The sequence below is a fragment of the Talpa europaea genome (genome assembly GCF_964194135.1).
Source record: "Talpa europaea genome assembly, chromosome: 4".
In the NCBI taxonomy this organism is placed as follows: domain Eukaryota; kingdom Metazoa; phylum Chordata; class Mammalia; order Eulipotyphla; family Talpidae; genus Talpa; species Talpa europaea.
Window position 1 is genome coordinate 129,220,356 of NC_140070.1, and position 144,179 is coordinate 129,364,534.

Consider the following 144,179-nt stretch of genomic DNA (forward strand, 5'->3'; position numbering starts at 1 on the left):
GTGAGCCAAAGGGGAAGCAAACAGAAGTGAGTAATAAAAATTATAAACATAAAGCAACCTAAGGAAGAGAAACTTATTTTCAGATAAAAACAATATAAACCCTATTTTATAAATTATTTTACATATTTATTAAAAAGAAGAAAATGAAAATGAGAAAAATATATCATTATTCTTAGCCCAGCAAGTGTCCGAATACTGTTGTAAACAATGTCATATTTGCCGAATAGAAAACAATGAACTGACAAGTGACTGTTTCTATTTCTACAAGATGTTATATCACTTTCAGATCACTCAGTCCTCTCTCTTTAACCTACTAAGAAATATGGGAACTCTCAGAAAGGAGTTAGGAAAGAAGTAACATCAAGCACATTAAACCAAAGTCATAAGTAGGCTTCCAAAGTTTTTATAGATTAAACCTTCAATTAATTCAGATCAAATCAGTTTACAATTGTTACAAAGGAACATTTTTACAACTGGATTTCTTCTAAAATGTCAAAACATACCTCATGTTTGTATGCTTTGTAAATATAGAATAATGTGAAAATATGCAGTAGGTTTCACGAAGGCAAAACTTAATGTAACAAAAAAGGCCAATACAAAAATAAAAGGTGTTTTCACTAGTGAACATGACCAGTTCATGTTCACTTTCATCTTTAATGCAAAGTTAGTGGCAACTATTGATATCTGAGGGCCAGCATACTATTGTTCTCTCATCCATCTGATGAATAAAAATTATTAAGTATCTATCACTGTAGATTATGGGGACTAACTAATCATAGTTCCATGTTTTCAGAGATATTAAAGTCTTATGAAGTTAAATGAACTTGAGAAATAACAGAATAAGGTAACAGCTAAAATTATTATTTACTTATTAATTTAGTACAGTTTTTGCTGTACATGCAGAGTGAAGAGGCCCAAGTCATTGTCATATAATGTGATTTGTGTTAAGATTGCTAAAGGCAGGGAGTTTGATTTAATTCAAAAAAGTAGAATAAAATGCCTCACTTTGAACTTCACAACATAACTTATTTTTTCATTTCATTTAAATTTAACTTTTTTCCTGTATTGGTAATCAGAAACAGTATGAAGTATAGACTGTTAGTTATTCAGGTTTACTTTGGGCATGACTGTCCTGCAGAGAATTAGGTGGCTGCTGATTACATGCATATTCTAACATTTATATAAAGATTTATGGTATGTATAGATAAGTTTTAATTTAAAATTTCATAAAAAAACTGATTGAACAAGAGTTACAATCAGCCTGAATTCCTTGGTATCTGAACATGTATGAAGGGTGAATGATCATGTACTTAATATATTATCATTTTCCTCTTCAAACAACATTGCTGTTGTTGGGCAATTTTCTCTTTTGGAAGTTGGAAAATTTTACTGAGCCCACTGAAAGATGGATAACGGGCCAGAGACATACTATCTTGGGTTACTGCCCATTACTCCATGTTTCTCTTCCCTGTTAGCATCAGTGATCTTCCCAGAAAGCACTGAGGATCATTAAACAAAACTCAGGTCTCTGGAAAGGCAAGTAAATCACCTACAGGCAGAATTAAGGTGAAGTATTGCGTTATAAACAGAGGCTCCCCTGAAACTTAGGAGAGTATCTGGATTCCTAAATGCATGGGTAACATATGTTGGTGTGTATGTGCACACACACACACATTTTACGTATAGTTCACTCCAGGATACAGCTGCAAGAACAATAAAGTTGGTAAGTCGGAAAATTCAAAGTAAATACAATAAAATCATGTTTCTGGCACTGCTTTCAGTGATTTACATATATTAACTAACTTTATCTTCACAACACCATAATTATAGTATCACCTCCATTTTGCAGATCAGGCCACTGAAACTTAGGGTGTTAAGTAATATACCACAGGATGCATATTTGGTAATGGAAGACCCAGACTTTGAACATGAATAATATGTCTCCAAAGTCGGTGTGCTTTTAATCATAGTCCAGGCAGTCTCACTGACAGTTCAACCTCACAGTAAAATTTGAGTCATCATAATAAGTGGTTGGATAACCTAAAATAAATACTCTGTTTAAATGATTAACTTACCATGTGGACAAAAGTGAAAAATAATTTTAATATCCATAATATCTTGTGCAAATATGACAAGATTCAAGATCTTGTCAGAGGGTAAACAGATTAAAAATAAGTATATTTAAGAAAGAAGATTCTAATAAAATTAGAGTATAAAAGTAGGAAATAATTGGGGAAATTGAACAGAAAAGGGAAAGTTCAAGATACCAGGAGTTCATTAAATAAACAGTTCTCTATCTCAAGAACAAATTATCCCTGTGCACAGGAAAGACAAAAAGAGTAACAAGAAACTAAACTGTCTACAACCAGAGACCTGAAATCAAATGGGAAAGCCACAAAGAGTGGAATCCCAGCCAGAACGCAAATGAAAAAAATAGCATGAGAAAGACTGTGAAAAAAATAAATGTGAAAGGAGATAAAACGAAGCCCTCATCACAGTACACACCAAACAACAATTGAAAAAAAAAAACAAAAACAAAAACTTAAGACAGTAGTAACAGCTTATCTCACTGTTAAAATTAATTAGCTGTACAGGCTCAATTTTTTATCCCCCCATTTATTTATGTTTGCAATAAGTTTGCATTGTAACTTACTTATACTTAGCTAATCTCCGGCCCACATCATTAAAAAAAAAAAAAGGTAAACATTTAACAAGAAAATTGTTCTAAATATTTTAGGAAATCTATTAAATAACAAGCTGTTGGTATGCAAATAGCAAATTAGACTAAAGTACTTCATTAATAAATTTTCATTTGTAAAAATGAATACAAGAGATAAATTTAATGAAAACCAGTATCTGGCTATCCTGTTCAGGGACTATTCTGTATTTGAGCATTTTCATGAATCACTCAAAGCCTAATCAGTGAACACTAGTGACATATTGCTTTATAGATCTGATTATATGCTTCCTGGATTTGCTAAACTGCTGAACACTTTCTTTTGATTTTATACCTTAACAATTGAATAGCAAGACTGCCTGTCCATAATTCAAATTTTATTGTCTTCAAATCCTAATCTCTAAATAGTCTCTGTTAAATAGAATGCCATTGATTCAGTGATCTATATTTAAATCTGTGATGCAATCAATATCAGAATTCAAGTGTTTCAACAGGAGTTCGCCAATAGTTCATGTCAGCTATAATTCTTGAAAAATGCTTCCTTTCTACTTTTAAATTATCTCAAATCTTGCAGTCGAATTCTTTGAGAATCTGTAGCTCTCAGGCATGGGAATTTGCCTGGGGGCAGGCGGAAGTTGAGCATGAGCCTGGGTAAGTAAATAACATGATGTCCGGATTGTTTCTCCTCCGCTAACATTTGTCTCTTTGGCATGATGAAGGGCAGATCGACATTGATTGTAAAAACAAACACGATTAGCATGAACATAGCATATGTTAACACTGCTGTGGCCTGATGATGAATGAGTTATAAGCGATGCCAACACCTGTTCTTGACGATGATGTGTGACACCCAATCCCAGTGGAGAAATGAGTGCTCACCCGGGAACTGCTGCACATCTTACAATTACAGTGGTTTATGGAAAAGTTCTTGTCACATTCTCTTCTCTCTATTTCTGTCTCTGCTCTCTTGACATCTGTATTTGCTCACTCATTCAAAACTACACTGTTGGCTTTAATCTATGGATATTTACATGTGTTTGTGCATGTGGCCATGTATTAGCTACATAGGACAACACTAGATTACCCCAAGTCTAGGTAACTAACAAGTTGCTTCTATACCAAAAGAAGGCCTTTTAAAACACCACTATTAAATTATCTTACTTGGGTATGATGTTGACTGAAATTATCAGGGATTTCAACTAGATAATGTCTATTTAAGGATAGCTGAAGGCATTATTAAGTTGTGATGCTTTATAAAAACAATCTTAAAGTGAGAATAACAGAACGTATCATATGATAGGGCATTCTATAAATAATATACAAAATACTTAACATAAATATGAATATTTCTATGTAGCATCCACATTGTAAACCTGTAGTTCTGATATTATTTCCCAGTACTGTTTCAGCAAAAAATCAATTGTGTTGTACTGACCTGGAACTTCAATCCCACTTGCTATGTTATTGTTATGTGCCCATTTGATGTTCTATTACTATTGCCATATAATGTGAACTCCTTATTCTACCTTGAATTTTTACTCATTTTTATATGGGTCACTTCCCTCCCCCCACTTTGTTTTAAATCTTATGCAACAAAAATTTTTTCTGCTATAAAAATAATTCCTTCTCTTGACATTAGATCATCTGTACCTGCAGGGACTTCTGCATACTTTATTCTCATACTTGGAACTCTTTATTCTTACTTTCCAACTGACACAATTTTTCTCTATTTTCAAATTTATTTGGAATACTGCCCTGTTTAAAACCCGTTCTATAGCAGAAATTATCTTCTCAATATATTTGCATATTTGTGCCATCTCTCCCACTACAGTGCAAGTTTCGTGTCTGTCTGAATCATTTTGACCCATTGTCTAATAATTATAATTATGATTAATTGCAAAATGCACTAGAAAATGTGGTTAAAGGCAAGAGCTATATCACAAAGAACCTTGGATGTCATGTGGGAGAAATGTGGATGAGATGGAAGTACATCCCAAGAACCACTGGAAGTCATCAAGAGATGTTTAGTAGGAGATTGACATATGCATTGAAGGAAACATTGCAGAGGAAGATGTATTTGGTTGTGTTAGCAAGTGCAGAACAGTAGACATTTGGAAGAAGGGAGAAGGGAATTCTAATGTGAGATCCTGGATTGATAGGATGCTCAGTGATGCCATTAGGGATGATGTATGTTTAAGGTACAGTGGGTTAGTAGAAGAGTTTATCTATTGCAGAAGTTCCTATAAGCTAGTAATGGTAGAAACTTTGGAATCATGTAGAGGAATCATAATGTTCTATTCTTGCTTGGTAATACTGTTTGGGATTTTCTTTTAATTGGTGATGATCAGAAACTAGTTGTGTCAAAAATCTGGGGACATGCAAAGCTTCTTTGATGGTAATTTGCTTTCTGACCCTTAACTTGGCATGGAATCTTCTTGGAACTCTGGCTGTATTCTATTGTCCTCAGTTTGATGCTCTGCCTTACTTATAAGTGATAAACATCTTCCACAAACCCCAACCTCTGATTTCAACTTGTGTTCTTACTAAACCCTAACTTATTTGTTGGTTATATCAATTCTTTACTCCAGGCAACCAAACCATTCATATCCTGAACCTTCTCTGTGACAGCATGACATTTGATAAAATTGAGGTCAGAGAACTTGTGTTTTTTAATCTCTAAAATAGACATGAGGCTGGAAGCTCATATTGTATATATATGTCACATTCATCTTCTTGAAAGTTATAGCAGCAATAAAACACACTATACCAGACATTGCTAAATCATACTCACCTTGGGTTATGTGTCACCTCTACTTAATATCGTGATCTAAATTATTCATTCTTTTCCTTTTCCAAGTGCTGATAACTCCTTTAGAGTTAAGCTCATTATTCACTGAACATTCCAAATGGTTTTATTAGAATAAAATTCTCCCCCCAAATAACAGTATATATGCATTGTATCACATTGTGTGCTTTTATCAATGCCTCCTAAATTCCATTAGTGGTTAGCATCATCCTCTTAACACATTTCCTAGAGGAGGCAAAGGAATCTAAGACTTAGATAACTTGTCCTATATTCTCTCGATAGCAAATATTAGCTGTGTAAAGTAACCTGGTCCCATCAATACTTTCTAGCCAAATGTTACATAATCAGCACCAAGATCCATATTCACATTTAAAAATTTTATTTTATTGGAATATAAAGTAACGAACAACTCAGAATTTAGTGGAGTAGAGACTAGACAGTTCTTCAGCTCCAAAATGCATTTCATTGTCCCTGTCTCCTTATTCTCCTTAAACAACCTTTTCCCTGATAACTGACCAGCTCCCTCTCACTTCCAAAGAAGCAGCTCTGTCAGCCAAAGGAAAAAGATCTTTCAGTATAATTTTCTACCCTGACCACCTGTTTATTTCCATACTTAGACATAATTTGTGCTGCTAAATAAGGTTGCCCCCTGGTCATTCAGACTAAACTCTGAATTTTAAACAGATACTTTGTTTATAACTGCCTTAAGTCATTAGCTTTGAGAATGAATAGACTGGTTATTTTAAGTACAAAAAAATGTGGTAAACAGAGGAGAGAGAACTTTTCCTTCTTTATTTAACACCCATGGGCAAAACCTCAGGATGTTGCCATTTGAATGGCACTGCCATCCTGTCATAGCCTTCACCAGCTGAGCTTTCTGAGCTTGCTCACAGATGGGGATTGGCACTCCAATGCTGTAACCCTGGGGCCCGCAGATGGCAGCCCGCCAGCCCCACATCTGAGGCGCCCTGGGTTTGCAGGACTCGACTGCTTTCCCATTCCTACCCTTTAGTGGGTTTCCTCCCTCACCACCTCTGAGAAAGCCACAGTGTCCAAAAGAAAGAAGCAGTGTCCAAAAGAAGCAGTGTCAACTGTCAAGGACCTCTTGAGCCTTTTGCCACTTTCCATCCACCCTAGCCTCAATCTGAGTCAAGAATAAAAAATTTAAAAAAAAAAAAAAAACAACAATCTTCCACTAGACCAAGCCCTGACTATGATTTTGACTTTTTTTTTTTTGAAGAAAATAATTCTCGTTATTTTCACCCTACCAAAGACTTAAAATGTCCTTCCAAGCTGGTGACCCAACATTATGCTTTAATCCAAGACATCTCACACTAGCACGGGCTAACTATAAGAGAATCGTTTGTAAACATGGAAGACCTGCTCATACTTTGGCATCTTTGTGACTTTTTTATACAATTTTTCATGCTCTATGTGTTAAACCAAGCAACATGGATGTGAAAACATAGGTATGTATAGATACATGCTCTATTACACAATTATAGAGGTATGTGTTCATTTGTGATTCAGTTAAGTTAGCAGCTATTTTTAGCCTCCTCTACCAAAGGCTAACTTTTGGTAACATTTCTGATCCAATCACAGAATTATAGCAATCTGCCTGTTTAGTTCAGCATCACTTCAGTTTTTGAAAGGATGGCCCTTTTCTGACGTTCGAAGGTTTAGCAATAACTCTACTACACTGTTTTATTTTGTTACCTCAGAACTAGAAACTGGAAAGTTTAAAAGATTAATAAGAGACAAGAGAGAGTATGATTATCCTATGTTAATTCCAAGCATGGAGAGAACCTGTTATATAAAATGAGAAAGAGGACTAGAAATAATGGAATAAAATTTATAGGTAAATTATGGGTTCTTCCACTGATTAGGAAACAGAAAATAAAGTTCCCGTGAACATGTTTATTCAAATGTAGCCTAAAATAGTTGTAATACACATAAGAACAAAGACTGTAATGTTAAGAACTACTGAGAGTCTGGATAAATAATCTTTGCTGAACAATCAAAGGGAAAGACTTGTATGAATCCTATATTATAGACACTGTTGTCATACCCAGGAAATACCAAGATGACTCAAGTAATTGTTCTAACCTCAGATAAATCACATTCCACTTTGGAGAAAGAAATAATTATAATCCAGACATATGACCCAAATTCTTGAAAATATTGAACAAGAGCCATTAACTCTCTTGGGCAAGTTGCAGGATTCTTTACAGAAAGGAGTTATATTTAAGCTTCCTGGAAGCATGTGTGAAGGTCCAGGCCAGGAAGATCTCCCTTTCACTAGGCTTCAGCAGACCTGTCTTTTTACCTTATGAATGCAACCCAGAGCAGACATTTCTGTGCTACCTCCTGATACTATGAATTTTCAATACTTTTCATGAAATATCATTGTTCTCTTCATTATTACTTTCCTATTGCTTTCTCTTGGTTTTATCTCATTTCTGTTTTGTCTCCCTCCTCCAAACACAAGATGATCGTTCATCTAATAGTTAGTTTTGCAAAACACTTGTCAAGGATTTCAAGAGCTCTCTATGGGTTTTCTTTCTTCATAGCTACAGACACTTTGCATTTCCAGGAGAGTACATTTTAAACTTACTTATGTGTATTTCAGAGAATATATACCTTAATTCCCCCAACCTGATTAGCAAAAACTTCTTCTGGTGATATTGTTTGATGAAGGCCATAAAGACATATATTTGTTGAAGGATTGTTGAATTAGCAGTTCTAGTAAAATTAGTGGCATATCTGTCTAGGAATGACATTTGTTCCCTCAGCATCTGTGAATGAATTTTGTTTATTTTGTCTGAACATTTTGAACCCCGGTGTAGAAAACATCATTGAGGTGGGTTTTGTGTGCAAAAAAACAGAAAAAAAAATTGAAAAGATGCTATGGACGGTTATCTGAATTTTTCTGAAAAAATGGGATCCTATATTTCTGAATCACAGACAGTGTTGTAAACCCATGTTACCTTATTTAAAACAAATTTAAAAATAAAGTTTTCCAAATAGTTTATTGAAATATACATGAAATTTCTCTAACTGCCATCAATTTAAAACTACATAATTAACCATAATTAACCATTAACTACTAATTTAAAACTTCCGTATGGTTCTGATGTTTACTAATTCATCCATTTAGGTTAGTGATGAAACATTTAGCCAGGAGAAGCTCACCTGCTTGCACACACACATTAGGTACTGTTTCCTGTATCTCTAAGAAACCTTTTCATTTTCTATTTCAGTGTTCCTACCTGGTCTCTATGTCCATTGCCAGTTCTCATCCTATAGTAATTTCCAGGGAACTGACTCCTTGTCTAAAAGTGAATGTATTTGTATATTTACTGCAGAAAATTTCCTCTGAGTGCAATCATTGGAAACATTTCTATTTTGTTGTATGTTCGGTGTCTTTGATTCCTATTAGCTACTGGGGAAAAAAAATCTGCCTCCTTTTCAGAGCTTTCTAATTCTTTACAGTGGCTGTTGGAGCATGGGGCAGAAGTACAATGGACATGAGAGGGTGTTCTTCACAATCTACCTTAAAAATGGGAGGGAAAGCCCCTTTTATGTTCTCACGCCCAAAGGAAAAATGTGTGTATTTAATCCATATTTGTATTACTTTTCAAAGAAAACATGAATTCATTAAAAAAGTTTTTAAAGAATACAAAAAGTTACATATCTCTCTCCCATCTTCCGCTTATCCCAGCTCACACCTGTGTCTGACCTCTCCTTTGGAAGTCACTGTTATAATGAGTTTCTTATGTCTTCCTTTCTGTGGCCATTCAAAAATGGCCACAACATCTCCCTCCCCACCTGCTTTTAGCAATGTGACTTTATCACTACTCCCCACCCCCATTAAAAGATAAATGAGTCTATCTCTACCCTTGTTGATCTGGAACTAATTGAAAAATCTTCCCACATCACTTAGAAAATAACCAGAGAGTACATGACTTCGATATCTGGATAATTCATGTCCATGTAAATGTGTTTTCAGATAGTTTAACTTTTTGAAACTCTACCATAAGTACAAATTTAACTTTTTCAATTTTATCAAAATGCCTTCAGTTATTATGTCATAAAATAACAAAAATGTTTTAATACAAATCAAGCACTGTTGTAAATATTTTACATCTAAGAACATAATCCAGACCTAGATGATACCCAGTGAATTATACCAAGTTTATTGTGCTAAGTAAGTCAACATGAAATTTGTGAAGTAAAACATTGTTCTAAACAAACTTTTTATCTTTAAACTTATTTCTCTGTTAGTGTTAAATAGTCCTGCTTGCTCTTGAGAGGTAACTTTTGTTGATGAATAAATATTTCAGTTAAGTTCTAATTTCTAAACCAGAGGTCATAGTTATTCTTTGTGGTTAGACTTTTCTATTCCAAATTGTGTTTATTTATGTATAAGTAGGGATAATTCTCCTTAAAAAGAAAAATTAGAATAAGACAGGGTGTTTAAAGTAGACTGCACTCTGATGCTTAGGTCTGATTATTGCCATGTCCCAGAAAAGAGAGAAAAGAGATATTGAAAGAAATGAATGACCGATAATATCACGTGGACATTTTGACTTACGTCTTGAACTTTGGGTTCCCAGCATTATAAAAATGATGTTTGCTTTGATTTCAACATGAGAAAATCTGCCATTTTTATTGTTTGCAAATCCTAGCCTGGTCCCTAAATGCCCATTTATATTATGCCAATGAGAAGAATTCATTCAAATTGAAATGATCACTGTTTTATATATTGCAAGGAAAAATTTAATGAGTTTTAAGGATGATAACTCTAAAAAGTATAGCAGTGGAGAAAAGTTTAAAGTTTCTTTTTATTCCCTCCCCCATCATGATTTTGGCTACATACAATTGAAAACTTTGAATTAGGTGAAAGTTAACACTAGTAGTGTATGATCATTTTTTTCTCTAAGATGCCTTTTAGATCAATTAATGATTTATATTTTCTGAGTATTTTTGATTTAGGAATAATGTTTAACAAACTGTTTTAGTTCCTGATATTGGAAATAATATTAATCCAAGGTATACATGGTATTTTTATTAATCTGTGATAAAATATACTAACTAATTTAATTAACTAATTTCCCCCCCAATAAATAAATAGCTAACTTGTGAGAGCTTGAAGTAAACTAAATATCAAATTATAAATCATTTTTGAAGGTTAGTAAATATAAATACAATTTTTTAAGTAAAAGATTCCTTTCTGTCTTTAAAGATATCCAGTGATGGATGATTAAAAAATTTTAAAATTTTAAAATTTTCTTTAAAATTTTCTGCTATTTAAAAAATTAGATCATTTTTTATTGAAGGAACATTGGTTTAAAAAATGTACATTAGGACATTCCTCCAAACTGCTTCAGATGTATGTTACTACACCACACCCACCACTAAAGCATCTATAATCCTCTGTCATATTCCTTTTGGCCTCATTCCCTCCTTCGCTCTTTTCCTTCTCCCAACCCCTTTGACTGGCTCAATTCTACAGTCAGATTTCTAGAGTATAGTCTGGTTTAGTTTTGTCTGCTTTTTTGTTTTGTGTGCATATATTCTACATATGATTGGAATTAACCCATATTTGTCTTTCTCCTGAATTATTTCATTTAGCATGATACCCTCTAGTTCCATCCATGTTGTCGCAAATGGAGGCATTTTGTCTTTTCAAATCGCTGAACAGCCCTCCATTATGGATATGTGTTACATCTTTGTCTGCTCCCCTGTCATTGTACATTGAGGCTGCTTCCAGTACTTGGCTTTTGTAAATAGTGCTGCCATGAACATAGGAGGGCATGTATCCATTTGAATTAGTGTTTTTGCATTCTTAGAAGCTGCTTTCCTCCACCCAAAATAGATGGATCAACTTATACCAAAGAAAATTATTTCCTCTGTGTTCCAACAAATATTTGCAATGTAGCTAAAAGTTGTTTTTATTGACTTTGTTTTAAATTGTGATGTAACAAATGTTACCTTTCTGACTAGAATAAAAACAGGGACTTGTGGTATCAAAACAAGTTTTCTGTAAATCGTGTACTAGCTAGAATTATCTAGGAGTAATTTATTATTATCTCCAGGTTACGAACATATAATCTAAATTTACATTTCCCCTTTTAAATTCTCCTTCCTCTCTTAAAACACCTAGTATTTTAGGGTACTTCATGACAACAGTCTGAGACCATATCCATAATTGCCCAAATACCTTACTGTCTTACCATGAAGTATTTATACATCAAATCTAAACTTATCTCTGCCATGCTGAGCTACAAATTAAATAATATATGTAAGTGTTACATGGGGGTATATATTTTAATCTGCTTTGCTTTTCTTATTTTCTTTCTTCTCTCCCGTCTTTTTCATTTTGATTGCTGACTGTTCAAATATTATCCCAAGGCATTCTACTTCTGAAAGATTATTCTGTATTTTTTTATTTGCTTGACTTTTCAATGTCTTTTTTAGAAACACTGGCATTTTTGTTGTTTGACTTAAATTTCTCACTCTGACAGTTGACTCAAATATAATCTATTAAAATTAAAATTAAACCTGCAATAAGTGAAATTATGTGTGGATATTAGTTTTTAAAATTCCATAAACTTAATATACGTCCTTTCATTCTACTAATGGCCTTTAAAAAATACGTTCCTTCATTAAAAAGAGAATGTTTTAAACATACCAATGAAAATAAAAATGCCTAACATCTTAAAATCTTATAATGTCTAAATACTTGGCACTTACTGTTTGAATAACATTCAAGATGGTTTACATATTTTAAATTGTTATAACTTTCTCAAATTAGTCATGCTAAAAGTAGCTTTTATATTAGTTCCTCCTTTATACTTTAGTATGAAATTTTCACTATTGATAAATGTTCTTAACGCTGTAGTTTGCTTGTCAGAATATTGCAACCCTGAACAATGTTCACATTGTTCTCAAGACTGTTTTTCTAAGGAGATGATTCTTGAGAGTAATTTTTATTTCTCTGGATTTTGAATTTAATTGGTCAGTCCTGTTCTGGGAATGAAAAGGGGGAAAGAGAGCCATTTTGAAGCAGTACAAAAGGAGTTTTCAAACAGTGCTAAGGGCCCGTGCCCAGGTGGGAGACAGGTCACTGTCAGTTCTCACCTGCTTGCACAATTGCAAGACCACTCAGGCTCAGGGGCCAACAACAACTGGGTTTATTTTACAAGCAGGAAATTGTGGTAAAGGAAAGAGTTTCTAAGGTCACAAATGGCTGGCTGTTCCACCCCAGATAGTGTCCACAGTGTCCAGAAGTACCAAACAGGCTGCTCATGGAGGATGAGGTGACACTGAACAGCCCATAGCAGCAGCCTGAAGACTGGGTTGGATGCTGGACCAGACAGCAACAGAATCATCAGCACCGAAAGGTGGTACAGGAGAACCTGAGGCTGTGATCAGCTCTTTAAGACCTGGGCTGAGATTGAAAACAGCCCAATCAGACTTTTAGGGTGGGTATAGCAGCAGGAGGGGACGGAGCAGGATCTTTCGATGATTTGAGCAGACGAGGTAAAGGAGAAGTCCTGGAGCCCTTGGTGGCTTTTTCATGGTTTTATTGAGTTTACCAGGTTCACGGCAGACAGGGGTCTCCGGGGAGGGGCTGGGAGGCTGGCAGGCCTCCCAGCCCCCAGTGAGTCCTCACTCTTTCTGGGCTCTCTGGCCTTCTTTCATGGCCTCTGCTTCTCTCGTGGTGCTGTTCTCTCGCTTGATCTCCTTCTGGTGGTTCTGCTTCACTGGCGCCCCCAAGACACTGCCCTATGAGCCCAGTCTCAGCCCAGGTGTACCCACCTATGCATGCCTACACCCCACTCCAGGTGTCCGCCATCAGGCATGCATTTAATCTAATGGCAGGAGGGCGGAAAATCCTGATACCATTTACTTACCTTACAGTGGGGGACCCTTGCAGGCAATGTTAGAGGTAGGGCTGGAAGGCATATGCAGCAGCTGGGTCTCTGAAGATTTAAAGAGGAGGTCTAGAAGTCATCTAGAAGTTTGCGGAGGTCTGGTGAATTCCATGGAGGTCTTCTGTTCAATGCTTCTCTTTCTTTGACGGTCTGGAGCAGAATCCTTCTTCACTGGTGGTCCAATGAATCCTTCTCTCTTTGGAGACAACTGTGACTGGTATTTTCTACTCAGAGGCTGGCTGCTGACTGACTTCTTTTTGGAGGATGAGACAAGAATCCTTCCCCTCTCTTTGAAGGCCAACTGCTTGTTCACTGACTTCTTCGGAGGCTGACTGCAGACTTCCTTCCTTTCTTTAGAGGGTGGGAGCAGAATCCTTTTTTGAAGGTGGTGTGATGAATACTTCCTCAAAAGTCAGCTGCGAACTGACTCAAGCTTGCTTTTGTTCTGCCTTGTGTTATCTTCAGGGCCCCCCACCCTACAAACCTGATTGGGCTGTTTTCAATCTTAAGGGTTTGATAGCACCAGTTAACACCAATCAGCTCATTTTCAATTTTCAATATGAATGCATTAGCTCAGGATTGAGTGACAGCTGGAGAACTGATTGTTCTATTTAGCTTGAACCTGATTGGTTCATTTAGTTTGAATCTGATCGGTCAATTTACCTTGAACTTGATTGGTCCATTTAAGATTCTGGAGTCAGTTATAAAAGGGGGGGAAGCCTGGCCACTGCCAAGCCAGGCCTGCACTCAGGACAGGGCAGATGTGTGTCTTTGGACTCTAGGGAGGCAGAACACCCACAGGTGGTGGGCTGAGGCCACCTCCTCAGCCCCAACAAAGCTACCTTGTCCAGCAGCCTCTGGGCATAGTGGGTGTAAAGGCAGGAACGGACACGGGGCAGGTTTTCTGATCCCATGCAGACCGGGTAAAGGAGGAGTCAGAGTCCTCAGTAGTTTTGCAGGTTTTTTATTGGGGTTCAGCGGGTACGTGGCAGGCAGGGGTGCTGGCTGGGGGGCTGGGAGGCTGGCAGCAAGTCTTTACTCTATCTGGGCTCTCTGGAGTTCGCTCTGCTGCTTCTCGGCTTCTCTTTCGGCTTCGGCTTCTACTGCTACTGCTACTGCTGCTGCTGCTGCTACTGGTGCTGCTGGCGTCCCCCCCGTGACGCCGCCCTTAAAAGCACAGTCTTAGGTCAGCTGAATCCCATCTACCTATGCCCACACCCTATTCCAGGTGCCCGCCATCAGGCATGCATTCAGGACAAGGATCCATCATCTATCCTGATGGCGGAAGGGCAAAAAAGCCTGATATTTTCTTTACCCTACAGTGGGTATCCAGTTTCAATTTTTTGATGATTGCCTTACCATTCCAAATACAGATACATAAATATTACTATTTTCAAAGAACTATACATTCTTGCTATTTGAAGATTTAACTATAAATTCCTATAAGAAAAAGTAGTATCACTCATAATGGTTACTTTTCATCTGTTGGAAAAATGTATCATGTTTCCTGTATTTTAATCATTGCAGAGACTTTTACTCCCAGTAGAAAATGAAAATTCTGCTAAGGATTATAACGTAATCATATGTCTAAATTGTACCATATAACTCCCATGTGCTGCCTGATGGACCTTCTGAAAGTCCCAGTATAAGAATGTAAGACATTAAATAGGAAAAGAATGACCATATGTCAAACTTAGTATTACTAAGACTATCCCTGAATAAGTTGCATTTTAACCTATATGATTTTAGTTCAAATTTTGAGCAAATCTCAGCATATGGGTTGAGAGAATCAGGATGTTTTGATTACAGTGTTTCATTTATTCTAGTGTCCATGTTGTAAACATGTCAAGGGATTTAATAGTGTTATAAGATGAGTAACATTCATGTTTCACATTTACAATATAGTTTTCTCCCAGAGAAATTGGCAGAAGTGGAAATACCTGTTCATGACTTCTTTTTGCCATTAATTTCCACATGAAAGGAAGAGATGTTTTCCCAAGAAGAAAAAATTTTCTGATAGATAGCATTGGTTGATAAAGCTGAAATTGCAATAATCACTGGCATACACTTTCCTCACAGGAATTTGTTTAAGCCATTCCATTGAGTGTGTGATAGACTTAAAATTAGTTGAGCAAAGATGTGTCTGGTGTAGTTTTCAAACATATGTTCTCTGGAACACTTGTATCAGTAGGTTTCCATTGGATTTTTCTAACAAAGCATCTTCTCTTCCTCCTTTAATGCCATAATTCTTGTTAGCATTTTCAAGGCTCTGATAACTCCTGCAATCAAGAAATATGATCAACCTTTCTTAACCTAATGTTTAACAAACTTACTTGTTTAGGTATTATTTTTTTTTTACATCAGACCAATTAACATATTCTGATACTAATGGTTCATGTAGCAAATGCTGCTAAAATACTTTAGCAATTGCTGCTAAAATGAAATCCATAACCAATTAACAAAAAAGGTTTTCTGTTTTGTAAAGTCTCAGTGGACAGCTTGATGCTGGTCTAGGGTCCTATTGAGCAGTCTGAATTATTGACCATTTGGAAGTGAGCAGTAAATAGTAATTGGCTACATACAGAACAATGCACTTAGAGTATTATTTTAAGGTATAGTATCTTGGGAATTTGCCAGTACCACTTTGGAAAAGGCAATAAAATGTCTAGTTTGTACTCTGGGTTCTATGGAAATATGCTGAATTTGAGAAAGAAATGTATTGAGCAGTGTTTAGTAGAACTGATCTTAAGTATGAGAGGATTTAGTATTTACATGCAATGCATACATGTCTTACTCACATTCTATCACTCAATGAAATTCTAACCCTGGGTCTCTTCCACAATTTACCTGGTTTCAATTATGGAAACAACCCTGTAATTTTCTATTCCATGATGTTGCTTAGGCTTTTTCCTCTTCAAAAATTGTCTTTATGCCTTAACGATTATTATCAGAAACTTCTGCTTTCAAATGTTCCTACTTTTATAACACCTTTCCTTGTTTTCTCCATCGTAGAAAACTATTGGTCCATGTTTCTTCTAGCTAATGGGATGGTTCTTCCTTTCTCTATGTTTCAAGAGGACTTTGCTTGCCTCTTTGTTATAGTATATTCTGGAAGTACAGTTACTTGAAAACTTACATAGTCCATCTTCATTGACGAGATACTTTTTATGATCAGAGCCCTTTAATCACTTGTGGGTAAATAGTGCCTTGCACTGAATAAATACTCAAAACTGAATGACATGGCAACTTCAAAATTGACCTGGATCATCTTTTTCACATGAGGAAAACTTCATGAAAACACAGATTGAAAATCAGTTTCTGAGTTTCTCATTATCATACTTACTGAAGTACACACAGGTTATCTCTCATGTAAACAAGAATTTCTTTAGGTCCTGGGCATTTTTGTTTATTTTTCTGTAGTCATTTGCTTCTGACCACTTTTGAGCTGGTTGAAATTAAAAAAAGGAAAAGCAGAATGCTACATACAACTACATAGACAACTTTTACTCTCATTCCCTCCAGATTTGGATTTTCCCCCATTTATTTCCCTAGTTATGTCTTTTTCAAAAATTTTTATATAATTTCAGACTTATAAAAGAGCTTGAAATATATCATAGTCATTCTTTATAGGTGTTAGCATTTTCCTGAATGTTAACATGTTATATAATCAGGGCATAATATTATTAAAACTAGAAATTAACACTGAAGCAGTTATATTCACTTACTTACGGAACTAGTCAAGTTTGCTTAACCATATCACTAAGGTCTTTTTTCTGGATCCAGGATCCAATCAAGTCACTGTAGTTTCATCCAATCTGACATCTCCTCAGTCTTTCTTTGCCCATCAGTCTTTTATGACTTTGACACTTATAAAAACTTAAACCATTTATTTTGTGAAATATCTTTCAGACTGTCTGATGTGTAAACAGTGATTACATCCTTTGAAATATGCATTGACAGTCTTGGGAGTATTTATGAGGATTATTTTGGTGGAAAGTATTTGTTTCTCCAAACACTTTCTTGAATCATATCTTTACTTTTATGGAACAAGAATATATATTTTGGAGAGATTTTAAAAAGTCAGATAATGTCTACTCTTCTTTTCAGATTTATTGGCCTGCATTATTACTTTAAAAAGTGTATAATGAGATTGTTTTATAGTATTGTCTCTGTTGACATGTATATGGATCTTTTATCATTTTTAAATGTGAAAATATTTTTTAAATCACTCATACTAATATGTTTTCTTTCTTAGTAATCAGAAGTTAGGCAGCACTAGATAACTTGAGATGCTAAAATTTAATTGTTTGTTGCCCTGATGTGTTAAGCTCAGGTGATGCCCCTCTGATTATCACAGAGACTCATGTTAATAATATACTACATTTAAAATTGCTAATGGTAAAAGTTCTTTGATGTATTTGCCTTCCTTTTCTCTATTTTCAAATGTGCCTTTCTCTCTGGAAAAATTCTCCTTCCCTGCTTTTTCACTACATCCCACTCATTTTGACTGTTTCCTGCAGTGACAGATTTACTCCAGTCAATTTGGCTCCACCCCCATCACCTCCCTAAAACTCTTCCCCCAAAGAGTACAAATAACTTTCTAATAGTCAAATCTGTTGCTTATGTGCATCATTCAACAATGTTGGACACTTTTTTCTTTCATGGAATACTTAATCTTGAATGTGATATTTGAGATAATTTCTTAGTTCCTCCACTGCTTCACAGAATGTTTCTTCTCATTCTAAATCCTTATTTTTTTTTTAAAGGCATCCATAGATTTATTCTCTCCCCATTCCATGAATACCTTGGTCTCTCTTAAAGGTTCCAAAAGCTTCTGTTAACTGTCTTTATGCCCATGACTCAGCCATTACCTTTAATTTAGTTACATATCCAATATTTGTATCTGAATTTCTGCTAGGTACTTTGAATTCAATGAGCCATCAAACTAAAATCATTAATTCCTTCTCATAAACATAAACATTTTATTTCTCCTACCTTTACTCCCAGACTTGGGCTGAGATTAAATTCACTCATTGTATTCTCCCATCACACTTTGCCCTCTGCTTCCTAACCTATGCTCTTCTCTTAATCTGGATTACCCTCCCCATCTTGCTCTCTCTTTCCATGTTTCTACATGCTGATTGTTCATTTAAGTACAGTTCATCTTCTACCTCAATGATGCCTACCCTGATTAATTAAAAAATAAAGAACTTTCATGTTTATAAATAATATTGTTTTGTGTTTTATCCCTAGTCATAGACATATCTCCTTTGCTTTCTTTGTTTGTAAATCTTTCAGTTGATCTTTGTGGCCCTTATAAGTGAGAGTACTACTTAATTACATACTGATTTGTTGAACAGATTTGAAAGGAATCCCCTCTAACTTGCCACTATTACTGTTATGGTGATTTGCTTTGCTTTCTGTTGTTTAGTCAGTTCTGCAAACAACATGCTCCTCCTTGGGATGATAACATAGAGGTTAAAGCCATTTCTATTTCATTCATTCATTCATTCATTCATTTATAACATGGGCAAGAAAATTTAAGATAGAAACAGCTGGGAGTCTCCAACAATAATGAATCCCCTCCAATCACTCAGAGCAGAAGCTTGGACAATGACTAAAGTAAAATGATTTTATCAAACCTATTATGCTGAGGCAGGAAACAAAAATCACAACATGTACAATTTTCTGTCACTTCCTTAATTATCTGTAGATCAAAAAGGTATCTGTTCTGACTCTTCATTTCTCAAACTTAATGCTGATAGTTTAATTTACCTAATTAGGACCTCTTAGCATCCCAAATAGGTGCTTTAAAAATAACAATTCCCTACTGTTAGCTTAAGGACAAAAGAATAAATGCAAATTTAATACTTTTCAAAGGTGAATCTGCAAATTTTGATGCCTTGAGAGCATTCAGTAAAAAACAAGTGAGCTTGACAATCTACTTATTTTCTGGTTATTGCTTGACCTAAATCTTTTAATAAATATTAAAAATTATTTAAAAATTAACCCTATGGGGGAAATATTTGTATGAATAGGCATGAGTGCAATCTCTTATAATATCAAAATGTTTTTCAGGAGCATATTGCTACTTTGAAGGTAAAGAAAACTCTGTCATGATGTCAGCAGAAACGAGGATGGAATATATTATATGGTAAGTGACTTTCAAATAGACCACTGGACCGAGTTTCTAATGCTCCATTAAGTAGTTATCAGTTGTAAGTTGAATACATATAAAATAGTGACTTGTGGTGGCCACTATGGCATGTGTGGAATAGGAACATAGTTTAATTGGACTGTTTCTACTTCTACAAGTTTATTTTGATGATCTTATTGTAAAATATATTTGTGCATGGTAATGTATTTGACCCATGCAAAAGATTTTTAATTATAATTTTTAATTAGAGAGAATTCAAGATTATATGATGAGTTCAAACATATGTGTGCTCCTAATACCACAGAGTTTCTTAGGATGGCATTTGGGATCATAATGCTGGTTTACAAAATAACAAGTAAAGACTTTGCAATTTCTTAAAAATTGCTTATCACTTTAGGTTACCAACTATTCAACATTGACATTCAATACTGAAATATATCTAAAACTTAAAAGACTTTGTTATTTGGCAAAAACAAGTTTGTCTTATTTTGTTTATAAGATAATGCCTTGGGTCATTTTCTTATTTATTTATCTATGTATTTATTTATTTTGCTATGTCTTCTGTAATAGGTCTTTGACACATATGTGTTGCTTGAGACTTCATTTCACTTCTCATGCTGTTCAGAAGAATCTCTCTGTAGGGTTTCTCAGACAATGAATGGTAGAGTGCTGAAAGAGTAAGAGAAAAATAAGGGAAGAAAATTCTAAGGTCATTTCTGGAACATCTCTGGAGGAGAGACATGAGGTTGGTCTATACTCTGTCCATCCTGATTGCCATCCACCCTCATCCAGTGCCCAGGACAGCAATGCATAGGAATGGTGACATGGTAGCAAGGACTAGATTTTTTCTCCATTAGTCAATTGCATAAAACATTAGTCAATACCACTTTAGTTAGTTAGGGCCATTCTTTACACGGGTATTCCTTAACCTGGGATCAAAGAGTAAACTTTACAAAAAATAATCAGTAATTTCTCAGAAGCAATAGGCAGTATATTTTGTGTATATTCCTTTTATCTGTGGAGATCACCCATGGGGTTTATCAATTTTTCAAGGATTTTGATGACAGAAAAAGTTTTTATATAACATAATTCTGCAAATTTAGAACAGATGTGATCAAAATGAAAATTTTGAAGAAAGTGTACAGTTTTCATGTATTTATTTTTATAAAATATTCTAAGTGTCATTGGCTTTAAAGTTTACACACTTCGGATTCTTTCTTAGTCATAAATGTTTTCAGAGGAACACAATTACTCATAAGAGTCTTGTTGGTCTTGTCTCTTTCCTCATTCTCTAAAACCTGAACCAGATTTGAATAGTTATTCTTGCAAACAAAAAACATATGAAACCCATTGATGTTTAAGTTAATGTTCTTTTTACAAACCTTTATATAGACTTCTAGTTATCCTATTACTAGGTGTGTATTTTTAAAAGATATCTATTATTTTTAAACCACTCTGCCATGGACTCCTGCTATATGAATATTCATTTCTGTTGTTCTGTTGTCTCCAGAGTTTGGTATTACATTTATTTGTTTTATTTGTTCATTTGACTTTTCCCATGGAAATAGAATAATCAGTTGTGATCTAGTCATAATTTTTCTTTATCTTATATCGAAATTTTAAATGTATTTGTTCTACCTCCTGAATAAAACCCCTATCCCTGCTAATGTAGAAACATTGACTCCCACCTCCATTTACACTCATAAGGATATTTATTTTTGGTATTCCCATAGCTATGTTAAAAAGATTCCCAGCCTGTGTTTATAGCAATTGATAATTCATTTTATCTTTTTCATTAAATATACCAGTTATAAAGAAATAGTCCAGATATTTTGGTAATTTTTTTTTTTTTTGGTAATTTTTCAGTAAGGGGAAAAGGAGGTTATTCTAGCTTCTGATGAACCCAAAGAGGCTTCCCAGGCCAGCCCACATCCCCATTGATGGGAATATGTTCCTCAACTAGACAATATCTGAAGACTATTGACTTTCATGATTGTGCCAGAAGTATTTTTGGTATATTTGTTTCTTGTCTTAGTGGATCTATTTTCCAGAAGAAAAGGTTGAAATTTAATAAGATCGATGTAGCTGGCCAGAAGTTGCTCTGAGTTATGGTGTTATTTCTCAGCATGTGTCTTCTGCCAGCTGCAAAATTTCTCTGTACACGTGGTCTCTTTAGTGCCAAAGGGAATGAGCAAAAAGGGCTGAAAATACACTGCTGTTGCGTGGATGACCTTACTCACAGTAACCCTCCTGTGAATTTTCTTTAGAATCCTCAAAGTTTCAGACTAACCACCTATACCAACATTTAGGATCTGCTTGTAAGATGGTTAGTTAATATTTCTTGAACATAAATGTTTGGCTATAGTAACAGAAAATTTGGGTTTAAAACTTTTATACTTAAAAAAAAAAACTTTTATACTTAACTGCAGGATATTTTAAATAGCCATTTGGTTTCAGAGTTATTTTCTTAACCCCCCCGAATATATTGTGTGACATGTATGAGATGTAATTGTATAAAGCATCTTTTCCAAGTTTTCAGAATCTTATTTCTTCAAGATAATAAAGAAAAAATATAGTATTTCCATCATTAAGCACTGAGACTATAAGCTTAACTTTCTGGGAAAATTAAATAATAGCTATTATGAGTTGGAACATAGGTCCCTAAATAGATAAGGTAATGTATATAAATGTGAGTAAACCTAGCTTGAGAAGAAGACAAAGCACTAGGAAATAATTAAATGACTTACAATACAATGTAAATAGATTATTAAATAACTTTTTAAAAAGACTATGAGAGGCCTTTCTGGTGGTGCAAGGGGCTACGCACCAGCACTGTAAAGTATATCCTCGGCTACTGCAGCACGAGTGCAATACCTGGCCATGGAGGTGACCCACGTGGCGCAGCAGACCTCTCCTGACTTGCCTGCTGCTCCCCTAAGCAGTGTATTTCAGTAGATCTGACTTTTCTGTACCCCCCTCTGTCTCTGGTGAATCCTTTCACTCCCCGCATCTCTGACTTATACCCCAGCTCTTGTATGAATAAATAAATAAATCTTATTATAATAAATAAATAAATAGATCCCTTAAAAAAGTAAAAATAAAAAGGATATATGATATGTATCTTCTGATATGGAAAATTTTCCATGATATATTTGGGGGGAGGTGGATGCAATATATCAAGTTATAGCATAATATGTAAGGTAAGGTCTCTTTTAATAGAAAGAACTATGCCAGTCTTACTCTATAGCCACAATGACATACATCCAAAACTGTAATTTTAGTCTATTTGTTTTACAAAAGTAAGACAATGGAGTATAATATTATTTTGTGCAGTGAAAATATCTCGAAATGCCAGGTGAATAGTTATCTGAGGGGAACAGAATGATAAAGGAAAGGAAGGATATTTATCTCATGCCTTATATACTTCTGGATTACTAGATTATTTTTTTTTTACCTCAAGTAGGTATTACTTTTTTAAAAAAGATTTATTTATTTATGTATACAAGAGCTGGGGTGCAGGCCAGAGATGCGGGAGGTGAGAGGATTCACCAGAGACAGAGTGGGGAACAGAACCGACAGACTGACTGAAAAACACTGCTGAAGGGAGCAGCGGGGGAGACATGAGAGGTCTGCTGTGCCATATGGGTTGCTCCCTGGCTGGCCCGGGGATTGAACTCGTGCTGCAGAGGCTTCAGATTGCTTCACAGTGCAATGCTTAACCCCTTGAGCCACCAGGGATGCCCCCTCAAGTAGGCATTACTTTTATGAATTAAAGCAGCCAGCTAGCATATTTATTGAACAATTGTTCAAATGTTTCCCATCGTGACCTGGTGTTTAGAACTATTCTGCCAGGTAATACTTATTAGAAAGTCCCAAACAATTTATTCAATAGAAATAAATGATGTAATACTTGGTTGGGTTTTATTCTTAGATTACATAAGGTTTTATTTTGATAAAAATCAATGTTACACTTTTCCTATTTCATAGTAATTAGGGTGACTCATTTTCTCTTTCAGGATTTCTAGAGACTTTGCTTCCCTCTGCCTATAGTCAGCTCATCATCTTGCTGCCAGAGGTATCATACGCCTGAGAAAGTCTGACCTCCATGCTCTGCAACTACTCTGGACCACCCCTTAGAGGAGGTGATCAGTAAGTAACACCACTTCTTATTGCTCCTCAGGCTATAGTAGTCATCCACCACATTCTTCCATGTTAACCTAGATATCTTTAGAAATTGATTTGTTTTCTATGCAAGGAAATCTTTCACTTGGTTTAACTTCCATTTATTGATCCCTCAACATTTGTTGGGGGCTGAGTTTGAGCTTGAAATACCATTTTTCGGGGGTCTCCCAGGTGGCACAAGTGTTAAATCTCAGAGCTAGCACCAGCTACTGTGGCATGAGTTCAATCCCCTGCCAGGGAGCTAACCCACAAAGCACAGCAGACCTCTCCTGTTTCGCTCACTGCTCCCCTCAGCAGTGTGTCTCAGTAGATACACCTGTTTGCTCCCCACTCTGACTCTGGTGAATCCTCTTACCCCCACACTTCTGACCTGGACCCCAGATCTTGTATGCATAAATAATCTTTGAAAAATGAAATATCAGTTTTCATGTACAACTTACTTTAAAAATTATTTATTTAATATGTAAGAACTGGGGTATAGGCTAGAAATGTAGGGGTGGTGGTGAGAGACAGAGTGGGAGTAGAATAGGCAGATCTACTGAAATACACTGCTGAGGGGAGCAGTGGGTAAGACAGGAGAGGTCTGCTGTGCCACGTGGATTACTTCCGAGCCGAAGGTGGAACTCAGACTATACCAGTGATAGCACTGAGACTTAACCCCTAGGCCACCAGGGAGACCCACAACTTACTTTTTTATGATAGAAAATGCACATTTATATTCCTTGAGGAATAGTTGGTACATATTCTTTTATATATCCGTGCAGTGATTTTTAGATACAATTTATCTACAGTGTGATCCTAGGCAAGTTTATTAAATACGTCAAGTCTTAATTTTTCCATAACTGTTGAAAGCAAGGATATAAAAATATGTAATACTTACTGTTGTTTGAAGAGTTAAATGAATTATTTGCAAAGTATAGCATCTGACACAATTGTGTTATAAATATAAATTATTTTCATCATTTACAGAAAAATATTAACCACAGTATTTCTTATTAAATATTTCAAATGAATAAACAGTGATAATTAATATGATATATATATTGATGTGCTTTCCATTAGTGACCTGAGGCAAATGTCAGTACTTGTATAAGATGATTAACATTTCTGGGAAAGACTTTCAACTCAGTAACTATGACAGGTGAAGTATTTGAATAATTATTATTAACAATAATAATTTGAAAACAAGCAGCTAGTTGTGATGCTTTCAAATGCACTATTCACATTTTATACAAATGGAAGATCATGAGAGAAGCAGAAAATATAATCCTAAATTTAGTTTGATAATTTTTTCTCATCACAGACTTAAAAATAGTAACCAACAAAGGAGAATATTAAGAGTATAGATACTACAACATTAGTAAATGAAGAAGTTACATTTGCCTTAGGTGAGTTTCTATCAAGAAGTCAATTTACAGGTAAATAACCATCTGTCTGTGCCATATTATTGACCTGGTAAAGAGAGAAAGAAAATGAAAGGGGAGGAGAGAACCGGAAAGGGGGTAGTAGAGAAAGAATGAAATAAAGAAAATTAGGAAAGAAGAAAGTGGGCCTCCCTGCTGGCACAAGGGGTTAAGACGCAACCTATGAAGCTATCTGCAGCCACTGCAGCACAAGTTCAATCCCTGGCCAGGGAGCTACCCACATGGCACAGCAGACCTCTCCTGTCTTGCCCGCTGCTCCCCTCAGCAGTGTTCTTCAGTCAGTCTGCCTGTTCTGCTCCCCACTCTGTCTCTGGTGAATCCTCTCACCCCCCGTATCTCTGGCCTGTACCCCAGTTCTTGTATGCATTAATAAATATTTAAAAAAAAGAAAGAAGAAAGAGAAGGAAGGAAGGAGAGAGGGAAGAAGAGAGGCAGGAAATAGCAGAAATGTGAGTGTAAATAAAAGACACTCAGGTTTCAGGTTCAAAACATTTCCTTTGTATATTCCACAAATTAGATTGTCAAGTACTCAGCTTCTCTCAGAAATTCAGGCTGTTAGCCATTAACAACCTACTTTGAATTAATTTAATCAGATTATCAGATTAGAATTTTGCTCAGGCCTGCCAAAATCAACCACCCCAAGGAAATTAGACTTTTGATTGAAAAGTGGAACTGATGGGAAGTTTGATTTTGGAGCACAGGGCCGCTGCTTCAGAAGGGGAGGGTGGTATTCAGTAGGCCTGGAGAGCCGGGGACAACCAGAGGGCGGCATGAGGGCACTGGGTGCCTGAGGGCTGATTACGAGAGTTTAGGAAAAGGTGAGAAGTTTCCCAAGACAAACAGCAAACTTTGTACTTTGGCTAAGATCCCTAGTGGCAGTGCACATTCTTGGTATCTGCTCTTGTTACATTTAATCATAGTGATATTATTTGTGAGATTAGAGGTACCACATTCTCCAAGAGGACAACTGAAGGTTATGTGTTTATACCTGCATATCTGTTCTGTTTCATGTCCCACTGGTTTTGCTTATAAACTAAGAAGTATTGTATTCTAGACCCCTGCTCCAAAAGGCTAATGTAACATTAATCATGTTTTTAGGAGACTTGAGATTTCAGCCCTAAAACCTAATCAGCATTCTGCAGATAGTGTTGCACATGGACCATGTGGAGTACAGACTAGATGTAGCAGAACAGAAACTGGCTTTTCACTCCTATTAATGAGTATTTCAGACTTCTGAAGTGTATAAATTATAATGTGTTTCACAGTGGGTGGAAGGCCTGGGTGCCCCTGGTCAGTTGGAAGTACAAGTCTCTCATCAACGCCTTTTTCTTGAGAGACCTACATAAAATTCAGTAAATTTGATCATTACCTTCAAGTGTTAACAAAAAGTTATTTGAACATTTATAGTGTGTGGGAATGTCAAATTCAGTTATTATGGTGGTTTAGGTTCCAAAACATGTTGTAATAACTGTAAACATTTAAGGGGCTAAATTTTCATGAACCCAAGTAGGCACTTTAGAAAGAAAATGAGGAGACACAATACTCATTATGATTACATTCAAGATAAAGAAACTTGTATTGATATCCCAGGGCTACCAGACAAAGTACCATATTCTGGGTGGCATAAGACAACAAAAATAGATTCTCTCACAAATATGGAGGTGAGAAGTCTGAAATCCAGGTGTCCATAGACCATGCTTCCTCCAAAGGCCTCTTCCAAGGCCTTCTGTTAGGTCTGGTAGTTTCCAGAACTTCTTGGTGGCCCTTAGTTTGTGGAGACACATTCCAATCTCTCTCCATTGTCACATGGCACATTCCCTGTGAACTTGTGTTCACTTTGTTGTATTTCTCTGTGTGCCTGTCTCTAAGCTTTTATCATCCTCTTATAAAGACACTGGTCAAAACAGAACTCACTTTGCTTCATTATGAACTGATTTTAACTAGGTATTTCTACAATGACCCTATTTCCATTCTCAGTTATGATTAAGCATCCATTTAGGCTTCAAAGTTTAACCCACAAATTCTTAAACTCAGAAATAAGCCAGATGACAAACATATTTAGACCATGATAAACGAATACACATTCCCAGAAAGAAACCCACTCAAATGGATTGCTTAATTAATCATTTTATCATATTATTCCCAAGTTGCTAATAAAGGTATAAAATAACTCAAAAATGTTGTCTAAAATAGACAAGCATCTAGTTTCTTTCCATACTTGAATGTGTATTAATTTATGGGTCTCTCTCTAACGGTCTATATTAAATTAATCTGAAAATATCTACATATCTTTATGTAATTCACAGTGTCTGCTTTATTTCATATTAAATATTCCCCTAATTAATTTTCTCAATAAATAATTTCCAACATGAGTGCCTGGGACTGTGTGGGTAACTGAGAATGATTAGTGGTCCCCTGTTCTTAATGTCTTGGGAATAGATGGATATAACAAATTGCAGGGACATTTTACATTGTTTAGACATATGTGTGATGCCATGGCAGATGTAGAAAGAATGCTAGATGAAACTCTGGACAGGAAATGGTCAGTCTTCCTAGTAGAACTGATACACATTCTATGTCCAAACAGAAATAGCCAGTTAAAGTGCTACAAGGAAGGGCATTAGCACAAGTGTGCAGTTTGGGGAGAGAAAACATGCAATTAACCTATTTCATGTGCTGAGGGTATAATGTGGATAATTTGCAAGAGATCTTACTAAAGACCGAAACAATGATCTTACCACAAGGAACATTTATAGAGTAGATGCCCATTTTAGAATAAACCCTTAGTAAATACTATCTTAAAGATACTAGAGCTAGTGATTGAGAGCATAGTCTCTGGAGTCAGATTATTTGGATTTAATGCTGTTTTTCCATTTATGTAAACTACATTTAATTCTTTAAACCTTAGTTTCACCCCTGTATAATGGAAATAACAATAATGTGTTAAATCTTTAGGTCTGCCATAAAAAATAAGCATAAATTTGGATGAGTTGAAATGATAGAGATGTCTTCTCTCAGAGTTCTGGAGGCTAGAAGTTCAAGCTCAAGGGCTTGGCAGTGTTGGCTTTTTACATGTTTTCTGGGGGATATCTGTTCCCGGGCTCCCTCAGTTTCTGGTGACTGTCAGCCATCCTCTGTGTCCTTTGTTTCGTAGACATTTCTCTCCATTCTCCATTCTCTATGTGTGTTTCTGCGTCCCAGTTTCGCTCTCCCTATAAGGACACAAATCACATTAGAGTTAGGGCCCATCTTAACGCCCTATAACCTCACCTTGACTTAATCACATCTTCAAAAACCCTGTATTTCTAGAGAAAATCACATTCACAGGTTGCAAGTGTACATGAAATTTGGGGAGACTATTCAACCCAATTCAATGGTAGGTGTTTCACTGGGCTGGAATGAGGATTAAAGGAAACTATTCATATAATTTATTAGTGTAGTGCCTGATGTGTTTTAGATATTCCTATGACCTTTTAATTAAGATTATTCTCCATGGATTGACTTTAAAACATAATTATAAGAAACTACATTAATGATTGAATAAATTGGGATATTATCTTAAAGTAACCAGATCTGTAAACTTTTCAAAATTTTTTCCTTATGATATTCTACACTTTTTTTCCTATGGAAAAAGAAACACTAAGTAAAGGATTTTTTGTTTAGCAATTTTGGTACAATATCACAAACGTGAATAATTTAGCTGTTGTTAGCAAGCATTGAAGCAGAACATACTCATGTTGTTTTAATGGTCCTTAAACACAATGTGATAAAGAATATATAATGAAAACTCTATTTTATAGAGATTTATGAACTCCCTAAGGGAAAAAAATAAGTGCAATACTCTAGGGAAAATTGCCTAGAGACATCTGGATTTCTGGATTTAGGGTCCAGCTGGAGTAATAAAGTCCTCTATACTGAGTTTTGTTTTGTTTTGTTTTTTTTAGTTTTATTTATTTATTCCAGCTTTATTGAAAGATGATTGGAAAATGAAAAAATACATATATTTAAGATGAGGAACATGGTGTTCCACAAGGTAGTACAGTGATCCCTGAAGTCAACCAAAGTAGTTTGACACATTCATCCCCTTACATATTTACCTTTTTCTTTTTGTGTGATGAGAACATTTAAGTCTTAGAAAGTATTGCTTTTGCATGTGAAATGAATTTTGGCTAGTTTATAAGTTATGATACTATCAGTTGTAGCATAATAACTCACCTCTGACCTTTATAGTTGAAATTTAAATTATTCAAAATAATTTATCCCGATGTTGATTTCTGGGTGGTTTCACAGTAGGTTCTTTGTGAAAACCATTTTTTCTGCATAACTAATTGACTGTAAATTAATTTTGCTTTAAAAGATAAAATAATTGATTTACAGTTTGTTTAAATAGTTTGTTTTGAAATTTTGTTGCACATTTCCTCCATTTATTGCACTAACAGATGACAATAATTTGCCCCAAGAGTCTATAGAAATAGACTTTTGAAATGAAGAGTTGAATGTTTCCCCTAGAACTTTGGACTGTCAATTAGTGGTCATGTGACAATGTAGCAAGAACATGTTGACAGCATAGAAGGCATTTACAATATGATACAAAGCTCACTTACAAATATGCATTCTTGCATTTGGAGATTTCTACCTGCTGGGAATCACATAACAGTTTTTTTGGGGGGGAGATAGATAGAGCCTGATTCTTCTTCAGCTTCCAACTTTTAATAATGTCTGATACATTTGGTTAAAGTGGCATTAGAAAACAAGCTATTGTTTCTAAATTAATTAAGGAAATGATCATTAATGCTTTAGAAGACTGTCGTTAATTACTAGCAGCCTCTTTCATATTTGCCATAGTTTGTTAAACCTGGTTTTGACATGTAGGAGGAAGGCTGTGCTCATAAAGGATTTGCAAACATTTATCATTTTCTATTATGTTGTGCAATCTGATTTTACACTCCTATTGCACACTTGCAGTTTTATTGACATTTTTTAATCAAGTACACTTAAGAACTTGTTACCATCTATTAAGGCCACCACCTTCACCGTATACACTATTGTGAAGCTAAAGTTTATATACTGTAAAAATCAAAGTACTGTGTAAATTGAAAACAAACTATTAATCATTACTTTATCTTTTATGGCAAAATTTCCTTACAACCAGTTTTCCAGCCAAAATGTTTGCAGCCAAGAACTTATAGAAAACCCATCAGACACCTCCAATGTTATATAGATATTGTTAGATTTTCAAAAAGAAATAATGTGGGTAATCTGTTTTTTTTTCTTTGTGTATAACACATATGTGTGCACATGCACATTCTTTCTCTCAGTGACAATGAGATTTGTCCTTTAAAAGTGTAATTAACATTTTTTCTTTGTTACAGCAGTCTAGGTCTAGATTTTCCTGCATCAGTTTTGCCAGACACATGGTGAATTATTTGTTTTGGCATTAGTCTTGAGAAAGTGCTATCCTATCTTTGATATCTTTGATTTTTGTATTTGTTCTGATCCTTCAGAAGTATTAATTATCCATTGACTGTCCTTTTATTTTTAATTGTTTCTCCTCATGATTTCTTTTTCTTTCTACTTTTCTGAATTATATTCCATGTTTTCCCTTTTGTGCCAGTGTTTTACTTGGAAATATTGAGATATCTGCTGATGTCATTTATCTGGCAAAGAAGAACAGTTGACTGTTAAACAGAGTAGGAGCAATTGGACAGGAAAGAACAAACTTTATTTTGGGAATGGAGGTAGGGTACACATGGACATTAAAAAAAATAAGATCTGCAACACTATAGAGATATACATGCTGAAGATTTGGAGGTTGTCAGCTGATTAGTAAGAGTGAATTTGATTTGTGAGTACAGTAAGAAAAGAAAAAAAGTTACTAAGGAGGTAAACTTAAGTAATATCTGCATTAAAAGTATTGAAAATAAAATCAGATATATAGAAGGGAAAAAATAACTAAAGAGCAAACAGGTTCAGGAAGCAAAGAAATAGTTTTATTTCTTTAACATATATTTTCCAAGAATGCTTTCTGAATATTATTTCCTACAATTAAGAAAATATTTGAGTAACATACCCATAGAAAACTTAGACTGATCATCTTTTCTATTTAAGTATTCTTCTAGTACATTTTTATAAAATTTTAATTTTAGAACCATTGTATATGTGCAGAAATATTATAAAGATAGTACTCCACACCAATATTCTCATGACTTTCATATGATGTATTTGTTATTCAAGCCTAGTGGATGCATCATTATAAACTAAGGTCAATTCTTTTTGCAGATTTCCTTAGGTTTTCCCTATAGCCCTTTTCTATTGTTCCACAGTCTCATCCATAACACCACATGACATTAAGTCAATCCTTTTTCAGTTATTCTAAATTGTGATGGTTTCAAATATTTTTCTTGCTCCATTTCCTTAAAAATAAAATCTATAGAGGGCCTCCCTGGTGGCACAAGGGGTTAAGTCTCCACACTATGAAGCTATCACCAGCCACTGTAGTCAAGAGTTCAATTCCCAGCCAGAGAGCTAACCTACATGGTGCAGCAGACCTCTCCTCACCAGCTACTCTCCTCAGCAGTGTATTTTAGTAGATTTGCCTGTTCTGCTCCACTCTATCTCTGGTGAATCCTTTCACCCTCCGCACCTCTGGCCTACACTCCAGCTCATGTACGCATAAATAAATAAATCTTTAAAAAATTAAAATAGAGTGATAGATAGATATGAGATATACACACAAATATTTATAGACTATATCCATGTATATGTAATTCTTCTGTGTGGCCTGTCTATGCTCCAAGTTATTTATACATGAAACCATTACTTTATGTCAATTATATCAATAGGGGCTCATGGATATTTGTTTTATACTTTGGGATATAATTCAACACTACTTTATTGTTCAAACTGTTTTAACTTTGGCCATTATAACCTCTTTCAGTTGGCTTCCATATCCCTTTGATATATTCCCATCATTGTTTATTTTTTATATTTTGGCACTTTACGGTATTACAAGATGCTTCAGGCCCGTTTTGCACATTTCCTGCCAAGTCCAAGAACCAGGCATTTCTCCAAGGAGCTCTAGTACCTTTTGTTGGAGGATGGTGTTAGTAGCTAAGATATGGGTTTAGGTGTGCTCATTTAATAATCAAGAAAAATTGCTTTTATGCCTTCTCAGTCGACCGAGCAAGAACATACCTGTGTTTCGATCTTCTTTAGTAATTTTGACATATACAATACCGTACTATTAACTATAATCATAATATTGCTCATTAGACCCTAGAATTTACTCATCTTCTTACTGGCACTTGGCTTTTATGTATTAACCTTGTATCTTGAAACCTTGCTATAATTGCTCTTTTTATTGAATTAACATTGCATTTTAACATTATGTAAGTTTCAGGTGTACATCACTAAAAATCAACCTCTCTATATATGTATACTACATTTTGTTTACAACTAAAATTTCAATTCTGTAGTTTATTAAAAAAAATCTTTGGGGTTTTTCGATATAAATAATCACGTATGATAAAAGACAGCTTTTTTCTTTTCCGATATTTGTATTTTTAATTCCACTTCTTGTTTGACTTTATTAACTAGAACTTCCTGTGTGATGTTGAGTAAGAATGACAGGGAATATACTTGCCTTGTTCCCGATTTTAGGTAAAAAGTATCTAATTACTCAGGGAGAAGTATGTTAGCTGTAGGATTTGCAGACAATCATCATAAATTTTGAAGATGTTCTCTTCTGTTTTTTTAAAGATTTATTTATTTATACATACAAGAACTGGGGTATGGGCCAGAGGTGTGTGTGTGTGGGGGAGGGTGTGAGAGGATACACCAGAGACAGAGTGGGGAACAGAACAGGCAGATCTACTGAAATACACTGCTCAGGGGAGCAGCGGGTGAGTCAGGAAAGGTCTGCTGTGCCATGTAGGTCAAGTGCCTGGCCAGGGATTGAACTCATGCTGCCGTAGCTGCGGATTGCTTCATAGTGCTGCAACTTAACCCCTGCGCCACTGGGGAGGCCCCTGTTTCTATTTCTAACTTGTGTATTTCTATCATGACTTAATGTTGGACTGTTACACATTGTGAATTTGACTTGTTCGTATTTTATTGACATTTTTGTGTCCATGATTATGACACACCACATGTTAATAGTTGTTCTTTTTTGTAATAACTTTATCTAATTTGGACATTATATTGTCTATGCATATTAATTATGTACATACTATTTTTTAATGTAGCAGATAATGAAGTAAGCTCAGTAATCCTGTTCATTCCTTAGTATCATTGAATGAATTAAATAGTATTTTTCCCCTTTTATTTTTTTGAAGCTATTAGGAGAAATTTACATTACTTTTTTCTTAAAAGTTTGGTATCGTTCACTTGTAAAACCAAGCTAATTTGGCAATTTATTGGGAGGTTATTCACTACTAATTAATGCTATTTACAGATACAGAGCTTTTCATGATTTATATTTTTCTTTGTATTCAGAATATTCTTAATACTTTTGAAACTATAAATTATACTTGATAAAATATAAAAATACTTATGGAGAGGCCTTAAAAAAGTGATTCATAAATCTAGCAAATGGTGTGAAGCAGGGAACGGTTTAAGGAAAAAAAATACCAAACTTACAGTGGGAAGGTGATGCCATTTAAAAATTTTTAATAAGATTAATTAGAATAGTTTATCATTTTTCCATTACTTAAATGCACACTATGTTTGTATATGTGTGATATGTGTCCTGTGCATCTCCATTGCTGCCCCAGGTAGTAAAAAATATTCTATTTTGATAATTGTGTGTTGTTTCTTGACAATTATATTTTTATTTTAAATCGTTACATATGACCTTCATGGAAAATATTAGTCGTTTAAGATCATTTTCCTTGTAATAATTTGAGTTGTTCCATGATCACATTCCATTTGCATTTAACATTTATTTGAAATTGCTTCTCAGTGTTTTATGAGTTTTCTCATGAGGAAACAGGTGTTCAAAGTACTGTGTTATTATTAGTATATCTTGCTTAAAGTGAAAGCCACAGTAGTTCAGTTTGCAATTTACTTTGGAGTAGTAAGGGACTTTGGTGCACAACGATTATGTATTGGATTTTTATCTTTAAATACTAGCATTTCAAGAGATATATGGTTTTTGTCATCCTGGTTGGCCTGGGAAATAGTAAAGGAAACATCAAAAATAGATTAAAAAGCTATTGATCATAATTTCACACAAGTAATCACACATTTAGGCACTTTAAGTTATGTGACATCAGGAAGCTGGACAGTAACCCAAAATATGGCCTTTTTCATCATAGTGTCTTTCATTGTAACTTGTTTATTGTACGTATTTGAACATGTGTTCATTCTTTCAGCATTGTCATAACGCTCTATCGCCTATACAAATCCACTAGACTTTAGACATAACAGGGTGCTCAGAACACAGTGACACTCTTGAGAATTGGCTGTGTGGCTTTCAGTTTATTTACTAGATTATCAACAACCTGATATTAGGGGCTGTATTTTTACCCCTGTACCACACTTAAACCAGTGTTCCACACAAAGTCAGCGTTAATTAGAATTCTTGAGAAGACAGTTGAACGAATGAATGGATGAATGTTGACATTCTCATGTCAGTTGGTGGGAATTGTTGCTAGTGGGAGTTGTAGCAATATGTCATAGTAGTGCAATTTCAGTCACTTTTACCTTACCTCTTCTTGTTATATATGATACACACACAGGCACACATATATAATAATATCATATATATATAAGTATATATAATATATATACTTAATATATATAATATATATAATATATATATACTATATATAATATATACTTGTATATATATATATAATAGCATTTGTTTGCTATTGTCTTCTTGCTCCCTCTACTAACTTTGCGTGAACATCTTAGTGATTCCTCCTTAAAGGTCCGTCACCTATCTGACACTGCAACTATCTCCTTATATTCACATCTTCTGCCCAACTTGTACAGAATGTATGTTACAAGTGTACACTAGGAAGTAGGTATCTTGGAGGTCATTTTAGAATTATATCTGCAATAGACCACAAGGGTATTCCTACTCCAATCCAGTCCCATCAACACCTTTCTGCTTACTGCTTCATACGTGCAATTTTTCCTCTTTTCTGGAAAATGTGAATAACAGATAGTTTCTTCATAATTTACATGTTCAAACACCTAAGTATAGAAATACTGCATTTCAACAATAAGGTCATTCACTCCTTTTTACTTAGACATTGTATTAGTTTATTCAGGCTGCCATAACAATACCACAGATATGATAGTGTCGACAACAGATATTTATTTTCTCACAATTCTAGTCACTACAAGTCCAAGATCAAGGTGCCATTCTGAACCTTTCTCCTTGACTTGACAGTGGTCATCTTCTCCCAGTGTCTTCACATGATCTTCATCCTGTGTCTATGCCCTTATTTCTTTATATTGTATGTATTAGAACCTACCTTAACAACCTCCTTTAACTGAATTATTTCTTTAAAGACCTTCTCACCAAAAATGGTCATTTTATGAGGTATGGGGATTTAAGATTTGAACATATGAATTTGAATCTAGACAAAACCTTCTCCCCCCCCCCAGGATGTTGGCAACTTCGCTGAGACCAACTACTTCTTAATAGGGGCCTTTGTGGATCATGGTTTCTACAGCTTTGAGACAGTCCTCCTGCTGCTGGCACTCAAGTTTCTAGATATCTCATAAAAGTCTTATTGACAGTTTGCCCTAAATGAGGAGACATTCTTCCACCTAAAATCCCTAAATATAAATGAAAACTAAAATCCCTAAGTAAAAAGTGCTTGTTTCTCTCAACATTGTCCATTAAGTAAGAATTTGGTCAAGAAGAAATATGACTTGGTTTTCATCTATGTTAGCACTATCCTCTCGACTTCCCCACTCTTCCACAAATTGAATAGCCACATTTGCAATGTTTGGCTCCTATCTGGTGTGTCATAGATCTTAGTGACCAAATCCCATTTCCTTGTGACATCAGAGAATTTTGACTATTACGTGAATTGTACAACCATGACTAACTTCTCATCATTTCCTTTTCCATGCCTATCAGTAGGCATGTTTTAATGGTTTACAGTTCAGAATGTGAGTTTATATTTAACCTAATAACTAAGCTAAGAAATTGGGGGAAGGCAAATAAGGCCACGTGGTACCTCTTCGTCTTTTTTTCATTTTTTAAAGATTTTTTAAAATTTTATTTATACAAGAGCTGGGGTACAGGCCAGAGGTGTGGGAGGGTGAGAGGATTCACTAGAGACAGAGCAGGAAGCAGAACAGGCAAATGACTAAAATACACTGCTGAGGGGAACAGTGGGCAAGACAAAAGAGGTCTGCCGCACCATGTGGGTATCTCCCTGGCTGGCTGGGAATCAAACCCACACTGGAGAGCCTGTGAACAGCTTCACAGTGTTTCATTCAACCCCCTGCACCACCAGGGAGGCCCAGTACCTCTTCATGTTAAAAATAAAAGTAAATTATATCCTTAGATATTGTTTCTAGAGGCACTTTCCAGAGCTCTGAGCAGCCAGTACTCTTTGAATGATGGGAGTCTCTGGTCTGTGATGACCACTTTCATCTTGCCAGAGTCAAGAAGTGTGGGTTGCAGTGAAGCGGTCCTTTCTTTACTCTTAGAGGTGTACTGTAGGAACCTTGTGATTGCTATATGCAATGGTTACATTAGTGTTAATTTGGCCACATCAGAAGAGATTAGGTAAGAATTTCAAAGAAATATGTGGTGCTAGTTACCTTCGTATCGCAAAGCTCCTCCATAATATAAAATACCACTTTTTTAAAAAAAAAGAAAGATCACACAATTACCCAAATCACCAGATCCAAAGGCTGAAAAACAAATAGTCCACATTTACCCCCGAGGAATTAGGGTTAAAACTTGTTCTCCAATGACAAATCCCAACCCGGAACAGATTTCAGCCAGGCAGCTAGCAGAGCTCGCTGGGTGAACTGCACAGCCCATGGTGGGTGCAGAGCTCAGAGCCGGAAAGCAAACAGCTGCTGTAGCCTGATTTGAGTTAAAATAGTGTGAGTGTTTAGTCTGGCGCACGGCTTCAGGGGAGATTGGCAGCTGGGTCAAACAAAGTCCTTCCATTGGCTCTCTTCCCAGGCAGCTTCTGCTAGTATTTAGGTACTAGTGCAGTGGAGGGCCTTTTTTTTCAGGCAAAACCTAACATCTGACCGCACCCTCTTTGCTTTTGCAAAAAAAAAAAAGGAAAAAGCTTCTTTTTCCTTCTTTCGTTAAGATAAATTCTCCAGTAGGCAACCTCTCCCACTAATTGTGTATTAGCAATGTATTTTATCTTGAGAGCTGACGCACTGGGCTCCCAACGTGGTGCAAGCTGCCTGTTACTGTGCTGGATTCATAAAAGGGCCTTTATGGTTCGTGAAAGAATATCTGTGCTTAGGCAGGAAACTTTTTGATCTGCAGAAAAGCCAGAAGACATCTAGGTAAGACTATGTATCAAATCTACTTTTTGGGGGAAAAGTTGGGCGATGAAGATGATTTGTCACAGTAAGACAGACGATAGGAGCTTGGAGTATGCATCTTCACTTTTGTAGAAGTTTAAAAGGTACTGACTATTTTGTTTGCTTATTTTTTGTTTGTTTGTTTAAATCTTAAGGGAATACTGTGGTCTGCATTTTTGTGATCTTGTTTTCTGCTATTGAACTGATTATAGTGGATATAGAGTTTTATTATATCGCAAAATCTTTGTAAACGGCCACAGAAAAAGAGTGTATTTAGAAGGGAAATTGACAAGTTTTAAAGAGTAATTGTACAATCATTTGAGGACAGAGGAACATTGCATTAGACTAACAAGGGTTTAATTACCAAAAAAAGTTTAATGTTGCTTTGGAAGGAATATTAAGTAAGTTGTCTTTGTCTCTTACTTTTTAATTTTAGTCGCTGATTTAGCCTGTTGGGTCACATTTTTTGTTAGTGCTGAAGGCTGCTATGAATCCCTAATGAGGCCCCTTTGCACATGATTTTGGCATTTGGCCAAAATCAACTTCCCAGCGGCAAGCTTTCTCTAAAGAACCTGGAGCAATTTTTTTTTTTTTTTTTTTTTATTAGAAATCATGTCTGAAAGCTGCCACAACCAGTTGTGTGGGCATGTCAAAATGACTTTATACAGTAAATATGAAACAAGCATTTGAAAAAATTTTCCTCATATTGTTGCTTTTATCTTTATGAGTTCCTCGCTTGTGGCCACCTAAAATACGTTAGTTAGAACAAGGACAATCCTAAAGAAGATTTACCGATTTTTTTGTTTTTCTCAGCAAACCAGAGTAGGGGTGGTCATCTCATTGAGAAGTATACAGTATGAAAGGGTTATTCAAAACACTTCAGGATAAATAACAGATGAATTCTTAAAACTGTTAATCTCTGTAAGTAATACTCAGTGAACAGTAAGTAATGAAGTTTTCTAGAAGTTTCGTTGTGCGCACTTAAATTAAGCTTAACATCTTTTAATGGATTTTTTAAAATATTTTCAACATTGTGTTTGGGAATCTAAAATAAGCTAGCATTTGTTATATAACTTAAAATTTTATTGATATCTGGGTCTGATTTCTAACTAATGTTTTAATAGAAATAGTTGGTATATGAACATTTAAATGATTTAAAAGATTTCATTTAATTGCAGCTTTGCAACAAAAAAATGATTTTTTGTGTGAAAAATTCTCACGCTTGAAGGCATTTATATCTAATTTTTGAAACAGTTAATTTTGATTTTATTATAACTCAATTTGTCATGTAAGCCGATAGGTGGTTTTATACTCCAGTGTTTTAAGAGTTAAATTCATACGTTGTAATGAAATACTACAGTAATAAGATATTGACAGTCTCAGTTTTTATAATGCCATTTTCAGAAATATCTTTAGACATTAAAAATAGACGTATTGCAGTTTATATAACAGCAGAAAAGTAAGATGTCTGTTGCTCTACTTTATTTTTAAGATATTTACCAGTTAGCATGATCCTATGCACTACTTTATTACTCTATAGTAATTTTGGGTGAAAGTTTACTTTAAAAATACTATATTTCCCTTTAAAAATTGAGCCTGATTTAGTCTCCTTTAAAGAAATGTGATTTGGACCTGTCTTAATAGGCATGTTTTTCATATATGTATTGTTTATCTTCCTTTATTTTTGTATAGTATAAAATGTTGCGAATTTGAGTGACTAAAAAATGAAACTGAAAATTACCTTCAAGTAAATTGAAGCATTAGAAAATTCATCTTGATTTGCTTTGGATAAACCCATGTGTATATAACTTATGCATATATAAAATATTTTTACAGTATTGCTATACCAAATTATTATGTTATATATACCTTGCTAGTAGTTGAATTAAGTCATGGATTGTTTGAAATTATCATATTCAAATCCATTAAAATCTGTAGATGTTGTAAATTGGGAAAGACTACATATATATGGAAATTTACCTTGACAAGTTCTCTACTTCTGTGTGAGTTCAAAGTTTATTTCTCATTCAATGTAATCTTAGATATTTCTTAGAAAGTAGTTACTACATAATGTAGGTATTTCTAAATTTGGATAAAAGTGGGACTATTTTATCACTTACTATTATCAAACAGGTACAGGAAAAAATAAGATAATTTTTATAGCACCTTGTTTTTGAACTCTATTTTAATATAATCTTAGCTCTTATACATATGCCATTGTCTTTGGTTTTCAGTTTTTGATTTTTTAATCAATTAGTTTATTGAACACTTGAAATTGGCGGAATGTTTCTCTAAAATATATGGAGAAATGTTTCAAATGAAAATGTTGCTATTTTTTTTAATTGTTGTTGTTCATTAGAGGCCTCCCAAAGTTAAAGTCATAAAATATAGGACTTTTAGAGTTCCCAGATATGTTTTTGAGTTTGAAAGAAACTTCATCGTCGCTATATAAATGACTGGTCTCAAATATTTTTTTGAGTTGAGGTAGAAACAAGTTTTGAGCAAAATTTGCTATACACATTACTAAAATAGCTAAGAAATTTACTTACCTTTGCTATAATTCTGCATTTTAATCGAGTATTTCTAGAGTACAGGCTTTTTGACAGGATCACTAGCTAATTTTTTAAATGCAAAATGTTGATTACATTTTCCTCATTGACATTTTTAAAACAGTATTCAGAATGTAATTACTTTCAAAAAATTTAAAAAATTATATTTTTGTTAAATTTACTGTTCGTGAAGAACATTTGAATGCTTCATTCATCCTTTCTCCCATCCTTTTAGAAATAAAACCTTTTCCAGTTTAGAATGTGGAAACTACTTCACTCTGCAGAAGAGGTGAAATTCATTTGTAGTTATCAGTTTAGGTTATGGACATTTACCAATTTAATTGTGATAGGGTTTTGTTTTTGTTTCTATTATGCAACAGGCTCATAAAATGCTTTCTTTCCCCCCATTTAAAAGAGACACTAAATTATCCATGTTAATTCTCTATTGAAAACAAAGCTTTAAAAGTGTATCTTGTCCACAGTTTTAAAATATGAGAAATGTTTATGACAAGGCAATTTAGATGAACATGTCATCATTTAAATAAAATGCTTTGTTCTAAATGGTGTAAATTCCAGCAATGAGATAAATGCATTGCCATATTAGATAGAACATAATTACTGAATTTTGGCACAACTTCACTGACCTCTGCCGTAAAAGATTAGTATATGCGGGATGATCTTGGATTTGCAGTAATAAAAGTAGATAAATGTACTTTTAAAAGTAGATCAACCTTTGTTGTTCTGGAGCAAGTACGTGCTAAAATAAAAAAAAATACTTTTCAGATAAACTGCTAATGATAATAGCTTGTCATTTTTATAAATATGGTAAATCTTGAACATTAAAAAATTAATTATAATTTGTAATGATTTTAAGACTTTCCCCCATAGAATTAATAGCCGTATTTTATTCTTTTCTAAGGTGAGCAATCGCCCTATTTTCAAGCAGCCAACATGATAAAGAAGTAAATTTTAAGATGGTTTTTTGATTTAAATACAATTAATATTGAATCATAAAAATCGTCTTCTCTAACTTTTTTATATAACAGGTGATTGCACTTGTTGCATTTTACACTTAATATGGTTTAATTTTTAATTACCATAAAGTAAATGTTGCTATTTGGTATAGCTTTTAACCATGATTAGATTTATTTTACATGTAACTTGACTTATTATATATTTAGACAATGATGAATTATGTCTAGCTGTATATTCTTCTTTCAATGTCAAGACCAGCAAAGTACACTCTTGTAGGTGCTTAATTTTTTTTCTTAAAAGCCTCTTGGATTTTCTTTTGTTCATGTGTGTTTATTGTCCTAAATATCCACCTAACTCCTAAGTCTGTGAGCATTAGGCTAGAAATTGTAGCCGCAGATTCAAAGTTTATTCTTATTCTATGCATACTCTGAATAAGGAAAAGTTAGGTTTCTTCTCAAATGCTGGCATATAAATGACCATATCAAATATAAAAATTTGTTTAATTTAAATCCCTGAATAGTCAGCAAAAAAATTAGTTTTTTTACAGGCTTGTGGGCTTATTCTAAATATTTGATTATTGGTTTCAAAGATTTACTTTTTATTGAAACACTGGAATGCCATCATTTGCTTATAACTGTTAATATTCACTGATTTTATAATTGCCTTTCCTTTGCTATTATTGCAACATTGCATAACAATGCTCTTTAAAAATACTATGAGACTAAATGTTGCCTTACTTTCAATTTCTCCCACTAACAGAAGAGGTCAACGTGTGTGTATTGGGGGCAAGGGTGCCTGAAAATATTTCAAAAAATATTTCTTTCTGTGACTCTCAACTAGTTTATTACTTGTGGAGAATTTTGAAAGGCATCACTATATTTTTTGAATCTTTCTATAAATGTTAGGAATATATGGGCTTTCTGTGGACTTCAGTTGAAAAGCTAAAATAGAAAATAGCATTGAGATTAATGATATGGTGTGCTTTTAGAGCAACTAATTGCAATTAGTTATTCATATATAAATAACAAACTGGAAGGATAGACAGTGGGCTCTGGGAGCAGTCTTCATTTACTCTTTATTTGAAAATTGTTGAGAAAATGCTGGCAAAGGGTGGTTTCGGTCCAGTCTGTGTAGTTTTTGCTGTTTTAGATCCATGTGGTCATTTCCCACATTTAGGTCTTGAGTCTGGCTTCAGAGTCTCATATCTCTAATCTCAGACATTTTCACAGTGAAAGGGGTGGCAACAGAACAAGTTCATTCTTGTTGTTCAGTGGAGGGCTATGATTGGGGTTTCTTAGCAGAGGCAGCATTCTCTCTAGAGTGATTTTTTTAAAAATCACAGTTTGGGCAGGTCAGTTCAATCACTTGGCCAAATCAGCATAATAACCAAGCTAACTTCAGCCTTTGCAAGCTTAATGAGTTTTTCGTTCATCCCTTAACCTGGATACTTTCCTAAAGAATGTAGACAAAAGCTTGAGTTGCTAAAAATTGTACAATATGCATATTCTACTTGCGAGTGAATAAACGGTGCTTGAAAAAGCATATCTATTATATATAGTGTGTATATGTGTGTGTGTGTGTATATTATTATACTTTGTGTCCAAAATATTCAAATAAGAATAAAACAGTTGTCCTGAAGTAAACCTTCTGGGGTTGACTTTATTATAATTCTATGTGAAAGCTCATCTGCAAATTCATTTTTAAAAGCATTACCTTAAAATTTTTCCATGAGGTATAATGATTTAGATATGAATTTTCTGCTAGTAGAACAATTTTTGAAAATTATATGCGTATTGCATTTGTGTATTTCATATACATACATATGCATTTACATTGCTTCTTCTGTTGAATTCTAACTTGATCACATGTTCTTTTCTATCCATTCCTGAAGCCCATTCATAAATATTCTCTAGAGAGAGACTTTTTTTTGCCAACAGCCAATTTTAGATAGATTCAGGTTGCTTGACATTCAAAAAGGTTGATGCACAGAAAATTCCTAGTCAAGAATGATTTAGCTATTTGTAAAACATCTTTGGTTGTCAGGAAATGAGTCAACAAGGATATAGAAACAAAGAATGATTTGTAGTTTTAGCAAATGAAACAGCAATAATCAGTTCTGAATATTTATATTCTGATAACATTTTTCTATTGACATATTTTGTGCCAACAAATTTAATTTGGAAACTGCTAGTTGTTACTAGAAGGCAGTAATTGACTTTGGTAATCAGAAGTTCAAAATGCTTGGATAAGACAAAGTGCTAATTTATTGAATGAATAGGTAGATAAAATGCAAGCTATTGCTCTACCTCTTATCTGGAACTAGTTTAAATTTGCAATGCCCAAATCATTAAATATGAATACAATAGTATTTGCATATTTTCCAATTTTGAATTAACCATGTTTGCCTATGAAATTTGTTTTCTCTTTGTAGATAAGTAGATGACTTAAGAGTAATCAAATGTCTTACAGTTTCCAGTCCCATCTGAAAGCCTACTTAAGAACTAACTTGCAGTAGCTAAATCACAAAAAAGCCTGGATTAATAGTGACATAAGATTATGTAGACCAAAATGAAATTATATATAAAGCACAGGTGTTTACTAGCATTTGTGTGGTCAGATATACATATTGCATTGCAGGTAAAGCCTCTCTTTTTCCACTTGAGAGATGTGTAATTAACATAATTTACAGATGTGCAAATGCACAGCTGTTTTCTTCTAAAATAAATTTTGCAAAAATGAGCTAAATTATAATGGGTATAAAAGTCACTGCACTTTAATGATTTTTAAATTGGATTGGAAGCATCATTACTAGCTTTACTAGATGAAGGGAATTCATACTTATGAGTACCTGGGATAAATCCTGTTTAGGTGGTAGAAAACCCATTAAGGTATTAGAAATTATAACCAGGACAAAACTTATAGCAGATTTGTGGAAATTTATTACTAAGTATGTAAACTGTTCTATGCATGCTATACCTTTAAGCCACTTAGTCTATGTGCTCCCTGACAGCATGGAAAATTATTCTGAGGTAGCTGGGAAAAGAGTGTGTGTATGTGTTCACAAGATGGTGTGTGTGTCTGTGTCTGTGTGTAAGAGAGCTTTATTTTCTTTGCCTAATGACTAGGAAAGTGTAAAAAATAATATGTAAATACATTGATAAAATAGGGACCTTCAATAAGCCATTTTGTATATTGGATTATAAGCAACAACCATGGACCACATTTCTGGAAAATCAGCTTGTTGTTGTTGTTGTTGATGTGTTTTCCTTGGAGCAACTTACTTTCTCAATAGTCATAAGCTACTCTCATTAATATTATCCCACTAGGTAAAACTTGTTCTTGGCCAACCTTCCTTGGACTTGAGATAGGCTTTTATTTTTTTCAGTTAGGAGTAGTCACAACTTTCTGAAACTCCTCTGGAAAGGCAAGTTGATGATAAAAGGGAGAATGGGAAGTTGAGGATGAGGAATTGCAATGGGCCAGAGAATTTAAGAGTTTTTACTCTGTGTAAGCTCAGAGATTTATTATAATCAATCCATTAGTATTTCAACAATAATTTGCTTTTCTAAGAGTTTTACTAAAAGAGTTTCAAATATTTTATCTTGGAGGTGATTAGAAAATTTGTTTAGTGGTTATGTGTATCTCATAGAACCCTTTATCTAGCCTGTCTGCAATGTTTGTTCCAGAAATTGACTCTCTTGGTGAAGTCTTACACATGACCGTCTTGATGATGTGGTTCACATAGTTTGTGGAGTGCTTATGGCTCTCATCTCTCTCAATCCTTTTAAAACATCAAGAGTTGTGATGATTATCACCATTGTACATATAGAAAGTTCATATCCCTATTATATGGACAGAAAGTTCAGTGTACTTAAGAATTTTTCTCAGAATTTCAGGGGTAGTTAAGGATTGATGCGAGGACTTGAACTTGTGCTAATGAAACCAAGTTTAAGTGGTTAAATTGCCACATTAGTGGTGGTTCTAGTTCATGCTGTTATCTGCTGTCCTACATATTTAATGATCTTGGCCCTGAGAGTATAAAGAACATTATACTGATTTAAGTTCTCTTTTTTTTAACAATTGAAAAAACAAAATTTTAAACATGTCAAAATCAGCCATAGATGTAGAGTAGTGGAGAATATAGTTCCTTTAGATTGTAGGTACTTTTAATATTTCAAGTACTTTTAATATTCTACTAAGTTGAGCAATATCCAGTGACCAAGAAATACATTTTTAATGTGAAGTAATTTTACACATCAGTGGCTTAAAATATTAAGAGCTATGGAATAGCTCAAGAGGAAAAAACATCGCTCAGTCAGGAAATTGCACTAGCATGTTTTGTTAATGTATATAGTGTTATAACCAAGAGGTGAAAGAACTGGGGAGGCACACCAATACCATCCAGTGCCTCTGAGCACTGCTCTGTCATGGCATCCCATACACACAAACACTCAGGATCTTTCCCAAAGCACTTAGCTCTTGCAAAGCAGCTGTTTCCCACTGAACAACTGCATGTCTTTAAAATTCAGAATTTTTCCATCTCCTATGCTTATGTGGAAGGAAACATGAAATATACAATGGACCAATTGTTGATAATTTAAATAATGAATATGTGACCTCTGTTGATAGAACAAAATCTTAAAAGAAAATATAATATGGGTACACATTTTATAAAACTATATGTCTTGTTTCAATTAAATTTCATGTCATGCTGACATTATGATTCAAAATATCTTAATGAACACTAAAAGTTTTGGTTCAAGGTAACTTTTCCAACATGCAAATATTTGATTCTTTGGCTTGGGGAGGAGACCATTGAATGTTACTTCTTTGACTGCCATATTTTATGCAAGAAAAAATGGTAACATGGGGGAAAAAATTACTTCCTACTCTTGGTCAGAGTAATAGTGCCTGAAAAGTTGTCTGTGAGCACAAATATTCCTTCTAGTTTTGCTTTTCTTCCTCTATATAAGGCCCTCCTATTCTGTGAAATAGTTTATATCCAGGTAGAAAATATTTTTTCTTTTTTTTTTAACTTTAGTGAAGTAGAATTTCTCTTCATTATTATATAAGAGATACCAGTAAAAGGACCTTTAATCAAATATAAACTTGCTTATATGCATTTTGTTGACTTCTTTTATTCAACACTTTATCCATGAGATTTTCCCTATAGATGTTATTCCTTTTTATTGCTATGTGGTATTTCTTTTTTTTAAGATTTATATATTATTATGCATGCAAGAACTGGGTTACAAGCCAGAGTTGTGGGGGGTGAAAAGATTCATCAGATACAAAGTGGGGAACAGAACAGAAAGATCGAACAAAATATGCTGAGGGAAGAGGTGGGCAAGACAGGAGAGGTCAGCCGCGTCATGTGGGTAGCTCCCTGGCCAGGGATCAAACTTGTGCTTCAGTAGCTATGGTGAGTCTCGTAGGTTGCATCTTAACCCCCTGTGCCAGCAGGGAGGCCCACTATGTAGTATTGCTTGATATGAAAATAGTAGTTAATTTATCCATCCTATACATCCTATACTTTTGATTAAGTTGTTTCTAATTATCTTTTAATGTAAGTTTTAAAATGTAAATCTGATGCCAAAATGGTAGTAGTCAATTTTTCTTTCTAACTAAAGTATGAAAATAGGATCATTTAAATTAAATCACTACAGTGCTTGTTTTGTATGATAACTGTTTGAACTATGTCAAACAAGGACTCTATTACTGTGTTATTAATGGAAATTTTCTGAAAATGAGAAATGGCATGTTTTATTCTGTGTACATGCTGAAAAAAAGCCCTAAACTATTTATAAACTCTAAACCATTATTCCTTTGCTCTTGTTATTTATTACAAATATGTATCTTAATTGTCAATTCCTCTTGTCAAATCCTTTTGGGTCACTGAAATTTTCTGGTGTGAAATAAATTAAGCTATCATATTTGACATAGATTAATTTGGAATGATTCTTAAAATATTTAACCTAATAATGTCATATATGAGCAAATGTTCTTATAATATTTTGGCAATAAGGATAAAGATTTGTTTGACTATAACAGGATTAAATGGGAATGTAAATAAATGGAAATGAAAATAGAAAGATTTTTTAAGCTGATTTTCTCTATTAGGAAAACAGACATAAAAATTGAAAGAAAAAATAAGAAGAAATTACTTAGGTGCTATTAATCAACTCACCAATTGAATTATTTACAAACTTCTATTTAGTGTATATCCCAAGTGTTAATGAATATATTTATTATATTGGCTATATTGATAAACAGTCTGGGGTTGTCATATAGGGATTATTTACACTTGCTAATAAGCAACTACTTTAAACAAAGTAAATAGCGTTAAAGTAGTATATGAAATGTAATTTACAAAACCACTTCACATAGTATACATACTCATTCTGAGAGGGAGATTGTATCACACTCCTCTAACCCAAAGAGAAAAACAACACTTACAGCTAGTAAAGAGTTACCCATAACCAGTACTAGCTATTCTTTCCATTCTAAAATAAATAAATAAATAAATAAAATAAATAAATTCACTATAGCAACTTACAATTCTATAAAAAATGGAACCCCATTAAAGAGGCCCTTTATAACAAGTGGCTTACTACAATTTCCCAAAATATTTTTAAAAGAAGACTGATTTTATTTATATTTATGTTATAAAATTCCCATGTAATCTGGAAATGTATCAACAATAAATAATAAGCATTTATTTTTATAGGTTTCTTGGGGATTATCTTTTAAAGACATTATGACCCATAAACGTAGTGATACTACTTTCTAGTATTTTGTTTCTAAATAACCAGTACACATTTGGCCAAGGTTAGTAATGTTTGTTATTATTTTTGACAACTATACAATGCCTAATAATGATTCTATTTCTGACACCAGCTGACAGTATGCTTTCTCCTAGATGAATTCATAGATGGCCTGTTCTCAATCCAAACATGTAATGGACACTACAAAATTCCACTGCTGTGCTTCTGCTTAATTAGATGTATTTGCATCTAATAGGAAGAGAAGAATAACTTTCTGCAATGTTTATTTGCTCCATAATTTTATCTTAGGTGTTAAATGCATTTATGTGTGCAGTGGTGGAAGGCCTCCGAATAAACAACTACTATGGTATTTAAACCACTATTTAAAAAATACTGGTTTGTCACACTGTTATGCTGTGAGTCTTTTGTTTTGCAGAAATATGGTTGACTTCAAAGTATTCTCTTTTTTTTTTTTAAGATTTATTTATTTATTTATACAAGCACTGGGTACAGTCAGAAGTGCAGGAGGGTGAAAAATTCACCAGAGTCGGAGCGGGGAGCAGAGCAGGCAGACTGACAAAGTACACTGCTGAGGGGAGTAGCGGGCGGCAGAAGAGGTCTGCGCGCCATGTGGGACCCTCACCCGGTGGCCGGGGATCGAACCGGTGCTGCAGAGGCTGCGGGCAGCTTCGCAACCCAGCGCTCAACCACTGCGCCACCGGGGAGGCCCAAGTATTATCCTCTTTAACTCAGGATGTCACATAGTGGCAATTTGTCTCTACTGAACTGTGAAAATAGATGGAGTTATTCCAATCTCACTATGAAGGTCAGGTTCACAGCTTAGATTTGAAAACAGCAGAAGAATCACCTTAGAGGAAGATTCTGGTATCTTATAAATAAATGTTTATTTACAATGAGTTTATCAGAAATCAGTAGGAAACTGCAAAATTCAGGATGTTTGTAAAACACCTCCTCTTAGGTAAACTTGACAGTTAACTTTGATCCATTTCCTTATGAAGAAGGCATTGATCATTTCACTAGAAACATTTTCTTTTTTTTTTTATTCCTCAGTAACACATGTCTAGTCTTGCTGTTTTATCTTAAAGATATATCTGATGTTTCTTTGATTTTTCCTTGTCATGTTTGTATGAAATGCTAGCTTATAGAAAACTAAATAGTAATTCTAACCACTATGAACTATAACAATTCCCACACCCTGCTAAGAAAACTGTCATATGTGGAAGATTGCTTTCCTGTCCTGTCAGAGCTCTTTATTCCTTATTTATTGCAGGCGCTCATGTCCATTGATAAGAAAAAAAAAAATTCTGATGCAAGGCTAGTTTGTCATAAGATTTGTATTTAAAATTAAGTAAAATCATAGCCATAAAGGATTGAAGAGATGGATTATCCCATTCTTTTGCATTGCTTTGATTACAAAATAAAACCAAATGGTCTTAACTTTTTTAAATTTCTGCAATATTTACTTTTACAAACCATTTACCCCTTCTTCCATTCTCTGATGGGCATTAAGTTTTAGGTAAGTGATACAAGAAAAATGATAAAGACTATGGTATATCCATTGACCATAATGCCTATCTGTCCTCTCTATGGAGTAAAAATCAGTCTACAATCAGAGAGATTAATTAGATTACTGCCTCCCATGTCATGAACACACACTTCTATACTATTATTAAAAACATATTTTTGAGTATCCCCAGAAAGATTATAACTTGATTGGAAATATTAAACAGAACCGAGCAAGCATGAAAAACAACAAAAAGAGCAGACATTTATCTAAATTAGCTCTGAGCTCTTGTATGGCTTTCTTTTTTTTTTTTTAAATCACATGCTTTATTTAAAAAAAAAAAGATCCAATGAATCAAATGAAAGCCAGCATAAATGTCTTTGAACAGTTTTCATGAAAAAATACATCCTTAAATACCAGTTGAACCTGTTGAACAGATTTTACAATAAAAGGTAAATGAATTCAATGAAGTCATTAATCGATATTCTATGTGAAACTTACTCAGATAATACATCTAGTACCCAGTTCCTACTTCTGTTGAAGAACAGGAACCAATGTATAATAGGTGTTTAGCAAATATTTGTTGAATGAATAAATGAAATGAATGATCCTAGTAAAATGAATATTTTTTATCTCTGATTGTATTTCCCCTTCTCAACATGGCTAATTTCTTTAAAGACTAGAAGATTTTTAAGTTTCCAAAATGTCTTTTTCTTTTTAATTTTTATTAAAGTAATTTTGATTATAATATCTTATGTTTCAGGTGCACATTATTATAAATCAATGACTGTATGTGCTACATTAATTAAGTTCACCACACTGAAATTTCAGTTCTACCCTTCACCATACAATTCTGTAGTTATTATCATTTAATGAATCATTTACTGTGCAATGAAAGAACATCTACTTAAAACTTTATTCAGCAAAATCATTCTGCTTCTCAATTCATAATATTATCAGTCAATGAAACTGACAGTTTCTGAGAATCTAAATGTGAAGGAACTTGTAATCCTTATGGTTATACATAGCCCACAAAAAATGAAGACTGTCACCAAGGATTTAATAATTTAATTTAGAATTCATTACAAAATAATTGATAACTGAGGTGTAGAAAGTGGGCCTATTATGGCTTTTTTATGACTGCTTTTATTAGTCATAGTTAAAACAAATATTACCTTTTGTTTTTCAAAAGGTGATTACATGTATATATGTGTTAGTTCTATGGCTATTATTTGTACAGGATAGCTATAAACCATGTCATCATAAACATAAGAACTTTTATCTTGTCATTTTTTAAAACAAATGAACACCTAGTGCATATTTTTGCATTCAATAATTAAGAAATGTTAATGTTTAATAAGGATGCACACAGAAATGTTATCAGCAATAATTAATTGGTATAGCACTTATGTTGGAACACCTTTTAATTAGTGTAATAAATGGTACAGATTTCTATTCCTAGAAGTATTTTTCTTCTTGATTTAATGATAACTTCTAAACCCTCCTGTCCATAAGTACCATGATTTCCTATTCACTATTGCTGCCTTTGGCGCTCTATATGCCAATCTATCACCAGGAAATTCTTAACTAATTATCAGGAAGATTTAATCAAAATCAATTAGTTCAGTTATGAATAAATATACAGAGTATGGAAGAAGCCAAGTGTATAACGATTGAATTGTGACACTATATGTTACGAAGAGATATATAACCCACACCCCTTTCTTCCTGCTAAAAGAAGTAAATTAAAGATAGTTGGGAGCAAATAATTTTTAACAAAAAACTTTTAACAATGCTAACAACTACTACATTTTGGAGAACATACTAGGCTTTTCCTAGAATGGTAGCGTATTTCTAAAAAAATAGATGCTGGAGTTAGATTGTCTGAATTCAAATTCTACCTCTGCCACCTATGAGTTGCCAAATCTTGGGAAAATGACCTTCCTTTACTTATTTTACTTGTCTTTGAATTGGTAACACTAACAGAACTTATTTAATGGTGTTTGTTAACTAATAAAGAAATTAATAAAATATATTTTCCAATTAAATGAAGTTGCATAGAACATAACGTAGATGTGGAAGTGAATATAAAAGAAGTAAGAAAGGAAGCATGTTCCTTTGAGTTGTTACACTTTGTTAATGTAAAGTCATTGAATATCTTGCCATCATAGGTCAAAACAGATTTTCCTAGCATGTTTCTAAGAATAATGGAAAGTAGTGAATGTTGCCAGCTGTATTTTTTTTTAAATCAACATTAGCTGGAAGGTATGCTAGAGTTATCTTTCATTTATATTCTCTCTTGAAGCATTTGTTTTCAAGGAACCACAAGTACATTAATTAAATTAGGGTAAAACTTCAAAGGATCCATTTCACTTTTCATACTGTAAGTTCGCATAAGAAGAAGCAATTAGGGCCTCCCCTGGTTGTGCAGCAGTTGAGCACTGGGCTACAAAGCTGTCCGCAGCCTCTCAGCGCCAGTTCCATCCCCGGCCACTGGCAAGGGTCCCACATGGCACGACAGACCTCTCCTGCCGCGCCTGCTGCTCCCATCAGCAGTGTATTTCATCAGTCTGCCTGTTCTGTTCCCCGCTCTGGCTCTGGTGAATTCTCTCACCCTCCCGCGCTTCTGACTGTACCCGGTGCTTGTATAAATAAATAAATAAATAAATAAATCTTAAAAAAAAAAAAAGAAAGAAAGAAAAAGCAATTAATTTAAAATCCAAGTTTCATATGTTTTCAGCTTTCCAGTTGGAAGATGATGAAATATACATTCTCAATCCTCCTATTTCATTCTGAAATCAATTGTCACTTTCCTTGGCTTTGTTTTTTTGAAGCAACTTGTTATTTTGATTATCATCAAAAGACTAAGTGGTGTTCACAATTATCTTCTTTTCTACTTCTAATGCTAATTCTACAGTTTAGTAAATTAAGAGAAAGGAATATCAGATGAAACCTTGTATGATTTTTCAAGTTTAGAAAGGAATTCAGTATTTAGCTTAATCATTGTCTTTTGTGAACAGGTCTGAATATTTACATTTCGAACAACTGGAGTTTAATTCAACTATTTAGACATGAACTAGAGTTTCAACTTAAATTAACTAATTTTTCATTAAGATGTCTTAATGTATCTTGCTTTTCTTAGAAACATCTTTTTTATATTCAGTTTCAATTTTTTTTAATTTAAAAAGTTTCCAGTATTGACAATATTATCATCAGTGTCACTAACAAAATCTCTTTATTCAAAGTCCAGTAAGTATACATTAAGAACAGAATAAACCTTTTTTAAATAGTTGCTATTAGTATTACTAGCTGTGAATAGTTATGAACAGGGAGCACAGTAACTGATTCTATACTAACATGAATTTAAGCAATTTTTCCAATCTGGGATCCTTTCAATGCATCAATGTTTCCATTCTCTCAACTTTTCACCAAAATTCCAAGCACTAATGGTGTGACAGATCTATTTTTCTTTTTTCCTTCAAGATTTAACTAGATATATAAATCAGAAAAAAATAGTCTGAAAGGATTTTTTAAAAAGAAGAAGAATGGATTCCTTGGGAAAAGATAATTTGGTGAGGGAGTAGAAGAACAGATTAATGCCAATAGGTTTCAGAAATTAGATGGCTGAAGAACAACAAAGTGTGCTCAGAATTCCTGCACACAGTAAAAAAAAAATAACAAAAACCAAAAAAACAAAACAGCAAACATAAAGAAGTGGACCTCACATAAAGTGTGAGTGCTGCTTAATTTTCTGGAAAATGATAAAGAACATCCTTCAGCTGACCTAGCAATCCTAGTCCATTTGTAGGTGAGTCATCCAAAGTAATAAGGAACCAGTCACTTGTCACTACTTACTGCCACTTCATTCTTATACTCTCTATGTCACATCAGAAAATCAAATTTGTTTACACAGGACTGAGGTTATTACCAAGACACTCTTCTACTGTGCTATTTGATCCCACATATTGCATTTAGAATATTGCATTAATTTTCCAATTGCTCTCCAAGTTTTTATTCCTTCAATTATGTGAAGATTTCTTTCTCTTTTTTCCTGAAGTTTCTTCCAAAAATTAAGATCATGTACTTTCCTAAGAGTCTTTTCATACCCCATTGCTCCCTCACAAAATACAATTGCACAGTAGCTGATTATTAATACTTACTTCATCTTGGAGAAATTTCTGTGAGGAGACATTTCTGGGTGTTGTTTTGTAAGTTATAATCCATAAGGTGGCTGTCTAGAATTTTTGCAGGAAGATTCTATAAGGCTTTAGGAAGTATACCGAACTAGGTAATAGATAAAAATTGAGACATAAAACCATAATATGGCATTCTTCGGGGCAGGATGTAGGAACATGTGGAATATTCTTAGAATATGCTAAGTAATAAATAGTTTATGTGGAATATGCCTCCCTGAATAAACTGAACTTTCTCAACAGATCCATTCTTTAACTTTAACTGAACTTTAACTTAACTTTAACTGAACTTTCTCAACAGATCCATTCGTGATCATCATGATAAATAGTAAAGAAAAAAGCATTGATTCTCTGAGAACTACATATATATATATATACCATGTGTTGGGCCTCCAAGCTTATTTCTTGACTATGTAGATTTTTAAACTTCAAATACTCTCTTCAGAATCAACTGCTGTAAGCTTTGAAATGATTGAAAAGACTAAGATACTGATTTTGTTTGGTTACCAAAACATAGAAATTATATGTTGTAGTTTTAATTGTATGTTTATTTCCTTTTGAAGAAGTCTTAACCAAGGCTACAAAATTCTTGTCATTTCAATAGCTATTTTCTAGCACTGTGAAGAATTAGTATTACTAAATTGCTTTATTATCAATAATTATCACATATTTATTTTTCAACTCACTATACAAATAACATGCAGAATATTTTAAAAGAAATTTCAAAAATTGATTGAGTTTGCTTTTAAAGCATTTTTTTCTGGTAGTCCTGGTGTAATATTGACAATAATAGATTTACATAACTGGTTTTCTTGAAAATAGATGTCAGAGTTTCAAAAAAATGCTAGAGGATAAAATTTTTGAAATTGTTAAATGTCAGTAAAAAATATAATGAATTGAACAGAAAAACAAAGATTACAGTATGAAATTTTTACAAAACTTTATATCTGAACTTTCTTGTCACTTTATCATTCTGTAATGTCACATTTGTTTGTTAAAATGCTGTGTAATTTTTATGCTTTTATTGGGGAAATGGTGTTCTTCAGAAATCATTTTTGCTTTTAGCAAAAAAGAGATAAATTCACTAAGAACTTAGTGAACTTAGGTAGAATAATAACACACTTATAGATCATGGTTACCTGCTACATGATTACTGCATTTGGTCTATCTGAACTTTTGGCCACTGAAGTCTTTCCCTCTCTAAATCAATTGTGGCAATATGTAAATACAGAATAGGTAAAGGGCTATCTCTATTTAATGACATGACCAAAACATCAACTGAAAATGGATATTTTAGAATTAAAAGTATTGCACTTGTACCTTGATATAACATTTTCTCAATTGCATGTATGTCGTTTACATGCTTAACTTAAAGCCAAGAACTCACTGACAAAAAAATGGGCAGAGGAGCTAAATAGGCACTTCTCCAAAGAAGACATACTGATAGTCAACAGACACACAAAAATGCTTATCATCACTTATCATAAGGGAAATCCAAATCAAAACTATCATGAAATGCTACCTCACGCCAGTGAGACTTGCCCATATCAAAAAGACTAGAATCCATTGCTGGCAAGGATAGGGTTCTTTGTTGGTGGCAATGTAGAGTGGCCAGCCCATAAGAGAAAGAGTGTGAAGTTTTCTTAAAATATCAAAAGTGGATCTGCCATATAATCCAGAAATTACACTCTGAAATATTTATTCAAAAATACAAAACTCTGATTTGAAAGGAAATATGTACTCCTATGTCGACGGTTACACTTGTTTATACTAGCCAATATATAGAAATACCCTAAGTGCCCCCAAATAAATGAGTGGATCTAGAAGATGTGGTATATACACACAATGGAATACTACTCACTAATCAAAAATGATGAACTCAGGCCATTTGTAACAAAATGGATGTAACTGGAAGAGATTATGCTAAGTGAAATGAGCCAGAAGGTGAAAGGTAATTGCAGGATGGTGTCACATACAAATGGAATATAACAAGACCACACAAATTGTCAAAGAAAGACAAACTAAAAAAACAAAACAAAGCATTGAAAACTGACCTTAGGTCTCTGGCTTTCAAAGAAGAATAGGGAGGGTAGAAGGTGAAAAACAGAGATGGTGTTGGGGGGGAGAGTACAATGAACTATGGCGGTAGATTATGTGTGCCTCAGTGGGTGGGGATGCTATAGTAATTACACCCAAGGGGGGAAATACCTATACTGTCAGAACACTATTTAAAAAAAAATATTTTTAAAAAATAATAAAACCAGGAACTCTTCAGGATGCCTATTTTTAATTAAAAAACCACATCCTAAATATATTTTACCATATCTTTCTTTGAATTTCAAATCTTGAGCTGAATTTAGTACTTGCCACAGTTTAATTATTATATATAGTTCATTGCTGAGAACATAACATGCATCAATGTATAGCTTTATATAAAAAAAAGAAGAGTTTTGGCATGAAGTATGAATAGTTGAGCAAATAATTGATAAAAGTACTTAGAAGGAATGGAAATTGGGTAAGCATAGTCTAATTGTTTCACAGTTGGCAATGGAAAAATAGTCTGTTTACCCAATATCTAGCCTGCTTTCCTGCTTTGCAATGAGCTCTGATGACTTTCTACATTTTAATGTGATACATCAATTTAGGATGTTGCCCTAACATTCCCACCCAGCTGCCCATCGTCTTGTCCCAAACTATAAATGAACTCATAGATCTCTGTTAATGTGCTGTAGAAAGACATAGATTGGTTGGGGATATGTAGGGAGAATATGTAGGGAGAAATATGTAGATATTATTATTTCTTACAATATTTTTAATAAACTTTTTTTGACTGTGCTTTTACCTTACTTAACTACCTCCAAGATAAAGACAATTTCTTGTTTACATCTACCCGGAGTCTTGCACATAGAGGATCCTTTCCTCATGAATGTTGACAATATAAAATTAGATATTAGAAGCAAGAATGAGTCTTTTGCTTACTTCTGCAGGGTTTAGGCAATGCTTATGGGGTAAGTTTCTTATTACCTCTCCGCCCCCAAAACCCCCATATTGTGGTACAATGAAATAAAGTAAGTAAGGAAGACAGCAGTGCTGAGGAAAACTAGATTTTGAGAAATCTGTTACATTTGTCAGTCCTTTTGCAGCTGAACATTGGAGACCTTCCCCACTATTCTTTAACACATGACTCACTTGACCTGAAACTCTCCCCAGGTCAGGAATGTATAAATTTGCACATACTATTCTACATCTTGAAATATCCTTCCCCCCCCCTTTTTTTTTCTACCTGAATCTTTCCCTTTCAGTATTCTGACATCTCCTTTGAAAAATCTTCCCTTTCTCCCCAGGCAGAGTTGATTGTTCTTTTCTGGGATGGTACATATTTCTATCACAATGCTTTTTACATTGACTTACAAATATTCATTTACATACAGGTCTGCTCTCAGGCTAAATTGTCAACCCCTTACAGCCAGGACTATTTCTTATTCATTTCTCTATTCCACCACTGCCTATTATGCCTTTCAGAGTTGGCATTCTATGAAAGGCTGATTGATCTTTCTAAGCATTAAACCAGTCTTTTAGAACAATAATATATTTACAATGAAATGATATATGATCCCAGTTTATGTGCTTTGTTGCCATGTACTTCCCTATAAAAATAAATAATAAAGATAAAAAAACACTAAGTTAGGAAAGAAACAAGATTTATTTGAATGTTAATTTAAATAATGAGTAAAATTATCATATTATGAGAAAGTGATATTATAAAGAAATTCTTCCCAAATTGTTTCTTAGTATTTCCCAGAAAAAACAATATTAAAGTAGAAAAAGTCTTCAGAGACTAATTTACTCAATATATACTATTGAATTAGTAAACATGTGAAGCCCAGAGATATTAAATGACACACTCAAGTCACACCTGTTAGTTTTAGTACTAGGAAAAGAACCCAGATCACAATGTCAAGTTCAAAGTAAAATCCTGACTTCTAAAATGTCATGATTTCCATTTTTAACTTCTATTTTCAAATAGAAAATATGCAAAAATAATGCATAGTATATATAAACCTCCACACAGTTTCCCCTTATAATAACAATTCACATACCTATAAAACAATGACCAAAACTTAGGAAATTCATATCATGTTCAGGATCGCTCAAAACCTATAGTTGTTATTGGGCCTCCCCTGGTGGCACAGCGGTTGAGCGCTGGGCTGCGAGGCTGCCTGCAGCCTCTGCAACGCAGGTTTGTTCCCTGGCTGCCGGTGAGGGTCCCCCCCCAAAAAAAAACTATAGTTGTTGGGTATCTGTCTCCTCAATATTTTGTGGTTTCCAAGTTTTATCTTTTGTGACCTTGACACTTGAAGAACTAATTAGTTATTTTGTAGAATGCCCTTCAATTTGGGGATATCTGATTTCTCATGAGGTCACACATTTTGGGCAAGAATACATGGCATCATAATAGGGGATAAATGGTACTGATGTAACTTATTACTAACTGTGTTAACCTTTATCGCTTGAGAGAGATGGTATCGGCTAGCATTTTCTTGCTAAAGAAGGAAATAAGGTACTATTTTCCTTCATATATATATACGTATATATACATATATATGTTAAAAGAGCTACTTTCTTATATTTGATGCCATTTTAATGTTCCCATTTGTGCAAGTTTTTATTTATTTATTTTTATTTTAACATTTATCATTTTTTAAATTTTTTTAAACGATATTTGCTTCCCCCCACCCCCTCAGATTGAGTCCCCATAGAATTTCCTTCCCCAAGGCACCCGTGCACCATCACCTCAGTCCCCTGTGCTCCTCCCTCCCTCCCTCTGATCCCTCTCCCTCCTCCTCCCCTGCAGGATATCTCTGGTTTATAATTGTCTGTTTTTGCTTTGTTGTGTTTTGTACTGTTATTATTTTTTTATATACTGATGTCTTATTTGATTCCCTTCTATTCCTGTTATAAATGGAACCATCCAATATTTTTCTTTGTCCTTCTGGCTTATTTCACTGAGCATGATTCCTTCTAGCTCCATCCACATTGCTGTGAATGACATGATTTTATCTTTTTTGATTGCTGAATAATATTCCATTGTGTATATATATGCCACATCTTCTTGATCCAGGCATCTATTTTTGGGCATTTGGGTTGTTTCCAGGTTTTACCTATTGTAAATAGTGCTGCAATAAACATAGTTGTGCAGGTGCTCTTTTGAATCACTGTTTTTGTGACCTTTGGGTAGGTGATCCCTAAGATTGGAATTGCCAGGTTATATGGTAGCTCCATTTTTAGTAGACTGAGGAACCTCCAGGCAGCTTTCCACAGTGGTTGGACCAGTTTGCGCTCCCATCAGTAATATAGGAAAGTTCCTTTTTCACCACATCCTCGCCAACATTTGCTGTTGCTTGTTTTTTTGATATGTGCCCTTCTTACTGGTGTAAGGTGGTATCTCAGTGTGGTTTGGATTTGCATTTCCCTGATTGTAAGGGATGTTGAACATTTTTCATATGCTTGTTGGCCATTTGCATTTCCTCTTTGGAGAAATGTCTTTTGAGTTCTTCTGCCCATTTCTTGACTGGATTGTTTATTTTGTTTTTGTTGAGCAGTGTGAGTTCTTTGTATATCTTTGTGATCAGTCCTTTAAAGGAGCTACTTTTAAACTAAGCAAATATCCTGACTTTCTTCAGTCTTTTGCCCATTTGCTTTTACTGCTAGATCTTATCTGTAACAATTATTACTTTATATGATTTCCAGGTCCCTCATTCCTTCCACATTTATTAACTGAAATTCTTCTAACATGATGTACTCTTTGCTCTTCATTTGTTTCCTTACCCAGTATTGCATTTGTCTTAATATGGATTTATGGGCTTGTGTTTATTTGAGGGTTTATAATTCAATACTATTCGTATTTTTTTAATACTTTCAACATTAGTGATTGGATATTATTTTCAGGCCGACTGCACCCTTTTTTGAGCACTTTGTAATTCTTTGATGACGAAAGATATTCCAGATTCATCTGTGTTTTCCTGATCAATGCTGAAATAGCCCACCTGTCCAAAAATTTCTAGATTCTTTTATTGGGGATCAGAATTTAGAAACCAAGAAATGTATGCTAGGTATGCCTCTTACCTTTGGGGTATAATATTTTTAAATCCTCTTAATGAATAGAACTAGGGAATATATGTATGTGAACTAATCCATAGTTCACATATATGTATGTGAACTAATCTATATTGGTGTATAAATATGTTCAGAATTTTGAGTTAACATTCAATCTCTGATTCCAGTTTCACAAAGTTCATCCTAGCTTCCTACCTTTTCTATGTTTGTTATATTTCTCTAACAATATAAACTTGCCTTTCACTAGCTACAACATATTTACTTATTTATTCAGTCCTGGTATACATATCAAGTAATTACAAAGTTAATAACCCCTACCCTTGCAAGAAGCTAATAGTTAATTAGGCAGAGTAATTGTATATAGTTCCTTTTACCTCACTGTATCTCAAAATAATTTTGTCCACAGTTATTTTGATTCAGTATGTTTTCCAGCCCATTCAACATTTTGCTATTATTTTATTACATAAATATCTTTTATTCCTATATCCACCTCATATCCTAGGTTATTTTGATTTTTAATTTTTTTAATTTAATTTTTCATGAAAATTGCTATAATTTTAAGAGGCAAACTATATAAAAGTGCTACACTTGATGACTTGTTTCTCTCCCCACACTCTTACTACCAGATTCTAATTTTCCCCCTTTTCCCCTTCTTTTCTCTTCTTCCTCTGTATGTAGCCACATTTTTTTACCTTATGGTTTATTCTTTATATCTTTTGCACAAATAAACAGATGTATGTTTATTTTCCGTATTCCCTTCTTTCTTAATGAAAAGCAATTACAATCGAGAGTCCTTTCAATTTACATTCTTTATTTAACAGGTTTTCCAGGAAACAACTCCAACTCAGTACATAGAGATCTCACTCATTCGTTTTATTGCTCTGTGTAATACTCTGTTGTGGTGCTCTAGGATAAATTAAAAGACTTTGCTATGTATGTGCTGGAAGATGTTTTCAATTAAAAACAATGCTTTAGTGAGTAACCTAGCACACATGTATTTTTTTTTAATTGGGATAATGCTGGCTTACGTCATTGTTATATTTTGGAATTATAGGCTCCTCACCCTCAGGTATAGCCACACCATAGGGCACCCCCACTAAATCTCCCATATTCCACCACTGTAGACCATTGTGTCTCCTTCCTTCTTTGTCCTCACTCCTTACCCCCATTCTAGATGCTTTAGTTCTACTGTCAGCTTTCAAGGGAATTACTGAAAGTCTCATCAGGGTAGAGTCCTTAAAGTTGCATATGTGATTTATTAGATTTCATTAGGTATTGTGCAAATTACCTCCAGGGTAACTGGAAGATTTTTATTTCCTACCAGTAATACCTGGAAATGCCAATTTCCTCACACCTTCATGAACAGAATGTGATATTGTTAATCTGTCAGTCTGAGAGTTAAGAAATGTTATCTCAGTCATTTCATTTGTATTTCACTGATTATGACAAAATATTTTCTTATATTTGAGCAATCTTTTTCTACTTTTAGTGAAAATTGGCAGTTCAAATGTTTTTTTCCAAATTTTTATGTTTTTGGTGTTTATTCCTCAATTTTAAATTCTTGATATCAATCCTTTGTGGTATATGTTGTGATAACTATCACCCAGATTTTCTGTTGTCTTTTTACTGCAAATTTTCTCATGCCAATTTTTAGATATTTCTTATTTATTCATGTTTATCCATATTTTATTGTTCTGGATTTTGATTCATATTTTGAAGACTTTTTCCTAATCCACACTTAAAGATGAATTAAGTCATGTGTTTCACTGGCACTTATATGTTTTCATATTTATGTTTAAGTCTTTAATTCACTTGGAATTTATTTTACTGCATATTATGAAATATGGACCTAATTTAAACCTTTCCCCAAATAGTTTCCCAGTTATTCCAACACAGTTTATTAAAAGTTTACATTGACTAATAATTTGAGATGCCACCTTTCATATGTGCCCAACTTTAGACTGTTTCTGGATGTTTTATTCCATTTATCTGGATTATTTGTCTACTTAAGTGCCAGAACTATACAATTTATTTATAGAGATCTTATATCTTAATGTCTAGGAGGGGTCATTTTGTGTACATGTGTGTGTATGTTTGAGTTTCTAGCTATTCTCTTATTTTTTTGCCTTTAAAATGAACATTGGTGTCAATTTATCTAGCTCTATAAAATAGTTTGCTGGACTTTTTATTGGGATTTCATTCAGTTTGTAAATTTACTTAAGGAGAACGCATGTCTATAATGTTATCATAGTCAGAACAGGATATGCCTTTGTATTTGTTCAAGTATGTTTCTGTCTTTAAAGAGTGTTTTAAATGTTCCATGTGTTTTGTTAAATTGATCCCTAAGTATTTAATCTTCTTTATTGCTATCCTCTAACTTTAATTATTAGTTATATTTTGTATGTTAATGTCATACTATGCCACTTGCTAGATTCTTTGAGTTAGCTATATCATTAATTCTCTGAGGTTTTCTGTCATACTATCATATCATTTGCAAATAGAGTTAATTTTTCTTCTTTTACTGTTCTTGTGCCTCTGATTTCTGTCATCTAATTATATTAGCTAATACCTTAATTATATTGTTTTATAGTAGCATAAGTAATGCTTTTATTTATCTTGTTCCCAGTTTTATTATTGTATTTTATATCTTGTTCCCAGTCTCTATCATTTTTCTCATTAAATAAAATATTGGCTTTTAGATATATAAATGAGATATGTGTTTGTATTCTTCAGTGCCTGTTTTTGAGATATGTAAAATCACGAATGAGTGTTTGATTTTTACCAAAGGTTTTTCCAGCACCTATATTGACAGTCATGATTTTGCTCATTTTATCTATAATTTATGTGTGATTGTAACATATTTCTAAATATTGAAGTGATTTTTTTATATTCCTGGGAAAAAACCCATTTTGTCATGGTGCATTATTTTCTTAATATCGTATTGAATTTTGTTAATATTTCATTTAGCATTCTTGAATTAATTATGAGTGATATTGGCCTTTTGTTTTTATTGTTTGTAATGTCTTTATTTTGTTTAGTATTATATTTAATTTGTTTCATAAAAGCAATTATGAATTATTAGTTACTGCACAGGAATAATGTCTAAACTATATGGTCATTGAAAATATGTAAAAATCTCATGTGAAACCATTATACCTGGTACTTTTGTGCAGTAAGTCCTACATTAATTTCTGGTCTTTTCCTGTGGAAATTGGTCTAGGATTTATTATCAAAGAGAATCAGTTTTGTAATATCTATTGCTGTAGGGAAACTATCTAGTGTCTCAGATTATTCAAATAGATACGTGTGTATCTATATCTTTATATTTTAATTTCTTTGGTTTCAGCGCTATTCCCCTTTGTCATTTCTTATTTTGTGTTACCTTCTTACTGTAGTATCTCTTACTTTTTTGTGATTGGGGTAACTAGTGATTTTACTCTTAATTTTCTTTTAAGATTTTCATTTATTAGTTAAGTCTCATGTCCTATTCTCTCACTCGGTTCTCATTTTCTTCTTTTATTTTTAGTATTTTCTTCCTTATTATATTTTATTTTTGTTTTCTCTGATTCATTTTCTAAATTTTTTTTTTTGGAGAAGGGAATTTAGTACATTTACTTTCACTCTTTTTTATTAGCAGAAGTGTTTAACACATAACTTTCTAACAGATATGCAGTGTTTTGTCATTATTAAATTCTGTTATTTTGATTTATATTCCTCTTTTTACCTGATTTATTTAGTACAAGTTTTTTTTAATGTCCATGTGAAAAGACCTTTACACACATAATTTCTTTACTGCCTTATGATTATGGAGTATTACTGACAATGTATTTACTCTGAAAGTAACTGGTATTTCCCTGCAATTCAATGTTTTTAATTTTTTAACCATTCTATGGATACCTGAGAATAAAGTATATTCTCTTGTATTAGGAGACACATTTCATGGTATCCTGTTGATTTTGTTGGCTACATCATCTATCTTTTCTCTTATTCTTTTGTGTACTTGTTCTAATATTGAGAGTGGCACATCAAAGTCTCATGTTATTAGCATGTTTTCATTTATGTCTTCTCTCATCTTTAGTAGATTTTGCTTCATAAGTGCAATGTGGTGATTTCTTTTGGACTCTTTCCAGTCCCTCGTCTCTATGGATTATTCATAAACCTTTCTTACTTGAAGAAAGGGTAGGATGCATTGGAATTACATTATTGCACTGCAGTAAAATAATGCCCTACTGGTCTTCGATATATAAATCTCCTCAATAGAATTCGAAACAAATGCTGCCTGAAAATGAATTGTGTACCAATTTTATACCAAATACTTTAGAGAATTGTCAGTATATATTATTATGAAATACTATGTGTCAAAACATTATTTTATTGTAGCATTTACCATTAAATGCTTTAGATAACTGCACTATGGAATTTTATAATTTTTAACCCAGTGGTTGCCATATCTTGCTGTTCATCATGCTAAGAGTTTGAAATGCAGGTGTTTGCCCCTATATCACTAGATCTTTGATTCAGTATATCTGGAAATGTTCTAACCCAGAAACACAAAATCTGGAACTATCTGGGGAAAAACAATTGTGTAGTACTCTGGATTTGCAAATGTTCCTCTTAAGCAATGCTTAATACTTCATCCAATTACTTGATATTCAAATGCTTTCAAATCTATTGTGGGACTTTGCTTGTAAATGTCCTCCTTCTGGAGATTTGCTGATTATTACACATACAGTAAGTCTTCATTTAATATGGTTAATACATTCTTGGAAACTGTGACTTTAAGAGAAATGATGTATAGTGAAAACAGGTCCTTGAATGACATGGTTTCATTCAAAGTCAGCTAAAAATTTTTCCTCATCATTATAATGAAATGACATAGAAAGGGATGACATTATTGGAGGATCTGCTGTACTTAAGTTGACAATAAGCAATATTAAGAGTCTGCTGGATAAAAGATAATGATTTCCTAAAATCATCACTCTTATTTTTCTAGAGGAAAAAAATCAGAGCAACTGTTAACATTTGAACTCATACCTATACATAAAACTGAAGGCTGTGATTATTTAACAAATTCATTAATAATAATAATCACACTTTGTAAACCATAAATATGTATCTAGGCACTCAGTTAAGACTGAGTGACAAGGAAAATACTAAGAAAGAACATGGAAAATTGTGCAATAAAACTATAGTAATTGCATTCATTCAAACAACAGAATCATTAGTTAGAAGTCAAATTCTAAACATTTCCACTTTTTCTGCACATTGAAATGACCAATATCACTTCATGACATATCAGATAGGGCAATATTCTAAACAGTCTTTGTTCTGAGTTTTTAGTTGTTTCACTAAAAAGCCTCAGACTCTATTTCAGCTGAGCCTGACTTACAAAATTGTTAGCTTAAGTATCAGCTCAACTGAGAAGTGAAAACCTTACAATTCCTGCAATTCTCTACAAAACACGAAGGAAAATAATAGCTAATATTATTGTGTATATTGCATTTGACTGGTAGTTCTCTGTTAAGCTAGTAGGTGAATTATTTATCATCTCCTTTGATTGCAAGATAGATTCAGTGTAGTGACTCACTGTCATAATTCAAAGGTTATTCATATATCCTTCAAGATTAATATTATGTGTTTGCATATTGCATATTGACATTCAGTTTTATAAGATTATTTTGGTATAACTGGGCAGAAGCCTGAAAGCGTTGCTCTTATTTTCTTAGTGATAAAATAGAGACAGAATATTAGGGAATGCTCTGCATCCCACTATCAATATGAATCTCTAAGGTGACCAGAGGCTTGGAAAGAAGTTCAAATCTGTCTTCATTTTCCAGGCCAAGATTCTGCTCCAAAACTAATTTTTAATAAGGATATAAATATAACCTTTGATTTCTCTTCATAATGTGCATAAACACATAAAGCCTCCTTTGTCCTTATTTCAGAGTACTTCACCTTCTGCTATTGGAGGCAAAACAAAAGCGGGAGAATTAGACTAATTTGAAAAATGACCAAATTATTATTGCCCTGGAGCAGGGCACAGTTGGAGTTTATCAGTGAGTCATTTCATAGCCTCTAATAATGTCTCTATCTCCTGAATCTTTGCTGATATTGCTGTATATTCCAAAGCAACTCTATGGAAGAATTATCAACTAAATTGATTTTATGCAGTGAAAGTACCTTCAGTCATTGAAGGTAAAGCAAATTTTGTCAGTTTTTACTCCACAAGGTTAAAAAGTAACAAAAGAAAGTTATATACATAGCAGATGTAAAGATTAAACAAAGGGAAAACTATGAGGCCTTATCCATTTTTGAAATAAAAAATTAACCACAATTTTATTATAATTATTATTCACCATAATTAAGAATAAAGGAGAATCCTCTCCCATCTGTTCAGGCTCTTCATTACCTCTTTCAGCTCCATCCCTGAAGGAGGCTATCACCCCACCCTCCCTTTATCACCGTTTACTCTCCATTTTCTACATACCCCCACTTATTTACCCCCCACTTTCACCTCTTTTCCTGTTGTATATCTCTCCTTTGTGGGCAATATATTATTTTTTTTATTAAAAAGGAATAGAGAGAATCAACAAAATTATTTCACTCAACAGGTAATCTTGCATCTCCATAAATACCTAAATAACAATTGAAGTGCAGATGTCTTACTATTCAACAAAGGCCTTTTGGTGATCTAAGCAATGCTTAAGTGATATGTGCAATAGGAAAGTATATCAGATCCTTGAATGGGTCAGAAATCACTGGTGTATTTCTCCATGGGTGGAAGCCTGAAAGCGGTGTTCTTATTTTCTTAGTGATAAAATAGAGACAGAATATTAGGGAATACTCTGCATCCCACTATCAATATGAGTCTCTAAGGTGACCAGTAACTAGTAAACAATTATTGCTACAAATGTTGATTTGAGGTAAGGTCATTTTCATTTGATCCTGGTTCCAAAAGCACACGTATAGTAATAAGATTATACACTTTTTTTAATATCATTCAAGGGACCAAATATTTCGAATGGTGTAGTTTGTATAAAGGCCCTATCGTAGTGACCTATATTACCATTGATTCTTTACAAACAAACATTGTAATAAGCAAGATATTGTATTTTATTTTAAGCAATATCAGATATAAATTTGGTCATACAAAAATTATTCTTGAAACATTAATTTGGCTAATTTTCCTGTTGGTAATAAATAAATAATGTATGCTGCAGAGATAGTTTCAAGATTTTTCAATTTTACTGCGAGAGGAAAATTTTAGTCAGCTTATATATTTTTTAAAGAGTTATTTATTTATGAATACAAGAACTGGGGTACAGGCCAGAGGTGTGGGCGTGAGAGGATCCACCAGAGACAGAGTGGGGAACAGAACAGGCAGATCTACTGAAATGCACCGCTGAAGGGAGCAGTAGGCAAGTCAGGAGAGGTCTGCAGCGCCATGTGGGTCACCTCCCTGGCCAGGGATCGAACTCCTGCTCAGCAACTGTAGATAGCTTCATAGGCTGCATCATAACTCCTTGTGCCACCAGGGAAGATCTAGTCAACTTATATTTTTCTCTGATCATACTTCATTATCTGTATGATTGCAATTATAATAGAAATAGAAATAGCACTATTATGCTAGTAATGTAGCAGTTACCATTAATTCAATATTTACTTTGTACCAGGCATGTTGCTACACACTTTACATTGTTCATGACATTTAAATATCACAACTATGATTATCTTGGATATTTTGCATATGCAGAAGTCAGTCTTAGAAAACTTAAGTAACTTATTCAGGATTAAACTTCTCTATCATTTATGCTCTTTTCTATGAATGTTTTCTCTTAACAGTTAAACTAAATCTTTGAAAAACTGCCTTAATCATGCAATATAATCATGGTATTATGCAACAATATCCTGGTATTATGTGACAAGAGTAGTGGCAACTCTTTGAGCTTTCTGCTAATAGTGAGGAAGGTGCTCTCTACTTGGGGACGTCATTTGATCCTGGGTGTAACTGAGTCCAGTCCAGTATAATTGTGAGCTACTTTGTAATGGAATTTGATTGTATCTGTTTTTCACTTTGCTGCAGTGAACAGAATTGGGTATTGGGTGAGTGACAGCTATAAACATGGTATTGCCGATGATGTCATATGCAACACATGGGACAATGAATAATCACAATAAACAATCGTTAAAAGGGCAGGATGAGCTGGGACCCCCAAACCTACACACTCTAAATGGGTCTGCCATCCATCGCATCAAGACAAAACATACTCTAGTGCATAAAACATAAAACTGTCAATAGAATGTAACTTTAATGTAATTAATGTGTGATGGAGAGAATCAAGAGAATATAGTTTAAAATATTTCCAATTACGGACTCCTGGTGGCAGCTCAGTGGGTTGAGCACTGCACTGTGAAGCTGTCTGCAGCCTCTGCAATATGGTTCAATTCCCAGCCAGCCAGGGAGATTCCCACATGGCGCAGCAGACCTCTCCTGTCTTGCCTGCTGCTCCCCTCAGCAGTATATTTCAGTCTGCCTGTTCTGCTCCCCATTCTGTCTCTGGTGAATTTTCTCATCCTCCCGTGCCTCTAACCTATACCCCAGTTCTTATATAAATAAATAAATATTTTAAAAAAGTCAATGAAGCTTTAAAAAAATAAAGAATAAAATATTTCCAATTAAACACTCAAAGTTACCCATCCCCTCGTGGGTAAGAGCTCAGACAAATAGGGTTGGCCCAAAGCAGGACTGCTAAGGTCCAAAATTCCTCCACAGGCCTAAGGCATCTTCTGGAAGGGAACCACAGAAGGGGCCAGGTCAATCTAGAAGGAAAAGAGCAAAATCAACATCAAAATAAAGGCTGCCATTGTCAGCCTCCCTGTGGGTCTTTCACCCATGTCTCTGCCTCTTTCATGTGTTGCCTTGAATGTTTCCCCAGTCCCTGGAACAAGTCCAAGCCCTAGAAGCAGGCACAGCTTCTTCACATGTCTCTCTGCTCCATGTGCCTCCTCCAGGTCTTCTTGATCTCTTGCCTTCTTCTTTCTAGTCTTCTCTATTGTCACCCTGCTCAGCTCTACCCTCCCCTAGGGTAGGGCAGGGACCTGGAAGCCCCTCTTTCCCTGGGGATTACCCTGTTACAATATTGCCTTTTATTTAAAATGTTTCCTGAGGGTGGGAAAAAAAAAAAAAAAACTTTTGTATTCCATGAGGTGAAGATGGTAATTACCATGAAGTAATTATATAGTTATGTTTTCCTAATGGAAAAGTCATGAAACATTCACTTTATGTTAAAAACAAAAGACATGGCAATATAAAATTCAGTAAGATGGCACCTCCTCCACATTTCCATGTACAAGAGTATTTTCTCTAATGTTCTGTTTCTATTTAACTGAACTACAGTAAATTCTGAACATTCATTGAATTGTCTTCATGTGGTTCCTGGTTTCTAATTTTCTTTTAACCTCAGTTATTCAGAACACATAATTTTAAATACTCTTGCTCAAGTTTTAAAGCTTTTAACTACTTAAGAAAAAAATTTATATTCCCCAAATTTATTGAGTATCAACTCTGAGCTAAATGTCTTGCTTCAGATTTTAGAACAGAAATAATTGCTTTAGTCTCTTGGTTGAAATACACAAATTAATGAATGATTATCTAAAGCTTCTCTACATGACGTTAATGAAGTTAATTCATTTAAGTCTAAGAATAGGTTTCAGGTGATTTTTGAAGTCCTAAAATTATATGCAAGCTTTGTGGGTCTATGATATTTACATTTGACATGGGAGGTGTTTGTGGATTTTATTGGAATCTCCAAAAGTTTATAATTTAAACAAAATTAGGAATTAGGAATCTTCTTCCTTGACAGTAAAAGTAAACTAGTTTCAGTGGCACAATTTTTAAAAATTAAATAAGTTTTGCCTCAAAAGTATTATGATTTACCTAATGTCAAGTAGTTGTTTAATGGTTGATCTAGAAAAGAATAATAAGCTATCTTTTGACATAGATCAGGATTATTTCCCATCTTATGTTTATCTCATTGAGATTATCTCAGTTTCTCTCCATGCTTTAATGTTGCCTAATCATATAGCCTGAATCATTTTTGTCCTATATTTTGTTTATCAGTTATATAAGAATTTGTTCTTTCATAGGTTTCCTTGAATCCTGTGAAAAAAATTCCAGCCCAGCACTAGACATCCAAGGTCTAATTTAGTTTTTATTTCTGTTCAGTTTTTTCTAAGAAGCTGTGACAATCTGAAATTTTTTTAAGTTTAATTTCCTGGGAGAGACCTAATCTCAAGACATTGTTTATCCAAACTACAACTTTGATGTCTAATCATCTTTGATCATTATAAAGATAAATCACAAAAGAAAGATTCCATTGTATTTTCTCTGTTCTCTGCCAACTGGGACAAGGGCATAAATGAACAGAGTTTAAGAAATTTCAACAGGACTGGGCAAGATGTTCTGATTAGGTCTATAAGCCAGAGAGTGTAGTGAATCTGAAAGGTCCATTTTCTGCGCATCCTAGTTGTCACCACTGGTTTGGTTTACTTTTTTGTTTGTTTGCTTAACACTGGAGTTTGGATTCTCTAATAGGAAAACGGTATTGATCATTTATCAGTTAAAATGATAGTAACTCGGTGATTTTGTATGCGACCTTACAATAAAATGTCACCTTTATCAATGCAAATATATGATTTATATATACACATAATAAATTAAATATAATAAAAATTGATTTGTTTATTTATAGTCCTTACATAAAAGCTGCATTAAAGATTTCGCTTATTTTTAATGGGAAAGTTGGAAGACAATCCTTTTAAAACAAGTTATGTGCTTTCCTATTTCATCATTATGAAAAGTAAAGTTCATGGTACATTTCATGTATTTTCCTAACATTTCACCACTCTAGAGCTGAAAAATGAAAGGAAATTAGGTCAGGTTTAGCCTTTACAAAAGGCATTTTTACTCTGACACACCACTGGGTGGAGTGCATTGCTAGCCCAGAGGCTAATATTACTGTATTGTAGGGTGTTCAGTGCCAGAAAAGAGAAACTCTTAATCAATTTTGAGGTTTTGTGTATTGTTTTAAAAATCTGGACATGTTTAATAGAGGCTAAATGACTGGAATATAATGCCAACATTGAATATGCTCTGGCATTATAACTTTTAAGATTCAATACATCTCCAGACCTGTGGGAGATAAGGTTTGACACCCTGCCTAGAAAACTCAGAGAGAATTATTTGGAAGAAGGCCATTTTATGTTCTGGTCAAAAGAGCAGCTGCAATTTGGGCTGAATTAGTGCTTTAACTCTATGTGGAAAAGCATAAAGCTTATTTTTGATAATGGAATCAAACTGTACCCAGATATTGAATTTGACTTTTCATTTGATGTTGCTTCGATACAGGCTTATGTTGGCGCTAAGCCCTAATCTTATAATAAAATGAACTTCTGTCAGATGCGCTGTGGGACTATTATTGTCAATAGCATTTACCTGAACTTGGCCTTCAGAACTTTATGAATGAGAATAATTTCATAATAGGTGTTAGTTCTATAAGATTTTCAGTTTTCCCCCTTCCTCTCTTGTCACTTACTTTCTTTCTGTTTAGAGGCTTAGAAAATAAAATTTACTGATCAAGTGTATAAATCTCCAAATCATACAAATTTATTGTGCTTCAAAACTTTGCAGTCTAATAAAATTGCTGCATTTTCATGAAACTATTTAGATTCTGTAATTCTAAATATGTATTTCTATATCTCAAGTAAAAAAAAATTAGCTCTTGGAAAGAAAGGATTCTTGCTTTGACAATTCCTTTCTCTAAGGTCCTTTTATTCCTTTTATTTCATTTTACTGCTCACTGTACCCCATTTTTAAGCTTTTATCTCTCATGCCTCCTCTACATCCTTCATGCTTCCATTTTCCTTTCTAAAATGAATTCTCTGTCATCTTTGTTTTTTTTTTTAACAATCTCATATTTTCACTTACTTTTCTTTCCAGTGCTGTTTAAGATTCTTCATTTCTCTTTCTCTCCTCATCCTCCCTCCCCCAGGTATAGCATCTCATCTATTTCTCTATCTGAGCTGTGGTTTACCCAGGGGAGGAACTTTCTCAAACATGCAGCTCAGTGCTATGATGATTTCAATGGTGCCAGCATATTTTAACCACATCATTATCATGTACTCCCAAAGCCTTGCTCACTAAAAACACCATCTTTAAAAGGATTTAGTTTCCATTAATCAATTTTAGAATTTGAGATTCAAGCAGGCAAAGCATTTATTAACATGTTCTCTACTTGTTCCCACATTCATTTCATTCTCTTGACTATCTAAGAAAAAGGAATTGTGCAGGGGTCTGTTCTCCCTCCATGCTTACCTCTCCTTTCTCTATCCCACCGAGCCACCCCCGCCCCCGAGTCTATTCTTCCATACAGTAGTTAAATCAGAGCATGCGGCAGGACGGTATTGTGTGAACTGGTGGCCACACAAGTACTTTGTATTCACTGGAGGTTTAGAAGTACAGCAGCTGCATATAAATATGCATAGTTGAGAGATTCATGATGGTGCCACCTCATTCTAGTGCTGGTTGGCTGCAGCACAGGCACTACAAATCAATGAACATTTTCCCCATCCATCAGCTGCTCGCTTGCAAGCAGACAAAACACTTACAATGCCAGAAACCCACAGAGAGCTCCTTAGTGAATGAAACCTCACTGTCACAAGATTCAAAATAGCCCTCCCCCCACCGATGTCCACAGCTCTCGACCTCAGATGTCTTTTTTTATCCAACGTGGATTGCAAGCACTTAAAAAAATAACACCAGGAAAGAAAGAGGGGAAAAAAGGAGCAATGATAAATCAGGGTTTTGAGGGTCCTCACATTACACTTGTCCCAAAACAAAGGATTCTTTGAGCATTAACCCTTTTAGAGAATAACACTCATCATAAAGATGAATCTGCTTATGTTGACTGTTCTGCTTTATAGTTGTAGGGTCTGAGAGTTAAAGCATTTAAGTCTATGAACCATTGTGCCATGCTGGGGCATACATTAGTAATTTATCCATAGTTATTTGATGGTTTTGGGTAGTGAAGCAGTTATGACATGCTAATATGAGAAAAATAAATCATAGATATATTTACCAGTAGAAATCATGTTTTCTCTCACTGATTGAATGATTTTCACAGAGGACTCAGGTATTTATATTGTAGCATGTAGCAGTTTTAATAAGACCTTAATTTCACATCTTGAAATTTGATGTGCAACATATTGATGAATCAAATATGTATTTCTTGCTGAAAGATATAAATTCATTGCAGTTGGAGAACAAGTCATATGAGGACTTTTATATGAATTGACATTAGCAATATAAATAGTTCATTCTTTTATACAATGAGTACTCAGCTACTAAATAGTCTACAACACTTTATCTGTCAACTTGCCAATCAAGTTTTCAATAATAATAAATTCAGTTATTCATTTGTTTATTAATTTATTTCTTCAGCCATTTGTCAAGTATCTACTGTAGCACCATAGAATGTAAAATAATATATGATGATATCTGTAGTCCCTTTTTTAAAAATGTGAACATTCTGGTTGGGGAATAGGAAATATAATTATATATGACCATGCGACATTCAACTTTTAAAAATGTCTGGTTCAGGATTTTACATGTTGGAAATACATGGTAAATATTTAATATGTATGACATGTTGATTTAAAACTTATCTAACCTGTTAATATCTCTGATCATCATATTACAGGAAGGATAAAAATAAATATAGCTAAGGTACTTAAAATTATCCATAATTATGGCTCAGTGAAACTGACTGACATGCCCATGTTTTATTTGCTTTTTATGAGTACCAAAACCACAATTTGAACCACTGTTTGCTTAACTCGAGTTCCATCTATTTCCATTCACTTCCAGTAAGCCTTGTTGAATTAAAAGACTAAATGTGATAATTGCTCTAGTGAAACAGAGGAGGTAAAGACCACTTCCAACTGGAATGCCCAAAGAAGTCATCAGTGAAAAAGAGTAATATTTGGGCAAGGCTTTGAAGAATGGGCACAAGAACAACACAAAAACTATAGACAGGGGTTACTATAGGTGAATCCTTATGATTCTGGAAAATAAATGACCAAGAAAACTAAGAACCTTGCTTTCAGTGAAACAGATGCTGTTAAGGACACCCCCATTTAAAGGTTTGCCAACTAGGCATTCATTGGTTAGAAATGGAATCCATAAATAGATTTATATTTTAGGTTTCAAATGAAAGTCAGTTTGATTGTCTAGATCCCAGTGTCTTCATTTCTGAAGTTAGGACTGGCACTAAATAACCAGTGAAGACTCTTCCAGGGAGTTCTGTTTTGTAATGCTTTTCTTTTCCCCCAGAATATATTAAAAAAAATACTAGAAATAGCTGATCCAATGTATAGCAGTTACAGAACCTGTAGATATGGAATTATCCTCGGAACACAAAGCATATCTAGATATTTACATACCTGTAACTATATTACATGTCTTTATAGATAAGCCAAGTATTTGCATTTGACTGGCTACTTGAAATTCTAAATTTAATTTCAAGAGAGGTTTTTTTTTTTTGGTATTTTCTCTGATTTGCTCCCAATATTGTTTGAATGCAACTGAATTCTTAAAACAATTTTAAAAAGACCACATAATGAGAAAGTAAAGCATATTAAGCATATTAAGTGTAGAGGACAAACTCTGTGTATATTTTCATAGTATCTGTTCCTGTATTTCAATTATTGGAGGAGCTATAGTGGAATATTAGAATATTAGATATTAATGCATCAATAAAAATCATTTTGTGGTATTCAGATGGTTTTCAGTAGAGTGACATGATTATTTAATTTTTCTAGCCTACCACTCAATATTAAAACCAATATTTTGACAGAGTTTATCAAAAATGTGTCAAGTTCCTATGTACATATATATATTGAATGAGCATATAGCATGTTTATTTACATGCCACATGTAAACAAGTTGAAGGAACATAAGACCTAAATGATCACAATACTTAATTTTTCCTGACTTCATATCTTTGTTTTTAATCAACCTTTTCCTTGAATGTTCCTTCCCAAACAAGAAAAGAGAACAAAGAGAGAGAAGTGTTTTGTTTAAAATTGAGGGTGAGAAGAAAATCAAACATAATTTTTCTCATAATTTTCGCAGAGGTTACTGCAGGGATTTTAGTGGGGAGCTCTTCCTTGAATAGAATTGCCCTGGATGGAATTCCATCCTGCCATTGTTGCTGCCAAACACATTAGGGGAGAGGGGCTGCAGAGGATGTCAAGAGAGTCCCAGACTTTCATTTTACTTCTTACCCTTTCTCTTATATCCTTAAATCGTGTATTTTGGCAAGCACTGATTGAATTCCAACCTATTTGGAATTGAGCTGCACTTATTATATTTGTGTTAATGATTTGAATGAAAGGGAACCTCATGTATAGCAAACAATGCAATGCTTTGATCATTTAAATTCTGATTCTTATCTTCAGTGAGCATATATTAAACTCATATTGCTTAAATCAGTTTATGATCTAGTCTTAGCCAGTACTTACTGAACACCAACTATATTCATTAGTGGTAAGTTGTGTTATAGTACAAAGAGATATAACAAGATTTCTAAACTTTTTGGTTCATATTTTATGTTAAGAAGATTGAATTCCTGAAAAGTTTCTAAGCAACAACATATAAACTAATAATTTTTGCCAAACTTAAGTTCTAGGATTGTTTTGAGAATTTTATAAGAAGTAAATGAGTGTGGAGCTTGGGATTGAAAATATGAAGATGGAGGGCCTCCCTGGGGGCCTAAGGGTTAAGTCTCAGCACTATCACCACTATAGCTTGAGTTTGATCCCTGGCCAGGGATCTAACTCACATATAGCATATATGGTATAGCAGACCTCTCCTGTCTCTCCCACTGCTCCCTTCAGCAGTGTATTTCAGCAAATCCACCAGTTTTGTTCCCCATTCTATCTCTGGTGAGTCCTCTTGCCCCACCCCATTCCCCCGCCCCATACCTCTGGCCTATACCCCTGTTCTATGCAAAAAAAAAAAGAAAGAAAAAAGAAAAAAAAGAAAAAATATGAAGATGGATCTGATATTTTCTCTACCCTTAAATCATAGTCTGCATAAGAGAGAGTAGACAGCCCAAAAGAGTAAGTGATTATATCAACTACCTATTATCAGCTATGCTGAAGGATAATCAGAAAGAGCTATGAAGTACATCAAACTATCTAACTTGAATTCAAGAGAAGAGAGCTATTTACCCACTGGTTTAATCATTCAGTCTCTTAACAGATATTTATGTATATTACATAATATTTATTGTCCTAGAATATGGGAATATTATGGTGGGAAAAATGTATATTGTGTGCTCAGTGGAAATAAATATCATCTCCTGGAAGAAGGGGGTATTTTTAAAAAAATATTTTATATATTTTTACATCATTTTTCATTTTTGTACAATGTGTACATTTTCATCTTGGTTATAGTCCCCATACAATTCCCACCCCCCTTATTTTGATCCTACTCCCTCCTCTTCCCCCTCCCCCCGTAGTAGCGTGTCTCTGGTTTATAGTTGCTTGTTGATTTTGATTTTCACTTTATTATAATTAGTCTTTTTCCTGGTCCCTTATTTAGGTTTTCTAGGTTCCTGCTATGAGTGAGACCATCCGGTATTTTTCTTTTTCTTTCTGGTTTATTTCACTGAGCATGATCCAGAAGGGGGTATTTTAATAATTACTACAATAAATATGAAATTACAGCTGTAACAGTTGCTACTTAGTAACCCAGTGTTTCTCTCTGGGAGCGATTTTACTCATCTTAGAAGACAACTGAAAATGTCTGGACATGTTTTGAGTTGTTGCAACTAAGAGTGCTAATGGTAATGGGGAGAGGCCAGAGATACTGCCCAGCATCCCCCATGACAAATGATTATTAATCACCCATGACAAAGTAACTAGGCTAAAATGTTGATAGTGCAGAGTTTCAGAAGTCCTAAACTAATTCCACCACTCTTTATATAAGTCCGTGATAGCAGGATGCCACCTTCTTTTTCCCGTATCTTTTGACCTTCTGGATGTCCTCTTTGGTGAATAGTCACTTCGTATCTGATGTCCATCTGTTAATTGGGTTATTTAATTTTTTGTTGTTGCATTGTATGAGGTGTTTTATTTATCTTGATTCTTAATCCCTTATCAGTTATATATTATATAATTTTCCCCATTCAGGGTGTATTTGTCTGATATTTTATTTTGCATTAACTTCAGGTATTCCCAGTTGTTTATTTTTGTTTTTATTTCCTTTGCCATAGGAGTTGAGTCACCAGAAATATATTTACTGCTGATATCATTGAACGTATGGCCAAAGTCTTCTTCATGTATTTTATTATTTCATTCATATCTAAATCTTATCTCTAAATTTCAGCCTTATATCTAAGTTTAATCCATTTAGAATTTATTTTTGGGTATTATGTTAGTGATTAATACGTCTTCAACCCCTTTCTTTTTAAATCTGAGAAGTCTAAAAAATATTCAACCTATCATTTCTGCGTGCTTATTTCTGTTTTCCATGTTCTCAGAATCATGTTCTAACTCAGAGCACCAAGGAAAAATCAATTCATGATTTAGACAAATGTATGTGTAAGAACAGATCACTTGGGAAAGTTTGAATTCCATAGAACAATAATTCTTGAGGGAATGTTTGTAGAGTGGGTGGGGTGCTAGAGCAGAAATAGAATGACTATTTCAAAGAAGCTACACAACAGCCAATTTCTGCCATTTGCATCCAGCTAAAACCTGAAATGTTACTTTCTCCAGCATCATCCTACATTTCCTAGACTAGACTGCATCCACCCTTTACCAGTTCTCCTGACTCCCTGTCCATCACTTTTCATTTACATCACTTTACTACATTACAAACATTTTCCATTTACCAATGGGGGAAGGGTTAAATAGCATGTGAATTAATATGGTACAATTGATAGAGGATGATTACAAAAACCTTGAAAATATTATGGATCAGCAAAACACAAATGTTTTACCATTTTTTCTGTATCTTTACAAGAACATTTGACTCTCAAACAACTTACTTTTGAACTGCATGGGTCCACATATAACCAGATTTTCTTATGAATGGCCAACATAAACTTATAGTATTGATGAATACAATACAGTACTGTAAATGTATTTTTTCTTCCTCATAATTGTCATCTTAAAACTTTATATTCTCCAGCTTATTTTATTATAAGAATACTATATTATATATAATACAAAATATATGTTAATTGACCATTCATTTTATTGGTGAGGCTTCTGGGAAGCAACAGACTATTAGTAGTTAGAATTTGGGGGAGTGAACGTTATTCTTGCATTTTTTATCATAGGGGTCAATGTCCTAAACCCCTGCATTGTTCAAAGGTCAACTGTAATTATACCCTAACCTGTTCACCCCATATGTTGTTGCTGGAAATGCAGCCGTCCTTCATCAAGAAGGAAAATAGGCTTCAGTGCACACACACACACGCATGCACACACACATATTTTGCCAATTGTTAACTCAAAACATTTAAAGGCACAGGAATGCCTGACATTACAGAGAGAAATGTAAATGAGGAAGAAAAGGGAGAGTAAAGGGGCCAGGTAGTTTGGTGTTCTTCACCACCTACCTGCGTTCTAGTCTAGTATTTGAAAAAGGAAGATTTTGGCAAATTATTATTATTAATAAACCACTTAAATATTTTGGCTCTCTTCAGTCAAATCATTCATGTGATATCCAATATTCTTATGTTGGAAATTGTATTACTATAAATTTGTATAGTCTGTACAATTATTTTCTGTATCTAAATTGCTGAGTGTTTTAGCTAAATTTAATTATTCATGTCTAATTAGTAAAATTGTGTAATTTGTTTAGTTTTATCTGAGTGTACCGGCTCATGGACCCATGTTTAACTGGAAAACCTGCGGGAGGGAGAGTGTCACAAAATGATATCTTACAGAAGCAGACTAAATCAAGAATGGAAACCATGATCTGTAGGTTGACTAATCCTTGCTCTGAGGTTGGATGGTGATTCGTATCTACATATGAACATCAGAATCACTTCTAGACCTTTTCAGAATGCACATGCCTGGGGTCCATCTCTGGATATTCAGTACATGATCATCTATAATCTTCCCTTGGTCAGATTCTACAGTTTCATCTCCAGCCACTCCATCCCTTGTGTCCTATGTCACACTTGAATGGTAGTAGTTTCCTTCCTATACCATGCTGTTTCTTCTTTTGCTCTTTGCCTTGCTGATCTATGGTAGTAGTTTCCTTCCTATACCATGCTGTTTCTTCTTTTGCTCTTTGCCTTGCTGATCTATTTTTCTGGAGACATTCTCTTCACACCTCACACTCTTTCCCAAAGCCAGTTCCAGTCAGTTCTTGCCTTTCCTTGTTGAACCAACCTAGTTCTCACCTCAACCTGACTGCAGTCAGCACTGATGACTCTCACCCATGTTCATGTAGGGCTAAGCAGATTTCTATCAATGTCTGTCATTACTTTTCTGAAATGTGTTTTTCTAACTCACTGGATAATAGGCATCTTGAAACAGAAACACATTATTCTTTGCAATTTGGGATAATTTAAACAAACCAGCACATAACCAAGCACTGTATAAGATGAATTATTAATTTTGAAAGTATTTCTATATATGGGGAAAATAGCTACATGTAGGAAATATTTTTATGTTTCTTTCATGCAAAAGTTGCAAACTCCTGGCACCTATTCTTGTCATAAACAGTCCACCTAAGTCCATGTAATTGATTTCCACTGGCAAATTGTTGTAGGAGTTGGAGTTTTAGTCTGTGTATAAAATGTAGAAACATTAAATATATTTTATGAAAAAAATTTATTTTGCTTTGAAAATAGTGACTGAATGAATGACTGCTGAGACTTGGTGGCAGGTGGGGGGAGGCAGATTGCTCCTAAATATTTAAGTATTTTCTTTTACTATAAATTATTATTATCATACATCGAGGTTTTATATATATATATATATATACTTTTCTGTTTGCTCATGTTTAAAAGACTGAACATTAACTTGATTATGTGTGCCATCTAGTACTCTTTATTCACCCTAGAGCCTAGAGACATGTTTTGCTTTTATATAGTTGTGGAATACCTGTAAAAGTGTATTTCAATATATTTTTATAGCATAAGTCTCACTACTTTTCTGGTCTTCTTAGTCATAAATTGAACACATAACTTTGCACATGTGAGGATAAGAGTCCTATATGACCTGGAGAAATTTGCTATTAAGACCCATTATTATGTAGGACTTACATTTGTAGAATCCTCTGTTAAAATTAAAATAAGCTTATTCTAAGTTGCTGTGAACTTTCTTTTGTTGAGTTTTTTTTTTAAATAAAACAGAAATGAATTTATGTTAATCTAAGTATTCTATACAGCCTGAATCTGAATTCTTGATTAAGGTTGTGTGTGTGTGTGTGTGTGTGTGTGTGTTATACACATTGTTTGAAAAGTGTGAGAAGAAAGAGGCCAGAGGAAAGAGTCAGTTTCAAAATACAAATGCTATGTAATTTGATCCAATAATACATATGCTTTTGAGCAGCAACTTAGGTGAACTGGATATCATATTTACATAGACTGTTTTTGAGGAACATGAGATGACAATTTGAAATATGTCATCAAAACATCACTAAATAGTACAAACTGGTTTCCTCTTTGGTGCCTGAATATAATTTGGTAATTCCTAAATTTGGAACATACTGAAATAAAATTGTCTTAAAATCTGCAACAATATGTGCCCTGACCAATTCATGGAGATAATGGAAGTATAATGAAAAAGCTGGGAGGGGGAACAAAATCTGTGTGACAAGTAGTTGTTTCATGTCAGCCAGGCAAAACCTGGAGATGGAAAATGTGACCAAGGATGACTTACTCCTGGCCTAATAAATCTCCATCTTCAATTATGGGGGTACATATAGGAATTATTTCCACTGCAGTATGTAGCTGTTCAACTCATTCATTCCCTAGTGTTTTCCTGAGCACTTGGAACATGTCTGGAACCATAAAAGGTAACTCACAGCATTGACACCTTCGTCAACTTGCAGTTTTCTGGTGGAATAGGCAGATTTATTCGTACTAGGAGGGTACCTAAAGGGCCACTCTCTTTCATTTCTCTGTACTTCTTTTTTGAGATACCTACCTAAAAAAAATTTCCAATCAGTTACATGTTGCAAAATTTGCAAAAAGTGTATTTGTTATCCCATTTTGCAGAAAAATCCTGTGATGGCATGACAGTGAATCTCAAGCTCCATGTCTATAAAAGCAGAACCAAGGTGAACTGATAGCTTCCGGGAAGCAATGTGACCTCTTCTTTTTGATCCTTCTTTTTTTCCTTCCTGGTCTTTCTAATCATCCCACCTTAGCTCACATCATAGAACCACTTCCACATTTCCCTCCTTTATTTCTCTTCATAGCCCTTACTGCCATTTGGCATTTATTTATAAATCAGTTTATTACCTTGGGTAGTAGGTAAACTCTGTAAGAACAAAAATGTCTTACTTATTTTGTAACCTCTTAATGAAAGTTAACTTTGTGTTTTCCAGAATAAAAGTTGATATATTTCTCAGGATAAAATACTGTGCATTTTATTTATTGCAATTGAGAGAAAGTACATTTAAAGAGTGTATGCATCTGTGGGTTTTAATAAATGACATTAATGTTGCTTTGTAATGCATGTATAAACATACCTAAAAATGACACTTCCTGGATCCGTGTGGTTTTAAAATACTGTACATCTTACTTGCATGGAGATTTTTATTCCGGAAAGGTATCGAACATGACAATCTGACAATCTTTCACTGCGATGCTGTCACTGCTTTTCTTAAATAAACTGACAAGACCTCAGCTGGGCCTCTACAAGTTGCTTAAGAACACTTCTAGGACCTTCCTAATGGGCATGTTCCAACTGTCACTTGGAAAAAAATGATCACTGGAGATCAATCTCTGTAGCTGGTCTTTTGGCAGAAACCCAGTCAAATCTTTCTCTCCAATAGAGTCTTTGTGGGGAAAAGGCCTTATCAAATTCCTTGGACATGAAGTTACTGTTTGAACTGCTCTCAAATGATTCTATCATCATGCAAGGAAGCTGCAGTTTCTAAAAGGTCAGGAGTAGCCTTGTAATGGTTTAGACCATCTTATAAGAATTAGACATGAAGATGTAAAAGCCTTGGGTCTTATTTCCTTTTGTAAGAAGAATCTGTATGTCATTAACTAAACCACAACTTCCTGATATAATTTTTGAAGAGTCCAAGAGTAAGAGACTAATAATAACCCTTACCCTACCCTGGGATTCAAAGTGTAGAATTGGTTTATTCTCGTGTAGAATAGAGAAGGGAAAAATAGAATGTGGAAAAAATGAGAAGCAGTTTATTTCCTATGAACAAAAATCCATATTCTGTTAATAATTAATATAAGAAAATTTATTATTCTAAAATTTTTAGTTTTTTACATTTGATCTTAACCAAAAGGCCCGAGAAGCGATACAAAAGCTTTATTTTATATTGTATTTATCCTTCTGTGTTGATCAAATAGAAGAATATAGGTTTTCAAATAAAAATAACTAGTAAACATTATTTGATTTGAATCCTGAAGAGGAGCTGGAAGTAAACCTCAAAATTAAAAGTGTATTAATGTTTTATTTATTATCTTTTTATTTATTAAAAATAGAAAAGTTCTAATGTTCATTAATCCTAAAATGACAATATTGAGCTTAGTGGAAAAATAAAAAGCAAGCATATGCTGTGATAATAAAATTAGGCTGTATTCATAATTATTACAGTGTGCATCTTAGTTCATTTATATATTGGTAAAATAAGAGGACTTACTAGACAATCAAAGAGCTTTTTTAGTCAGCTGTTTTAGAGGCAATAATATACTTTAAATGTTATTTTGATAAATATATTAAGTTTAATTTCCTATATGTTCACTATAAAGAGCATGTTTATTTTGTTTTAAATGTAAACATTATGAAGTTGGTTCTTGCAATGTACTTTTGTAGAAAGACTGAGGTCTAATTTTACTATTATTCTTCTAATGCTTTGAGCAGCTTACTCTTATTGTAGAATATGCATTTGTGACCATTTATTCTGATGAAAGAAACAAGGCTTTTAGGGATAAAAGCTTAAATACACTTATTTGTTGTTTTTAATTCTCTTGATTGTTCAAGCAACATTTTTATGAAACAGGAGATCTAAGTAATTTTGGGTAGCAGTTAATAAGCAAGTCTCCTTAGTCTTAATAAGTAAGTCTCCTGCTTTTCCTTTGAGGAAGAAAGCAAACAAGAAGCAAATTTGTAATTGTTATTAGAAATTTTATTTTAAAAGTAGTAATTTAACTTTACTGCGTCTTCTTCCTTCTCAAACTGTCTGCAGAATCTTGCCTTCCACATGATATAATCTTGCCATAAAATGGAAGCCATTTTCATCGTGTATGGCACTTTAAATCTTGTAGATATGTTTATTTACTATAACCCTAATATTGGAGTTATTATAAAATCCAAAACTCTAGTCTATAGTAGAGGATATTTGAAAACACAAACTGCATAATGGATTAGAAGTACATATTTCACTGTTTAAGCATATTTGTTTGCATACAGCATAATTGTGTACTCCAAAATAGTGTGTGTATATTTATGCTTCTGTAAAATAGGAGTACTGAACTGTGATTATATGATTTCTTACATAAAAATGTTGAACAGTGCCTAGTTTACTGATTACTGAAATTTCAAAGAACATATTTCTTTGTAATCCTTTCTATGACTTATTTCTCTTAAATATGGTTGGATTAATATGCATAAACTTTGGCTCAAAAACATTCATGTCAGTATTCTTCTTGATTTCGGCTGAAATAAAAAATTGTAGTAATAAAATCCAATAAATCCATTTTATGATTAAATAATACTTTCCCAAAGACACTAACAATTTTAATAAGGTATGCCCCAAATTCTAAATAATTTGAATCTCACATTTTATGTGATTTTTATTTGGACTTTTTATTACAGTACAAAGGTTTTATTAAAGTACATTAATATAGGTTTCAGGTGTACATCATTATATTTCAACCTGTGTATATATTACTTTATGTTTACCACTAAAAGTCTAATTTTAGACTAATATATTTATATGTATATACACACGCACACACACACACACATAATTCACTATTATATACATAATGTGTAATTGACACCTTTTACCCAGTATAACGCCTTTCTACCTTCTCTTCTGTTTAACCATAGGTCACGTTTTAGAAACAGTTTTTATTATTAATATTTTTGGGTCTCTGATATAACTCTGAAACTTATGACATTCATTCTTTGACATTCTGCAAAGGAAATATGAATTAATCATCGAACTTGTCCAGGAAGGGGAGAGGCATCTTACTTGTTCTATGAGCTTCCATCACAGCACATGAGCTATTTCTGAGATTACAGCTCAAAGAAAGGTCCCACAGTATCATTTTGCTGCCTGCTCAGTTCCCAGTCTCTTAAAACTCTTGACCTGGATAGCACAGCAGTGCATCCTGGGCTTACTTAAAATTGATTCTCTTATCATACCTTCTGAAAACAGAGGTTATTATTAACAGCAAAATAAACTAGGCCAGAGTTATTGTATGTTTTTTTGAAAACGTGCAAGAAATGGTTTAATAAGCTATTTTTCTTTCAAAAATTGCATTTCTTTAATTAGGAATCACAAATGATTGTATATTTTTTTGAAACATGAAGTCTAACCAAAGAGTAAATGAGAAGGAGCTCATTATTGATTATAATCCTTCAGATCAATTTAGAAAGTGGAAACATTTGTTAAAGAGCAGTGGGTAGACTTTCTTGGCTTGAAGTCTACCCAGAAAGATTTTATGTAAAGAACTACAGGTGATCTCTCTCATATCCAACTAGTAAGTTAACTCTTTTGTCAGTTTTGTAGTCCCTGTGTTTTTCTCCTTAATTTTGATTCTACTTACTTTCATTGATTTGTAAGCAGTTGAAGAGTAGGCATCCAGTCATTTAAGTCTTTGGTATCTTTCTCCAAAAGTTTAGAATGAAGTCGATGCAATAAATGTTGATGACAGAGGTCTTATTTTCAGGTAGGAATATAAGACTTCATTAAAATGAAACTTGTCAAGAGCAAAACACATGATTCCACACCTACTTCTTTCCAATTTGGGAAGTTATGAAGAATTAAGTAACTTTTTGCTGTGGGATGAATATGAGGCTGTGAGATGAAAATTCTACCTCATTTCTGTGATGAATTAGTTATGCCATATTGCCTTGCTTATCTGTAAAGTGATGAAGTTGGACCAACTGATTTTTAGATGACCTTCTAGTTCTAAATCTAATTCTGTTCTGATGAAGGGTAATAGAATTTCCTTACACTAAGTCCCTATGCCAGGTAATAGTTCTCTTAATTTTCTAGAACATAGGATGTGATTTCACCCCAAGCTGAAATGTTATAATCATATCCACAAAGCATATGACACTATTACTACCTGTGTTTTTAGCAATTTGAAAAGATGTTATTAAATGTAGAGGTCTTTGTTTTGTAATTTTATTGTGTTTTTTTTTTTAGTTGTTTGTCTTCACTGTAGCAATATGGTATGATTTTATCTTTTCCTTTTCACCTCTACCAATTGTCAGTAGTAAAATGACTAAATAGATTAATAGTTATGAATGAGTCTTGTTCTGTTCTCTATAAAAATGAAAAAAATGCTCATCTTCCCTGTATCACCTTTCATGTTGTTAGTCTCATACTTATCTGGGATGGAATGACTGGTAATTTGCCATAATCAAGAGATCACAACCACCCCTGTCCTCCAGCAAATAGACCACTAACACTCAAAGTTAATAATAATGTTTAGTTAAACCTGGTATTTTATGTTTCTCTATGTCATCTGCTTTCTATTTTTTTTTTCAGGATATCTTTGAAGATTAATCAGAGAACCTTTCACTCATCTATAAAGGTAGGGAAAATAAGTGTTTTTTTATAAAATATGTTGCATTTGTTTTAGTTGTTTCAGTAATTTACAGTTCTTGTTAGAGATAAATGAAATTGATGTTACTTATTCTTAATGGCAGAAAGTGTTTTGTGTCTATTTACTTGCTCAAGTTGAAATCATCAAACAATTCATGTTTAGTCATAAGTTTGGATTTCTCGTCCATAATATTTATTTCATATTTTTACAATTTACATATTATGTAGACAGAATTTAATTCTCTTCTTACATTTTTATAGCATCTTATCCAGAATCTTAAGGTAGTTTGACATTGCCATATAAAATTCCCTTATGTATAGAAAACAATTTTATAATATATGCATATCAATTTAAAATATAAAGAAAATTAAAATAAATTTAAAATTTATGTTGTTGGAAACCAAGAGTCTCTTGAAGATAATTTCACATTTTATTGCTATTTTAAACCTGTAATTTTGAAAGAAACAAACAAAGAAACTATAAGTATAATAAACTGTCAGTGATGTAGTAGTGTAATGTTATTTTAGAAAAATTTTACTTCAGTATTACTTAATAAGTTTTTAGTTTTACTTAATAAGAGTTCCAGAAAATGTGGCTGCTTTCTTGGCTAGGATGTATGTGAAGATAAATTTAGAATTCCTAGTCTAGTAAATACTTCTATGATAATAGCTTAATTGTAGCTATTTCAAACCAAATTGTTTAATTGTGGTGAATCATATGCAGATTGTTCAGATGTAGGTCAGCCTCCCACTCCCACATTCTAGCACCTCTTTCTAATTCAGGACAAACTGCTTAGTGCCTGAAACAGGCAGAACAGTACACATCAAAAGCTCAAAAATAATAGCATAAAAGCCACCAGTGGGCCAGGAGTCAGAAAGGGCCAGCGGAAACAGCAATCAGGTCACGCGTGTTGATATGTTAGCTGGTGAGCTGTTACGTCTGCTGTGTTTGCTCACCTCTCTTGAGACTTGTGGCTGAAGACTGGTGCATCCTGGATGCTATTTACTCATCTGTAAGATGTATGTTGTAGGTTGTTCTTGTCTACTCATGGAACTGCACAGTAAAACAAGGAATGTAAAATGTGTCACTCCTCTAATCCCAAATTGTTTTTGGTGCTCAGGGTGAGTGGGCCTCACAGATGGGAAAGAATGGCTTGTTTTGTTCTGGGTGAGGCCAAATGAGATGTTTGCAGTTGTGGAAGTGAAAGATATGCCTTATTTTTCTTGGTGTTCCATTATAGTTCTGCAGAAACATGATTAAAAACAGTTTACATATTACAAAAACATTTGAATTCTTTGTGAAGTAGGCAGTCTCTTTTCAGAGAACTCTAAAATGAGGCTGAAGGCGGGAGTTTTAATAAGATAAAGAATAAAGAACAAAAAAAAGAAAAACAGAAAATGTCTGAACTGGGGCCAAATGGTCAATGTTGAAAGGGTGAAAAGCCCTGGAGTTGTGTGGCATTTGGAGATTGGGCGACATGTTTCTGGTGGAGCTGAGCATTTACAGGGACAGGGAAGTCCCTGTTCCGGGCGTCTGATATGGTGTCTCATGCTGAAGAGCCTCTGTCTTGGGCCAGGGAGTTATTTCAACAGTTTTAATCCATAATTTCCTTTCTGATGAAGCATTATCATTGTCTGATGAATGGCTGAGGATTTATGATTCTATCTAATCTTTATGTGTTTTTACTGTAAAATAAAAAAAAATTCCAGTTACTAAAGGGCTGAAAAATGATAAAGTAGACTCATAAAATTGTTGCATTTGTTGTCTTTTATACTTTAGATAATTATTGCTGATATTCTTAGTATAAGTGACAGAAAATAATGAGTATTGATGGTTAGTGATTAAAAAATTATTTTGCTTATAATGCTAAAATATTGATTTTGCCTTATTTAAAGATAATTTTCTATTATTATTCTTCACTGGAATTTCATTTTACTAGAATTAAAATTTGAATAATAATCTAACTTAAGTTCTGCTATTTTCTAAATTTTTTTATGGAATTATTCATTCTTGAATGCTTACTGGAGAATTATTGAAGGGAGTTATTGAATTAAAAAATGGTATTAATATTCTAATTCCTAAATTGAGGATAATAGATGCTGTATACTTCAAATTTTTCTAATATAAACATGTTATTTGAGTTATTTAAATAAAAAATAGAAAATTGTAGAAGTAGAGAATATTTCCCCCAGAGTTATATGTTGCTAAAGTTTTGATGTTCATTCTTTCATATTGTTTCTTTAAATTCATGAACATTTAATATGTTCATATAATACTTTCATGCCAGGTATTATACATACATATTAATAAATATTAATATGTTCATATAATAATTTCATGCCAGGTTTAAAATTTCATTTTTAACATTTTAATTAGAAACATACTTCTAAGTCAATATATGTTATCTGACTCTTTCTGTTGAATGACTGCCTATTAGACAACTTTTTGAGGTACCATATAATTTATCGACTAGATTCTAAATTTTTTTTGTTTAGATAGAACTTTAAAATATAATAAAGGAAGATCATTCTTAATTACACTTTTGGCAAGCATTCAAAAAGATAATTTCCATTTGTACATTAAATCAGGAAATTGGGGACCAAAGAAAAAGAGTTACAGTAAAGAGGCATTAAAAATATTATTAGATAAGTGAACATAGATGTTCAGGGGAAGGAAAAACTAGTAATATAAATGTTCACATAAGTGTGGTGTAGGTATATAAAATGAAATGCTTACTAATTTTTTTCAAGGTTCACCCCAAATGACAACTGTTTCCTCAGTATTTAAAGAGACTCTTCCCCTCTCATTCTTACATGAGTTGTCCTTGTATCTCCATAACATTTCAGGGAAAAATGGATCTTACTACATGTCACATATGGAAATTCATTTTGTATCTATCTTTTTTTCCCTACTAGATAGGGAACCAAATATCTTTGAACCAAATATATGCTGAATAAATGTTCATTCAGTTAAAGAGCATTAGTATATGAGAAAGGGAAGTACTCAATTAAAAATATTTAATCTTACTAAGATAATATAGGTGTCATAATCTGCCTATTATTTCTGGAGTAAATGTAGTCAGTTCTCCTGAAAGATGAGCTATCCACATGTGAGTTTTCATATATAATGAAATCTATTTTAAATTGAATTGTAATGATTTTCTTTTTGGCACTCATGCTTAAAATCATGCCTACAAGTCAAATATTTCAGACAAATCTGTATATTGGTGAAAATACAGTGCTGAACCTGTTTATACATTACGTTAGAAGGATCTGCAAATGCTTTGTCAGCTTTAAAGCATTATGTACATGTAAGATTGTTATTATTTTTATTAAGAATATAAAATTGGGTCTGTAGGTTGAAAACATGGATGGCTATTTATGAAATAGAATAAATATACAAAAGAAGAAATTCCTTATGTGAATTCTTTTAGGAGAAAGGGAGGATTGTTTTTAGTATTTTTGTATAATGGAATTTGGTACTCATGCCATCAAAATGAATCATTGACATTGTTTCTATCAGCAAAAGTAGATTTATTAGTAGTTTGAACTATGCTTTAAAAAACCTCTGATTCCACATTAGTTTGAATTTAACGCTAATATAAAGTATCGGAAAAGATTTAGTAATGTAATTTCATTTACAGAAAATTTTAAAGTGTGTATGAAACCTTTTTTGAAACAAAATGTAATTCCTCGTACATGATAGTTTCTATTCTCATCAGACTTTCATAAGCTACTAGACCCCAACTTTGATATCACATACTTTTTATTAGACAAATCTGAAGGAGAAACAATATTTGTCAGTCTTTTCTAAGAATTTTGAGGTTATTGCTGATCTTTTTAACCCCAGAATTTGGAACTCTGGACAAATGCATACTTTTGTATTGTCTTTGTTCTCAAAGCACACCTAGTTACTGTTAGCTATTTGTCTAGGGTTACAAATGCATGAGTATTTACAGGACCTATGGATACAACAAAAGTGATTGCAATAGACTTATGTCAGATTATAGGGAGTGGCATGGACTTGGGAAAAGAAGATCAGATGTTCAGCATACAAGAATTCAGAGATATAGATAGACTGAAAAGTGAAAAGAGAATGTATAGAGTATGCATAAGATGTAATGACAGGGAAAAGAACCTAGAAGAAGTAAAAAATGAGATTGCATTAAATGTAATTTACATTGGTAACCTTCAATCTCAGTAATATTAAACTAAATTTAAACATATTTAAGCATATTTTAAATATTTTAAACATTTTTTAAAACATCTTAAACATAAATTTAAACATATTCTTTAACAATCATCATAGAGCAAACCTTGACTTTGGTAATGAAAAGATGAACAAGTCCAGAGAGAGTCCTAGGATGGCTGCAGTGCTTGGGTAAGGCACATCAGCAAACATGTTTTCACTTTAGTGACTGGGACATTCACTGGGCTGTTCTCAGGTATAAAGGAAAGTTGTTAGCAGCGAAACTTAACATCTCTAAAGTTTCTCTGAGGAAATCATGTCCATGAAAGGTTTTGATAATCACTAAACTAAATTGGAAAACTGTATGGGGATGGAACACAGCTTAATTAGCATTCAATCAGGGCCTGGTACATTGTTGATGTTTAGTGAATGGACAATGTAATTTGTTGGAATTAACTTGCAAACCAGGTAAACACAACTTAGGAAGAGAACAAGGACAAAGTCAGTACTTTATTTTATAAAAATAACAATGGTGAGTGGAAGGATGGAGATCTTCAGTCTTTCATAGTGACAGAGAATGATGAGTTGTGAATGGAGAAATAAGCAGGGTCCAGGAGACATATCTCTATAATATAAATGCCTCAGGTTTATCTTCAGATAACAGGAGCATGGCATTTTGAGATTTGTATTGTCATCTTATTATTCATGAGTGGGTACAAGGTAGACAAGGACAGACACAGTATACTTATTAGGAGGTCATTTCACTCGTCTTGGCAATAAGGAAAAAAGACTTGCATTGCTAAAGGACATTTGGGTCAACCATGAACCACAAATACAGTGGTGCTCCAAATAGTCGATTATACCATATAGCTGAGGCATAGACACATGATAGATAGATAGATAGATAGATAGATAGATAGATAGATAGATATGCATTTATGTTTGTGTATATATATGGTTCTATGTGCCAATTTTGTCTGCACAGTCATATAAAAGCTTTACTTATTAACTTATTGCTGTCAAATTAACTTATTGCTTGAATACATCATTTGAAACTCTAGTAATTTAATCCATCTCACAAAATATACCACAGACAGAGAAAAATGCTATAGCTTAAAACTGGTTCAGACTTGTCTCTACCACCAAAGCAAAGAATAAAACTTTGCCAATCATATGCCTGAAACTGTTTTGGTGTCAATTACTTCAATTACTGAGGCAGAAAGAACCTTTGTGCCTAATTTACCCTGTTAATTGCCTTAGGTCTCTGTTTTGCCTTGCTTGAGGGCAGATTTCTGTGTTCTGCTATTATTAGAAAAGAAAATTCACTTCCTTCTCTTGGTGGTTCTAGAGAAAACATTATAAAATATACCTTACAATCCAGAAAAAACAAGATTTTGTAAGCCTCTATATTTAGAGAGTGCTATAGGGAGCAAAGGAAAAATTAACTAGTAATTATTTCATCCTGAGATAGTTCCGTTGCCTCTTACTCCTTTTTATAGCAAACCTCGGTGACCCAAGCTTATTAGTAGTTACCTTTGATCATCTCCTGATTTAGGAAATCCAAAACCCAAATAGATTTTTGAGCTTTCCATATAGTTAAGTTAGTATTGTGAAGGTTAGGTCTCCTGTCAACTCAAACACCTGCAGTGAAACTCAAAATAGATTAATTAATGGAAAGAGAATACTTACCTCTAAAGCATCCCAAACAAAAACTCGGTTTTTCCAAGTAGCATTTCCTAATTTAAGGATATCAATGAAATGGTGACATTAACTGCACCAGCATCATTACATCCCTAATACTTTACCCATAATTCCCACTAAATATTTTTCAACCCAATTAATGGAAAAGATAGAATGGTAAGGGAGCGCATGAGCAAAACATGGTATTTTTACATTACCTTTTTGGATTTTCTTTTATAAAAGAGGAAGACAAAATTTATATAATGTTGTTCCTTTCCTCCTTAATATAGTCATTGAGAATTTAGGCAGTAAATCAAATTTTAGTAATGCCACTTAAGTGTCTAAAATATATAGAATCCAAAATATATAAAAGTAAATTGACTGTTTTAAACCTCAAAAATATTTATCAACCCAAATTCATAAAGTATGTAAACAGCCTCCTATTAGCTATCTAAGTGTTTATTATTTTGTGCATACCATCAATGAATGCTGAGCACATACTATTTACTAGGCACTGAGGAATAAGTCATATTATCTGCTCTCAGAGGAATACACACAAATCTAAGAGTATAATAACTTGGGACAGAAGCCTCAGGTGTGTCTCAATAGAAGAGGTTGAGATTTGAAGACTCAGGTTGACTGACAGGATGGATAAGGGAGTTTCTGGTACCAGAACACATATTGTTGGCAGGAAAAACACACTGGAGGAATAATAATATGATGTTTGAAACAAATATGAAAGGTAGGGTATAAGCAAGACAAGTATGTGGCCAGTCACAGAAGCACTGAATACAATTCTAATAACTTTGAAAGAAAATTCTGAAGATAGTGAAAATCAAAACTTCAAGATTTGGCATAAATTGACCAGATTTACATTTTAAAAGAATCTCTGGAAGGGTTTGCAACTGTAAAAATATGAAAATTGATCTAGTAAAAAAGGTCAAGAATGAAGAGTCTGGTTAATGAAGAGAAGCATGAGAAGGAGTAACAGCTGTGTGACTTATTCAAGCAAAATTTTAGATAAAAAATTGACAAGACTTCACCATCTTGTGTGGGAGTTTAACACCAGCTGTAAATCTTGGGTAATTCCTACAGTTTGCAAGAAAATTTGGATAGATGACAGTGCCATTAATTGACTTCAGAGAATAGGTTTTAGATGAAAGATTATGAGTTCAGTTATGAATATGTTGAGATGTTGATGGTTCTGTTACATTCAGTTAGTTATGTGGGTAGACTGTTTAACAGATAAATTTGGCCCTTAAGAGAGAAACCTAGACTGTAGATAGTGATTTGAATATAATCTGTTTAAAAATGTAGGTAGAAGTATTAATGGAAGAAAGAGCAGAGCTTAATATCATGGTGAATCAATAGGTTACATGAAATCATAAATTCAGGACTGATGTAATGGGTGTCTTACTATAATCTAATATCTTTAAATATTACTGTGAGATGACTTCTTTAATAAATTCCTTATGTTTTTGAAAGTTAAGATTCCAGAGTCTAAAAATTCTTTTGAAAATAAAAATAAGAACATTCAAATCTGGATATTTGTTCCATTTCTGCAAATCTTATTCTTAAACAATGCAACTTATATTTTGAATCACAAATGTACAAATTTGGCCTGCTCAAAGATGAGTACAAAAACATGACCGAAGGTTACCCAGCACTCAGGCTCCCTTTTCTTCCTACAAATGTCTTGTATTTCATAATTTTATAGCACCCATCTCAATTGAAAAAGAACCTTCTCAAAGTGTGAAGTTTTCAATGATCTCACTCACTTAGTTGTGGCAATATTTTCCTGCATTAGCTCATCAGAAAGAATGCCAACAGATAAAACTGAATGGAGTAAAAGTAAATTAAATATTTGACCTTAAAGACATATTGCTGTACTTTTATTTTTAATGTCACCTCCATATGAATTAGCATAATTGAAAAGAATGTTTTTTCATTTCTACAGTGTAAAAGTTGTGGAGAGGTTATATGACCTCAGAAATAAGGTCTGAGAAGGAATTTTTTTCCTCTGAGAATTAAATAGGTTTTAGGCAGCTATTAAATCTTGTAAAATATATTTATACCAATACTTCAGTCAAGCTAAATATCAACTTATAATTAGAACTAATCACATCAGTGAGATCTCCATGGAATCAATATTAGTAAGAGAATATGTGGTTGAAAGCCACAAAAATAATCAATTCTAATAATCTTGAAGTTTTTTTGGAATTCATTACTATTCATTATTACTATGTTGCATCATCATGAAGATATTTATTTTTCAAGCAAATCAGTGAACTATCAAACCAACAGATAAAATGTAATTACTTAATTTAATCATAGATTTTTTTCTAACTTATATTCTCACAAATTTTTAATAATTACTTTCATCACAAAATCATCATTTAAAATTATATACATTGTGCCATCTTCAAGTCATAAGTAAACAAATAAAGTATCTCTGTGTCATTGGGTCATATTCAAAAGCTTAATTTTTTTAGAAATTTATGTAACTAACAAATACAAGATGTTATCATGAAATAATTTGATGATCTGCCATAACTTATGAATACATAGCATGGGTTGATCCCTTATCAACCCAAGTCTTCACCTTTCATTCCCCTTTCCACTCTATCCCTCTTCTCTCTCTAGTGGAATATTTTTTTGCCCAGACAGAGCCACATATATCTCTGACCTATATGTGGTCAATACATAGCAAGAGAATTTGGAATTGTTCCCAAAGGAAACTTGTTTTATCACTTTCTAAATGAGAAGATTATAATAGAAAATAAAAACCTGTCTTCATAACTTCTAAACTATTTTATGTTGTTTGCAAGAGTCTAATTTGAGGGTTATGAAAGGACAGGGCAAGGGTGAGGTCAAGGTGGGACAGTGTGGTCATTTGAATGAATGTTGAATAATTATGTCAACCAAGATTGGTATTTTCATGAGTCTCTTGATGCAATCTATAATTAAATGAGTGTTTGTTTATTTTAATATTGTTCCAATCTACTTTTAGCAAGAGTCTGGTATTCAGTTTTATGGAATATATCTTTATTTTAGTATCTAAAAATAAATCACTCCTTAAATATAACTACTAACATAGTTTTCCTGCTTAGAATTTCTTCTGCAAGTTTTTTTCCTTGTATAATTAGCATCAATAACCCATTAGAATATAGAAGTGTTTGTTATTTTACATTTAAAATAAGAAATTCATGTATTCGTGAAGGAGATAAAAATTTCATGAACAATATTGACAGTGAGTCGCATTAAGAAATGGAAATCTCTTTGTAAAAAATAATACTTTCCACATATAGTCAAATTAATAGGATGTTAACTTCTTTGAGGGAAGCATTTTTGAGATATCTATTTTCTCTATCAACTTTTATCCCCTTTTGACATTTTCTTTCCATTCACCTTGATCTTAGTCACTCTTTTCCCAGATTCATGAATAGTTTCTCTTTAGTCCTTTGGGATTTTCATTATTTTAAATAAAATATCCTTCATGTTTTTCTTGATATTCTTCTTCCATTTACATTTTGCAAAAACTGATCCCACCACCTTCTCCAACATAATCCTCTTTCTTCAGCCTTTTTCTACTTTATCCATGCTCTCTACCCTGCATGCCTCACCCCTAGCCTTACCATGCCTAGTAAGGGATGTTCTTTTATGCAACCCCTACTCTGAATAGATGAGAAACAAAGTAATTTGTTGTACTTATTTTGTATCTATTGCTATCTCTCCCTAGTAGTTAATAAGAGGGATTACTTTTGTCTTCCTAGAACCATACTACAAGATCACAAGTATGTTCTAAACACTCAAAAAATGTTTTTTTTCCTGAATGAATGAATGAATGAATGAATGAATAATTACATCTCCCAGAAAAAAAAATTAAATTGTTGTGTTCAAGTGTTAAGTTTATAAGCAATATATTTTTCTGTTGATGCCAAAATACATTCTTACTTCTTTTATTACTGATTTGATATTCATTCGGTATTTTCTCATAAAAATCTATTTTGCAAGTTTGTGAGCAAATTGGCTTACAAATTTTACAATGGCTTGGTATTTTTTCATGTATGTAACTCATTTTATATAAATATGAACATTCAATTTTTCATTTGAATATACTTATACAAATGAATTATTCAAATTAGGGCTTTTGGTATATTTTGTAAAAATGCTTTACAAAAAGCTTATGCAAAATCATACTACCCTCAGAAATTTGTGAGACTTTCAGATGCACCTCTCGTAAATATTGGAAAGTCCTATGATGTTTAATGTTTGCTCATTAGGTAAACATAAAAATAAGTAATTTGTCATTTTAAGCTTAGTTCTGTCATTTATACTGCTCAGTGGATAAATATTTAACACCATTGTCATACAGTCTTTAGATTCCACTTATTCTCTCTAATCCACATTACTTACCACAAGGCTAATCTTAAGACACCTCCCACCCCATCATTTACCCTGAGAATATCAATGCTTCCAAGGTATTTACAAAATAAATTCCAAATTCAGGGTCCAGATTACTAGCTCCGTTAGTGCACAGGCCAAAATTCCTTACTGTATTTCTTTTTTTTTTTTTTTTGAAGATTTATTTATTTATGCATACAAGAACTGGGGTGTAAGCCAGAGGTGCAGGAGGATGACAGGATTCACCAAAGAGAGTGGGGAGCAGAACAGGCAGATGTACTGAAATACACTGCTGCAGGGAGCAGTGGGTGAGGCTGGAGAGGTCTCATGTGCCATGTGGGTTGCTCCCTAGCCTCCCAGGGATTGAAATCTTGATAGTACTGTCTTTAACGCCTGGGCCACCAGGGAGGCCCCTTACTGTATTTCTTGATACTCCTGCACACATCCTATACTTGTTTCAAATTGGTGTATTTCTTCTTCCCCTTATATTTTTTTTTCCCCTTTGGGTTTTATAAAATGAAATCCTAGCCCAGTTCTAATATTTGGTAAATATGCCCTTACATTTATTTGAGATCCCGTTCTACCTAATATTGAATTTAGTTTTCTATTTTCTTGTTCAAGGTGTTCAATATGAACTAAAAAGTCCCAATACTGGCATTTCAAAAGACCCTTGAAAGCCTGTCCTACTGTTGTAAAATTTAGAACCTTTTAAAATCTTGTATTTTAAAAATAACCTTAGGGCTGTATCCATAAAACCTCCCAGAGATGTTTGTCAAATTTTGACTTCTGAGTCTTTGAAAATTAGCTTAAAGATAGGTAAATTATGAGTATTTGAACCAATTAAGATCATTTAAAATAATTTAAATATGGTGGTTATGTCCTATGTAAGTACGGGTGTACATTTAAATTTAATTCAAAAATTATGCAAACAAACTTTGCATAACTGTCACCAAATGGTAGTCATTAAATCCTATTTATTCTTGTGGCATTTGGGGATACATGTGTTTCATTTTTGATAATCTGCTTTCCATTCAACCAAACACATGTGTATTCCCAAAGAAAAAATCAAAAGTATAACAATCAAGGTATTCATTGTGTTTGCAAGTTCATTATTGATGGAAAAATAGACCAATGAATTGATTGTTCTATTGGCTTGTATTTCAGGCTGTCACTCAAAAATCTAGAAAATAAATCAAGGTTTTTTTTCTCTCATTTTTAATATCTGTCTCATTGGACATAGTTTTATATAGCCACTTGCATTTAGATTTAGATATGTATTTTAGAATACTGTAGTTGCATATAGTGATCAATAATTGTGACACTTCTTTTAATAACCACTTGTAGGTCTAATTACTAAATGGATGCCTGGGGGTAGCTGTGATGTGATAACATGCACTGAGAGGTGGGATTCCATATTTCTGAATCAAATAGAGTGTTGTTAATCTATTTTACCTTAATAAAGAAATAAAATATAAAATAAATAATATTTTGCTATTAATAGCTACATATAGGAAATATCTGTAATATTGAAATTGTTTAGATTTTTCTTCTAAGTGATTCTTGGAAATAAACCTGTTATTCCTCAATGCCAGTTAATGTTTAAATTTTTTGACATGGTTATTAATTTATGGTAGTAGATGGAAAGTACAATTTTTGGTTTCCATGAATTTAAAATGAAAAGTAGTATAAATAAGATTCTGAGGTCACACACTGACTTATCAGAATCCACATTTATTAATGATTTTGATTTCTCAGATGTAATTATTAATGGGGAAAATTTATATTTTTCAGCTTAATACATCTAAAAGAAATAAAATGTCCTCTGGGGAAAAAAAATGACTTTGACTTTCAAGTTCAGCTCCTTTTTTCCAGATTTTTCGAACACCTTAGTCACACAAACTGCAATTCCAATAGTCTTCAGACTACACAACTTGTACAATATTTAATACCTGGTTTAACAAAATAGAGGCATTAGCAGTCATAATTTTGATTCTTTATATATTAACTGTACTTGTTAAGGCAAGAGTTCAAAGGTTCTTTTTTTAAAAAGGAAAAAAAAAAAAAAGAAAACCTCCATGCTAGAAAAATGGGGGAAGCTGAGTTTGAAAGTAAATGTAAGCCTCATAGGTTGGCTTTTGACAGTTCAAACCTCAGTTTTTGCTTTAGCTGGCATATGAAACAAAATGAAATTTTCCATTCCTAAATGCTACCTACGTGTTCTATCTTTTATGGTTTCTTCAATAGAGCATTTCTTATTCAATCAGCCTGTCTCCTGCTTTTATTATTGCTTTGATCTCTGTCCTTTTTAAACTTCCCTCTTCTCTAGGTCTTCATTTTGAATCTAATGTTTAAACCTTCTAAAAACTTAACACTTTTGCTTGCTTGGAATAAGACTGCGTAGAGAAAACTATGAAACTTTGTTAGTAATTTTGTCTCTCTTCCACTGTTTTCATAATGTATGAAACTATAATAGATGAAATTTGAGTAAATATTCTGAGTACCAATTAGGAGTGTGGTTTATGTATACCGATACCTCTGACAAATGTTGATTTTTAGAATCCTTTCCTATTTCTCTGAGAAGTGGCAATTTCCATCTTTCAATTATATATATATCCAATACTTTCCTCTCCTACCACTATGAATTACTTTGCTTTATCAAGAAAAGACGTATTATGGAGGAAATGTGCCCTGGAGCCATGGAACAGAGAAAAATCTTGAGTGTCTAAGCATACTAGAAAGTAATCTGGCTAGGTGGCATTGAACCACAGTTTGCAGACCACACAATGTATTCATCAACATTTTAGTTAAACTGGCTGTTTTTTAAATCCTATAGCCAAAAATAAATAAAACATAACCCACCAAAAATATTTTAATTTTTCACTTTTTGCTTGGTAGTTTTGGCATCAACACATATGCTTTAATCATAGAAATGTCTTTCTTATATAGGGATAGAGAATGCCAGCTGAGAAAAGTAAATTTAAAAATTCTCAAAATGAACAGAGCATTCATACAGACACTGTGGTTGGCACGTCCTCGTCTCGAAGGACCATGTCTTTTTGCCAAGGCTACCATCCTCTCTGCTTTGACACTTGGGAATGGGGACTTAGTCATAAGAGAAATCTAAACATTGCCCTTCATTAAGGCGAAGACAGAATGAAATAGAGCTCACAACGTGGAATTCGTGAATATAGTTTTGTGCAATATTGCTGGGAAAAAGACTCCATCCTATATGAGTCAATGATTTGAGTTTCAGGCACCAGTACATGTAGTCTACTAAGAAGATGTTTTGGTGGAATTGTAGTCAATTCCAGGGAAATTGGAAATTTGATTTGAATGATTGCTGAGTGAGATGTGGGTTAACAAGGGAAACTCTTAGGCTTTACGCTGTTATCATTGAGATTTTTCTCAAGGCGCTTAAAACAAAGAAAGATTGGCATAAATGTTATTTTAATATTGACATAGAAATAACAGTTATTTAGGAAATTAAGAGCATAAAATAGGAATAGAGTTTTAAATTTAATACTGAATTTGTAGAAGACAAAAAAAGACACATTTTACATGGATGGGCTTTTCTTGATTTAGTTCCGTGTTTTCTGAGCTTTCCTACACAGTAAATATAGGAAACATATATGTAGCCCTATATTTTATAAAGAAAACAACACTCCTTTTGTTGATTGTTGTTTGAAGATGCTTTATTTGACCTGAAGTGAGAAAAAAATGTATTTCTGAGCATAATCCTACTGTGCCAAAATGAACACATACACAGAAATAAATTGGTTATCACACCTTCCTCTTTATTTTGCACATTTATATTACACACACCAGAAAAACACATTCCATTAGTTCCCTTCGGTCATCCAGTGACTTGAACTTTCCATTCTATTTCTTAGGAAATCTAATCTTTCTCAATCCCTGTCCATGTATTTTTTTTAAAACCTCTTAAGTAGCATTTCTTTTCAGACACAAGATATATAACTCTTACTGCTATTAAAACATTAATGAAGTATCTATTTTCAATATTATAAAATATTAATTGCCAATGTTGAGACTATCCATATATTATCAATATTTATTATAACCTACTCTGAGAAGATTTTATACACATATACACACATGCACATATACACATACAAAAGTTTAGGATAATCAAATTACATTTGATAAGTAAGAGGTGGATATTGTCTCAGTAAACCCTATGTTTTCAAAATAGTAACTACAAAATAGAATTGGTGTACTTTCGAATGCCACTGCTTTATAAGTTAATAGCAATTCCTCAAGAATTCCATTGTAAACTTATTTTAGAATTATAAGTGGCATTTAAGGAAATATACAGACAAATTAATAAACTGAATATTTTTCAAAAGGACAAAGGGGTTTTCAAAATGGTTGAATCTACCCAATACTCTTTAGTGCACTTTAACAAGACTTGATCACACCTGAGGTGTGTGTCATTGTTACTGATCATGGAGCTTGAAAAATTTTAATTGCTAGCTTATGTAGTTTGAAAAGAATTAGAAGAAAAGAAAATTCCTTCAGAAATCCAAAAATAATACTTTAATAAAGGTTTGTGAAAAGTGCATTTCTTTCCAAACTTCCTTATACTTGAGTACTATTAGGTATATTGTTAATATTAGTTGTGTTGATTAATATTAACCACTAATATAGTTGTGCTGATTTTTTTTTGAAGAACTAGCAGAAGACTTAAATAGTGTGAAGTGTTTTGGATTTACTTTCTACATTTTTGAGCAGATGTACACAGATATAAATTATTTACATATTTTCTCATGATTCTGGAAATTTGTGCTATATGTATTATGGAAATTCAAAATTATATACCAGATATTTATCTTTTGATTAGTGGATTTTAATTTTCATAGCAAAACAGATTTGATTATATCTTGAAAACCGTTCTGATTACTGCAACACCAAGAATAAAATGCTTTATGATTTCAAAGTGGGCAGGAATATAATGCAACATTTTTGTGGCAATTCACTGTAATTGATCGATACATTTTAGGTGCTTGCTTCATTTTAGTACAGTTTTTGTCATAGTAAAAGATACCTAAGTAATTGACATAGCACCCCAAATATGTTATGCTGTAATTATGGAAATGTGTCTAAACCACACGGAAGTATCTTGAATAATAAAAGTCTTATTGCCAGGAATTATTAACAGGGATATAGGAGTTGAGAGGATAAGGAGCCTAGATTTTGGCAAATAACAATAGAGTGAGTCATGGAAGCCACAGGATTATAATACTGAAGACAAAGCAGAACTTTGTTAGTGCTCATTTTTTTTCATTTTTAAAAATCAAATTACTTGGGCCTCCCTGGTGGCGCAGGCGGTTGAGCACCGCGCTGTGAAGCTGTCAGCAGCCTCTGCAGTGCTGGTTCGATCCCCGCCGGCCTCGGAGCAACCCACATGGCAAGCAGACCTCTTTTGTCTCACCTGCTGCTCCACTCAGCAGTGTATTTCATCAGTCTGCCTGTTCTGTTCCCCACTCTGTCTCCGGTGAATCCTCTCACCCTCCTGTGCATCTGGCCTGTACCTTGGTTCTTGTATAAATAAAATAAATCTAAAAAAAAATCAAATTACTTCTTATTGAGGTATTATTAGTTTACATTACTGTATATGATTTAGCTCACCCCTTTTCAGATACATGTTACCACACTACACCCACCACCAAAGCCACCATTATTCTCCACCATAATCCACTGGGTCGCCTTCCACCATCCTCCTCCTTTCTGTAGTCAGTTCTTATTTTTTTAATTATTTATTTATGCATACAAGACCTGGGGTACGGGCCAGAGGTGTGGGGGTGAGAGGATTCACCAGAGACGGACTGGGGAGCAGACTAGGTGATTTGACTGAAATACACTGCTGAGGGGAGCTTGGGCAAGTCAGGAGAGGTCTGCTGTGCCTTGTGGGTCACCACCCTGGCTGGGGATCCAACTCCTACTGCAGTGGCTGCGGATAGCTTCATGTTGCTGATGCTTAACCCCTTGCACCACCAAGAAGACCCCTCTGCAGTCAGTTCTACAGTCAGATTTCTAGAGGTTTTTTGTTTTAGTTTTGTCTTTTCCTTTGTTTTGTTTCTTTATATTCCACATAAGAATGAAATTTTCCAGCATTCTCTTTAAGATATTTAAATGAAGTTAACCCCAAGAATGAAAGAATGCAGTTTTCAATGGATGTGACCTTAATGATAGAGTGAGTAGGTGACCTGGAAGTGTTTGTTGGTGAATCACAGTAAAAAAATTTAGATGAGAATAATGAAAACTTTTATGTTTGGTCTTGCCGTGTAACTAGAAAAGTTTGTGTTTAGTTTTGTTTCAAATAAGAATCCACAGCTGATTTTTAAGCAAAGTTATAATATGATAAAGTAGCATTTAAAATGGATTAGTCTGGGGCCTCCCTGGTGGCACAGGGTTAAAGTTATTGCCAGCCACTGCAGCATGAGTTTGATCTCTGGACAGCCAGGGAGCTACCCACTTGGCACAACAGACCTTTCCTGTCTCACCCCCTGCTCCCCTCAGCAGTGTATTTCAGTAGATCTGCCTGTTCTGTTCCCCACTCTCTCTGGTGAATCCTTTCACCACTCCACACCTCTGGCTTACACCCCAGTTCTTGTATGCATAAATAAATAAATCTTAAAAAAATTAAAAAATGAGATGGATTAGTCTGGAAATGCTGTGCAAAAAAGGGCAATGGCTGAAGATTAAAAAGAAGACGAGAGGCAGTCTGGAGTCAGAAGGTCCTATAGGAACAGTTGCAGTAATGTAGGTGTGGAGAGAGTGATAAGCTTTTAGCTTCAGGTTGTGGCAATTAGAATAGGGTGAAAGAGAGAATACATAAGGCATTTAATTTATAATAACACTATATATCTATATTTTAATCTTATAACTACCCTCATATATTAGGTCTGAAGGTGTTGGTTTAGTTCTGTGAGCAAAATATGTTTTCGTTAATGCATTTCTTATCTCTCAGTTAAAGTCATTATTAAATATCCACACTGTCCTGTCTATAAGAAGATAGTATAACATAGTATTATGAATCTGTTGAGAGCATGTACTTTGAATTATTTTTCAATGGTGGCAGGATTTGCTGAACCAGACATATGTGCGCAGTTCATCCCTATTACGAACAACAACCAGTACTTTTGAAATTGTTGGCAAGGGTTAGTGAGCCAATTGAGAGCTTGGGACTGCATCTGTTGAATAGAAGGTAGCAGCTATATCATGGGTACCCTCCCCTAATAATGTCATAAATGCCATCTACTAAGCAGCTGGGCCAGTACATTGTGTAATATGGAGAGTCAGCAACTCCCAGAAAGATGGTAAAAATTTAAACAAGATGAATTTGTCTTGAGTTCTGTGTCTAGGAAGGCCTTTTAAGTTCTCATTAATTCTGTAAATTATCAGAATGCAGGCTTCAAATTAAATCAGTAACATATTTGTTGAATATACGTATTAGATGTTGGTAAGAATCTTATGAGTGATAAAGGAATAAATTTTTCATTTTTAAAGCATGAACTCATACTGTGCTTGTCAATTAAATGACATTTAGAGGTCATTTATGAAGGTTCAATAATAGTTTAGTAATATCAGCATGAGGATTCTTTCCATAAAGTGGGAATTATTTTCCTGCTCATTGGAAGAATAACATCCATTTTGTAATTAGACTGTGAACATTATAAATGCTTATTGTCATCCTCACTGTTGTTGTTTTAATTTTAGAATTAGACCTAAGAACCTTAACCATTATAAAGACTCTCTTGCTATATAACCTTAAATTTAAATAATTTAAATTTAATTTAATTTAACAATACGGGATAATTTTGACATGCAAATATTATACATATTATATTAGCAATGCCCTGGTCAATTTCACTTATCCTGCTTTTTTTTTAACAACGAATTCCCTCATATCAATAAATTGACAATTAAGTGATCCAAATAAATTATTTGATAGCTCAAAAGATTGTTTTTAATATGCTTTTCCCCCATGGGCAACAATATAACTTCACACAATGACTCTATGTATCTTGAAGTCTATTTTTTCCATGTGTACCTATCTAAAAAAATTCTATTTGCATAATTAAATTTGTATACTATATTGCTATAATTCATAGTCCATATATATTGCTATATATTATTTCTACATTGTCAATGATGGACAAATTCTACAGATGTCCATAAAATAGTTTGTTATTTTTTTTTAATGAAGCAGGTATTTTTTTAGGACTCTTTGAACCCTATGGTGACAACTTCTATTTTAGAAAGACTATTAATTATCCTTATTTGAAAATTTCCCTGGAATTTGCTCTGAGCAACACAGGTCTTTCATATTTAAAAAAGGAAGGATAAATTTTCACTTTTCAAGTTGTACTTCTTGGGGAAAAAAAAAGTATTAGCACTTTGGTAGAACCTGACAGGTAGCATAATTATCATTGGCTCTACAACACCTATGACAGTTTGCAAGGAGAAAATAGATTTAAACCATAGAAAGAATTTGTTTGGGGTCAATTTATCTATCCTTTCCTATGGATTATGATAATTAAAACTTACGTATCGATGTGTGATTACCCACTTAAAAAAAAAAAAGAAAGACTTCCTTGTTAGTAATGAAGGGAAATTATAAATAATTTAGAGGGGGAACACCAAAATGGTAGAGTGAAGGTTTGCCAGGGTTATGGAGGAACACATCAAAGGTTTCTTGTAATACCCAAAATAGCAAGTAATGAATAAAAAGGTACAGCAAGATTTAATAAGTGTTTTGAGAGTTGATGAATATTTTAGGAAATGAACATTATTGAGTAGACATTGAGGTATAGTTAAGATATCAGATCAAAGTGCAAAGACTGACATACATCTAAGGAGGTGTAAACTGGTTCCCTTAAATCATATACAGTATTATAAATCAATGTTACCTCAATCAAAAAATAAATAATAAAAAATACACAAACCAAATCATGTACACCATATTGCACCATATTAAAAGGAAAAAACATAAAGCAGTTGTTTAAAACAAAGCCTTAAAGAGCCTCCCTGGTGGCACAAGAGGGTAAGATGCAACCTATGAAGCTATCCGCAGCCACTGCAGTGAGTTCGATCCCCAGCCAGGGAGCTACCCACATGGCACAGCAGACCTCTCCTGACTCTCCTGCTACTCCCCTCAGCAGTGTACTTCACTCTGCCTGTTCTGCCAGTTCTGTCTCCCATTCTTTCTCTGGTAAATCCTCTTACCCCCCACACTTCTGGCCTATACACCAGTTCTTGTAGGCATAAATAAATAAATCTAAAATAAAAAAATAAATAAAGCCTTAAAAATGGTATATTTAAAAAAAGCTGTAGAGTCTCCCTGGTGGTGCAGGGAGACTGTTCATAAAAGCATATTAAAATCTTGGCATTATCTACCTATTGCCAGCCACTGTGGCATGAGTTCAATCCATGGCCAGGGTGGTGACCCACATGGCACAGCAGACCTCTCCTGTCTCGCCCACTACTCTTTTCAGCAGTGTATTTCAGTCAGTCGACCTGTTCTTCTCCTCACTCTGTCTCTGTTGAATCCTCTCCTCCAAAAGTTATAACTAATTCATACAAGTCAAGTTGGGTAGATTCAAACCAGGGTCTAGAAATCCTTCTAAAATGTTTAAACATGAGCTTATTGAGAACTGTTCATGTGAATACTTTATTTTCATGAGAAAATTTCATATAAATAAAAAAGTTGGTATGAGAAACCATTCTTAAATTTCATAAGAACTTTTGTAGAACATCAAATTTTTAGTCAGAGAATTTCAGTAAAAAGATGTGTATTAAGCTCTAAAATGCATATATATTGTTTTATAAGCAGAGAATAATAGGTAAAATGAATTTCTGACAGTAATTGGCAATTTTTTGCCTTTGATTTACAATGTATATGTAGTACATGTCTTTCAAGTAGCTTCATCATCAATTGGCGCAACCCGTTAATTTTAAAATTATATTTATATGTTTTAATAATAAAATTTATGTACTACTCAAAGGACATGTATATTTTCAGGACTCTATTGAACAATCCTTTATTATTGAAAAAATACTTTCTGGATTAGTTAGCTTTAGTGCTATTTTTTTCCCAAGAAATTATAAATTCTGTCACAAAAGAATTTTTCCCATTATTAGTCTAGTAGGAAGATAAAATGTAGAGAAGAGAAATAAAGGGTGGACGGTAAGTTAATAACTGAACTACAACAAGAAGAGCTTCAGGAAGAGATTAGGGAGCTGCTTCAAAAATGAGGGAAATTGGGAATAAACACAAAGAGAACGAGACACAGACATGTTGTTGACATAGCCAGAAAATACTTGATAACCAGGAGAGAGCTTCAACATGCCACTGGACATTTGTGTTCACACACACACACACACACACACGATCGTGAGCACACGCGTATGGGAGGGGTCTCTGGGAGATAGGGAAAAGGGGAACATTGTTGTATTTTTTATTTGGAATAAATTTTCTGTTTGGAAACAGTTACCCCAATGTTGTTAACATTTAGGAAGGAGAAAAGACTGAAAATTTTTAACTTCTGCAAGTATATTTAACCTAACATATCCAAGCAGATCCTTACTGCATTTCAATGAAATTTGTCAACCCATAATTCTTTGAGAAGTGGAATCAGCAGTTGATAATAATTGTGCATCTGTGGTTAATTAACTCAGTTGAATCATGGAGCTAATGAGGCCAAAGCCCCGGTTTAATCCCTGTGTGGGCTGGTGAGTTCTGCTCTCTTCCTGGGTCACAGAGTACAGTTCAAAGCCAGGCTGAGTCTCATAGCTGCATGCCAATGACCATAAGGAAACTGGGCACGAGAAAGTAAATCTAATAGGTCTGGAAAAAACCCTTAGCATCTGCTTGTTAATGATTTATCAATAATCTTCATGTATGAAGGTGAGCATCATTTATGTGCTTAGTACTGTTAGAAAAAAACACCGGAAAGCTTATGTGGCCTCAAATGACACACTGAGAAATAAATAATATCAAGAATTATCTAAAGAGAATTTGGAAAATAAATTAATTCATAACCACAAATGCAATCTATTTCAAAGTACAAGGGAGGCAAAATTCCACATGTTGAGTTTTCTTCAATTGATTATAAAGAGATCTGATTCCAAAAAACACCCAGAGCTGCCCTCAAATCCTTAGGAAAAGGCAGATAAAAGCTAAATGATTTCATTTGTTGTGGGTAAAACCAAGTTGGGGAATGTTGCTTGAAACCCCAGGTTCTTCATAGTAATCTCTTCTTCCCAGTAACTTCAAAATCAGACAAACTGACTATGTCTCCCCATGGGACAGGCCCAATTTTATTGCCTGACAGTTCTTTTTGTAGGATAAGAAAGTAGGATAGCCAAGCAGATTGATTTATGCAAGGACAGTTTTTTCTTGCAAATATATCAAATTAAGTCACTGGCAAAACTCACTAAGAGTGGGCTGGATTGATGTAGATGGAAAGAAACATATGGAGTAGAAAAGAATTCCTGCCAGCCCACATTCTCACCTATACAAAAGGAAAAAAAAGATAATTGAATAAATACCCAATGTAAGCTAGCAAGTGGAGAAAATGCCAGAAATACAACTTACACTCATTCACCTTACCCTACCTGTAAGTCCTTGTAAAATTGGGTTAATGAATGTAGCTCTGTAGCCTAGTGGTCTTCCTTGATGATGTTCCCAGATTTCTAAAGGAAGGTAGATGATTCACACATCACCTGCCACATCATGATCATAAAGAAATATTTGGATTGGAAATATCTATATACCATGCTGGAAAAGTCATGTTCAAACTACATAAATATTTTGATGAAATAATTCATTTTCTCAGTTCATTATCATTAATATGAAAACATCATGTTTGTCTAATGATATGTTCAATACCAATATTTCTTTTCAACACTGTGTGAAATGTTCCCTCTTGGAAATTCGAAATACCTCATTGCATTTCAGCACTTCAATGTTTGACTTTATCATAGTAATGCCCACACTTCGGTAAGTAACCCCTCTGAAACCAGTGTTTGGTAAATGTAAGATTGGAAAACACTCGTCAAAATCATGGTATAACCAAGTTCTTTGTAGTAAGATTTTATAATGTCTATCAATAATGATGGAGAGAATTTATCCTCAATTATATTTCTTGAAGAAAACATAAGCATGTATTACTGTTAAACAAGTGGATAGGCATTTTGTTGCTGTTGTACAGCTAATGAAACCTGTTGTAATTTTCTCTTACAGTTGTAGAGAAAGACTGCAGGAATAGGTTTGCAGTTATTATTTTTTAAAGATTTATTTTATTTATACAAGAACTGAGGTACAGGCCAGATGCGCGGGAGGGTGAGAGGATTCACCAGAGACAGAGTGGGGAACAGAACAGGCAGACTGACGAAATACACTGCTGAGGGGAGCAACGGGTGAGACAGGAGAGGGCTGCTTGCCCTGTGGGTTGCTCCTAGGCTGGCAGGGATCCAACCAGCACTGCAGAGGCTGCGGACAGCTTCACAGTGCTGCACTCAACCACCTGCGCCACCAGGGAGGTCCTACAATTATTATTTTGAGTATGAATGACTACAGATATAATGATTTTATAAAGCAAGATATATATTTGTAAATTATTTTCACAATATTATTTTGGTCAATCAAAATAGTCACCTTAAACTTTGGTCTATATGTGCAATTATTTTCCAAGGGGAAAAATCACCCTGGAAAATGAATGTGTTTATATAAGTAAGAATCTCTCAGTCTACATTAATTTGATGAACATTTGGAGCACCTCTTATGTGCCAGGCACTCTTCAAATCAGTCAAACTAATAAATAAACAAATATCCCTGCCTTCATGCAGTTTACATTCTAATGAGAGCTTAGCCCCTCCTCTATGTCTCAAATATTTAGAATACCCCTGCAAATTTAAATAAATAGGAATATTTGCCATGATAGGATCAAACCTTTCCAAATGGATTTCTAAGCTAAGTAAATAATAAAAAAGCAGGAGAATTTGGATTTATTAAACACTAGCTTACTCTTTGACAACAGGGCAAAGATTAGATGATTATACAGGTATAAAACCTTTTATGTATTTTAGAAACTGCAAAAGACTTAATGAAAACAAGTGATTAAATATTGTTCTTTTCATCTTTCTTGTAACATTTTTCTCTTCTATGTTCTTCTTTCTCTGAAGAAAACTAATAGTCAATGCATCTTAGTCACTTTTCCAATTTATCTTTGCTGCATGACTGATTATAACTGAATTTTCATCAGTAATATAATGACTAAATTAACTATATTAATTTCATGATACAAAACTCCCATGTTTGTCAAACTATTTTTACCTTTAATACATGTGGCAGTTTGTCAAAATATACAGTTTAATAATAATATTAAGAGTAAACCTGCACATTTCTGTCTAAACTATACTTTTTCAATAATCCCAGATTAAAATGGATTAGAACAGAAAGTACGTAATTCCCCCAGTAAAGAAAAATCTTAAGAACCCCAGATTTATAATTTCCCATCATAACACTAATTTGTAGTTACTCTTAAAATGCCTGCAATGCAGTCTAATTGGATAATTATGTGTTTTTTAATGGATTTTCTGGATTTCTCATTTACCCTATATAAACCTGTTTCAGATTAAATATTTAAAAATAAAATATCAGACTATGTATTTTAAATATATATAACTTTATAATAAAATAAATATTTTGTTTGAAAGCCTTTATGAACCTATGGTATATGGTTAGCCTAAATTTCTATACAAAGATTGATTAGATTTGTCTCAACCTCAAATTTCCCTTTAAGGTGAATATAATTTTAGAATTTTGTAAAATATAAGAAAGAATCACAGACATTTGAGTTCATATAATACTCTTTAATCACATAAAGAGACTTATTATCCTTTATAGATTTAATTTGATCTTTGGAGAAGTTAACAAAGATGATTCAACTACATCTGAAAGGAATACAATTTAATTGTGAAAACTCAAAATTAATAGGAAAATACCTTTTAAAACTAGACCATTTGTTGATTAAAATAACCTCAAAAAGTCTTTTGGTATGTTTATTTATTATTGTGATAAAACTAGATGACAGTATAATTTATCTTTAACTCTTTAGAATGCTTTTCCCTGAAATAATCGCAAAGCAGGACTCCATATTTTTTTCATATTCTTTGTGTTCTCTTCATAAAACAAACAGTCCAGACAATCCATATTTCACCAAACTCAAAACTATTAAATTTATTTATTTTTAATCTTTTTTTTTTTGCCGTTATCCTCAAGAAGATCCATCATCTAGTGGTCTAAACAAGACAAGAAAATATTTAATGTAAGTATACAGTACAAATAATTTTATTTCCTATTATCTCCACTACCTCTATGGGTAGATAGGGGAGCAGAAAGAACAGAGGAAAGACAGAGACACAGAGAGATAAACTGGGAGAAAAATTATTTGCTCAAGTATTTGCTTAAAAAAAAAAAGCATGCTGGGCCTCCCTGGTGGTGCAGGGGGTAAGTCTCCTCAGCACGATGAAGCTATCACCAGCCACTGTGTCCTAAGTTCAACCCAGCCAGAGAGCTGACCCAGATGGTGCAGCAGACCTCTCCTGTCTCACCTGCTGCTCCCCTCCGCAGTGTATTTCAGTAGATCTGACTGTTCTGCTCTGGTGAATCCTCTTACCCCCTCATCTCTGGCCTGCACCCCAGTTCCTGTACGTATAAATAAATAGATATGTATCTTTTTTTAAAAAAAAGTAGCATAGTGGGCCTCCCCTGGTGGGGCAGTGGTTGAGCACTGGGCTGAGAGGCTGCCCGCCAGCCTCTGCAGCGCCAGTTTTTTCCCCGGCCACCCGCAAGGGTCCCACAAAAAAAAAAAAAAAAGTGGCATACTTAGTGAAAAAATTCTAGCTCTTGGGTGCCTGTGTTCATGGATTTTATTTCTTGAATATAATACCTTAAACAGTATGTTAATCATTCTGACTTTCAGTTCATTGATTTGTGGATAATAATAATAACACCTGCACAGCTTATCCTCTAAATATGTGATGATTATCAAATGATATTTGTAAAATATAGCATCATTATCAATGCACAATAAGGATAATGTCAGTGATGCTTTCTGGAAAATACTGCCAGGAAGTTTTTGTCATTTAATGTTCTTAATTGGGCATAAACCCCTGAGATTTCAAAAGCAACTGTGGTAGTATTATTTCATGCTTACTCTCTACTAGACCCATTCTAACCCATTTAGGGGAATTTATTTAATTCTTTCAACAACCTGCTGAGGTAATTACTATCCTTATTCTTGTTGTGCGTGGAAAATAAAAAGTGAGCATAAATTGATTAAATGACTTACCGAGGACACTGTGCAAAAAGGCCCCAGATTGTGTGGTCTGCTGGGTATCAACAGGGCAATCTCACATAGAGGATTCCTCCACACAGTTTTCCAGCATCTACTGAAACATAGCTAAGTTAATGCAGCCAGGCAGGTGGATTCACTCAGTGTGGTTAAAAGACTTCCTTCTATATAATTCCCAGAATTTTTTAAAAATGTATGTTTTTTTATTGAGTTAGCATAGGTTTACAACACTGCATATAATTTTGGGATATAGGTTTTCCCTTCTACAGATATATGTTACCACATCACACCACACCCACCACCAAAGCACCCATAATCATCCCTGTTGTCTTTGGGTCCTGTACCCCTGTATCCCTATCCCCCAGTTTCTCCTTTTGTCAGCCTTAGTTCTGCAGTAAGTTTTCCAGGGATTGTTCTGGCTTAGTTTTGTGTGTTCCTTTGTTTTGATTCTTTACATTTATCATAAGTGTGAAGTCATCCAGTATTTTCTATTTCACCTTATCACTGATTACTCAGCATAAACTCCCCATTCTTTAACAACCACTCCCTTGAATTAAGTTATATTTATTTCTAATATTACTAGCAAGCATAAATATTGGAACTGCAGAAAGAAAAACTACTAGAATTTGTTCTATTGAAAGAAAGGAATTTTGATAATAATTTGTACAAAAGGAGTAGGAGGGGCAAAATCTAGAATAAGTTCTTAAATATTGTGATAGTATCTTATAAATGCATACTTAGAGACTTGTTATTATGTGTGTGGGGAAAGCATTTTGTACTATATCTAAGCCATAAACCTTTTGAAATGAAACATATTGACCATGCTTGCTCAACATATGTAAGAAATTTTTTAATATACTCATGCACATGTTAACATTTCAGAAACTCAAGCGGAATAGTTAAATAGAGCTACTGTCCACATTCTAGACATTTATTTTCTACTACCATGATCAAATTTGGAACTGCAGTTAAACACTTATCATTGATACATGGTTTCTGAAGTACAGAAGCAAATGAAATTAAGCAGTCAACTCTGCCCCCAAATCTGACAACCATGTTTTTGAAAACAAGTTTGATATCAGGTTTTTAGATTTTTATTTGACATATACATATGTGTACATATATGTATATATATGGTTTAAGTATTACATTTAGGTTGCAAATCTAGTTTGTACTCTTTTCTAAAAAGATGAAAAAACAAGAAGATGTTTATTTTCTTTAAATTACTTAAAATTATAGGATAAAGAAATGAATAATTTGGGCCTCCCTGGTAACACAAGGGGTTAAGTCTCAACACTATGAAGCTATAGGCAGTCACTACAGCATGAGTTTGATCCCTGGCCAGGGAGCTAACCCACATGGCGCATTAGACCTCTCTTGTCTTGCCCACTTTTTCCCCTCACAGTGCATTTCAGTCAATCTGCCTATTGTGCTCCCCACTCTCTCTGGTGAATCCTCCCCACAACATACACATACCTCTGGCCTACACCCCAGCTCTTGTATGCATAAATAAATAAAGTAAATCTTTAAAAAATGAATAATTTAACTACAAGTAAATAAACCTACATGCACACATATTAGAAAACATACATTTTGACAAGCAATGAGTGGAGTTTGTTACTAGAATTAAATTTCAAAATCATTTTGAAGATATGGTCAAGCTCCATAGTCTCACTTGGAGCCTACTATTAATCTACAATTTCATCAAAATATGCAATTAACAATGATTTTATTCAGGTGTATTATTCCTGAATTTTATCATTTTTGTTTCTGTCTTTAGCCTAGAGTTGGCTATGGTATTCCTAGGACCTAAAATAGGTATTAGAGTGAAAACTTACTTCTTTTAGAGACCATCACACTGAATATCAGACAGAGCATTCCAATCCACATTCCATTAAGTATATGACTTTTGTAATACTTTGAGCACAAAAGTAGTTTTGAAATATGTCACAGAATCTTTCATTTCCAGATTTAATCATCAGTATCTAGAAGCACATGAAACTCTTCTAGATTTAGTTTTCACCTCTTATTCAACATTCAGTCACATTTCACTTTTAAAGTATATATGATTTAATTATTATGGCCTGTTGAAAGTAAAACAAACATTTGTCTTTATATTAAAGAACTTTTTGAAAAATCTTGGTAGATTTTACCATATCTATAAGATTATAAATAAGACCTAGGACTATTTCTTGCATAATACCTTACATATATATGCAGTACTCATTACTTACTAAATATTAAAAGATTAGTGGTGACTCTGACATTATAATGCCTTACTTATCTGTTGCTGGTTGTTTTTTTTTTTTTTTCCTGGACCACAGAAAATTAAATTCACTTAATAAGAATTTAGCCTAGAATCTAACAGAAAGAGGTTGGCATCCTGACACAAACAAGTAAAGTTTGATCAAAGTTAATGAAACACAAATTACAAAATATATGTAATGTAGCATAATATATATAAAATATATAAAAATATTAGCACCATGTAGTTTATGAATAAATAGGCAAATTCATTTTTGTAAAACATATATTGGTCTTATACTTTGTGTAATAGGCTGAAAAGTCGCTTAGGACTAGTTAAGGGAGCACATTTGTTTTCTTGTTTTATTTTTTAGAGTATTTTTAGGTTCATAGCAAAATTGAGAAAGTATTGAGATTTTCTATTTACTCTTTTGCCCCCACACAAAAATAACTCTGCCCATTAGCACTACCCTTCTCCCCCAGAGTGTTACATTTATTCCAATTGATTATCACAGAATTATTCTCAAAGTCCAGAATTTACAATTAGGATGTTAAGAGTTAGTTATGCTTTGCATTCCTACCAGAAATAAATAAGAATTCTTCCTGCTCCAAATCTTAACCATAATTTGGTGGTATTAATTTTTTTTGTGGGACCCTCGCCCCTGGCCGGGCATAGAACTGGTACTGCAGAGGCTCCGGTCAGCCCTGCAACCCAGCGCTCAACTGCTGTGCCACCAGGGAGGCCCAGTACTAATATTTTGAATTTTGGTCATTCTAATAAGTGTATGGTGATATTTCACAGTTGATTTAATTTTCACTCCCTGATGACATGTTTTGGAGTGCCTTTTCATATGCTTATTTGCCACCTGTATATCTTCTTTGATAGATGTCCATTAAGGTATTTTTGCTAATTGTTTATTTGGGTTGCTTGTTTTCACATTGTTGAGTTCAAGAGTTATTTCTATATCTTGTGTAATAGTCCTTCATAAGATAGGTCTTTTGCAAATATTTTTTTCCCATTTGTGATTTGTCTTCTGATTCAATTAAATATATTTTGTTGTTGAAAGACTATCTTATTCCATTACAAAAGTGAGACATAATCTTCAACCAACTTTCAATAACTAAAGCTAATAATGACACATAAAGGAAGAAATCTACCTAGGAAAATAAAATTATGACAATATATTTTTTATTAACTGTAAGTACATATACCTATGTTAAAAAACAATTGTTTGATAATTGAATAAAGTTCTACTACTAAAAAATAATTTATGGATCTCTCCTTTCTCTGATAACATCATATAAAATATATAATCCTCTAATATCATTTTTATAGCTAAGGAATTAGGGAACAATAAAAAACTGATTAAAGTAGATTCAATTCACGCACAAATTACTTCCTTTTTTAGTTACACATGGTACTTTCTGAAATAATGTTCTTAATTCATGAAGGTAACATGAATAAAATTATCCCTGTATTACTGACAAAATGAAAATTGATGATAAACAAAAGACAATATTGTCCCTGTTATCAGAATATAGAAAAGTTGGATTACAAAATATAAACATTAAATTCCTTCTGTACCCAACGAGATGATTCCAAATGTAACATTCCATGGAAATTTAACTTCGTTCTTCTAGAGAGATGGAGACTTAAAAACTGATGCTATAAGACCAATGGTCAACAATAAAGAAATTCCCATTATGGATCTGGAATAATTTAACAGAATTGACTACAGATGGTATCATATGAATAATCCATGTTTTGCTAATTCTGCCTGCTCTTGGTTCAGCCACACCCATTTTAAGAAAAATCTGTCATCACACATACAGAATATATGCAGCTTTGGAGAATAGTACTACACAGCACAACTATAAGTTAGCAGGGAAGTTGAGGGCAATTTTATCTGAAATCTAAATTGTTTTCAAATATCAGCAATTAGCAGTCCATGCATGAGGGTAAAGTCAGGTCATATGTGACTTTTCAAATGTAGAATGTGTTGCCCATAATTGAGAACAGACACTGGAAGAAGGCCTGGGGAGATGTGGTGAACAGAAAAACTGAGTTGCAATTCCTATGTCCATTTAGACACTTCCTTCTGTTGTGGAATGGATAGACTCTCCTTTCCTGGGAAGGCATTAATTAATTAATTATTCTTGATTCTTTAAGTATTCTTACATAACAATTGGACAATTCTCAACTATGTTCACTTGACTGTAAAGAAACACTCCTATAAACAATAAAGTTTCTAACAGGGAATGAATAGGTACATTAGAACAGTTCTGAAGGGCATAAACTTGCCTCTAGTATTCCCATAACCTCAGATCTGGGATGAGGTCTACACTGGACAGTCAACTCATATTCCATTTATTTCCAAAGATTTTACCACTTACTTTTGGGAATCCAGTTGGTGATAAAATATGAACATTTGATACTGAGTCAAGGTAGCCCTCATGGTACAGGCCATTAAGTAGCCAGAGATATCTTGCTATTGAAGACATTGTCTCTTAATTTTAATAAAGACTCTGTTTTGTTTAACAGAGGTTCTTTTAGATCTTTATTCCCAGGAAATTGAAATTAATTAGCATTAAGGCATAGTAGCTGAGTGGGCAAGAAAGATGCCAGACGTCTATGACTGCCATCCTTAACATGTGAGCCTTACTTTTAATTGTGCATCTGTAAGGTGGGGGATGATGGGTAGTATTATACTAGCAAAGATAATCTTACATGTATGAACTTCTTCATCCTCATAAAAGTTGGATTAGGAAAACTAATCTTAGAATTATCAACTGAATGAATTAGCATAAAGTGATTAGTAACAGACCTATAAATTAACAGTGTTCAATAATATGAATGTTTCTCTGTATCTATTAAAGATTTTAATATGACATTTAAGTATATATACTAAGTTGTGCCAGGATTAAAAACCTCATTTTACCTAATGGTCAGTATTTAAAAATCTGTTTATTTAAAGTTTCTCTTTCCAATTGAAACATCCTCATCACCTCCCATTGGATACAAACATAATAAGTAGTCATGAATTCTCACTGAGTTTTGGTATTTAGTTGATCATAAGAGTAAAAATAATAACCAATTTAGTGTATACAGTAACACTTTGAAGTCAGTTTTTTTAAAGGCTTTGTCCTCCATATATTCATTGTAATTTTTCTAAAGAAGTTTAGACAGGGCCTCCCTTAGTGGCGCAGGCGGTTGTGCGCCACACTGTGAAGCTGTCCCACAGCCTCTGCAGCACTGGTTCAATCCCAACCAGCCAGTGAGGGTCCCACATGGCACTACAGACCTCTCCTGTCGTGCCCACTGCTCCCCTCAGCAGTGTATTTCCTCAGTCTGCACATTCTGTTCCCCGCTCTGTCTCTGGTGAATCCTCTCACCCTCCTGCGCATCTGGCCTGTACCCCAGTTCTTGTATAAATAAATAAATAAAATCTTAAAAAAAAAAGAAAGTTTAGACAATGTTATCTGCAAACTCCAGAATTTTCTTCATTTATGTGATCCTAGCTTGTCTCAAAAGGAAAATAAACATGGGAGGACAGTGAGGTAGAATTTCCCATCCCAGCTTTTGAAATGTAGATTTTTCACTATGAAAAGGAAAAGGACATAAAACTCAATCAGGAGACAACAGTGATTTCAATTAGCCAAGAGGTGAGAAAAGTAGACCCCCCGGGTCTACTTATAAAGAATTGTTTTGACCTTTATATGTAGTTTCAAAAAATGAGCTTGATGTGAAAATTGGTGAATTGAAATTTTCATGTATGACTATGAAATTTTCATCTATGACTATGTTGAGAGAGAAAGGAAATCATCCCATATCCCTCTTGGTTCCTCTAGGCTAATAAATAACCAAACATCAGACAGATTTCTGAGACAGAAAAAAATAAAATAAGTTCAGTAATAACATGTATATCTCCTGTATACATGTGGAGACCCAGCATAACTGAGAAACTCACCTACATGGTTCAGACACCACCTTACACAGCTCAGTTAAGAAGGATGGACTTTGGCAGTGGGAAGAAAAGGAGGTCAGTAAGGGAGGTTACTGGGAAAGTCACAGTAGCAAAGATATGCATATTGAAGCTCTACCTTCTCCATTGTAAATGGTTAAGGAGATTAGGTCTTTCTGGTACAAATCCTTAAAAAGTTAACCTGCAAATATCTTTTCAAAAGCCAACCTCCACCCAGCCTTCAGAGCCCCTCCCATGAAATCAGGCTTTTCTCAAAAGGACATATTTTGGAATAGTGGATTTTTGCACACACACACCCCCACATAACTGTTACCGTATTGTAATTGGTAGTGTGAAAAAGACCGTATTGTGTGAAAAAGACCATAGAGTATGTAGCACCTAAAGCATTCATTATTGAACTCTTTACAGAGAAGTTTGCAAATACCTGATTTAGAATATTTCCCCAACCTAATTTCCTAGCTGATCAGCTTATTGTTTATTGAAATAGTACTCCAGAATTTTAAGTCTAAATAAACCAATAGGCCATTAGTACATTCAGACTTTTCTATGCGTGTTTTCTTTACTATAGCACAAGATAGTACAAACACTGGTGAAGCAGTTTTTTGGTGTATTTGATGCTTAAATAAAAAGAGAAACAGGGGCCTCCCTGGTGACACAAGGGGTTAAGACACAGCACTGTGAACCTATCCACAGCCGCCACAGCACAAGTTTGATCCCCAATCCCTGGCCAGGGAAGTGACCCACATGGCACAGCAGACCTCTCCTGTCTCTCCTGCTGCTCCCCTCAGCAGTGCATTTCAGTCAATCAGCCTGCTCTGTTCCCATTCCGTCTCTGGTGAATCTTCTCACCCTCTGCATCTCTGGCCTGCACCCCACCCAGCTCTTGTTTTCATAAATAAATAAATCTTTTTTTTTAAAAAAGAAACAGAGAAAAATTAAACTTTTTTTGAGATATTTCATGTGCAGTTCTAAGAAATAAAACAGAGATACCATGTGTTATATATCTAATTTTTCCCCAGTAGTAACACCTTTAAGCCATTGTGTAATATCACAATGCCACCATCAAGACAGTGATATTGATTTTGTCAAAGACAGAATGTTTCCATAGCCATAAGGATTCTTTATGGTATTCTTTTATACCCAAACGCACTTCCCGCCCACTCCCACCTCTGTTTTAATTCCTTAGCCATGAAATCTATTTTCCATTTCTATGTATTTATCAATTTAGAAAAGGAATAATATAGAATGTAAGATTTGGGGATTGATTTCTTTCACTCAGCATAATTATCTTGAAAGCATAGTTGTTGTCTTTTTTTAATGTATCAACACCAGCTTCTTCCTCTTTATTGGTGCATAGTGCCCTGTGGTATGAATGTGCCAGAGTTTGCATAACTACTCATCAGTTGAAGGCTATCTGAGTTGATTCCAGTTTGGGGCTACTTTGAGAAAAGCTGCTCTGAATACTCATATATATGTTTTTTGCATAAATATAAATTTTCACTTCTTGGGGATAAAAACCTGAGTCAAAATGTAGTTGGATAGTAGATGTATATTGAGGTTTGCAAAGAATCTGCTAAAATCATTTCCAGAGTTGCTATACCATTTTACAGTCCCATCAGCAATAATGTGAGTGATTTAACACTCTCACCAATGTTTAGTGTTGTCACCATTTTTGTTTGTTTTAGCTCTTCTAAGAGGGGTATAGTGATACCTCATTGTGGTTTTAATTTGCATTTTCCTAATGGCTAATGATGTTCAACATCTCTTAATGTGCTTATTTGCCATCTGTATCTCCTCTTGGATAAAATGTCTCTTCTTTTGCCCATTTTCCATTTAGATTGTTTAATTTTTTTTTAACTGAGTCGAGAGAGCTCTTTATATTTTCTAGATACTGGTCCTTTGTTAGAGATGTGGTTTGAAAATATTTTCTTCCAATCTGTAACTTGTCTTTTCATCCTCTTAATGAATCATTTATGGAACAAAGTTTTTAATTTTGATGAAGACCAATTTATTGTTTTTTCTTTATGCATTGTGATTTTGGTGTATATTCTCAGATGATTTCCCTAGCCACATCACAAAGATTTGTTTCATGTTATTTTCCAGGAATTAGATACTTTTGTGTTTACATTTAAGTCTGTGACACATTTTGGGTTAATTTTTATATAGGATATATGATATGTGAGAGTTGTATTTCATTTTCCTTTTTTTTTCTTTTTGCCTGTAATAACATTCAATTACTCCAACACCATTTATTGGAAAGAATTCCTCCATCGAATTGGTTTTGCAATTTTGTCAATAATCAGTTGGACATACATGTGAGTCTTATTTCTCAATTTACTGTTCTAATTTCTTAATTTTTGCGCTTATTTCTGTTCCAATACTTTACACCTTCAGTATGACCAAATAACAATTTTTATTTTAGATATTGCTAATATTATAATAATTATATAGATATATTATGCTTAATATTAGTATGTTAAAGAACATACTCTTAAATAGTACATCTTGAAATCAGATCATTTCTCTCAGTAATTTTCTCTAAAACTGTTTTATTATATTTCCTTAGCTTTTTAAGTTAAAGTTTATAATAATTTTATCTGGGATGTTGATAGGAATTGCATTAAACCAACTTAAAAGTTTGGGAATAATTGATATCTTCACTCTATTTAGAACTGCAGTATATGAGTATGATGCTTCTCTCCAAATCTTTGAAGTTTATTTCACTGGCATTTTATGGTTTTCAATATCCCAGTCCTATACATTTGTTTTTAGATCTACACCTAAGTATTTCATCATTTTGAGTTATTTGCAATAATATTGTATTTGTGCTTTTACTTTTTACTTCCTAAGTTTTTGTTGTTGGTGGTGGTGTTGTTTTGCTTTGTAACTGAACTTAAAACACTATGTTGAATTACAGTGCAGTGTGTGTGAAAATCTTGCCTGGTTGCTAATCTTACAGAATAGCATCTAGCCTCTCTCCAATAAGTATAATATAAACAATGGAATTCTTTGTATAAGATCTTCACCTTTAAAAATTGAGGAAGTTTCCCTGTGTTCCTAGTTATCAGAGTCTTCCATCATGAATAAGTGCTAAATTTTGTCAGCTACTTCTTCGGAGTCAGTTGATATTATCATGTGAGTTTTCTTCTTTAGCACAGTATTGTGATAGATTATATTGATTTTTAAATATTGAGCAATACTTATATCCCTAGAACAAACTTCAGCTAGTCATGGTGTATAATTTTTCTATATAGAGCAAAATTCTATTTGTGAATATTTTAGTTTTTAATCTAAATTTTTGAGGAATATTGGTTTATGCATTTCTCTTTTTTGACTGTCCTGGTTTGAGTTTAATAGCAGAATAATATTTGTTTCATAAAATAATTTGGAAATGGTTGATTTTCTATTTTCTCAAAAAGTGTTGCAGAATTGATGTTAAATTGGATAGAATTGGGCCTCCCCTGGTGGGGCAGTGGTTGAGCGCTGGGCTGTGAAGCTGCCTGCAGACTCTGCAGCGCCAGTTCAATCCCCGGCCACCTGGCGAGGGTCCCGCATGGCGCACAGACCTCTCCTGCCACCCGCTGCTCCCCTCAGCAGTGTATTTCGTCAGTCTGCCTGTTCCGTTCCCTGCTCTGGCTCTGGTGAATTCTCTCACCCTCCCATGCTTCTGACTGTACCCAATGCTTGTATAAGTAAATAAATAAATAAATCTTAAAAAAAAAAAAAAAAAGAGGCAGGAGTTTCTTCCTTTAAAAAAAAAATGGATAGAATTAATGATTAAATATTTGATATTTGTTAAAATTACTTAAAATCCTCAGTCTGAAGGTTTCTTTTGGAAGGAATTTTAAAATTACAGTTTCCTTGATAATTATAAGACTATTCAAATAATCTATTCATATAGGGTTAGTTGTAGTAATTTGTGATTTTGAGGAATTAAGACCATTTCATCCAATTAGTCTAAGTGTTTAGTGTTTGTAGTTTCCCATTATAATCTTTAAATGTCTGCAGGATTTCATCCCTGAAATTGGTGATTTCTAAAATTGTTAATTTGTATCTTCTCTCTTTTTTTTTGGTTGGTCTTGTTAGAGGTTTGCCAAGTTTATCGATCATTTCAAAGAACCAACTCATGGGTTCTTTGAGTTTTTTCTATTTTTCTGCTTTCAATTTCATTTGCTTTTTTTTTTTATTAGTTTGCTGTAGAATGATTTTCATCTGCTTATTCTTTATTCTTGATATTAGAGTCTTGATTTTTGATTTGAGACTTTTTCTTTTTTCTATCATATATAATTAGTGCTATCAATTTCCCTCTAATCTGCTATAGCTGTGTCCCACAAATTTTTATATGTTGTATTTCAATTTTCATTCAACTCAGTGTATTTTTCTCCCCAGAGGCTTCCTTTTTGATCAATGGACTAGTTAGAAGTGTGTTCATTAATTTCCATATGGTTGGAGATTTTTCCTGTTATGTTCTATTATTGGTTTCCAGTTTGATTCTTTTGTGATAAGAACATACTCAGTGTGATTTCACTTATTTTTAATGTGTTGAGGTTCACTTTATGATCCATAATGTGGCCTGTCTTGAAATATATTATGGGCACTTGAAGAGAGTGTTCTGCTATAGATGGGTGGTGTATCCTACAAACGCCTATTAGGGTTGATGATGCTGTTGAGTTTTGTATTCTTGCTAATTTTCTGTCCAGTCATTCTATCAGTTATTGAGAGAACTGTGTTAAAGTTTACAACTATAAGCATGAAATTGTCTTTCTTTCTCTTTTACCAGTTTTTTACTCTGCACATTTCACTGCTCTTTGGTTGCTGCATACACATTCAGTTTTGTTACAACTTCATGTTGGATTGTCTTTTTTATCATTTTATGATGTTTATCTCTTGTATTTTATTTCCTTTGGATTCTTTTTTATTTGACATAATTTATTTGATTTTTGTCTTTTGATTTATATTTGCATGATATATATCTTTTCTATCCTTTTATGTTCAACTTCTGTGTAGTGTGGTGTTTTGATTGAATTCCTGCCAGATAGAATACAATTGACCTTTTTTAATCTACTGTGCTGATCTATGCCATATTATCAATGCATTCAGATAATTTATATTTAATTTAGTTATTGCTATGTTATGACTTAATTGTTCCATTTTTAGTCCTTATTATCTCTTTTTCTCTTTGTTTTTCATTTAGCCTATCTTCCTGTGCGTTACTTGAACAATTCTCAAAATTTCAGAATTTTTACTTGCCCCATATTTTAGAGTATTTATATGTGTAAGTTTTAGTGCTTGCTTTATATTAGATTATATACACACATATGTACACATGTATATGTCTGTATATATATAATCTATATATATGTCATCAGTGTCTACTAGTGTCTTTAATAATCAGTTCATGTGAACTGTAAACTTTATTTTATTTTGTTTTTTAAAAGATTTATTTTTATTTATTTATGCATATAAGAACATATAAGATTCACCAGAGACTGAGTGGGGAGCAGGATAGGCAGATCCACTGAAATATGCTACTGAGGGGAGCAGCAGGGGAGACAGAAGAAGTCTGTTGCAGTGACTGGGGAGAGCTTGATAGCACTGAGACTTTAACCCCTGCACCATGAGGGAGGCCCTGAACTGTAACCTTTGAATCCCTTTTTGTATTTTTATATTTAACAACCCATACTATAATTATCCTAAGTATTTCATTTACTATGCATTTGGTATTGAATTTTTGTTTTCAACATCAACCATAAATTAGAAAACTCCACAGAAGGAAAGGATATTATTTTTACTTGTGTATTTGTTACTGTATTCTTTCCTCCTTTCTAAAGTCCAAAGTTCTTCTAATATCATTTCCTTTCTCTTTAGACAATTTCCTTAGCCATTCTTTAACAGCAGGTCCACTGCTGAAAAATTAACTTAGTGTTCCTTCATCTGATAATGTCTTGATTTTCTTTACATTCCTAAAAAAACATTTTCCATGGATATGGGATTTTGAGCTGACAGTTCTTTTCTTTCAGTCATTAAAAATGTTGTGCCTTTTCCTTTTGGCCTCCATGATTGGTGATGAGAAAGTCATGTGTCAGATATGCTTACTTGCTGTAGATAAGTTTTTGTTTTTCTCTTGCTGTCTTCAAGGTTTTTCCTTTGTCTTTAGTTTTAAGGAGTTTGACTACAATGTGTTTTGTTGTGGGTTTTCTTTGGGTTTTTCCTGCTTGTGGTTTGCTCAGCTTCTTGAATCTGTATGCATCTTGCTAAATTTGGGGAGTTCCCAGCCATTATTTCTTTGTGCATGAATAAAGCCTCACCCTATAATTCCTCTCTTCTGGAATTACAAATGTTTTGCCTTTTGTTATAGTTACAGTTACCTGAGTCTTTGTTTACTTTGTTTTTAAGTAAATTTTTACAGTTTTGTTCAGATTGAATGATTTTATTATTTTAACTTTCAGTTCACTGATTTTTTTTCCTTTGTCTCCTCTATGTTTTTATCTCAGTTACTGTGTTTTTCAGTTCTGAAATTTCTATCATAATTCTTTTATATATTCTCTTTCTTAGCTAAGATTTTTATTATTTTTTAATTTATATCAACTATGTTAATAGTTGTTGAAGCATTTTCATGATAGCTTCTTAAGTCTTTGTGAGATCATTCTCTGTTATCCTGATATTCTCATGTGTTGATTGTCTTTTTTCATTTAGTTTGAGACGTTCGTACTTCTTTATAAAACAAGAGATTTTCAATTGAACCCTGAACATTTTGGATATTATACTACAAGTCTGGATTTTATGTAATCCTTCGTTTTAACTAGCATTTCAGGATGTTGCTCCAGCAGAGAGTGAGGGATACTACCTTGTCACTGCCATGTGTGCTAGAAGTTCCCTTTGACCATCATTGACACCTCAATGGGAGGACCTCTTGTTACTGTTGCATGGGATTAAGTGTTCTTGTCCCCTCCCTGATGCCCTCCGGGCTAAGAGGGATGGGAGCTTGTTACTGCTCTCATCGTGGCCTCTGCCGGTACTTTATATATAGGTTTGGAGATAAATGGTGTTGGTATTAGTTCTGAGCAATTTCTGAAGTTTTGATTCATCACTAAGCCTCTTTCTAATGCCGCCTTAGCAGGAAGGATAGGGGAGCTCTAGTACTGCTGGGTTGAGGGTGGAAATTAGACTCTATAGTCTTCAAAGACTCTGCATTGGCATGACACTGTTGAAGAATTTGTTATACCTGAGATGGATAAAAGTTTCAGTTCCTTAAACAAACGTCCCCATCCAACTCTGGGATGAGGGAGAGGAGGTAGGATATCATGTTACTACCTAGCAAAGGTTTGCACTAGGCTCTCCACTTGGTCCTTACCTTAGACTTATTTGTGCCGATGGACTGGAGCCAAGTGGTATAGTCCTAGTGCTTCCTGTCTTAGGCTGCATTTTTCCTGATCCTTTGGCTAGAGAGAACAGACTTTCATTGCTTTTGGTTTGGTTTTGGATTGGGGACTTCAGTGGACTTCTGTTGTTGCAGTTTTTCTTCAGCTCCAAGATTTGGATACAATGTAGGAACCTCACAACTGTATGTTCCTTGGGTCCTGGGTTTTCCTTAATGGTCTCTCTCCTCTTCATCTTTCAGTCTCTATACTTACTTTGTAGTAATATCCAATAACTTCATTTGTACATAGCAAGAGGATTAGGAGAAAAATTCTGGAAGTGAACAAATCCTGTTTCGTTTTCTTTTCTTTTTTAAAACAGTTAACCAGAATTGTGAACATCTTATTAATGCATTTTACATAGAAAAGAGAAAAATTGAGGCAGATAAAGCCTCTCTAGCTTTAATTTATTTACTATACATTTCACTTCCACTTTCCAATTTCTACCAGTTTGTTTCCTGACTAATTTGTTGCCAATAAATTTTCCATTAGAACTTATAACACCTCTTTTTAGAAGTGAGCTTCTCACCCTTGAAAGTTTTTACTGAATGACTCCCCATGGGTGCATTGACATCATTGCTGTTGTCCTGAGTCTATGAAAAAGATTGACCACATGGGCCTCCCCGGTGGCGCAGCGGTTGAGCGCTGGGTTGCGAAGCTGCCCGCAGCCTCTGCGGCGCCGGTTCGATCCCCGGCTGCTCCCTGGCCACCAGAGGAGGGTCCCACATGGCGCGCAGACCTCTCCTGCCGCCCACTGCTCCCCTCAGCAGTGTACTTCGGTCCTTCTGCCTGCTCTGCTCCCCGCTCTGGCTCTGGTGAATTCTCTCACCCTCCCGCGCTTCTGACTGTACCCAGTGCATGTATAAACAAAACAAACAAACAAATAAATAAATAAAAACATCCAAAAAAAAATTAAAAAAAAAAAGATTGACCACATACTAACAATAACTATTTGCTGAATAAAGGAATGAGAACTGAGAATTTAAAGTTTCCTCTTCTTGCTGTGCTAAAGCATGGGGCATACTTGCCTGTTGTTATTGATCCTGATCCCCCCAACAGATAGTTGAAGCATGTACTCAGGACGTGAGCAAACTTTGTCCAGAATTTTGCTATCTAGCATATCAGTAAATTTTTGTTTTACAATTTAGAAATTTTTGAATTATGGCTTAAACATGGGGAGAACTGCAGAGTATTTCCCATGTACACATGTGCAGACATATTTTCTCCTGTATGTTCCAAAGAAAATGACCAGAAGAACAGGACAGAGAAAAGGTTATAGACCATTTTTAGCATATATTGTATTTCTTATATCCTCAAACTTTTTTCCTGATTTTCTTTTATTAGTCAAACTATAGTTCAATTATTGTTTTTGTTTTTAATTTTATTTATTTATTAAAGATTTATTTATTTATGCATACAAGAGCTGGGGATCAGGCCAGAGATGCAGGGGGTGAGAGGATTCACCAGAGACAGTGAGGAACAGAACAAGCAGGTTGACCAAAGTACACTGCTGAGGGGAGAAGCGGGGGAGTCAGGAGAGGTCTGCTGTGCCATGTGGGTTGCTCCCTGGCCAGCCAGGGATGGAACTCGTGCTGCAGAGGCTGTGGATTGCTTCATAGCGTGGTTCTTAACCCTGTGCGCCATCAGGGAGGCCCCTCAATTATTGTTTTAAATGCATTGGAATGAAATTGCATTGTGCAGTGTGTGTGTGTATATGTGGAGGCGGGATAACATCAGTTCATACTTTCACAAAACTGACTACACCTTGAAATTTTTTCCAAGCATAATTATGCTTTAGATGAAGATTTCCCTAGAACGGAAACCTTTTTAATGCAGGTAGGAGAACATGACTCTTTTTAGTACTGCTGAGTGTGTTTCGTTGAATACTTATAATGCTTGCTTTCCTGGTTGGTTTTAGATTCTGCTAAAAAGTGGTGAAAGATTTAATTCACTGAACTTTTGTTAGAAAGTAGGGAAATGTCTGTCCCTAGGAACATTCGCTCTCGGCTAGAGTTGAAGGGAGGAGGAACCATTTAATTTTATTGCTTAAGATCTGTTGATATATTCTCTGCATCTTTCAAAGGCAAACTGTCACTAGTGAAGGAACAGAAAGAGCACTTCTTCTATGAGTCAGTCTCAGCAAATTTGCAGAGCAACTGTGCTAGCTAGGTGCTCATGAGGACTGCCACTGGACCCAATCGCAGGGTTTTGTGTGGTTGAAGAGACAACTGGCTCTCTCAGGGGGACATTTTGACAGAGATTGCAGCAGTAATACATCCCTACTCTTGCTAGTGGGTATCGTGGCCCATGAAATACAAAATTGGTGCCAGATAAAATCAGAAAGTAATAAAAACCAAGAAGAACATCCCAGATTTTAAGTCTTCGTATGAGAAACTAACACAAATGTCTCTGGGCTTGTCGCATTCGATCGTCAGGAAAAGGAGAGAAAAGGCTACCTCTAACTCAGAAAACTTTGGCATTCGGTCTTTTCATTTGATAACCATTTGGATGTGTTGTGAAATAAAGTTGCAGAGTAGGCATGTTCAGACTTTTATTTGCTACATTTAGTAGGAAAGATTTCCCCCACCCGCCCCCCCCCCCCAACTACAAGAAGCCAGAGTTTTCTGTGCAAACTGAAACAGGCGTTGCAAGAATCAGATTCACTTTGGACGACTCTTCACATTCCAAGTCATCATTGCATTAGGCAGCACAATCCCATCTCTGGTTGATGGGCAGAAAAAGTGGGCAGCTTGCCAGGTAGACGTTTCCATGACTCCCAGCCCCCAAAGGTGATGCGTTTTTCAGCTAATTCAATGAAGAGTGGGCTGAACTTTGGGTCTAAACGAGACAATAGCTGCCTTCCCAGTATCAGCAGAATGGTTGATGGGAATGCACTCTACATTTGGCAGAGAATCATGTGACCTGGCGACTGAGATTTTGTGATGGTGCCAACGGAGACTTGGAAAGCAGCAACGGTCCTGACTTTTTTCTTCTTTTCTAGCATGGCTCAGAAAATGGTGGATCTTAATACTTGACTTTAGCCAGACTCAGCAAGCGACTGAGCTTTGAAGCACAACTTCGCCTTTATTCTGGGTTTTTGGCAGGCCACCAGGAGGCTGTCCCTTTCACGCCTGATAAATTCTGCTGCTTATCTCTAAATAGGGAAAAAAAAAAGGAAAAATATAAACAGAATATTGAGGCATAACAAGTGAATTCTAAAATTGTCTGTGCTTTTTGTTTTTTTGCCTTTTCTTGCGGCTGTTTTTTGTTTTTTTGTTTTTTAATGTTAATACCCTTTCTGCTTGCTGAAGAATCCAAGTAGGTTTTTTTTTTTTTTTCCTTTTGGTTTATAATGAACAGGCATTTGAACTGGGCATACAGGACGACAGCAGCAGTGAACATGAGATCACTGCAGCCATGTAGCAAACTGGCACCCTGCCTTCTCACCCTTTTGCTTCAGGAGACAAACGTGTGCAATCCTCATTTCTAAAGTCAGCACAGCCTGGAAGGATTCCTGGTCTCTCCCACCTTCTACCATTCTGCTGCCAGCAACGGCAAGGATTGGTGCAGCTTCTGCGCAGTGCTTTGTGCCTGGAATACGGAGAAGGAAGAAAATGAAGACAAGCACCCTGGTCCTTTTTTCCCAAGAAATAACAGGAGTCTTGAAGAAAAAAATCTGAGTTTGTGCTCCTCCAGGCAACAGTGCTGAAAAAAAAATGAGATGCTCCTGCTCAAAAACAAAAACAAACAAACAAAAATACAAACCAAAACAAACCAAAAAAAAAAAAAAATGCAAACATTGGCTTGTATAACTACAGAGACATCGGGCTTTGCAAAGCAGCTTTGTTAGGCGACATATCCAAATGAGCCTTCTTTATTTTTGTTATTTCAAAAATGTGGCATAAGTAGCAATATTTTGCACTTGGTGAAATCGCACCTTTACATCAGGTATAACTTTTTTTGTTGTTTCTTTTTAAGTCTACTGTTATATAAAAGAGGAGCCTTGAACTTTCAAGTTACTCTTATTTAACTCATCACCCACTTTACTCTTATTAACTTTTTCTTTTTGCTCTCTTGTTCTAATTCTGAATAGAATAGAAGCTTAAGTAAAAATAGAAAAATCTGTATGAAAATATGGTACATGTTTTCGTTTTTTTTATACAGAGAAGTTGGGGAAAGTCATTAAAATGCTGTCTGTGCTTTTCATGTACAGTATTCGTTTGTGCTATCTAAGAAAAGTGAGCATTTAGCTCTTAGTTGGTAAAGAAAGTAAGTCTTTCATGTGCTGTGACATAATTTGAAATGTGAAAGAAGAAACTTTTTGAACTTCTTAAACAGAATCATATTAGAATATGCATTAAACTTCTGATAAATAAAATTAGTTTGGGAAAAGTTGTATTTAAATTATTGACCAGGCTTACAGCCTAACAGAAATAAGAATGAAAAGATCATATTCTCAGTTGCTAAGTAGAAAAAAAAACTGGTACTACAATAATACTCTCTTTCAAAATCTATTTTATGAAGAAACATTCATCTTGGAGCAGTTGTTAAGAGCGTTGGAATATCCATTAAGTATTTTAATGGAAAAAGTACATACAAACTTGTTTTAACTTTAAAGCAATGTATTGCCTGAGCAGAGAAATGCATTGCATTCTAATTATTTTGTGTGTTTGCAGAAGTAAATTGCTAAGCAATTTAAACATTTATAACAAAACCCAGTTTTGCCTGGTTCAATGGGGAAAGGATCGCAGATGTATTCCACCTATTTTAATTTTGACTAAAACTGTTTCTAAGCCTAGCTAAGCATATTTAAAAATTGCTAAAAAGAGAAAGTGCTTTTGAAAGACACATCATATATAAATGAAGGCTATAATTTGCATATTAAGGATTGATGCTATATTTTCCACCAAGAGAATAAACTTTAAACAAATGATTGTGCTTTTAAAATCATATTTTATTATGCTGAAAACATGTAGGGTAAACAATGAGAAAATATACAAATGACGAAATCTGCTTTTTTATTATTCTTTGATGAATGATGGGAAATTACAAATACCCTATATACTGATAACATTCAAATAAAATGTTTTATTAAGTTTATTGGTTATTGTTCACTAATTATTTTAAAAATAGCTCTTTTTCCTTTATGCTGCCTCAGCTAATGGAACGTCAACTTTCACAAGCTTAATTAACATTTATAAACCTGTTTTCCTGTTTCAAGATCCTTTAGTTGAAAAACATTATTTTAAATGTTATTTTTAGGAGCCATTAATCTCTACACTCTTAATTATCTTATTAAGCTCCATGCCAAATCCAAATCTCTTTTCAGCTTTCACTACTTCATTGTGCAAAACCTAGTCGCTTCTTTAACAACCATGCTCCTTTCACTTTCAAAACTTACTGTGAAAACAACACCAACCAAAATGAACGCATAAATGCAAACTATGAAACCACATTATATGTCATATGAGTAGCCTTGGGTGGGGCTCTATGAGTCCTCCAAGCCTTAAAAAAAAAAAAAAAAAAAAAAAAACTTTAAAAGGTTTTGCCCATTTTAATATTGTGTTTTCTTCTCGATCGTCTACCTTCATTCTCACCATCCACCCAGATGCTTCTCCTAGACAGCAGTTGTCTGATATTTCTCCTTTTGTGGTTGTTTTAGGGAAAAACTTAAAATGGATATGAGAAGTGAAGAAAGTGATCATAGGAGAAAATCATCTCAGGTAAAAATTAACAGCAAACAAGCAATTAATATTTTATATTTGAAAAGAAAAAAGCAAAATGATTTTGACTGTATTGAGTTAAAAAATTAGTTTCATCCTCTTTATGAATCTAGCTGATGGAATTTTCATGAATGGTTTGAAAATGAATATTACCTACCTTTGTGAAGAATTTTGTCTGAATTTATCATCAATATACAGTTTGAGTTCCTTTGAAAATATAGCTATATATCCAAACATATAGCATAGGTGAAATATGGTTGAATAGAAAGTTATTTTGGGGAAAAAAAACAATTTTCTCATTTGCCGTGCCATGTTTAAAATAGTGAAATCTGGAGGGAGAGAATAACTTTGTGTTTTTTTAAAAAAATATGATCTAATAAAAGAATGAAGCCAAAAAATTTGTTCTTATAGTTATGATAAACCCAAAACAAATATTATCTTTTTATTTGACATCTAAATTTTATTCCACAACTATATATGCTTAAATATGTACTGAAATATTTTTATTACAACTGAATGCATGTTTATTGATTTTTTTACTATAATTTTTAATAATTTTGGAGAATAATTTGAAAACAGACAAGAGTTAAAAATTATGTAGGCCAAATTATCTACATAAAATCTCTGAAACATTTTATGTATTTCAAGACATGCAAAAACACTAAATAAATTTGTGTAGTACCAATATTTTTTCCAAGAGAAGATATCATTTTAAAATACTAAATATTATGGATATCAGTGAAACGATTAGTGATTGTTTAACTTCTAATTTTGTTCTGGAGCTTAGAATCTTAAAATACCTGTTTGTGGCTAGCTTGATGTTTAGTCTTTGTATTTGCTTATTGTCTGGTGGTTTAAGTATTTTTTAATAACAATTTGTTTTCTAACGACCTGTTGACCAGATGAGACTTGTATATAGCCAATATTATGTTTTTATTTACATCTTTTTGAAAAAATAAATTTAAATATATTGTGTTTAAGAGATATGCTCTGTTATGTATTTTATGCAAGAGTATAAAAGCTGGCGCTCAGAAGTAGTAATAATGCTATTGTTAATAGTCATTAATTTTAGCTTTCTGATACTAATTTATCCAAATAATGTTAATTTAAGTTTTACTACAACTACAGATACATATGTATATATTTAAGACTTTTAAATAACTTCCTGTGTTCCCTCCCTGGTCAACAAGATTTTACTTGTTTTTGAGAAAGTTATGTTACCAGTTCCTTGAAACCACTAACTGAGCTTTATAAGATTTAAAACAAGCAAAGTCTAACTCTTATACAACTAGCTTAATAGATAATTTAGTCATAATTATAGACTGGTTACATTCATGCCTCACAATTACATAATTCACTTGCACGTATGGATCCTATTTTTTTCTTTTAAAACTCATCGTTAATTAGAATAGTCTAATTCCAAAATTTCACTATTAAAAAGTAATCTGTGCAAAATCTTCAACATACTATTTTTAACATTCTTGTATATATAAACCTGTACTTAAGTTAGAATATTTATGAAGGCCTTTAGCTGGAAATATGCATACCTGGACCATTTCAATAATTCAAATATCCTACTAAAAGATTGATATTACTTTCATCTCCTAATTCATCAGATATTTACAAAAAAAAAAATTCTGCAATAATTGGGAGCCCATGTGAACTGATGTTGCCCATTGGCATAAACCCGTAGATCCGATCTTGTGGTGAAGTGGACCGCACAAGCTCGCTTCTATGGGTCTGTGTCAGTGTGGTAATCTGACAAAATGCACAATGCTGTTAAATAATATTGCAGTCAAATCCCTGTTAAATTCTAGTTGCTTACTTCTGAAATCATTCTATTTTCCCCTTGGTTTTCATGTGTATGTTGATCCTTATCTCTCTTACGAGGCAGGCTTCAATTGTTGACCACTTAGAAGGGTTGATAGCACAGCCAATTCAAGCTTAAATCCAATACAGCAAATATGGAAACATGAACTTTTTATAGCAACGTTTGAACCAAAATCTGAATAGACCCTGTTCAGAAGCTTTAGTTCACCCTACAGGTTAGTGTCTGGTGAACTAACTTCAATAAGAAAATTAAAGGCCACATTTAGATTCATGTGTTACTATTAAGCCTATTTTTCTTGAAAAATGAAAATTAATGCTTTTAACTTTTAATATTATCAACTGCAAATAGAGCTATGCCAGGAGAGATGTCATAGGCCATTTTATTTGACCTATGCTAGAAACCTAACAAGTAAGGAGAGTATTAGTGACACCTATTAAGTTGATTGGTAAAATGTTAGACTATTATATCTACATCCCTGCCAAGTCCTTAGGTGTATGGCTGCCATATTTGGAGGAGCAGACTGAAGATATGATAAGGAGTTTGAAGCAACATTGGAAGCTGTGTGCATCCGGGTTGAGGTAGTAGGTTGTATGGTTTAGAGTTACACCCTGGGAGTTAACTGTACAACCTTCTAGCTTTCCTTGGAGCACACTTGAGCCATCGAGGAATTCTTCATCATTTTAAATATGATTGAGTCAATTTCTGTGCAAGAAAGTAATGTGTCATGAGTATTTTAGATAATTAATTTGTACCATTATTACATTAAAATGACCTTTTACCTCTAAACAGTAGATGACTCCATTTGAATCAACTTATAAACACTGGCAAGATGGTAGTTCTAATAGATGGTCATTACTCTATGATCAAATATTTTTAAGAACTGGTGATTAGTGAATTACACTGCACTAATACTGCAACTTTTTCATCTATAGGTTTACAAAATTTGGTATTTAATTTCTAAAATTGATCATTGTTTTTTCTATTTTTATTGGCAACCTAGACACTATAGTAAAAAGAATATTTGCTAATATCAGTTACTTTCATAATATATTATCTGAGTCTTTCTTATGACACATCACTTTCTCCCTTATTTTATGACTATCTGTGTGCTTGTTTATTTTTTCCATACTAGACTGTGAGCCCCTTGAGGGCAAAGTCCATGTTATTTTTCAATGTATTCCCTGGCTTACATATAAGTAGAACTAAATATCTATTGATTGAATGAATGGAGTATAAGTTCTAACTATGTGAAGAGAAAGTACAAAATATTTGAATGAATTACTTAGTGATCACAAATCTGAGTTTTGTTTTTTGGTTCTAAAATTTGCCTAAATTTAATTTCTAGACTGGTTTATATCAGTAATTATATTGACTTGTTTCTGACTCTGTTGAATATGTCCACTCATCCTAGATATACAATTTAAAACTTAGGAATGATTTTTCTCTAGAATAAAAAAATAGAGAAAATTATTTTTTATTAATAAGTTCATTCTAATTTATAATCTGAAATTTAGGTTATGTATATATATATTTGAATTTTTAAATTCCTTTATTTCCAGATGAATGGTTTTTCTTTCAGCATCAATTTAAAAAATGTTTTATATTTTGTGTACTTCCCTTATTATCTACCCCTTATTTTTGTACAACCATATCTGTTTTATAAACCAGAAGCAACTATACAAGAAATATATGAATAATATGTATTTGTGGCATAATTTAAGAATTGGATCACATTTTTGTCAGAAAGAAAGACATCTATTTAACCATACATATGTAGAGATATGTAGTCTATACAAAGTGAATGGGTCTCTTTGGAATCCATTAGCATGCTATCAGTGAATAGTATAATTTATAGAGAGGTGAGTTTATATTATAGATCCTCTTTTAGTCATAGAATCAATTGTGACATTAGAACTTTAAATTCCAAACTTGAAGCATTGAATGCATAAGGAAATATTTTAAATATAAATGTAAGATCCTGACTATATGGTAATAAGCTCACCTAGAACATTGTTGAATCCAGAATATCTCAGAATCTAGAACTTACCAACAATGGTAATAATGAAGGAAATTCTGAACCACTAGCATAAAGAACGCATGAGCCTTAAAAAGCTAAATACCAAGGTTTTCAAGGAAAATCTGACTGCTACGGAAAACTTAAAAACTAGTGGTCTCTAAGATAAAGAAAACTCTCTTTAAGAACTAACCAAGAGATAATGAACAAGAGACAGGAGACATAGACAAGAGAGCAAGAATGAGAGACAGAGAAAGAAAAAAAGATGAAAATGAAAGTGACTCAGAGCTGAGAGACATACCATTACGTCTAATGGTGGCAGTTCTACATAGAGATGGAGAAATGGTGGTAAAGGATTGCACCATTATAAATAGTTTAGCCTTTGAGAGAGTAGGATCCTGTGTAGATGAGGCAGGAGGTAGAATTCTTGTGCATATCCCAATACTCTGGCTATAGATTTGGAGACCGAGTTATGTATACATTGATAAACCAAGTAGAATATGGTTGTCAATAAAAAAAACTATTTCTATGCAGTGTGATAGAATTAATTATATCACAGAAGTCAACTATGATGTGCAATTTTGAAAGATAATCTTACAAAAATACTATGAAAAATACTATGATGAATGCATAGAATCATGAGCTCTGTTCTACTCTATCTAAAGTGAAGTGGTGTTATAGAAGAACAGTTGAAAAGTGACAACGTAGACCATGTAGTCATGATCTATTAAGTCAGTTGTGACAGAACATATAAGGGAAATCAGCCACTATAATTCTGAAAGGCAGAGGATGTAATTAGACTCAGTGAAAATTCTTTGTAGGGTGAGAACATTACATTGGAGAATTATGCTTTTACTTGTGATGAGCGCTAATTTTTGCTCTTCCAGCTATTGGGGTTATTTTCCTTCATATGTTTTTTTGAAAAATATGACAAACATGTTGGTAGGATTTAAAAAAAAAAAACTCAGGACCACTGCTGTTGTGTTGACTCCTAGAAAAGATAAATTATGTATATAGCAAACCAGGAGGAAAACTTGTATATTAGGAGTTTAACATTCAGTGGGGGAACAGCTATCTGGATTGAATAATTCCCTTAGTAATTTTATATGGTCAAATTTTACTATGTATTAGGGTTTCCACATTTGGTCACAGAGGAAGTATGAAAATTCAGGAAACAATTACATATGACTGAGTCATATTTCACTTAACCAATATTTCTTTTGACATTTTAGGATACTAAATTGCATGTGTATATTTGTTCATAGTGACTGAGTTAACTTGTATGTTTTGTGGCATATGGTAGGAAAGAGTTAAGGTAGAAAGGAAGGAAGAAGGCAGAGAGGAAAGATAGGAGGGTTGAAGGAAAGGAAAACCAACTGCAAAGCAATTGATTTGCCCTTTCCAGAAAAGTCTAATTTTGCTCATAATGTTGCTTCATAATTATGAACTAAATTGGCCAAAGTGACTGTGAGGGAGTCAGATAAATTACTTGGCAATTGGACTGAGTCTTCTTGAAAACAATCCAGCAGTGCATGAACTATGTTATTAGAATAAATGAGTCATTTTCTGTAAATAATCATTTTTTTCTTATTCCCTATCATCAAACACTGACTCACGATCATAGGTGACTCCCCGAATGATGTGATATAGGATTTGGTCACTCTGGACATTATTTCTCACCCATCCCTCATTTCCCTTCCACAGACTGTAGGAAAAACTCTTCAAGTCACTGAACTTGACTTCACCCATGTCAAGCCCCTATAAGTGCCCTAGAGAATACCTCTTGAAAGATCATTAATGAAAGATCATTAGGTTCAGGCTTTAATCAACCAAAAGAGAATTCATCTCTTACTTAAAAATTCCTATTATCCATGACTACTTCCAAGCAATCCTGCTACCTGTTAATATCACATTCTTGAGCTCCATGTTAATGAATTAATTCACAAAGTCTTTACTCTTTCTTTAAAAGGGACTTCCTCCGTTTTGAATCTTCATAGCTCTACAACTTTTATTCCCACAGTTTTTTTTTTTTCTGACTTCCTTTAATAGTAAGTCTAAGTATCCAAAGGTGTACAGGTATTAAATTAAAGCCTGTTGGATTGAATTAAACTTTAGATCGTTTATGGGAAATGGTGAGAACCTCTACACACTTTCATTTATGCTGCAGTTATAAAGTCCTGTGTTACCTGATAAATTTCTAGATTCCACAACCATATCATTATGGGATTAGGAGTTTTTGAGTTTTTTTTTTTTTAACACTGTCTAAAAGGTCTAAAGAGCAGTCTTGATTAAGTCTGTGATATACCATTTGAAGGTGTTTTATGAAACGAGCTAATCTCTATTATTTATTATATATCTAAGCTCCTTATGTGCAAAATACCTGTTTTTTCCCTACAATAGTACTCTGTTTATAGCATGAATTCAAGAACTCCATGGAGAAAATATCTTAATGAAATAATAACATTAAGCAAACAATGGAGCAATTCTGTATTTAAGTGGAGTTCTTCAAACTTTCAAAGTTTAAGAGAAAATAGAAATATCACTCTTAACTTTGGGGAAGTCTATTTGATGGTGATTCTTGATGGTTTTAAGCTGTCATTGTCTTGAGTGTGGCTTCATTTTTAATCTACACTATGTGAAAGGTTAAATAAAATGTCCATGTTTTGCCCCTAAGTCTGTTCCCTCTTAAGGTCCAATTTTGTTTCTTTTCACTCTGAAATCTTGGAGCACTTATTTGATGCCAATGATATTCTGCCTTGTGTTTCACATATGGGTTTAGGTAATACCTTTTAAAGTTAGATTTTAAGCTATATGCACTTTTAGTGAGTAAGCAATTAAATAATACTCAATTGAAATTAAAATCTAGATTTATAAATCGTAAGTACTTTTGAGATCAATTGATCCATTTTCCAGATGACCAAACTGAGGTCCAAAGAGTTTAAATATTTTGCCAAAGTCAATCCACTTATGTATAGACACAGCCAAGATTTCTATCCATGGCAATGATCCTTTACAGAAGAAATATTTTATGTTTGCTATCAATAATCTTAGGTAAGTCATTAAGCAAAGTTTAATTAATTTATTGAACTGAGATAATGAGGTGTTGCTTGGCAGAATGAAAGTTAGTATGAACAAAGTTCAGCTTCAGAACTCAACTACCCATGTTCCCCACCCCATAGACATGTAAAATATTATATAAGTTCCTTAGCAGAATTCATAAACTTCAATAATATCAGGGGCTAGACAGTGTAATAAGGCAGAGACAAGAGGAATAAATGAGGGCTATGGTAAACCAAAGTCATACTCACCTTCAAGATATTCTAAAAGGACTTTGTCAGTCAATCTAAATTTGGCCCCCAAATGCAGCCAGGCATTTTTATTAGTTATGAAGACTCTCCTAACCAAGCAAAATTGCCATAAATCTGATTTTTGATGAACCTACAACATCTTTTCTTACTGTTGAGCTACATAATTTAATGTCATTGTACAAAACAATGAAATTTGGACATATACTTCTTACATCTCAAGTTATTGAATCTATAGAAATATGAAGAGATAGCATTTTTAAGTCAAAACAATCAGAAGGTTAATAGAATGAACACAAAGTTTGAGTATTCTCATCTTCATATAAAGTCTTACTGTCAGGCAACTAAGTGCAGTTCAAAAGCAAAGTAACCAGGATTTTTTGTTGATAATTATATTTTATTGTGTTATAATTAAAAGATGAGATTTGCTTAAATCTGGAATTAGATCAGGTCCTGTCCATAATTTTTTCAATATAATTTAATCCAATGAACTTAAATTTGGCAAATGGAAATGTCAGAGCCAATTATGAAAACATTGAGTTTATAGTAATAAAGAAGACATGTGTTTCCAATTTTGCTGTGTGTAGTAGAAACCATTCTCTTTAATACAGTTGGGGTCAGTAGTTGGTTAGTCCACAAATATGTTTTTTTAATGGATATTAAAAATATTTTTAAATTTTATTTTTAATTTTAAAATTTGAGTATACATTTATTTTCCAGTATTTTTATAAACCAAGAACAATTTTTTTAATTTGGGCTGCTGATTATAGATCTCAGTCATCTTTTCTTCCTGTAAATCCCATAATGAATCATTTAGGATTTCTAATTTTGATTACTTGATGTTTTTAAGGGCAAATGCAGTGCAAAGAAATCTGAGAGCAGAATCCTATTTTCTCTAAGATATTTTTCTAATTTTTTAAAGGTGTCTCACCTACATCTAACTCTATAGTATTTTTAGGTGGCTGGGTATTATTTTATCTTTCCACTATTTTCAGGTTAGAACATCTCTCACTCTTTTATATTCATATTTAAATTGGTTTATATAACATCTCATTAAATGATACATTTTTACATTAACCCAACTGGCATAAATTGTTTTGGGAGCAAGCATATCTGTCTTCTGGCAAGTATGCAAGTCACTTGGAAGGAAAAGAATTATTTGTTTATTTTAGAACTTTCTGAGATAATGAAAAAATTTTTGCACTGTTCAAATCACAGCTACTAGCTACATGTAGTTATTAAACATTTGATGTGGACAGTGTCACTGAAGAACAAAATTTTAAAGTTAGTTAATTTTATTTAATTAAAATTTAAGTATCTACATGTGGCTAATAGCTAGTGTACTGGACAATGCAGTTCTGGACAGTAACTCACTTGATTTTAGCATTCTGGATGCATCTGTCAAAAATGTCAGTAATCTGTAAAGTGGTGAAGAGTTCAAAGTATTTCTTCTCTAGTTGAATTAAGGTTTAGGAGACTGACTTGAGAAATGCTGATTTGGAATTCATTTTAGCTTTCTTTTGTTTTAAGCTTTTTTGTTTATTTTGCTCTTATTTGTGTTTTAATTTAGCTTGATGGAATTTTTAACCTTATTGAAAAGAAGGAAGTCAAAACATTAGAGGTTTTTCAACACTTTCTGAAGCATTTAACTAGCATAAACCTAATTAGAAAGTAAAATTGCTTTTCACATTGGCAAAATACTGTTCTTAGTTCAGGGTCATAGATCCATAGGATGAAAGTGATCTTGTCCTATGATCTTCTATGTACTTTGAATATATTTGTAATACTTTAAATGTATGTGGGTCTTTTATTTTTCTGAGGAAGAAGTCTCAACTCTTGTTAGATTTTCACAGGAGTTCATGATTCCCTGAAAATATTAATAACTGCATTGAATTACTGTTTAATACTTTTGGTGGTGTCAGAAGTTAATCCAATAGTAAAGTCCAATAGAATTGAAAGCCTTCTCTTACAGGTCTCTCTGTATTTCTATCTGACCATCCATCCACATATTATATTTTAAGTTATATAGTTTATGTGTATGATTATGCGAATTTTAGTTAAATAGTACATGATATATAATTTACATGCACTTTAATATATATCTGATATGATTAATTGATTAAATCTATGAAACATGGTTGAGAAAAGAGTTCAATTTTTGAAGGCTTCAATAAAATCGGGTAGCTAAAATCAATCATATTAAATTCTAGTGTAAATTATTGGAAAATCATAACAATATAGGTTATACAGCCTCTTCATTTACTTTATTAATGCCTGGACATGTTCTTGTGAATGCTCTGGTCTCATGATTGCTCAGGTCCATTGAAAGGTTGCATTATGTATAGATTTCTGAAACATAAAAAGACTGTACTAGTACCATTCTCAGGGAAAGAACTTGTCTCTCCTGAAATATTGAAAAAATTAGAAAATTCTACTTGTATACTTTTTTTGAAAAAGTATTAATGTTGCAATATATTTTTGTATTTTCCTTTCTATCTGGAATTTTTGTTTAATCCATCAACTAGTGATCCAAAATCCACTAGGAGAATGACTCCTACTTTAATACTGTCAGTTCTCTTTCAAAACATAAATGGTAAATCCCAGGATTGAAGCAAATATGTCTTTCACCAAAGGAGTTGATTTCAACTGCCTTCTTATAATGCCCCCCAGTGACAGACGCTCAGCAACTTGAAAGCAGGAAGCATCTCAAAGTACCCATAAACAAATCTTTACAAATAATGATAAAACTAGGAAAATGGGTTTGTTCTGTTTCATTTAGGATGGAAATGCAGATTCATACGGACAATTACCCAGTCACTTTTGAGCTTCCAGAGACATGTCTTAGACTGTTGTTTCTTAAATGTATGGATACATGCAACAGAAATTCAGTGTGCTCATTTCTGTTGTTAATTTTTCTTTTTCTGTTTTTTTTTAAATTTCATTTATTTATGCATACAAGAACTGGGGTACAGGCCAGGGTTGGTGGAGGGTGAGAGGACTCACCAGAGACAGAGTGGGGAACAGAACAGGCAGATTGAAATACACTGCTGAGGGGAGCAGCAGGCGAGTCAGGAGAGGTCTGCTGTGCCATGTGGGTAGCTACCTGGCTGGGGATAGTGTCATAGGTTGCTTCTTAACCCCTTGTGCCACCAGGGAGGCCCTGTTTCTAATTTTCCAAAACTAGTCTGCATCTACCCCTATTGCAAAACCAATCTTCTTATCAGTGTCCCTTGACCTTCATCTGTAAGGTGAGAATTGAGGTACAAGTATAGCAATATTTCATAAGGATGAAAGATTATATGTGTGTGGCATTTATTGAACATGATGGCAAGTGGTAATTTGAGGTGAAAAATATAATTATTATATGTCTGTGTCTGCACATATGAAATGATACAGTTTATTGTTACTTATCAGACATCCCACACATCTCATTTTGTGGCGGTTGCGTAGATAGACCAGCCACAGGAAGCACTGGGAAGTGATTGGTTTTTTTTTTTTTTTTTTTCTGCCACCTGCCCTTTGATTTCCCAAGCATGGTCTTGCTGCATGGATTCGCTGTTTTAAATGGGCCACATTTCACATCGTCTTCACAGACAAGTCAAGGTAGACAAGATGTCTTACCTTTTCCTTCTGAAATTATAGCCCCTCTTCATGAGAGTTCCAAGGGTGTTTCTTTTCCTTTTTGTATCATTCTTATTTTAAAAACATAAATGATGTGTCACTACTGTATACATAAAAACAACAGGAGGCAATAACTTGCTTAAGTGCCTTAGTTTTCCCATCTGTAATGGCCCCTTCCTGTTACATTTCTCCTGAATGTTGAGAACATAAATGTATATAATGTGTGTGTGTGTTGGGGAGGGAAACAGCTTATCCCACAGAAAATTAATCCATTTAAATGTAACTTCAGGATATTTTATAAACAGACTTCCAGGAACAGAGAATTAGCAAATTGTTCTTAAACTCTTCTTTCCCCAACAAAAGGATGTATCTGTCTCTGTATCTCACCTTTCTCTCATTCTCTCTCCCTCTTTTTCTCCCTCTCTTTGAATCTGTCTCTCTGTTTCTATTTCTCTGTGTATAGGTTCTCTCTTCCTTTCCCTCTGTTGTGTTCCTAGATTCTTCTTATATTTCTATTGCTTAATTATTTGCCTTTGTCTGTGTCCTATACTACACATTAAGTTTTCATTTTCTAGATCCAGCCAAGTGCCAAAAATTAGGACAATGTACATTAGATAAATGAATGAATGAATTATTGAATGAAATAAATCCATTAATGAAAGCAGCTTTAGAAATATAGATTTTAGTTTATATGATATGGAATGTGTTAGCTACAGTATAATTGATAGACTAACATTTGGGCTATCTTTATCATCATTTTAGTCAGATGATGCCATAGGAAGATAGGTAAGCCCTATAATTTCTCTTATTAAATTTCTTTTCTTATAATACCAGTCATTTTCATATGGAACCAGTCAATATGAGCTAGGCATGCATACCATGTCTACGTGATACTTCTAATTACATTGAGCATTTATCACAGAAAACTGGGTGAGACTCTGTGTTTCATGATTAAGTAAAATTATTTTAAATTTGCTGAGATGAAATTCAGTATACCTGGTTAGTTTAGTGAAAACATATTCAGTAATTTCATTGTAGCTCATTTTCATTTTACACAACAGACAGGAAGTCTGGGAAGTGGGTTCCAAAGTTTTGTTTAATTTATTATAATTTTTATTAAGGTAACATGAGTTTACAACACTGTATATGACTCAGTAATACAGGCTGCCACTTCAGATGTATGTGACCAAGCACACCCTCCACCAAGGCACCCATAGTCCTCCACCAGAGTCCTTTGAGCTTGCTCCTCTGTTCTCCAAATTCCCCCTCCATCTCTGGTAGCCACAATTTCTCAGTCAGATAAGACCATCCAGTATTTGTCTTTCTCCTTACAACTTTTTCTTTCTTTCTTTTTTTTTTCTTTGCTTAGCATAATCCCCTCCAGTTCTATCCATGTTGTCATAAATAGCAAGAGTTCATCTTTTGTTATGCTGAATAGAATTCCATGGTGTATATACTGCATCTTCTTAATCCACTCATCTGTCCTTGGGCACCTAGGTTACTTCCATTATTTTGATATTATGACTAGTGCTGCAGTGAACTTAGGCGTGTATATATCCCTTTGAATTATTTTTTGCATGCATGGTTTGAACATGGTTCTTTTCACCTCCTTTCCTCTGGCTGCATCAGTATTATGCCAGGGTATTAGATGGTTTCCCAAAGCAGGATAATTTCCAAGGAGAAAGCAAAATAGGTGATTAAAGTTCAATGATATAATGCATCTAGAGCCTGACAGTCATGAACCACTGCACTGATCCTGTCCTGCAAGTCTACAGAAGGTCCACACCACCTTCCTAGATACTGCTCATGGGCCTTAATACTCTCCAGGATATAACATCTTTACCTGGGTTCTAAACACCTATTATTCCTTGTATGATGGTGTCAGAGATTTGAGGGGCTCAGAGACCTTGTCCATTTTCAACTGCTGATTATTCTACCTATGGAGATGAAAGAGCTGTGGTCTTCAAAGTAGATCTTTTCAGATTTGCTGAATAGTTACTGGGTTTGAGGCAACGAAAGCAGACCTTCTTTCTCTGCTTACACTGTTACATTGCAAAGCATGGACTTTGTAGATACAGGGCTGTGAGACTTCCCAATTAAAAAATGCCCAGTTACATTTGAACTTTAGATAAAATAGTGAATAATCTTTTTAGTATCATTTTGCTGAATATTTTATATTGTTTTCATTGTTCATCTGAAATTCAAATTTTACTGTATGACCTATATTTTTATTTGGCAATTTTTCTTAAATAGCATTTTTGATAATAAAGTATATTATCTTATTTCTCCAAATATGTTCCACTCATTAAATAAGGGAATAGAAATAATAAAGAAACACAAATAAGATTTATATTACGAGATGCTCTGGAATGGCATATAAAACTAATGATGTAATAATGTATATTAAAATAATAGAAAATTGCAAGAAACTTTTTTCCTAATTGGTAGGATCATATAAAGTATTAGTCTATGTTACTTTATATGATTTATCAAAGAA